This window comes from Jaculus jaculus, chromosome 1 (genome assembly GCF_020740685.1).
Source record: "Jaculus jaculus isolate mJacJac1 chromosome 1, mJacJac1.mat.Y.cur, whole genome shotgun sequence".
Taxonomy (NCBI): Eukaryota; Metazoa; Chordata; class Mammalia; order Rodentia; family Dipodidae; genus Jaculus; species Jaculus jaculus.
Genome location: NC_059102.1, coordinates 325,584,091 through 325,703,249, shown reverse-complemented (window position 1 = coordinate 325,703,249; position 119,159 = coordinate 325,584,091). Strand labels below are relative to the sequence as shown.

Genomic DNA, 119,159 nt, shown 5'->3' with positions numbered 1-119,159 from the left:
CAAAACAAGGGGGCAGGAAATGTTATGGGTACATAGAGGAATGGGTATTGCAGCTGGTAAATAGGAAATTACTGGGCTGGAGGGATGGCTTAGTGGTTGAGGCATTTGCCTGCAAAGCCGAAGGATATTGGTTCGATTCCCCAGTTCCAATGTAAGCCAGATGTACAAGGAGGCGCATGTGTCTGGAGTTTGCTTGCAGTGGCTGGAGGCGCTGGCACGCCCATTCTCTCTCTCTCAAGTAAATAAAAACAAATAGGAGATTACAGTAGTTTGATTCAGTGTCCCCTATAAACTTATGTGCTCTGATTGCTATGTCCCCAGCTGGTGCCAGTTTGAGAATTGGATCCACTTGGAAGGGTGTAGTGTTGGGGGCAGGCTTATGGGTGTTAGAGACAGCTGCCTCTTGTCAGTATTTGGCACTGTCCTGTTGCTGTTGCCTACCTGATGTGGTAAGGAGGTGATGTCCACCCTCTCTGCTCATGCCATCGTTTTCTGCTGCCATCATGGAGCTTCCCCTCGTCTGTAAGCCAAAATAAACCTATTTTCCTCCCAACAACTTGCTCGTGGTCAGGTGTTTTCTGTCAGCAAGCAAAGCTGACTGCAATACCTCTGGTGAGTGGCATAGGAGGTTACAGTATGCAAGATGATTTATTAGATACCAACTGTGACATCAGGCTAGGGGAAGCCCTTGGGTCCTTACTCCATTGTCATCTGAGTGGCAGGCATAAGGAGGGGCCTGCTAGATGTGATCAATAAGCTGCATCTTGGGTCTTGTTTTCTAGGCTCCCTCAGCCAGGGAGCCAGACCAATGACAGCTTCCGCCATCACTGAAATAATGGAAGAGGACAGCACATAGGAACAGCCCATGGCAGTCTGCACGGATCAGGACCTGGATACTGGTCTTTACAGAGAAACAGGGAAGAGGAGGGGGCAGAACAGGAGAACCATGCATTAAACATGATCTCTAGGAGCCTCTGCAATCAATAAAAAGCACCACCTCAACCACAACTTTAAAGTCCAGGCTTTTTCATTTGTAGAAGAGCCCCTAAAAAATAAATAAAAACAGAGGAATGACCTTCCCCACAACTTTCTGGGCTCTGATGAAGACAAGCAACACGAGAAAGAGTTCTTAACCAGTAAATGTTTCAGAACAAAGCACTCCTGGAACTTCTATCCTTTTGGACTTCCTTTGTTTCCTCTAACACCCTGTGTTCATCAACTTAGGCCTGACAACAGGTGACCTGACAGCCCTCAGCCATGTTGGTTTCAGTTTTGATTAAGACTACGGGAAGAAGCCGGGCGTTTAATCCCAGCACTCCAGAGGCAGAAGTAGGAGGATCACTGTGAGTTTGAGGCCACCCTGAGAATTCCAGGTCAGCTTGGTCTATAGTGGGACCCTCTACCTATTGGCGGGGGAGGGACTACTGAAGATTAAATGTTTGGTAACTACTTAGTTTCTCAGAATTTACACACTCCAACTGCTTTGTTGTTTACAAAGCTTCAAAAGAACAAAGAAAAAGGTGACTGGTTTTTAAGCAGAGGGAAAAGGAAAATGCCTTCTCTGTCTCAGCTTCTTGGCTCTGCCTACGGGAAGTGTAAAATTATCAGAGGAGAATTTCAATGATCTCAAAGAGGCCTAATGAACCAAGTTTACTTCAAGTGTCATTCATTCTTTCCTGCGTGGCAAAGGCACTGCCTCCATCCTGAAACGTGGTCTGTGATAAGGACTCTAGCTTTGTGGATCTCTTGCATCTAATGCAGGGCCAAAAGGATACATTATTTACTTACTTTGGTTTTCCGAGGTAGGGTTTCCCTCTAGCCCAGGCTGACCTAGAATTTACTCTGTAGTCTCAGGGTGGCCTCTAACTCATGAGGATCCTCCTTCCTCTGCCAACCGAGTGCTGGGATTAAAGGCGTGCACCACCACACCTGACATCTTCCAGTAGCCTTAATCAAAATTGAAACCAACATAGCTGAACTGGGAACCACGCATCTTGTTTAGCCATCCAGTTCTGTCATGCTAAAGAGAATTATCCCTTTGATCATTGCCATAAAACAGTCAGGAAGTGAGTGCTCTCATGGAAGACAGCAGTTTCCACAAGGCAGCTCCAAGGACCTGAGTGGCCAGGTACTGCTATGTGCATGCAGTGTGGCTTGTACTGGTCTCCCAGCTCTCAGTGGTCAGTGCAGAAGAAGGGTTGCAGGTAATCCTGGCAACAAGTGAGGATTAATAGGCCAGTTTCATTGACAATGACTGAGCTCCTGATTCTAACATGATGAGTATCTCTTACCAAATTATCTCACCAAATCCACTAAAGTATCAAAGAGAAGCGGGCATGATGGCACACACCTTTAATCCTAGCACTGGAGAAGCAGAGGCAGAAGGATCCCTGTGAGTTCAAGGCCAGCCTGAGACTACATAATGAACTCCAGGTCAACCTGACCTAGAGCAAGATGCTACCTCAAGAAACCATAAAATCAGATCAAATACAACTGGAAGATTTATGCAAAAATAAAAGCCTGGCCAGAGCCAAGAAGATTGTGTCGCTCTGGAGGTACTAGCTTTTATTTATTTATTTATTTATTTATTTATTTTTAGTTTTCCAAGGTAGGGTCTCACTTTAGCCCAGACTGACCTGGAATTCACTCTGTAGTCTCAGGATGGCCTCGAATTCTCGGCCATCCTCCTACCTCTGCCTCCCAAGTGCTGGGATTAAAGGCATGTGCTACCACGCCCGGCAAGTACTAGCTTTTAAATGAAAGCTCTTAATAAAATCTTGACTTTAAAATTTATTTTTCCTTTCTATAAGCAGGAATTACATCATACCTGGAAAATGGCTTGTAAGGTTTCACAAATTCTACAAAGAAATATGTCATTTATGAAACATCATTTTCTGTTAACATTCTTGTGGAAAGGCTGACAGTCCCATAAACCCTTAAGCCACATTAACAAGAGGCTGCCAAAACACAGGCAAGGAAGACCAGTAACTTTCTTCTTTGTCCACATTATCTGTGCTGCTCTGGGCTCTGACTTCTCAGCAAACTTCATGGCAGCCCAGCTCTTCTACTAAGACTTTTAGATGTATCTTTATTTCTTTGGCATGCAAGGCTAGCACACACTCCCACTGCTGCACAAAACAGCCACCTTCACATACCAATGACGCAAAACACCTTCGTGAGCTGAGGTTCAAGCTAAAGTTGAGAACCAGAAATCTACAAAAACTCAATGGTTTTTTTAAATACTTTATATGGTAAAAATACAGCAAAAATAGTTTTTTTGTTCAAAGACCAAAATATATACTGCTATGGTCATGGTTCTAAGGATGACTTAAGTAGTCTCTGGCTCCTCAGTGCACGGTGTAGTGTAGGTTGATGTGGACCCAGCTTCTGCAGCTTCAGTCATTTATCAAAGCTAAAATCATACTGTGGAAAGAAGAAAGAGATGTTACTAAGATTTCCCTAGGAGTTCTCTAGAGACTGCTCTGCCCAGACTCATATTTGAGGCTCATTAAGGGAGGCAACCTATTGTACCTAATGTAAATATTCTTTACCATGCAGGCATGGTGGCGCACACCTTTAATCCCAGCACTGAGGAAGCAGAGATAGGAGGATGGCCATGAGTTTGAAGGCTAACATAGTAAACTCATGGTAAACTCATTCCAAATCAGCCTGAGCTAGAGTGAGACCCTACATTGAAAAGCAAAAAAAAAAAAAAAAAAAAAAAAAGGCTGGAGGGATGGCTTACCAGTTAAGGCATTTGCCTACAAAGCCAAAGGACCCTGGTTCGATTCCCCAGGACCCATGTTAGCCAGCTGGACAAGGAGGCACACACGTTGCATCAGGAGTTCGTTTGCAGTGGCTGGAGACCCTGATGCGCCCATTCTCTCTCCCCCCCTCCGTCAAATAAATAAAAATAAAATATTTATCCCAGCACTTGGGAGGCAGAGGTAGGAGGATCACTGTGAGTTCAAGGCCACCCTGAGACTCCATAGTGAATTCCAGGTCAGCCTGGGCTAGAATGAGACCCTACCTCAAAAAAATAAAATAAAATATTTTTTAAAAAAAAGTTGGGCATGGTGGCATGTACCTTTAATCCTAGCAGTCAGGAGGCAGAGCTAGGAGGACTGCCATGAGTTCGAGGCCACCCTGAGAGTACACAGTGAATTCCAGGTCAGCCTTGGCTAGGATGAGACTATATCTCAGGAAATCAAAATTAAAAAAAAAAAATTTGTACATGAAAGCCTCTTAATGCCCTCTTTTTATCAGGGTTGGGTAATATAACCTAAAACCAATTTGAGACTATAATTAGAAAAAGCTAGGTCGAGGAAAAAGCTAAATTCTTTGTCCAGATCTCTAATCAGATCTCCGCACATGCTATCACTTTGCCTGGAACCCATCACCATTATCCTAGTAAATTCCGACCTGGACTTTACGACTGGCTTCTGAAGCACCTCCTTTGGGAAGCTGGCCTCAGCCCCGTGTAACACAAAGTTTCCTTCCTTCCACAGCCCACCGCAGTCCTGTGTGCTCTGGCTTACAGGCTAATCTGTACCAATGGCCCCTGAGCTGCAGGATGAGCACAGAAGCTGGGCACCTTCACGTGCAGTGCTACGTATCAGCTTAGACTGCAATGCCAAGCTGAACATCTGCAACGCAGGGAGCTACGCTGCTCCTCTGTGTCAATTGTGAGCCTTCAGTATCTGACACATTAGGGTCACCCAGAAAATACTCATGAAGGCACAACAATGAAACATAATTGGTTCCTCTTATGGGAGCGGTCAACCTTGCTCTGCTCAATCAAATGACTACAATACACAGAAACACCCCTAGTACTGCTGATAGTATACATGATCCACTGTCTAAATTTAACCACACCACAGGCACTGAGTGTGCAGCACACATGAATAGCAGTAGCTAATGTTTTTGAGCAATTTTTCAGTTTATTATTGATGAAAAACCTAAGTGCGCCAACATGCCAAGCTTGTTTCTGTTCTTGAGAGGATCTTGCTATATCTCAAGCTGGATTGGAACTCACTTTGTAGTCCAGGCTGACCTTAAACTTGCAACTCTGACTCAGCTTTCCACGTGCTGGGATTACATGTCTGTGTACTACTGTGCCTAGCAAAACAGTAATTTAAATCTTAATCTAGCCAGAAATAGTGGTTTATGCTTGTAATCCCAGCCCTGGGAAAATTGAGGCAATGAGGACTGCCACAAATTTGAGGCCTGCAAGTACTAGGTAAGCCAGGGTTACAAAGTAGCAAGACTCTATCTCAAAAATATCAAAGGAAAGCCATGCTAGCATCATGTCAAGAATATTTACCATGAGGGCGTGGTGGCACACACCTTTAATCCCAGCACTCAGGAGGCAGAGGCAGGAGGATCGCTATGAGTTTGAGGCCACCCTGAGACGACATAGTAAATTCCTGGTCAACCTGGGCTAGAGTGAGACCCTACCTCGAAAAACCAAAAAAAAAAAAAAAAAATCAAAGGAGGGCTGGAGAGATGGCTTAGCAGTTAAGGCACTTGCCTGCAAAACCAAAAGACCTGGGTTTGATTCCCCAGTGCCCACATAAGGCCAGATGCACAAAGTGGCACATGTGTCTGGAGTTTGTTTGCAGTTGCTACAAGCCCTGGCATGCCCATCCCCTCCCATCTGCCTCTCTCTCAAATAAGTAACTAAGTAATATTTTTTTTAATTGAAGGAAGGGGCTTAAGAGATGGCTTAGTGGTCAAGGTGTTACCTGTGAAGCCAAAGGACCTGGGTTTGATTTCCCAGGACCCACGTAGGCCAAAGGCCAAGGGGCACATGTGTCTGGAGTTCATTTGCAGCAGCTCAAGGCCCTCGTGTGCCCATTTTCTCTCTGTCTGTCCCTCCCTTCCCTCTATCTCTGCTTGAAAATAAGTAAAGAAAATTAAGTCGGGCGTGGTGGCACACGCCTTTAATCCCAGCACTCGGGAGGCAGAGGTAGGATCGCCATGAGTTCAAGGCCACCCTGTGACTACTTAGTGAATTCCAGGTCAGCCTGAGCCAGAGTGAGACCCTACCTCGAAAAACCAAAAACTAAATTAATTAAATTAAAAAAAATGCCAGATGCATAAGGTGGCACATCCGTCTGGAGTTTGTTTGCAGTGGCTGGATTCCCTAGCATGCTCATTCTTTCTGACTCTCTTTCTCTCCCTCTCTTTGTCTCTAATACATAAATAATCTTTTAAAAAAATTATTAAGAAAATGTATATATCCACACACAGAGACATTCACAAACAGAAAACTACAACACAACAACAAACCATTACCTGTGTTGTTTCTAATCAATAGGAAGATAACCTCAACAGCTAAGGAGCGCTAGGGTACCACAGAGAATCCCACTGCAGCCTGGGAAGAACGCTGATTCAATGATATGAAAAATCTTTATGGCAACTAGAAGTTCACACAGTTCACAAGTTTTATAACGTCAGTCAGTACAGGATCCTCACACAAAGACGGACATGACATCTAGGGTGATATGAGAGCTCTAAACTCACCTATAAAGGTACATGAAGAAACAAAGCAAGTAGAACCCAAGCTTGATCATAGCTTCTTTCATGTGTGACTTCAACTGCCCTCGATTGTGTATTTCTGTTGGGTCGAACACTCCCATGTTACCACTTGGGACCATAATGAACCTGATAAGGGAGGCACACATTAGAAAGAAGATCAAACTGTCAGTATGAATAGTGAAAAACAGTCAACCAACCTGCAAATATGAAATAGTCACAACAGCCTTAAATTCATACCAAATATAAACAGAGTAATATGACAAAGTGTTGGACTACCATTTAGTTTTCCAGTGGAGATCATAATAATGGGCTGGTGAGATGTCTTAGAGGTTAAGGCACTTGCCTGCAAAGCCAAAGGACCCAAAATCAATTCCCCAGGAACCACATAAGCCAGTTGTAAAAGGCGAAGGAAGCATCTGGAGTTCATTTGCAATAGCTGGAGGCCATGGTGTGCCTCATTCTCTCAAATAAATAAATAAAAACTTAAAAAAAAAAAAAAACAACTAGGTGCCAGGTGTAGTGGCGCATGCCTCTTTAATCCCAACACTTGGGAGGTAGGAGGATTATCATGAGTTTGAGGCTACCCTGAGACTACATGGTCAGCCTGGGCAAGAGCAAGATCTTACTTGAAACAAACAAAAATATCTTGGGCTGGAGAGATGGCTCAGCAGTTAAGATGCTTACCTGCAATGCCTGCCAACCCAGGTTCAATTCCCCAGTACCCAGGTAAAGCCAGATACACAAAGTGGTGCGTTCATCTAGAGTTCATTTGCAGTAGTTAGGGGCCCTGGTGCACCCACTCTCATATCTGTCCCTTTGTCTCTCTCAAATAAATAAATAAAAATTTTAGTGCTGGGCATGATGGCACACACCTTTAATCCCAGCACTTGGGAGGCCAAAGTAGGAAGATTGTCGTGAGTTCAAGGCCACCCTAAGGCTACAGTAAATTCCAGGTTAGCCTAGACGAGAGTGAGATCCTACCTCAAAAACACTAAAAAAGTAAACTTAAAAAAATATTTTTTTTGAAGAAGAGAAAAAAAAAGGGTACACCAGGCCCACTTGCCACTGCACACAAACTCCAGGTACATGGGCCATTTTGTGCATCTGGTTTTACGTGGGTTCTGGGGAATTAAACCCAAGCTATCAGGCTTTGCAAGCAAGTGTCTTTAACTATTGAGCATCTCTCCAACCCCTTAATTTAAAAAAAAAAAAAATTATTTATTTATTTGAGACAAAGAAGCAGATAGAGAATGAGTATGCCAGGGCCTCCAGCCAACACAAACTCCAGATGCATGCTCCACCCTGTGCATCTGGCTTTATGTGAGTACTGGGGAATCAAACCTATATCCTTAGGCTTAACAGTCAAGCACTCTCTCCAGCCCCCACCCTTAACTTTTTTAAGATAAAAAAATATGTGTATTTTAGGCTAGGCATGGTGGTGCATGCCTTTAATCCCAGCCAAGAGGCAGAGATAGGAGGATCGCCATGAGTTCTAGGCCACCAAGACTACAGTGAATTCCAGGTCAGCCTGGGCTAGAGTGAAACCCTACCTCAAAAAAAAATAAAAATAAAAAATTGACTCATGCCAACTATTTGCCCAATATTCCAAAGTGAACAACTTATTTTGACTTAATAAAGTATTTTGTTGTATTTTTAAAAAATATTTTCATTTATTTATCAACAAGCAAAAAGATAAAGATTGGGCACACCAGAAACTCTAGCCGCTGCAAACAAACTCCAGATGCATGTGTCCCTTTTGTGCACCTGGCTTTATGTGGGTACTGAAGAGCCATCATACTCAGGTTATAAGATTTTGCAGACAAGTGCCTTAACTGCTGAGCCATCTCTCTAGCCCCGTTTTGATGTTCGTTGTTTCACTACAGGAACATACTTTTGTATAGAGAGCAGGCTTTTGTGTGTGCGAGGGAGAGAGGGAGAGAGGGAGGGAGACAAAGACAGACAGGGAGAGGGAAACAGAAAAGTTCCATGTAGTCTCTGATGGCCTCCCACTCACTATATAGCCAGGACTGGGCTTGAACCCCTGAACCTCCTGCCTCTACCTCCCAAGTGCTGGTATTATAAGCATATGCCCAGCTGTTAATTTTTTAAAGTATTTTTCTTTATTTGAGGGGGGCAGGAAGAGAGCATACCAGAGCCTCTTGCCACTGCAAACCAACTGCAGATGTGTGTGCCACACTGTGCATCTGGCTTAACATGAGTACTGGGGCACTGAACCCAGGTCAGCGAGCTTTGCAGGCAAGTTCCTTTAACTACTAAGTCATCTCCCTATTCCCCCAGCTGTTGATGTTTTTAACTACCTGTGGTGGTTTGATCCAGGTGTCCCCCATAAACTTAGGTGTTCTGAATGCTAGGTTCCCAGCTAATGGAGATTTGAGAATTAGTGCCTTCTGGAGGCAGTGTATTGTTGGGGGCAGGCTTATGGGTGTTATAGCCAGTTTCCCCAAGGCAGTGTTTGGCACACTCTCCTGTTCCTGTTGTCCACCTTATGTGGGCCAGGGGGTGATGTCCACCCTCTGCTCATGCCCTCATGCCATCGTTTTTGCCTGCCATCATGAAGCCTCCCCCTCAAGCCTGTAAGTCAAAACAAACCTCTTTTTTTTCCCCCACATGCTGCTCTTGGTTGGGTGATTTCTACCAGCAATACAAACCTGACTGCAACAGTAAAGTGGTACCGAGGAGTGGGGTTGCTGCTAGACACCTGACTGTGTAGCTTTGGCCTTTTGGAGCTGATTTTCAAGAGGAAAGTGGAAGGATTTGAAAACTTAGCCTAAGAGCTGCCTTGCAGTGCTGTAAGTACAGCTTGATAGACTATTCTGGTCAGAGCTGCAAGACTTGAATGCAGTTTGAACTGTGGACTGTGAGGTTTGGCTTATGAGGGTGAGAAAGAGCTTTGCTTGGACTGGGCTGGCAGTCTGTGTGAGAAGCTTGCTTTTATGCCCGTGTCCTGAGAAGAAGTTGTACAGGGTTGTTTTGCGTAGGGATGAATTGGTATGAGCAGAGGATATGGCACAGAAAGAAAAATCATTGGGTGAACTGTTGCCCATTTGCTACAATTGAGAGATTACAACCTTTGAGACTGAGCCAGCTGGCCTGTGCTGGGGCAACAAGAAGAATGTCAACTCTTTTGGAAGGGCCTGAGTGCTCAAGAAGTGTTGCTGGGGGGGTTGGAGAGATGGCTTAGTGGTTAAGCGCGTGCCTGTGAAGCCTAAGGACCCCAGTTCGAGGCTCAGTTCCCCAGGACCCATGTTAGCCAGATGCACAAGGGGGCACACGCGTCTGGAGTTCGTTTGCAGTGGCTGGAAGCCCTGGCGTGCCCATTCTCTCTCTCTCCTTCTATCTGTCTTTCTCTCTGTGTCTGTCGCTCTCAAATTAATAAATTATATAAATAAATAAATAATAAAAAAAGAAGTGTTGCTGGGTGTGGTGGTACACACCTTTAATACTAGCGCTTGAGAGGCTGAGGTAGGTGGAATACCATGAACTCGAAGCCACCCTGAGACTACATAGTGAGTTCCAGGTCAGCCTGGACTACAATGAGACCCTAACTTGAAAAACAAAACAAAAAAAAGTGCTATTCTTCAAAGTCTGCTTTATTCCCCTCTGGATTAACAAACTGGCACCATACTTGGTATTGTGGAATATATGAAAAATGCAGGAGAGAGAGAGTCATTAAGTTTGCAACACGGTCTTGTGTTTTGGAAATGGCTATGGGCAACGTGAAGCAGGTTTGCTGGATGCCTGCATGGAGACCCCATGGAGCCATGAAGATGAACCGTGGACTGCAGTGGAGATCCAGTGGATATACTGGGACCACGAGATGGCTACCAAGGAGAGCTGCCAGCCCTGATGAAGTTTTCCAGGACTGTGAGTAGCCTAGCTGGAAGGGTGGAATTGAAACTCATTTCAGAGACTTGTTGCTGGTTAGAATTATCGGACTTGGAGATTTGTCATTGGCTAGAGTTGCTGGACTTGAAACTAGAGTTTAATATTTTCCCTGCTTAAATCTTGTGTTGGTTGAATGTTTCTTTGCTATGCCCAAAGCCATCTTTTGCAGTGTGAATGTTTATTCTGTGCCATTGTGGGTTTTTGGGGGATTTTTTTTGGTATTACAGCTCAGTTAAAAGATCTTGAACTAGGGCTGGAGAGATGGCTTAGCGGTTAAACGCTTGCCTATGAAGCCTAAGGACCCTGGTTCGAGGCTCGGTTCCCCAGGTCCCACGTTAGCCAGATGCACAAGGGGGCGCACGCGTCTGGAGTTCGTTTACAGAGGCAGGAAGCCCTGGCGCGCCAATTCTCTCTCTCCCTCTATCTGTCCTTCTCTCTCTGTGTCTGTCACTCTCAAATAAATAAATAAAAAATAAAAAATAAAAAAAAGATCTTGAACTATGGGGATGTTTGAACATCATTGGGATTAAAAACTATGGGAACTTTTAAGTTGGATGAATGCATTGCATTTTATATCATGTATGGTTATCAGTTATGGGGCCAGGGATGGAATCTGGTGGTTTGATTCAGGTGTCCCCCATAAACTTAGGTGTTTTGAATGCTAGGTTCCCAGCTGATGGAGATTTGAGAATTAACGCTTTCTGGACACAGTGTATTGTTGGGGGCAGGCTTATGGGTGTTATAGCTAGTTTCCCCAAGCCAGTGTTAGGCACACTCTCCTGTTCCTGTTGTCCACCTTATGTTGGCAAGGAGGGTGATGTCCACCCTGTGCTCATGGCATCATTTTCCCTGCCATCATGAAGCTTCCACCTTGAGCCTGTAAGCCAAATTAAACCTTCTTCCCCACAAGCTGCTCTTAGTTGGATGATTCGTACCAGCAATGCAAACCTGACTGCAACACTACCCTCACACAAAACAATAAAACAATTACACTCACCGATATATATTCCAAGTGGCAACAGGTAAATTGAGAAGGAAGATGAACCAGTGCAATGAGACAAGCATTAACACAGTAACAATGGTGTGGCCAATCAACTCTGGAATTACCCACTGCAAGGCAAGAACAGAGTGTCATATTCCTCTGTGGCATCTTTTCTGTTTCAACTTATCATTTGAGGCTAATCAATCAATGTACAGATAATTTACAAACTACTGACTGTTTCAAAATAATTTTTTTTTCAAGGTAGGGTCTCTCTGTAACCCTGGATGACCTAGAATTCATTATGTAGTCTCAGGTTGGACTTGAATTCATGGCAATCCTCTTTCCTCTGCCTCCCAAGTGCTGGGATTAAAGGTGTGCACCACCATGCCCGGCAAAAAAGAAAAAAAAAAAACGGTCTTGCTGTAGCCCAGGCTGACCTGGAATTTACTACATAGTCTCAGGGTGGCCTCGAACTCATAGCGATCCTCCCACCTCCGCCTCCCAAGTGCTGGGATTAAAGGCATGCACCACCACACTCGGCCCCAAGGTGGTGCATGTGTCTGGAATTCCATCTACAGTGGCTGGAGGCCCTGGGTTGCCCATTCTCTCCTTCTCTCTCTTTTCTTCTCTCTCTGCCTTTGTTCTCTCTCAAATAAATAAAATGTGAAGAAACAAAAAAGCACCAGGAGGGGCTAGAGAGATGGCTTTAGCCACTAAGGCCCTTGCCTGTAAAGCCAAATAACCCAGGTTTGATTCCCCAGTACCCATGTAATGCCAGATACACAAGGTGGTACATGCATCTGGAGTTCATTTGCAGCGGCTGGATGCCCCAATGCACCCATATTTTCTCTCTGTCAAATAAATAAATAAATAAAAGGGGGGCTGGGGAAATGGCTTGGCAGTTAAGATGCTTTGCCTGCAACGCCTAGGGACCCAAGTTTGACTCTCCAGGTCCCATGTAAGCCAGACACACAGTAGTGATGAAAGCATACAAGGTCACACATGCTCACAAGGAGTTCGATTGTGGTAGCTGGAGGCCCTGATGTGGCAATTCTTTCTCCCTCTCTCTCTCTCTCTCTCTTTTGCTCTCTCACATTTGAGAAAAAAAAAAAAAAAAAAAAAACACCAGGACTGGTGGTGGCATGTGCCTATAATTGCAGCTCTCTGGCAGCAGATACAGGTGGATCCCTGGGGCTCACTGAAGAGCCAGTCCAGCTTACTTGGTAAACTCCAGGCCAATCACAGTTCCTGAGTCTAAAAAGATGAATAATCTTCTTGGGAAAAAATACTCAAGGTTGTCCTCTGGCCTCCTCATGCAAATACACATACATGTAGCCACATTCATGAACACACAACACAGAAATACAAAGTAAAATTATAACATACTATGTTTAGAAAATTCAGAAGACAAAGCAGAGGTAATAATAAGGGAAAAAACTAAATGAATAAAAGTATTTTTAAAAAGCCAAGCATGATTAGCCGGGCGTGGTGGCGCACACCTTTAATCCCAGCACTCGGGAGGCAGAGGTAGGAGGATTGCCATGAGTTCAAGGCCACCCTGAGACTCCATGGTGAATTCCAGGTCAGCCTGGGCTAGAGTGAGACCCTACCCCGAAAAAAAAAAAAAAAAAAAAAAAGCCAAGCATGGTGGCTCATGCCTTTAATACCAGCACTCAGGAGGCAGCAGAGGAAGGAGGATTGCTATGAATTCCAGGCCAGCCAGAGATTGCATAGTGAATTCCAGGTCAGCCTGGGCTAGAGCAAGAACCCACCTCAAAAAAAAAAAAAAAAAAAAAAGCCGGACGTGATGGCACACGCCTTTATTCCCAGCACTCAGGAGGCAGATGGCAGATGTACAATTGCTGTGAGATCGAGACCAGCCTGATACTACATAGTGAATTTCAGGTCAGCCTGGGCCTTGAAAACCGCCCCCCAAAAAAGGGCTGGGTGATAGGCTTAGTGGTTAAGGTGTTTTCCTGGGAAGCCTAAGAACCCAGTTTCAATTCCCTAGTACCCACATAAGCCGGATGCACAAGATGGTACATGGATCTGGAGTTTATTTTCAGTGGCTGGAGGCCCTGGTGTGCCTAGTCCTCTCTGCCTCTTAATTAAATAAATATTAAAAAAGAAAAAAGAAAAAACTAGGGCTGGAGAGATGGCTCAGTAGTTAAGATGCTTGCCTACAAAGCCAAAGCTTTCCCATTTGATTCTCTAAGACCCACGTAAGTCACGTACATAAGGGGCGCAAGCATCTGGGGTTCAGTTGAGTGGCTGGAAGCCCTAGCGTACCCATTCTCTCCCTCTCTTTCTATCTCTGCTTCTTTCTCTCTCTCAAATAAATAAAGTGTATTTTTAAAAAATACAGGAAGTCTTTTCTTCTGGTTTTTTATTAGAATTGGCACGACAGGGCCTCCAGCCACTGCAATCTCCAGACTCATAAGCCACCTTGATGCATGTGTGACCCTGCACCTCTAGGACCTGGAGAGTCAAATGTGTCCTTAGTTTTACAGGCAAGCACTTTAACAGTTAAGCCAACTCTTCATTACCAGGAAGTCTTTTCTTGAAATGTCTATTTATTTTTATAAAAAGCACCAACCCAGAACAGAATATGTAAAATTACTGAGTAATCCATCTAATAAAAATCTGGGGGCTGGAGAGATGGCTTTTGCGGTTAAGCGCTTGCCTGTGAAGCCTAAGGACCCCGGTTCAAGGCTCGGTTCCCCAGGTCCCACGTTAGCCAGATGCACAAGGGGGCGCACGCGTCTGGAGTTCGTTTGCAGAGGCTGGAAGCCCTGGCACGCCCATTCTCTCTCTCTCCCTCTATCTCAAATAAATAAATTAATTAATTAATTAAAAAAAAAATCTGGGGCTGGCACACAAGCCTTCTTAACACAAAGGGCGATATAAAATCAATTAAGAGGCTGAAGAGATAGATGGCTTAGTGGTGAAGGCACTTGCCTATGAAGCCTATGGACCCAGGTTCAACTCCCCAGAGCCCATGTAAGCGTGATGCACAAAGTGGCTCATCAGTCTGGAGTTCGTTTGCAGTGGCTAGAGGCCCTGGTGTGTGTGCTCTCTTACTCTCTCCGCCCCCTCTTCTCTCTCTTTCTTTCTCATAAATAAATAAATAAACTTTAAGGGGGGAGGGAGGGAATTACCATGGGATTTTTTTTTATAATCATGGAAAACATTAATAAAAATTTTAAAAATAAAAATAATAATAATAAATAAAAAAGATGTGCCGGCCTGCAGCACAAGAGTTGAAACAGACCCCGAAGGAGGGAGTGGGCATGGATCTGAGACAAGAACACAAGGAATGGAGCCAAGACAAGTTCTGATCAAGGCTCAGGTTTATTCAGGCAGACACAAGCTTATATACAGAATAAAAAACTTTCTTGACAATGCCTATATTCCTAAAGCCACCTTCACCAGGGACATATGATAATTAATGTCTCTGGTGCCTGCTTCTTCTAGGCCATACGATAAGGCCTCTGTGGCTGGTGCCTACCTCACGTTAATTGCCTCTGTGTCAAGAGGTCAAAGAGCAGCTGCAGTTCCTGAGGTCGAAGAGAGGCTGAAGCTCCCGACAAAGATACTTAGATTTAGGTGTACTCAACACTGAATTTGTCAGAACATCTCTAATAATGTTCTAACATGCTTTCATACTTTCAAAAGTGTGTCTACATGTGTATACTGAATAAATATTATAAATTTAAAAAATAAATAAATAAATAAACTTTTTAAAAAATCTGGGGCTGCAGCCGGGCATTGTGGCACATGCCTTTAATCCCAGCACTCAGGAGGAAGTGGTAGGAGAATCGCCATGAGTTCAAGGCCACCCTGAGACCACATAGTGAATTCCAGGTCAGCCCGGGCTACAGTGAGACCCAACTTTGAAAAAAATAAAAACAAACAAACAAACAAATCTGGGGCTGGAGAGGCTTAGCAGTTAAGGCACTTGCCTGCAAAGCCAAAGGACCCAAGTTCAATTCCCCAGGATCCACATAAGCCACATGCACAGAGCGGCACATCTGAAGTTTGTTTGCAGTGGCTAGATGTCCTGGCGTGCCAATTCCTTCTTTCTCTTGGCCTCTTTCATAAATAAATACTAAAAATATGTATAAAAACCTGTCAGCCTTCTGAAGAGGAAGGTAGTTCACTAAAAATTTAACTTATGGGCTGGAGGGATGGCTTAGTGATTAAGGTGTTTGCCTGCAAAAGCCAAAGGACTCAGGTTCAATTCCCCAGGACCCACGTTAGCCAGATGCCCAAGGGGGTGCATGCATCTGGAGCTCATTTGCAGTGGCTGGAGGCTCTTGTGCACCCCTTCTCCCTCTCCCCCTCTTTCTATCAAATAAATAAGTGTGAAAAATTTTTTAAAAATTAAAGTTGGGTGTGGCGGCAAATACCTTTAATTCCAGTCCTAAGGAGGCAGAGGTAGGAGGATCTCTGTGAGTTGGAGGCCATCCTGAGACTACATAGTGACTTCCAGGTCAGCCTGGGCTAAAGGGAGACTTTAGCCGGGCACGGTGGTGCACACCTTTAATCCCAACACTTGGGAGGCAGTGGTAGGAGGACTGCCATGAGTTCAAGGCCACCCTGAGAGTCCATAGTGAATTCCAGGTCAGCCTAGGCTAGAGTGAGACCCCCACCTTGAAAAGCCAAAAAAATAAATAAATAAAGGGAGACCTTACCCTCCCAAAAACAATAAATAAATAAATAAATAAATCTTTCAAAGCAAGTGCCTTTAACTGCTGAGCCATCTCTGCAGTCCAGCTTCCCAGAGTCACATCTGTATGTAAGACAACCATTTTCCTCATGGACAGAGAAACGAAAGTGAACTGAGGATGTGAACACATACAGGGACTGTTTTTAGGTCAAGCCAAAGTGCCTCTCTCTGTATCTTATTTTTACATGAACTTTTTTCTAGAGAGCTTTCCTGTCTGCTCACTTCACAGAATGAATCAGGGTCAAAGGTTTCCCTGGGGCTGGAGAGATGGCTCAGCAGTTAATGGCACTAGTTTGGAAAATGTGCTGCCCCAGGTTTGATTCCTAGTACCCACACAAAAGGACACAAAAGTGGCACATCTATCTCGTGCGTGCAGTGGCAAGAGGGCCTGGGGTATGCGCAGGCACGCACACACAAAGGACTTCTTGTATCTATATAAGCACTACAAGTCATAGGATTTATGTCACTATAAAGTATTCATTATACTAAATGTAAAATGGCCTTATGACAAATCAACTAATTAAGTCTATTTCTCCACAAGCCATACAAGGAAGGTCTATTACTCAACAAAAGACAGACTGAGCAGTTTTTCCATGAAGGGGAGGAGGAGAAATGGACACAGAAAACAGAATAATTAGCCTCATAATGAACCTTTGCCTACTGAGTAGGAACACATTCAGTAAAGGATGTAAAATCAGATCTTCTTGCCAGGCGTGATGGCACATGCCTTTAATCCCAGCACTCAGGAGGCTGAGGCAGAAGGACTGTGAATTTGAGGCCATCCTGAAACTACTGCGTAGTGAATTCCAGGTCAGCCTGAGCTAGACTGAGACCCTACCTCAAAAAACCAAAACAATAAAAAATAAATAAAATCAGATCTTCTAGAGAACATCAAGACTTAAAGCAAAGCAAAGCTGGGTATGGTAACTGAGGTATGTGAGTTAGGGGCCAGCCTAGGCTACAGAGTGAGTTCCTGGTCAGCCTGGGCTACAGAGTGAGTGAGACTCTGCCTACAAAAAAACAAACAAAACATAAATAGAATACAGCAAAACGCAGCAACTCTAACAACACTCCAGAGGCAGGAGGGTCTTTATGAGTTGAGACCAGTCTGAGACTACACAGTGAGTGCCTGGGCAGCCTGGGCTAGAGTGAGACCCTATCCCACAAGTGTGTATGTACACACATGCACGCGCACGTACACACACACACACACACACACCAAAAAAAAAAAAAAATATATATATATATATATATATATATACACACATATATATATATATATAAAGCCAGGTGTGGTGGAGCACGCCTTTAATCCCAGGGGAGGCAGAGGTAAGAAAGAGGATTGCCATGAGTTCAAGGCAACCCTGAGAATACAGAGTGAATCCCAGGTTAGCCTGGGCTAGAGTGAGACCCTACCTCGAAAAAAGCAAAAAAAAAAAATTTTTTTTACTTAAAAAAAATACACACACTCACATACATACATGCAAAAATACACACACACACACACACACACACACACACACACACTCATTATCTACAATTGGCTTTAATGCTAAAATGAGCAAAGAAATGCCTTACCTTGTTTAATTTTGAGCAACATGATCTAGCATTAATGTAATCACATTCTAAATCAGACAATGTAATTATCTGGTGATAAAGATAAGGAATAATATCTTTTATTTAGAAACTTAGTATTTAAAAAGTTCAGAGGAGAAAAAAAAAAGTTCAGAGGGCTCAAGGGGATCGTTCAGCAGTAAAAGGCACTTATTAGCAAAGCCTGATGGCTCAAGTTTTGAGTTCCCAGTATCCCCATAAAACCAGATGCACAAAGTGGTGCATGTATCTGAAGTATGACTGCAGTGGCAGGAGGCCCTAGCACACCCATTCTCTCCCTCTCTCTCAAATAAATATTTTTAAAAAAGCGTTGGGGCGGGGGGGGGTGGCTGGAAAGATGGCTTAGCAGTTAAGGTGCTTGCCTATGAAGCCTATGGACCCATGTTCAATTCCCCAGTTGCAACGTAAGCCAGATGCACAAGGGGACACAAGCATCTGGAATTCATCTGCAGTGGCTAGAGGCCCTGACGCGTCTCTTTCTCTCAAATAAATAAATACAAATTACCAAATAAAACATTGTTTTAAAAAAGTTTCAAAGCCAGGCATGGTGGCACACACTTTTAATCCCAGCACTTGGGAGGCAGAGGTAGGTGGATCGATCGCCTTGAGTTCGACGCCATTCTGAGACTACATAGTGAATTCCAGGTCAGCCTGGGCTAGAGTGAAACCCTACCTAAAAAAAAAAAAAAAAATCAAACAAAAAAAAGTTCCAGGGCTGGAGAGTGGCTTGGCGGTTAAGGTACTTATCTGTGAAGCCTAAGGACCCCGGTTTGAGACTCGGTTCCCCAGGTCCTACATTAGCCAGATGCACAAGGGGGCGCACGCGTCTGGAGTTCGTTTGCAGAGGCTGGAAGCCCTGGCGCGCCCATTCTCTCTCTCTCCCTCTATCTGCCTTTCTCTCTGTGTCTGTCGCTCTCAAAATAAATTAAAATAAATAAATAAATAAAATAAAAAATAAAATTTCAGAAAGCATTCCCAATTGCAATGTAGAATTAAATTTGACTTTAATTTTAGTCATTTCCTTAGTCTGATCATTAAGCAACTCAGTTTTTCCATTTATGTTCCTCAAATTATTTTCATAAAATCATTTTTATTATGTTCATCTATTCTAACATCATAACATTCATCCTGACTTCCTCACACATGAAACAATGGCAACATGAAACACACTTTATTAAAAGCAAATAAAATCTGGGTGTGTTGGCACACGCCTTTAATCCCAGCACGCGGGAGGCAGAGGTTGGAGGATTGCCATGAGTTCAGGACCACCCTGAGACTACATAGTGAATTTCAGGTCAGCCTGAGCTACAGCAAGATCCTATCTCCTAACTCATCACTTTCCTCACAAATTGTTTTCCCAATATTTTTACTACTGTAATTATAAAAGCATCATTTGCCTAGGCTCAAAATAAGGAAAGTGGAGCTGTAGAAATGTCTCAGTGGTTAAGGCACTTGCCTGCAAAGCCTAAGGACCAGAGAGGGGGAGAATGGGCATGCCAGGGCCTCCAAACGAACTCCAGATACATGCATCCCCTTGTGCATCTGGCTTACATGGGTCCTGGGGAATTGAACCGAGGTCCTTTGGCTTTGCAGGCAAACTCCTTAACTGCTAAGCCATCTGGTCCTGGTTCCAGTTCCCCAATACCTGTGTAAGCCAGGTGCACAAGGTGGCACATGCATTGTCTGCAGTGGCTACAGGCCCTGGCACACCCAATCTCTCTCTTACCTGTGTCTTTCTCAAGTAAATAAAATATTGAAAATAAATAAGGAAAGCCATCTCTACCTTGCCCCATGTCATAATCAGTCAGAGCAAAACTCAAGATCCTTTCTTTCTAACACCACAATTAGCACAATTCTAGTTCAAGTTCAGAGGATCCTATCTTCCAGCCTTTCAGGTTTCAATCCACTCTGCAGATTCATCTTCCTAATAAACTGTTTTGTTTTGAGCTTCGTGGTTGGGGGAGGGGGCACACCCAGGTCTCCTGCTACTGCAAACAAATGCCCATCCAGCTTTACATGGCTGGCTGGGGAATTGAACTCAAGCTGGCAGGCTTTACAAGGAAGTGCCTTTAATTGCTGAGCCATCTTCCCCAGGCTCTATTTTGAGCTCTTCAACTCACAACATTTCATGTACTTATCATATAGAGCATGATGTCTGAAGAGTATATACATCGTGGAATGATTAAGTCTAGCAATCAACATGCATTATATCACATGGTTATTTTTGCAGTGAAAACACTTTCAGATCACTGTTGTAGTATTTTTCACATTGTTAGCTGCAGTCACCATAAGGAATAATGGATTTCCCTTAGCCCCACCACTCTGGAGCAGGGGATGGAACCCGGAAGCATGCCAAGCAGTCACTCTACCATGGAGCCAGGAGCCACACTACCTTCAACCCAACAATGGACTTTTTTTTTTTTTTTTTTTTTTTTGGTTTTTCCGAGGAAGGGTTTCACTCTGGCCCAGGCTGACCTGGAATTCACTATGTAGCCTCAGGGTGGCCTCGAACTCATGGCAATCCTCCTATATCTGCCTCCCAAGTGCTGGGATTAAAGGCATGCGCCACCATGCCTGGCTTCCAACAACAGATCTCTTGGAACTTGTTCCTAACTGAAATGAGTATACCTGGACCAAAGTGACTTTATCGGAGCTCTCACAGGGGCTGCAGGGTAAGTGAAAACCCTTTCCTTTCATCTGCTCTGCCTCTGCATTTCCAGCCTGACCTGCCACAGCCCAAACCAATCATAGCCGTCCGGTGATGCATTCGTTAACTATCACTCAGAAAGATACCTGCCTGCACACCTTTGCTCTTGCTGGGGTGTGACTGAGTACCACCCCCTTCCCTCTGTGGGTTGTGCTCACCACTCATTCTTACCGTCTATATGAAGTCTACTCTGACCACTTTACATCTCCTGTATTTTTTATAATTTATAGTTTATTTGGGTGTGCATGTGCACATAAGTGCGCCAATGTCTCTTGCTATTGCGATCAAATGCCCATCCAATTTTATGTGGGTGGCTGGGGAACTGAACCAGACTGATAGGCTTTGCAAGCAAGCAACTTCAACTGCTTGAGAAATCTCCCCAGATTTTTCTAGCCTAGGCTGACATGGAACTTGGGCTGGCCTCGAACTCACAGTGATCCTCCTACCTCTGCCTCCGGTTGCTGGCTTTTTTATTTTTTTTCCTATCTCTTCTAAATCACTGGGTTAACCCAAAGTACAATAATATGCTGAGTTGTATCCAAGGACAAGCTGAACGAACCTTAATGTCTACAAGCATCAAACATTCCATTTAACTTTTTTTTTTTTTGATTTTTCGAGGTAGGGTCTCACTCTAGCTCAGGCCGACTTGGAATTCACTGTCATCTCAGGGTGTCCTCGAACTCACAGCCAATCCTCCCACCTCTGCCTCCCAAATGCTGAGATTAAAGGGGTGTGCCATTACCCCCAACACCATTTAACATATTTCTATACACATAAACTGGTAAAGACCCACCCCAGGCTGTTTCGAATTAGCAAGCCTAGTTTCCCAAACTGTGAAAAGAAAAAGAAAAAATAATCCAGAGGAAGGGGAGGTGACACAGCAGCAGTTAAGGGTGCCTACTTGCAAAGCCTGCCCGGGGTTCAATTCCCCAGTACCCACATAAAATCAAAATGGCTCATGTTTCTAGAATCTGTAGCAGCAAGAAGCCCTGACAATCCCATACTCACTCTCACTCTCTCTCTCTCAAGTAAATAAATGCATTTTTTTTAAATTTTTTTTTAATATTTTATTTATTTATTTGAGAATGACAGACACAGAGAGAAAGACAGATAGAGGGAGAGAGAGAGAATGCCAGCCTCTGCAAACGAACTCCATACGCGTGCGCCCCCTTGTGCATCTGGCTAACGTGGGACCTGGGGAGCCAAGCCTCGAACCGGGGTCCTTAGGCTTCACAGGCAAGCGCTTAACCGCTAAGCCATCTCTCCAGCCCAATAAATGCATTTTTAAAAATCCAGCTCTCATTTCTGACTGTAATACTGCCTGGTTCCTCACATCCAAGGGTCACAGGTTATCAGATCCTAGGGGAGCGATGCTACTGTCTTCTTAAGACGGCTCCCTAAAGCTAATAAAATACAGGGCTCCTTCTCAGTAGGAGTCATCCTAGTAAAAACCGCTACTGGATGTTTGCTACAGAGGAACACGCAGCGCCGGGAGGGATGTTTAACACACGTTCTCCTCGCTGCTACCTAGAACGTCCGAAGTCTAGAAAACACAGACACCTGAGGTACAATGCTGTGCAGGGACTACCAAAACCCAACTTTGTCTCTTTCCATTAAAATAGGCTCCCGACCCATAATAAATTATGAAGCCACACGGAAAAAAAATATCCTGCAACTCTCCTAAAGTAGCAGTCTGCTAAACAAAGCCCAATTCAATCGGAAATGAGGTGGGGAAGAGGTGACTTCCAAAATATCCCAAATAAAGAGGGTAGCACGCGATGCTGAAGTCCCATTGTGCTTCTGATATCCTAGTACTTAAAAACCGGACAATGTTTTCCAACATTTCGGCGCGATCACAAAGACTCGGCTCCTCCGAGGTTGGAGAACACCACTTATTGGTCTTGAGAATACTGTTTAAACTACTGCACTACACACAAATACAGAAAATAATGAACTTCAACGTGTACTGACCCCCGAAAAAATAAATAAATAAAAACCTGAAAAGTTTAGAAACTGCACACCAAGTCACGTGCCATTTACAGCTCACCCACCAAGAAGACACCTCGCCGACCACTATAAAGCAATTCCTGCCCAGCGCGCAGCAGAGAACGGCCCCGCGAGGAATGAGTCACCTCCTGGGCGTGGAGAGTCCCCACGAGCGCAGACACCGTCGAGGACAAAGGGGCAGCACGGGGGGTGCTGCCCGCGACCAGCGGAGGCGGCCGAGTCTCCCGCCAGGGGGGCCCCCGAGCACCCGCCTCTGTCCGCCGAGGGCGCGGGGCTGCGGGAGGACGCGGGCTGTGGCTCCGGACCTGCCCCGGCCCGGCCCGGCCCGCGCCGCCGCTCCCTCGCCCCACACCTGCCGGATCCCCGCCCTACCTCCACCCCCCAGTCCGCGACCCCAGGACCCAACGGCCACCCCGGCCGGCCTCTGCCGCCCGCCTCGAGCAAGGATACGAAGTAGACCGAGAGGAAGATGAGCGCGCAGCAGTCGAGGAGAGAGAAGAGGAACACCGCTGCCTCCATCCTCTCTCTGCCGCCACTCAGCCCGTCAAACCCGCTCCGGGCCGCGCCGCCCGCGTGGGCTGCATGCCGGGAGTTGTGGTCCCGCGGGAAGGCCAGCGCCCAGCTGCAGGCCGAGAGTTGTGGGCTCCCCCGTGGGAAAGGCCGGCGCCCCACTGCATGCCGGGAGTTGTGGTCCTGCGGGAAAGCCAGCGCCCCGCGTGGTGCATGCTGGAAAATGTAGTTCACTCGTAGCGAGCTGCGGCCAGGATTCTTTCTGCCTCTGTTTCATTGAATACTAACAGAAGGCTTGGAACCTGCTGGATACTTGGGCATTATTCGCCATCGAGGGGTTGGTTGTTGGTTGTTTTTGTTTTGTTTTGTTTTTTTGTCTCTCTTCTTCGCACTCCTTTGCACTCCTCCAAGACACTCCTCCTCCCTCCTCCCCTACTTGAGGTTGTATCTGGCTCCATAACCCCTGGAATCAGGCCTTGAAGTTGAGAACCCTGCCTCCTGTCTCGACCCAGTGCTGAGAGATTACAGGTACCATGCCTGGTCGCCCTCCACCTCCTTGATTTCATCTCTGAGAACAGATCTTCCACAGTTGGACCCTGCCCTTCAGTTCCTGGCCCTTCAGTTTCTCCACAATTTGCAGCCGCTTGCTTTCTGTATAGCAAGGTTTCTCGCCATTCTAAGATCTTTTTGTTTGTTTGTTTTTGGTTTTTCAAGGTAGGGTCTCACTCTAGCTCAGGCTGACCTGGAATTCACTTTGTAGTCTCAGAGTGGCCTTGCACTCATGGTGATCCTCCTACCTCTGCCTCCCGAATGCTGGGATTAAAGGTGTGCGCCAACACACCCAGCTCCTTTCTAAGGTCTTTAAAAACATAATCCATGATATTTTTTATAGTCATGGAAGTTGTTAATAAAAAAAAAAGAAAAGAAAACATAATCCATGGCTGGAGAAATGGCTTAGTGATTAAGGCACTTGCCTCTGAAGCCTAAGAACCTATGTTCCACTCTCCAGGTCCTATGTAAATCAGACGCAATAGGTGAAGCAAGCAGAAGGTTGCACATGTGCAGGAGAGGTCGCATGTGGCTGGAATTCCATTGCATGGCTGGAGGCCTTGGCACACCAACACTGTCGCTCTCTCACATTAAAAATAAAGGGGAGGGGGGAGCTGGGTAGATGGCTTAGTAGTTAAGGCATTTGCCTGATAAGCCTAGGGCCCAGGTTCAATTCCCAGGATCCACATTAGCCAGATACACAAGATGGCACATGCGTCTGGAGTTCGTTTGCAGCGGCTGGAGATTCTGATGTGCCCATTCTTTCTTCTCTCTCTGTCTGCCTCTACTTCTCTCTTTCTCTTCAAATAAATAAATAAAAATATTTTTAAAAATAAAAAATAAAGGGGGAGGGAATTACCATGGCATATTGTTTACAATTATAGAAGTTGTCAATAAAAAAAATTAAATAAAAAAAAAGCCAGAATTACCATGGGATATATTTTATAATCATGGAAAATGTTAATAAAAATTAAAAAATAAAAGTAAATAAAAAAATAAAAATAAAAATAAATAAATAAATAAATAAAGCCAGGCATGGTAGCACACATCTTTAATCCCAGCACTCGGGAGGTGGAGGTAGGAGGATTGCCGTGAGTTCAAGACCACCCTGAGACTACACAGTGAATTCCAGGTCAGCCTGGACTAGAGTGAGATCCCACCTCAAGAAAAACAAAAATAAATAAATTAATTAATAATAATTTTTTAAAACCAGTCTGTTGGGCTCAATAAATAAATAATAGAATCCAGTGCTTTTTTTTTTTAGTTATTTTATTCATTTCTTTGCTTGTATGTGTGTGTATGTGATCCTCCTAGGGGCTTCTTGCCACTGCAAATGGAGTACTAGATGGTTGCATCTCTGTCTCTGGCTTTACATGAGGGCTGAACCCCAGTCAGCAGGCCTTTATCTGCTGAGCCATCTCCCCAGCCACAGAATCTAACTTCTATACTAATATGTTGAGTTTTAAGGGAGAAATTACCTTGATCTGATTTGTATTTCAGAAATATTGTTGAGGCCAGGTGTGGTGACACACTCAGGAGGCAGAGATAAGAGGTTTGCTGTGAGATCAAGGCTACCCTGGGACTGTGTAGTGAGTTCTAGGTCAGCCTGAGCTAGACTCAGAGGTAGGAGGATTGCCATGAGTTCGCGGTCATCCTGAGATTACATAGTGAATCCCAGGTCAGCCTGAGCAAGAGCGAGACCCTACCTCAAAAAAATAAACAAAAAACTGTTCTGGGTAGTTGGTACATTAAATGAATGAAGGGGAAGCAAGTTTGTCAACCAGAAGGTCACTTACAAGAGAAAGGTAAGTACAATTAGTATGAAGGCAAAGCAAACGATTTACCTGACACAGCATAGAGTCACAGATTCATAAAAGGTTCATAGGTTAAACCCAGAAGTACAATGAAGATTTAGACACCACTTATCACTACACTCCCACTGTACCTTGTACATGCCTCCACCAGGTCACTTCTTACCCCACCAATTGTCTGCCTTACATGCTTAGCCAGTCACTCCCTAGATTATGGTAAAGGTAACGTATTTTGTTAGTGTTTGGATTCCATAGTACCTTCTACCCTATAAATGGTTGGTACTTAGTAAATGAATGACCCATACTGATTATCAGGAGACATTTTTATTAAGATTAGTCCTGACTTTATTGAAAACATAAGCCTCCAGGGAATATTGCAGAAGAGGAGGTGGAAAGATTGTAAGAGCCACAGGGTACAAAGGAGTATACAGAGGTATTCCCTACCCCCAGCCCCCCCACCACCACCCCACAGTGACTGACTTGTTCTCATAACCCATAACCCCATGGTGACTACCAGTACCCTCACTGAGGAGACCCCTCAGTGGAATGGGGGTAGGAAGGAGAGGAACGGGACCAACACATGATTTGTCTATACAACAAAGTTTCTAATTAATACAAAAATAAAAATTAAAAATTCAAGCTGGGGGCTGGAGAGACGGCTTAGTGATTGGGTGCTTTCCTGTGAAGCCTAAAGACCCCAGTTTGAAGTTCGATTCCCTGGCACCCACGTTAGCCAGATGCACAAGGGGCGCATGCGTCTGGAGTTCATTTGCAGTGGCTGGAGGCCCTGGCATGCTCATTCTCTGTCTCTCTCTCTCTCTCTCTCTCTGCCTCTTTCTCTTTGTCTGTTGCTCTCAAATAAATAAATAAAAATAAATAAAAATTCAAGCCAGGCGTGGTGGCGCACGCCTTTAATCCCAGCACTCGGGAGGCAGAGGTAGGAGGATCACTGTGAGTTCGAGGCCACCCTGAAATGACAGTGAATTCCAGGTCAGCCTGAGCTAGAGTGAGACCCTACCTTGAAACAGCAAACAAAAACAAATTAAAAATTAAAAAATAAATTGCTGGGCATGGTGGCACATGCCTTTAATCCCAGCACTTGCTAGGCAGAGGTAGGAGGATTGCTGTGAGTTTGAGGCCACCCTGACACTACCTAGTGAATTCCAGGTCAGCCTGGGCTAGAGTGAGACCCCCACACTTTGAAAAACCAAAAAATAAAAAAAAATTCATACACATTTCCAAAAAGTAAACTGAAAACACTGGCTATCCCATATTCTTTCAAAAAAAAATCCTCCTTTTAATTTATTATTTATTTATTTATGAGAGAGAAAGAGAGAGAGAGAATAAGAATGGTCATCAGGGCATCCTGCCACTGTAGATGAACTCCGGACATGTGCCACTTTGCACATCTGGCTTTACATGGATATTGGAGAGTTGAACTCAGGCCATCAGGTTTTGCAAGCAAGTACCTTTAACCCCCACTAAAAAAACCCTTTTTTGTTTTGTTTTGTTTTGTTTTGTTTTGTTTTGTTTTGTTTTGTTTTGTTTTGTTGAGGTAGGATCTCACTCTGGCCGAGGCCGACCTGGAATTCTAGAATTCACTATGTAGTCTCAGGGTGGCCTGGAGCTCATGGCAATCCACCTACCTCTGCCTTCCAAGTACTGGAATTAGTAAAAGGCACAGGATTTATATGATCTGAAGAGAAACCAAGTACTGGGATTAAAGGCGTGCGCCACCACGCCCAGTTTTTTTTTAATCTCTTATTCTACTTGAAAACTCAAAACATAGTTGCAGTGCCAAAATTATAGGGAATCAGAATTTGGGAGAAGGGACTGGAGAGATGGCTTAGCGATTAAGGCACTTGCCAACAAAGCCAAAAGACACAGGTTCAATTCCCCAGTACCCATGTAAAGACAGATACATAAGGTGGTGCATATGTCTGGAGTTAGTTTGCAGTAGCCAGAGGCCCTGGCAAACACATTCTCTTTCTGTCTGCCTCTCTTTCTCTTAAGTAAATTAATTGTTTTTAATTTGGGAAAAGGAAATGATCAGTATAAAAGTCACAAGTAAGGGCTGGAGAGATGGCTTAGCGGTTAAGCGCTTGCCTGTGAAGCCTAAGGACCCCGGTTCGAGACTCAGTTCCCCAGGTCCCACGTTAGCCAGATGCACAAGAGGGCGCAGGCGTCTGGAGTTTGTTTGCAGAGGCTGGAAGCCCTGGCGCGCCCATTCTCTCTCTCTCTCCCTCTATCTGTCTTTCTCTCTGTGTCTGTCGCTCTCAAATAAATAAATAATAAATAAATAAATAAATAATGTTTAAAAAAATCACAAGTAAGTAGGGCATGGTGGTGCACACCTTTAATCCTAGCACTTGGGAGGCAGAGGTAGGAAGATCGCCATGAGTTTGAGATCACCTGAGACTACATAGTGAATTCCAGGTCAGCTTGGGCTAGAGTGAAGATACCCTTTCTCAAAAAACAAATCAAAACAAAACAGAAAATCACAAGTGGTGTGTTTGGGTGTATCTGAATATATGAGAGAAAAACCAACTCAAACTCAGTTTCTCTGACTACATTCTTGCAAACCCAGATCACTTCTGACATCAGATATGGGGGCAGAGGTTCCCCATATCTTCTAATTCATTTCAGTTCTGGCCCTGTCTACTTGTGAGTCATACTGATCCCAGAGGTTTAGGGCTCAGTCCCTAGGCTGACTCCCTACCTTTAGAATTCCATCACAGCTGGGGAGATGGCTGCGTGGATAAAGGTGCTCACAAAGCTGGCTAGTCCTGGGAGCCATTCTCCGGCATGAAGCCAGACTCACCAAAACGGCACATGCACCTGGCATTCATTTGCAGCAGCAGCAAGAGACCTTGATGCATGCATCCATACACATTTGCAAATAATTTTTTTTGGATTTTTTTTTTGAGGTAGGGTCTCACTTTAGTCCAGGCTGACCTGGAATTCACTATGGAGTCTCAGGATGGCCTCGAACTCATGGCGATCCTCCTACCTCTACCTCCTGAGTGCTGGGATTAAAGGCGTGTGCCACCATGCCCGGTTTAATTTTTTTTTTTTTTTTGAGGTAGGGTCTTGCCCAGGCTGTCCTCCTACCTCTGCCAAGCCACAGCTGAAACTACAGAAGCATTGGGGACAAGAGCATGAGCGCTGCCTCGATGGTGAGCCTGATAATCAGCGCTAGAGTGTAGGAGACAGACCCTGAGGATACTCAACACCTACCAAAGCAGAGATCCACAGTCTCCTAAGAAGTCATCACTGAAGTAGACTTAAAACTCACTCACGGAAGCTGGGCGTGGTGGCATACACCTTTAATCCCAGCACTCGGGAGGCAGAGGTAGGTGGATCCCCGTGAGTTCGAGGCCACCCTGAGACTAAAGAGGGAGTTCCAGGTCAGCTTGGACTAGAGTGAGACCCTATCTCTAAAAACAAACAAAAAAAAGACAACTCACGGGCTGGAGAGATGGCGGTTAAGCACTTGCTGTGAAGCCTAAGGACCCCGGTTCAAGGCTCAATTCCCCAGGACCCATGTTAGCCAGATGCACAGGGTTGCATGCATCTGGAATTCATTTGCAGTGGCTGGAAGCCCTGGTGCACACATTCTCTCTCTCTCTCTCTCTCTCTCTCTCTCTATCTGTCTCTTTCTCTGTCTGTCACTCTCAAATAAATAAAAATAAAAACTCACCACAGCTCAGAGAACTTTTTGGAAGAGGGGGCAGAAAGATTGTAAGAATCACAGGTTGAGATATCATACCCAGAGGCATTCCCTCCACCCAAAAATAACTGACTGGTGCTCCCACAAGGAATAAGCCACAACCCCACAGGGAATACCTGCAGCCCCCCTGAGGAGTGTCCCCAGAGGAATGGGGGCAGGGACAAGGGAAAAGAGGGTGCCAACACAGGATGTATCCATATAAAATATGTTGTTAATAACAACAACAATAATTAAAAAAAAAACATTAAAAAATGGGGCAGAGATTTGAAGAGAGAATTCCCAAAAGAAATACAAATGGGGATGGAGGGATGGCTTAATGATTAAGGCATTTGCCTGCAAAGCCAAAGGACCAATGTTTTATTCCCTAGGATCCACCTTAGCGAGATGCACGTATGTCTGGAGTTCTTTGCAGTGGCTAGAAGCCCTGGCATGCCCATTCTCTCTTTCTCTCTCTCCCTCCTCCTTTCTCTGTCAAATAAATAAATAAAAATAAAATATTTTTAAACAGAAATACAAATGGAGATTACACACTTAAGGAGATATTCAACATCTTTTTATTAATATAATTGTAATTTTATTGTTTTAAGTTATGCTTTGATTTTTTTTAATTTTTAATTTTTATTTATTTATTTGACAGTGACAGAGAGAGGAAGAGGCAGGTAGAGAGAGAGAAAGAGAGAGAGAGAGAGAGAGAGAGAGAGAGGGAGGGAGGGAGAGAATGGGCGCGCCAGGGCCTCCAGCCACTGCAAAGGAACTCCAGACGCGCACGTGTTCGCCCCCTCATGCATCTGGCTAATGTGGGTCCTGGAGAATTGAGCCTCGAACTGGGGTCCTTAGGCTTCACAGGCAAGTGCTTAACCACTAAGCCATCTCTCCAGCCCTATGCTTTGATTTTTTAAAATTTCTTTTTATTAACAACTTCCATGATTGTAAACAATATCCCATGGTTATGTCCTCCCTCCCCCCACTTTCCCCTTTGAAATTCCATCTTTCATTATCAGAGAAATACATATCAAGACAACTGTGATATTTCATCTCACTCCAGTCAGGAGGTATTCATTGAAAAATTGAATGACAAATGCTGCTGAGTCTGTGAGGAAAGAGGAACCCTTACCCACTGCTAGTGGGAGAGCAAACGTGGGCAATCACTGTGAAAATCAGTATGGAGTCTCCTGAAAGAAGAAACTAGATCTACCATCTGATCCAACTATACCAGTCCTGCTTTGATTTTTTTTATTTCTTTTTATTAACAACTTCCATGATTGTAAACAATACCCCATGGTAATACCCTCCCTCCCCCCACACTCCCCTTTGAAGCTCCATTCTTGCCAGGCATAGTGGCACACTCCTTTAATACCAGCACTTGGGAGGCAGAGGTAGGAGGATTGCCATGAGTTCGAGGCCACCCTGAGGCTCCATAGTGAACACCAGGTGGGCCCGGGCTAGAGCGAGACCCTACCTCAGAAAACCGAAAAAAAAAAAAGAAAGAAAGAAACTCTGTTCACCATATCCCTTCCCCCTCTCAATCAGTTTCTCATTTATTTGTTTATTTGTTTATTTATTTGCTTATTTATTTATTTATGAGAGAGAGAATGGGTGTTCTAGGGCCTTCAGCCACTGCAAATGAACTTCAGATGCATGCACTCCTTTGTGCGTTTGGCTTATGTGGGTCCTGGAGAATTGACCCGGGATCCTTTGGCTTTGCAGGCAATTGCCTTAATTGCTAAGCCATCTCTCCAGCCCTCTCTTTTATTTTGATGTCATGATCTTTTCCTCGTGTAGGTAGTGTCAGGCACTGTGTTATTACAGAGATACTTGCTCAGCCATGTTTGTTGCTGCTCTATTCACCAAAGCTAGGAACTGGGGCTGGAGAAATGGCTTAGAAGTTAAGGAGTTTGCCTGCAAAACTAAAGGACCCAGGTTCAGTTTCCCAGTACTCAAGTAAAGCCAGATGCACAAGGTGGCGCATGCATCTGGAGTTCGTTTGCAGTGGCTAGAAGCTCTAGTGCACCAATTCTCTGTCTCTCAATAAATAAATAAAATATGGGCTGGAGAGATGGCTTAGCGGTTAAGCGCTTGCCTGTGAAGCCTATGGACCCTGGTTCGAGGCTCAGTTCCCCAGGTCCCACGTCAGCCAGATGCACAAGGGGGCGCACGCGTCTGGAGTTCGTTTGCAGTGGCTGGAAGCCCTGGCATGCCCATTCTCTCTCTCTCTCCCTCTATCTGTCTTTCTCTCTGTGTCTGTCGCTCTCAAATAAATAAATTTAAAAAAAGAACAAAAAAATAAATAAATAAAATATAAAACAATAGCTAGGAACTGGAATCAGCCCAGATGCCAAATGGATAATGAAGATGTGATATATATGCACCATGGAATTCTACTCAGCCATAAGGAAAACTGAAATAATGAAATCTGCACAACCATGGATGGAGTGGGAAAAATCCACAGATTTTTCTGTACACAGGTACAGAAAGACAAATGCAGAATATACTCTCTCGTCTGCAATCCCTAAGATCAAGTGGAGAGCAGTGCAGGTGGTAATAAGCTCCAGGAATATGAGCATAAAACTAGAATGAGGGCTGGAGAGATGGCTTAGCGGTTAAGCACTTGCCTGTGAAGCCTAAGGACCCCGGTTCGAGGCTCAGTTCCCCAAGTCCCACGTTAGCCAGATGCACAAGGGGGCACACGCGTCTGGAGTTCGTTTGCAGTGGCTGGAAGCCCTGGCGCGCCCATTCTCTCTCTCTCTCTCTCTCCCTCTATCTGTCTCTCTCTGTGTCTGTTGCTCTCAAATAAATAAATAAATAAATAAATAAATAAATAAATAAATAAACTAGAATGAGACCAGGAGAGAGAAGAAAGAGGGAGAGAGGAGGGGAGGAGTTACCTGATAGGTTAGGGGAGAGAGAGAATATTGGGGGTGGGAGAGGCTTGTGCGGGGAGGTAGGGGATGGTGGAGAGGAAATTACACAAATTTAAGACAACATGAATCAATTCCATAGAAACCCTCATTTTGACTAGCATTTTAGGGGAGGGGAACAGTCCAGACAGAAGGTGTTAAAAGGTTAACCTTAAAATCACAGACTTTGAGTCAGCCGTGGTGGCACATGCCTTTAATCCCTGGCAGAGGTAGGAGGATCCCCATGAGTTCAAGGCCACCCTGAGTCTACATAGTGAATTCAAGGTTAGTCTGAGCTACAGTGAGACCCTACCTTTAAAAAAAAAAAACAAAAATAAAAACCAAACCCAAAACAAAACAACCACCAAAATAAAACCCATAGACTTTGGGGGCCAGGAGTGGTGGTGCATACCTTTAATCCCAGCACTTGGGAGGCAGAGGTAGGAAGATCATTGAGAGTTCGATGCCACCCTGAGACTACATAGAGAATTCCAGGTCAGCTTGGGCTAGACCAAGACCTTCGCACCTCAAAAACAACAACACGGACTGTGGCCAATAAAGCCTAGGCCCAGAACTGGGTCACCTCTCACAATGAGCCCTTGGTCAGGGAGACCTATGAGGTCCCCTAAACAACGTAGGCCATTGCCGAAACACTTGATTAGCTGCCAAAGCTAAGGTGGAAGACCCTATTGCTTAAGACTCCACGGGCTGCAGTCACAGGACATCGGGATACCATGCTGGAAATGAAAGAAAGATGAGCTCCTTCCTGGCTCGCCATCACAGTGCTGGAGAGAGGGCCAATAGTCACCAAGAGCCTGAGCAAGCGGAGGACCCTGCAGACTGTGAAGTCAACCAGCCAAACAGGAAGTACACACTTGTGAAATAGTGGCGCACAACCTCTGCGGGTGACCAACTGTTCTCTAGTTGAACATGAGGCTCACTCAGTGGGAGAGAACTTGAAAGGCCCAAGAATTCAGAAGCCCAGAAATACTATCACGCTCCAAAGGGAGCTTAAGCGGGCCCCTGCATACCTCAAACTCCAGGCTTTACTCTCTGCTGGAAGCAAGTAAAGAATCCCTCTTCTCATTATATCAGAGCCCGCTCCTAATATAAAACTAGGTAAAAAGGGCATGAGATCGCCCTCAAGGATGGGAAATGAGTAATGAAGTGAACCACTTATTTGGTTTCTGTAAATAGCTTGCACCATAAGCCTTAATAGCCCACACTGTAAGCCTTAGTAGCTCGCACCATAAGCTGTAGCAGCCTGCCTCAGACCACCAAGGTCATAGGAGGCTGATACCACACTCTGCTACCCCCACCTAAGGACCTGCGCAAATGCTGACCACCAAGGTCATAAGAGAATGATTGGTCCACGAGGGGCTTGAACAAATTAAACTAATTGGCTTAGAAACTATGGGGTGGCACAAACTGACTGGCTCGCACCCCGCGGGCTCCTGATATTAAAAAAAATGATTGGTCTATACACAGGCTTTGTTAGAAACCCTATAAAAACTGTCCCGTTCCTGCATTCGGGGCTCTGCAGTCCTCTACCCCTGTGCGGTGTACGACTGTGGGCCCCAGCGCGCTTGGAATAAAATCCTCTTGCAGTTTGCATCAAGACCGCTTCTCGTGAGTGATTTGGGGTGTCACCATGTCCGGGCAGAGCGTGGGGTCCCCCTCCTGGGGTTCCTTCAAACTCATACCTGATACTGGAAACCAAGTCAGAATTCCATGGTCAGGAAACTCACGAACTGCAGACAGAAACTGAAAGGCCCAAGAATTCAGAAGCTCAGAAATACTATCACGCTCCAAGGGGAGCTTAAGCGGGCTCCCTGCATACCTCAAACTCCAGGCTTTACTCTCTGTTGGAAGCAAGTAAAGAATCCCTCTTCTCATTATATCAGAGCCCACTCCTAATATAAAACTAGGTAAAAGGGCATGAGATAGCCCTCAAGGATGGGAAATGAGTAATGAAGTGAACCACTTATTTGGTTTCTGTAAATAGCCTGCACTATAAGCCTTACACTATAAGCCTTAATAGCCCACACTGTTAGCCTTAGTAGCTCGCACCATAAGCTGTAGCAGCCTGCCTCAGACCACCAAGGTCATAGGAGGCTGATACCATACTCTGCTACCCCCACCTAAGGAATTACACAAGTGCTGACCTCCAAGGTCATAGGAGACTGGAACCACACTCTGCTACTCCCACCCAAGGACCTGCGCAAATGCTGACCACCAAGGTCATAAACTAATTGGCTTAGAAACTATGGGGTGGCATCAACTGACTGGCTAACACCCTGCGGGGCTCCTAATATTAAATAATGATTGGTCTAATACACAGGCTTTGTTAAAAACCCTATAAAAACTACCCCATTCCTGCATTTGGGGCTCTGCAGTCCTCTACCCCTGTGAGGTGTACGACTGTGGGCCCCAGCGCGCTTGGAATAAAATCCTCTTGCAGTTTGCATCAAGACCGCTTCTCATGAGTGAGTGATTTGGGGTGTCGCCTTATCCGGGCAGAGTGTGGGGACCCCCTGCGGGGGTTTTTTCCTACAAAACCCCCACTGGTCTCTGGAGAAGAAGAGTGGGTTTGCACATCAACAAATCTCTCAAATACGGGCTGGAGAGATGCTGTAGCCCTTAAGGTGCTTGCCTGTAAAGCCTAACGCCCCAGGTTTGATGCCCCAGGACCCATGTAAGCCAGATGCCCAAGGTGGCGCATGTGTCTGGAGTTGGTTTGCAGCAGCTGGAGTCCTGGTGTGCCCATTCTCTCTCAAATAAATGAATAAAATCTCTCAAATAACTTTGTATTTCCCCTATGCTGCTATCACTCTTGGTTGGAGAATCTCTTATTTTACAGAAGGCAAAGAAAATGGAGGAGTGCCAAGATCCATCAGTAAGACAAGAAGATAGCCGAATGCCCACTGCAAGGCAGGCCACCTCTACCACATCCACCAGTACCTGGGAGAAATTGCAGAGGCAGCAGCAACATGAATACTGTAGCCTGACAACCAGCTCGAGGGTGGTGGTGACAGACTTGGTGATCAACCAAAACCCATCAAAGCAGAAATCCAGAGGCTGCAGAGAACTCAACACTAAATCAGACTGCCAACAGGCCTGCCATGGCTCAGGGAACACTGTGAAAGAGGGGGCGGAAAGACTGTCAGAGCCCTCAGAGTGCATAGGAATACCCTGAGGCATGGTCCTCCTAGTACTGAGTGAGACCTTAATGACCCTACAGTGAACACCATAACCCCACTAAGGAGGACTCCCAGGGTAATAGGAACAGGAAAAAAGGAATTAAAAAAAAAGTATAACCTGTTATACATAAAATTTTATTTTTGATTTTTTAAATTATATTGTGTGTGTATGTGTGTGCATATGGGTTTGCAAGCCACAGCACATGTGTGGAGAACAGAGGTCAATTTCGAGGTGTCTTTGGTCCACCTTCTTTGAGACAGGTCTCTTGCCATTATAAAGGAACTGCTAGGCTACAAAGGAACATCAGACTGGCTGGAGCAGGAGCTCCAGATGCTTCTGGCTCCACCTTCCATCATAGTAGTGGGTGCGTTGAGATCACAGGTGCATGCACCATCTTGCATCTGGCTTTACCGGGGTGCTGGGGAATTGAACCAGGGCCAGTAGAACTGCTGAGACATCTCCTCAGCCCAATTTGTTCACTACCTAGTGAATTCCAGGTCAGCCAAGGCTAAAATGAGACCCTACCTTGAAAAAAAAAACAAAACAAACAAACAAAAAAATGCATGTGTAGAGCCGGGCGTGGTGGCGCACGCCTTTAATCCCAGCACGCGGGAGGCAGAGGTGGGAGGATCGCTGTGAGTTCAAGGCCACCCTGAGACTACAGAGTGAATTCCAGGTCAGCCTGGGCTAGAGTGAAACCATACCTTGGAAAACCAAAAATAAAAATTAAAAAAAAAAGAAAATTTTGTTTTTAGTTATTTGAGAGAGAGGCAGATAGAGAGAATGGGAGTGTGTGTGGGGGGGGGATGGGGTGGAGGGTCCTCAAACCACTGCTAAGGAACTCCTGACGCAGCATGTGCATCTGGCTTTATGTGGGTATTAAGAAATGAGATGTGGTCCATCACAAACTCCGGTCTGAGCGCAGCGCAGTCCTGCGCCGTGGCGCTGCTGTGGGGCGCGCTGAGGGCGCTGGGTGGGCGGTGGGCTGAGCTGTGCGCGGGCTGCGGAAGTCTGCTGCCCTCCCGGCTCAGTTTTATCTGTGGTCCAAAATGGTTTTCATCCTTCATTGGTAACTGTCCAAAGAAGCCTATGACTAAATACATTCGATTTTTTCGAGACCAGCTATCCAAATGTAGAGCTCAAAACCTAGAAGCAAAAAATTTAGACATAGTTAAAGAAATTGGGAGGCGATGGAAGGAACTTCCTGAGTCAGAAAAAAAAGTCTATGAAGCTGCTTATAAAGCAGACTGGGTGGTATATAAGGAAGAACTGGACAGATTTAACAAAGCACTAACTCCAAGTCAGAAAGAAGCTCTTAAAAAAGAAGTCCTGGGCTGGAGAGATGGCTTAGCGGTTAAGCGCTTGCCTGTGAAGCCTAAGGACCCCGGTTCTAGGCTCGGTTCCCCAGGTCCCACGTTAGCCAGATGCACAAGGGGGCGCACGCGTCTGGAGTTCGTTTGCAGAGGCTGGAAGCCCTGGCATGCCCATTCTCTCTCTCTCCTTCTATCTGTCTTTCTCTCTGTGTCTGTCGCTCTCAAATAAATAAAAATAAAAAAAATAAAAAAAAAAGAAGTCCTGCAAAAACGTTTAAGAAGGAGTGCACTGGCAAAAAAGAGAGAATTAACAGTGCTTGGGAAACCAAAAAGAGCTCGCTCAGCTTATAACATTTATATGTCTGAAAAATTCCAAGAAGCTTCTGGTGAAACATTGCAGGAAAAGATGAAGTCTGTATATGAGATGTGGAAAATTCTGCCTTCCTCTCAAAAGCAAGTATATGTTCAACTTGCTAATGATGACAGAATTCGTTATGCTAATGAGATCCGGTCTTGGGAAAAACAAATGGCAGAAGTTGGACGAAGTGATCTCTTACGTTCGCAGAAGAAGAAATGAAGAGATGGCACTGAGGATTACAGTAGAAGGTTGAGCTCTATTCATGATGGTTAAGCACAAGACACCTATTAGGTCTCAACACCTAAAGTTGTAAATGGGTGAGGCTAGAGTTGGTAACCATTTTATATTGAAATCTTTTTTTTCCCACCCACACACTTGCCAGCAGAGTACCTTTTTATTAGTATCTTGAAATAGGAAACAGGTGGAAGTTCCTGCAAATTGTATCTTGTGTTTAAGAACCGTTGGAGATGAAGATCTCCATGTGGATGAAGCAGAGCATCACATTACCTTTGATGAAGGCACATCAGAATGAAAGTTTTTATAGACAACTGCGTCACGATTATGGACACAGTCTTCTGTTTTCCTTGTGCTATGGAGGCTGTGGTTTCTTTTCAAAATTGTCTCTTGGTGGCCCATGATCTAAGGGTGCAATTGTAAAGAAGCAGTCAGAGCTCATCTAACTGTTCTGATTCCTAGGTGTAAATCATATGCTTACAGTTGGTAGTTGTACATGCACGTGATTATTGGTTCCAGCAGGTTTCATACAAGGAACTGATTCATAACCTTTTTTTCTTTGTTTTTTTTTTTCTGAAGTAAATCTAAGTAATTATGTACTAAATTGATGCATACTGTTTTATATCACGTAGAATAAAAATTCTAGTTATCTAGTAAAAAAAAAAAAAAGAAAAAGAAAAGAAAAAAGAGATGTGGAGAACAGGGTGGGGGGGAAGGAACAGTGGGTCCTCCAGGGCCTCTAGATACTGCAAAGGAACTCCAGATGCATGTCCACCTTGTGCTTCGGGCTTTATGTGGGCACTGGCAAATCAAACTTGGGTCCTTTAGCTTTGCAGGCAAGAACATTAGCTTCTAAGTTATCTCTCCAGCCCTCAAATGATTTTTTTTGTTGTTGTTTTTCGAGGTAGGGTCTCACTCCAGCTCAGGCTAACCTGTAATTCACTATGTAGTCTCAGGGCGGCCTCGAACTTATGCACACAGCTATTTTTGTATTGGCCCCCCCCAGGCTGGAATGAACCGAAAGAATCAATAGTTGCGGTTTACCAGCGGCTTGAGGGTCTGCGCAGGCGCCAAGACTGGGTGGGCGGGGCGTCGGCTCAGCTGGGAACCAATGAGGTTGACCGTGTTCCGTGGGGTCCTAGCCACTCCGGGCGCCGTTAGACAAGCCTGCAAAGCGAGAAGGCTGCCCTCACGGCGGCACTTCCGGGTGGGCTTCCGCCGCCCGCCGGCCGTGTTTCCGTCTCTCGCGGGGCTCCCGTGCTGTGGAGAACGGCGCGGGCTGGGCCGGGCACAGCTCGTTTCCGACGTAGCAGGGTCGGCGATCGCGGCGGACAGCCCCGGGGAGGCCTGGTCCGTGTGGGTAGCCAGCCGCGGCGGTCGCTCGCGGACAGCATGAAGGCCAGGCCCGCGGGGTTCGTGGACGGCCGGCTGAAGCAGCGCGTCATTCAGGTGCGTGCGGGGCTCCCACGCCGGCGCCTCGGTCCCGTCCCTGAGCCTCTCTCTCCCACCGCATCGTGGGCGGAATTGAGTTAATTTCTTGTTAAATCAGGGTAGGGGGTCGGAGGGATGGCTTACCAGTTAAGGCCCTTACCTGTGAAGCTTAAGGACTCAGGTTCGATTCTCCAGGTCCCACGTAATGATGCACATGGTGGCGCACGCATCTGGAGTTTCGTTTGCAGTGACTAGAGGCCCTAGTGCGCCCATTTTCTCTCTATCTCTCTCTCTCCGTCTAGTAAAATAAATAAAAATAAAATTTTTAAAAAGTTAGGGTAGGCCGGGCGTGGTGGCGCACGCCTTTCATCCCAGCTCTCGGGAGGCAGAGGTAGGAGGATCACCGTGAGTTCGAGGCCACCCTGAGATTCCACAGTGAATTCCAGGTCAGCCTGAGCTAGAGTGAGACCCTACTTAGGAAAAAAAAAAAAGGAAAAAAAAGTAGAGTAGGAACTTAACTTTTCTTTCCTTTCTTTTTCCGAGGAAGGGTTACTCTAGCGCAGGTTGACCTGGAACTCACTCAGTATCCACAGGCTGGCCTCGAACTCATAGAGGTCCTAGTGCTGGGATGAACGGCCTGTGCACCAATGCCTGGCTGGGATAGAACTTCCCTTAGGGGAACACATGGTGCCACACCTGAGGGGATCTTCAAGAAAACACTAATATCCCCTCTCCAGAGCTTGCTGTTATTTTAGGAAGCAGTGGGAAGAGGTAGTGGGTACTGTTTTTTTATTTTATTTATGTTCAAAACCACCCATAGACCCCCGTGCTTTGGAATGGAGCCGTCACCTGCCAGCTGTCTGAATAAAAGGAGGGAGACAAGCCAGGTGTGGTGATGCCCGCCTTTAATCCCAAAAGAGGCAGAGGATCCCTGTGTGTTCCAGGCCACCCTGAGACTACATAGTGAATTCCAGGTCAGCCTGGGCTAGAGTCAGACCTTACCTCGAGAAACCTAAAATAAAATAAAAGGAGAGAGAGATGCCTGTTTTATCAATCAATCATCCATTTAAAGAGATCTATCATCTACCTTTCTGTCAATTTTTTTTCCCCCTTTTTCTGGGTAGGGTTTCATTCTAGCTCAGGCTGACCTGGAATTCACTATGTAGTCTCAGGATGGCCTCAAACTCACAGTGATCCTCCTACCTCTGCCTCCAGAGTGCTGGTGTTAAAGAAAGGCGTGTGCCATCGCCTCTGGCTTTTCTTTTCTTTTCTTTTTTTAAATTTTATTTATTTGAGACAAAAAGGGGAGAGAGCGAGAATGGCTGTATTAGGGCCTCCAGCCACTGAAAACAAACTCCAGATGCATGCACCCCCCTTATGCATCTGGCTTACATTGGTCCTTAGGCTTCACAGACAAATGCCTTAACTACTAAGCCATCCCTCTGGCCCTGTATCATTCTTTTTCTTCCTTTCTTGGCAAGGGGAGAGGGCAAGGGACAGAGACAGACGATAGACATGTGCACTTCAGGGCCCCTAGCCACTGCAAACGTCAGATGCATGCTCCATTCTGCATCTGCCCTTGCGTGGCTACTGGGAATCAAACCCTGGTTGTTAGGCTTTGCAGGCAAGTGCCTCAACCACTGAGCCATGAAAGATATTTTCTAAATTTTCTTTTTATTTTTTTCCAGAGGTAGGGTCCCCCTCTAGCCCAGATTGACCTGGAACTTAACTATGGCCTTGAACTCACTGTGATCCTCCCACCCAACATGGCTTCATTTACTTTCTTTCTTTCTTTTTTTTTTTGGTGTTTTGAGGTAGAGTCTCACTGTAGCCCAGGCTGACCTGAAATTCACTGTGTAGTCTCTGGCTGTCCTCAAACTCATGGCAACACAGTGATTCTCCTACATCTGCCCCTCAAGTGCTGGGATTAAAGGTGTGCACTACCATGCCCGGCCTTTGCTAGTCTTAATGCAGCCAGTGCTGTGGATTCAGAAGTGCTCTGAGCCTCTCTGGCTTGTTTGCCTCATTCTACTTCCATACCTGTTCATAATTCTCAGGGGATCTCATCCTGCCTAGATTCATGACACCTAGATTTAGATCTCCAGTTCAGGGTTTCATGTTGAATTCCAGACTGGTATAAAGCTGCCTAATTTTTTATTTTATATATTCATACACACTCACACACATACACTCTTTATTGACAACTACCATAATTGTAAGCAATATCCCATGGTAATTCCCTCCCTCCTAAAGCTGCCTAATTGATGTCTTATCATCAGTATCTGTCTGAAATCTGTCTCAAGTCTGATGAGTACAAATGCAGTGTTTGATTTGTTTTTCTGCATTTTCTTACTGTCTTTTATCTCAGGAAATGACACCACCATCTGTGTAGTTGTCAAGATCATAAACCCTTTCTTTTACTTTTTGTCTTTTTTTTTTTACCCCAAGGTAGGGTTTTAGTCTAGCTCAGGCTGACCTGGAACTCACTATGTAGTTTCAGGCTGGTCTTGAACACATGGCTACCTCTGCCTCCCAAGTGCTGGGATTAAAGGTGTACACCACCACGCCCAGCTCTTTCATTTCTTATATGCAGTCCTTTACATGGTTGGTTTTACCTTCCAAATATTCAAAATCCAGGTGGGGTGTGCTGGTGTCTAATTGCAGCGCTTCAGAATCTTAGATGGGAAGATTGACATTTGGAGGCCAGGTAAGACTACATACAGAGACACTTTTTCAAAAAACAATCCAGCCAGGTGTGATCTAACCCTGGGCTAGAGTGAGACCCTACCTCCAAAAAAGAAAAAAAAAAAAAAACCAAAGAAAAAACCTTTCAAATGCAGGCACCATCTCTCCCTCCCTCCATTCTAGCCCAAACTATCACCCTGTTACTATTGCATTAGTCATCTGAGCTCTGTGGTCCTACTTTACATCTCCTCTGCAGAGCAGCCAGCATGATCATATTAAAGGGAAAATTAAAGCTTATCAGAGCACTAGTCAGAATGTTAGAGTGGGGCTGGAGAAATGGCTTAGTGGTTAAGTGCTTGCCTGTGAAGCCTAAGGACCCCCCATTCGAAGCTCAATTCCCCAGGACCCATGTTAGACAGATGCACAAGGGGGCATATGCATCTGGAGTTCGTTTGCATTGACTGGAGGCCCTGGTGCACCCATTCTCTCTCTCTCTCTGTCTCTCTCTCTCTGCCTCTTTCTCTGTCTGTTGCTCTCAAATAAATAAATAAAAATAAGAATTGTTCAAAAAAGATACTTTATAAAAAATGTTAGAATGGTTTCTGATACATCTGGAGTAAAAAAAAACTTATCATTTTTTATTTCTTTTATTTTTATTTGACCTCTTTTTTTTTTTTTTTTTTGAGGTAAGGTGTTACTCTAGCCTAGGTTGACCTGGTGTTCACTATTTAGTTTCAGGGAGGTCTTGAACTCATGGCCATCCTCCTTCCTCTGTTTCCTGGCCATGCCTGGATTTTATTATTATTTATCATCATCATTATTTTGGTGCTGGCGGTGGAACCCGGGGTTGCATATGCTAGGCAAGTGCTATAGTTCAAGACAAGCCTAGGCAACAGCAATCTTAAAGGGGAAAAGAATAGTTTAATATTATAACTGAACTTAAGCTAATAATTCTGCAGTGTTTGACAAATGTTAAATATCACAGTGTTGCTGCTATATTCTGGTATGTTTTGGAACAGAAGATATAGTAGTTAAATATATGTGTGTGTCTATTTTTTTTAATTTTATTTATTTATTTTAGTGCAACAGAGAGAGAGAAAGAGAGAGAGAGGGAGAGAATGGGCGTGCCAGGGCCTCCAGCCACTGCAGACAAATTCCATACGCGTGCAGTCCCTTGTGCATCTGGCTAATGTGGGTCCTGGGGAATTGAGCCTTGAACCAGGGTCCTTAGGCTTCACAGGCAAGCACTTAATCACTAAGCCATCTCTCCAGCCCCAGACTGGCCTTTTTTTACTCTCAATTTTTATTAACATTTTCCATGATTATAAAAAATATCCCATGGTAATACCCTCCCTCCCCCCCCTTTCCCCTTTGAAATTCCATTCTCCATCATATCCCCTCCCCATCTCAGTAAGTCTCTTTTATTTTGATGTCATAATCTTTCTCTCCTCTTATGATGATCTTGTGTAGGTAGTGTCAGGCACCATGAGGTCATGGAAATCGAGGCCATTTTATGTCTGGAGGGAGCACGTTGTAAGGAGTCCTACCCTTCATTTGGCTCTTACATTCTTTCTACCACCTCTTCTGCATTAGACCCTGAGCCTTGGAAGGTGTGATCGAGATGTTACTCGGTACTCTAGTCACTTCTTTCCAGCACCATGATACCTTCTGAGTTGTTCCAAGGTCACTGCCATCTGAAAAGAGAAGATTCTCTGCTCAAAGTGAGAGTAGCTTTAATATAAGGGTATAAATATTAAGAGAAGTGCTTATTGGGCAGTTTGATAAGCATAGTATATACACTTATCCAGACATCAGCAGATGTTACACCCCTAGGGCTTATGACTACTCCTGTTTTAAGTTTTCAGTATCAGAGATGTATTCCCTCCCATGGAGCGGGCCTCCGGTCCAATTGGAGGGCAGTTGGTTTCCACCATGGCAGACGTGCCACTATTGCACCCATTGGCTCATTTGGCCTGGCTGGCAAAATATAAGGCTTGCAGTGTCCACTGTTGAGTATCTCTACTGGTGGTATCTCTTTCTCCCATTGAACTGCATGTAGAATGGCTTCTTCCAGCTTTCTGTCAGCTGGTCTACATGGAGGAGGTTATCAGCTCAGTTCCAGCAGGATTTCTCAGTGGCCTTGCAGCCCAAGTATGTGGAGTCTTCAGCTATAGGGTCTTACCATCGATTCTTGGTGGGAAACCAAGGGCCTCGGCAATGGCCTATAATGTTTTGGGGGCCTCAGGGACCTCCCTGGCCAACAACTCACTGGAAGGTATCCCATCCCTGGCCCTGAAAAATTTCTAGCAATGCTGTACGGCTCCTGAGTGTTCCATGGTCCAAAACCAGAAGATTCCATATGATTTATTTATATCCTCTTAGGTTTTGATTAGCCCTCCCTCCACCTTTCCTTTATTCAATCTCCTACCCTGATCTCATTTTGGTCCTTTTCACTCCCCGTTAATCTATTCTTCTACTTACATATGTACAATACCAACCTATTAAGTACCCTCCTTCCTTCCTTTCTTTTCCCTTTGTATCTCTTTTTTAGCTTATTGGCCTCTGCTACTGAGTTTTTTCCTTCTCACACAGAAGCCCAATCATCTGTAGCTAGGATCCACATATGATGGAGAGCATGTGACACTTGGCTTTCTGGGCCTGGGTTACCTCACTTAGTATAATCCTTTCCAGATCCCTCCATTTTTCTGCAAATTTCATAACTCCATTTTTCTTTACCGCTGAGTAGAACTCCATTGTATAAATGTACCACATCTTCATTATCCACTCATCAATTGAGGGACATCTAGGCTGGTTCCATTTCCCAGCTGTTATAAATTGAGCAGCAATAAACATGGTTGAGCATGTACTTCTAAGGAAATGAGATGAGTTCTTAGGATGCCTAGGAGTGCTATAGCTGGGTCATATGGTAGATCAATCTTTAGCTGTTTTAGGAACCTCCACACTGATTTCCACAATGGCTGGACCAGGTTGCATTCCCACCAACAGTGTAGAAGGGTTCCTCTTTTTCCACATCCCCGCCAGCATTTATGATCATTTGTTTTCTTGATGGTAGCCAATCTGACAGGAGTGAGATGGAATCTCGATGTAGTTTTAATCTGCATTTCCCTGATGACTAGTGATGTAGAACTTTTTTTTAGATCCTTATAGGCCATCAGTATTTTTTCCCTTGAGAACTCTCTATTTAGCTCCCATTTTTAAAAAATTTTTATTAGCATTTTCCATGATTATAAAAAAATATCCCATGTTAATTCCCTCCCTCCCCCCACGCTTTCCCTTTTCATAGCCCATTTTTTAAAAAAAATTTTAATTTTTTATTAACAACTTCCATGATTATAAAAAATAACCCGTGGTGATACCCACCCTCCCCCCACTTACCCCTTTGAAACTCCACTGTCCACCCTACCCCCTCTCCATCTCCGTCAGTCGCTCTTTTACTTATGTCTTGATCTTTCCTCCTCTTATGATGGTCTTGTGTAGGTAGTATCAGGCACTGTGAGGCCATGGATATCCAGGCCATTTTGTGTCTGGAGGGAGCATGTTGTATGGAGTCCTGCCCTTCCTTTGGCTCTTTCTTTTCACCGCCTCTTCTGCATTAGACCCTGAGCCTTGGAAGGTGTGATACAGATATTGCAGTACTGAGTACTGCGGTCATTTCTTTCCATCACCATGATATCTTTTTTTAAAATTTTTATTAGCATTTTCCATAATTATAAAAAAAATCCCATGGTAATTCCCTCTCCCCCCACTTTCCCCTTTGCAATTCCATTCTCCATCATATTATTTCCCCATCTCAATCATTGTACTTACATATATACAATATCAACCTATTAAGTACCCTCCTCCCTTCCTTTCTCTTCCCTTTATGTCTCCTTCCATGATATCTTCTGAGTCGTTCCAAGGTCACTGCCATCGGAAAAGAGAAGATTCTCAATCAAAAGTGAGAGTAGCATTAATATAAGGTGTGAACATTAACAGAAGTGCTTATTGGGCAGTTTGATAAGCATAGTATATACATTTCATAGCCCATTTTTAAAAAAATTTTTTTTAAAAATTTATTTATTTGAGAGCGACAGACACAGAGAGAAAGACAGATAGAGGGAGAGGGAATGGGCGCGAAAGGGCTTCCAGCCTCTGCAAACGAACTCCAGGTACGTGCGCCCCCTTGTGCATCTGGCTAGCGTGGGACCTGGGGAACCGAGCCTCGAACCGGGGTCCTTAGGCTTCATAGGCAAGCGCTTAACCGCCAAGCCATCTCTCCAGCCCCCTCATAGCCCATTTTTTGATTGGCTTGTTTGATTCCTTATTATTTAACTTTTTGAGTTCTTTGTATATCCTAGATATTAATCCTCTATCAGATGAATAGCTGGTGAAGATTTTTTCCCATTCTGCAAGTTGCCTCTTTGTTTTATTCACAGTGTCCTTTGTAGTATAAAATCTTTGTAATTTCATGAGGTCCCAGTGGTTAATATGTGGTTATATTGCCTGAGCAATTGGGGTTTTATTCAGAAAGTCTTTGCCAAGACCAATATGTTGAAGGGTTTCCCCTGCTTTTTTGTCTAGCAGTTTTAGAGTTTCTGGTCTGATGTTAAGGTCTTTAATCTATTTGGACTTAATTCTTGTGCATGGAGAGACAGAAGAATCTATTTTCATCCTTCTATAGATACATACCCAGTTTTCCCAACACCATTTGCTGAAGAGACTGTCTTTTCTCCAATGAATATTTTTGGCATTTTTATCGAATATCAGGCTATGCCCTAAATTTTTATGTTTGATCTTTTCATAGTGTCTCGAATATCTTGAAATTCCCTTTCATACTTTTCTATTAGTTTGTCTTTTCTTTGTTGGATTGTATTAGATCTGCCACCTGGTTTTCTAGCTTAGATATTCTGTCCTCTCCTTCATCCATTCTGCTGGTGAGATTTTCTACAATTTTTTATTTCATTAACTGTGTTCTTCATTGCTAGTAATTCTGACTGGTTTTTCTTTACTATGTCTAGTTCCTTATTTATGTCTTGTATTGACCTCTGTTTTATTAAATTGGTGTCCTGTGTCTTCTTTGATTCCTTTGATTTCCTCTTTCATTCCTTTGATTTCTTCTTTGACTTCTTTGAACATATTTACAATCATTCTTTTGAAATCTTTCTCAGGCATTTCCTCTAACTCATTCTCACTGAAGGTCATTTCTGATGCTGCATTAATACTTTTTGGTGGATTTATATTGTCTTGATTTTTAGTGTTTCTTGTGTTATAGTGTAGTTATTTTTGCATCTTGGATGAAGTTAATGCTTGGATTTTCTAGCTAGCTGGGTATTCTTAGCTGTATCAATTGATCTGATGTTATATATCTTCAGGGTAGGAGCTTAAGGTGTTAAGTGTGGCTCTTAAGACTCTGAGAGGATCTACAAAGGTGTTCCTAGGGGTTGGGTTTGCCTGCTATGGGAGTATTCAAGTAGGCTGAGTGGAACAAAATCCAGATAGATTCTACAATTTAACTAAACAATGTACACATTCAATGAAAAACAGCACAGAGTATTTATGCAAGAATAGGTGTTATAACAGCCAGATCCTCTATCAACATAGAGGTTAAGATTTCTGGTCTGTTGAGGGATCCAAGTCAGCGTGCAACCAAGTGAGACCCTTCCCTGGTGCAAGCCCAGTTACCTTTTTGGATGATTTTGGTCTCAGTTATGCTGCGCTCTGCTTGCATCCCTCTTTGATGCCCTGTGGGGTCAAGTAGGCTGGCTGGACCGCTGGACCGCTGTTCTGTTTTCTGGAGCTATAACTGGCTTTTCCTGTGGGGCAAACCGAGCCTGGCAGCTGTGGCCCCACAGACCTGGCACCACCACTGCTGGAGCTGCTGCTGCCGCTGCTGGAGCCTCTTAGGCCTGCCTGTGTGGCTCTGGATGTGCTGATCTCTCCTACTTCTCTGCTGCCGTTTTAGTTTCTTATACACCTCACTTTTTAGTAAAAATGTGTATTTTGCTGGGTTTTCTTTGGCTCTTTCTCCCCTAGGCTGCTTTGGTGTGGTTCCTAAGCCGCCATCTTAACCGGAAGTCCCCGTGTCTATTTTTGTAGTTAAGTTTTCACTGATTGCCTTGAAGTTATTCTAATCATAGGTTGTCATAGTGGCTAATTATGTTACTGCACCAGTGTAGACTTGAGGCTTTGGTTATTTTTTTAGTTTATGTTTTATGGTATACTTTATTTATTTATTTATTTATTTCAAGGTAGGGTCATGCTCTAGTCCAGGCTGTCCTGGAGTTTACTATTTAGTCTCAGGATGGGCTACAACATATGGTGATCCTCCTACCTCTGCCTCCCAAGTGCTGGGATTAAAGATATGTGCCACCATGCCTGGCTGAATTTATTTATTTATTTATTTGGAAGAAGAGAGACAGAGCCAGGTTCGAGGCCACCCTGAGACTACATAGTGAATTCCAGGTCTGCCTGGACTAGAGTGAAACCCTACGTTGAAAAAAAACAACAACAAAAAGAAAAGAGACAGAGAATGGGCATATCAGGGCCACTGTAAACAAACTCCAGATGCATGTGCCATTGTGCATGTGGCTTTAATGTGGGTGCTGGGGAATCAAATGTGGGTCCTTAGGCTTTGCAGGCATGTACCTTAACTGCTGAGTTATCTTTGTACCCCTATTTTTAAATATTTTATTTATTTTTATTTATTTATTTGCCAGAGGGGGAGAGAGAATGAGAAAAAATGGATGCGCCAGGGCCTTCTGCCACTGCAAACAAACTTCGGATGCATGTGCTCCCTTGTACATGTGGGTCCTGGAGAATCAAACCTATGCACCCTTATTTTTTTTTCCCCCATGGTATAGTCTCACTCTAGCCCAGGCTGGCCTGAGATTCACTATGTAGTCTCAGGGTGGCTTCAAACTTATAGCACTCCTCCTACCTCTACCTCAAGAGAGTTGGGATTTAAGGCATGCTCCACCATACCCGGCTGTGGTATACTTTATTTTTGAAGTGTTTGCATTGAAGAATAATATTTTGCAATAACACAGTCTCTTGCTTGCTGAATAAAATCACTAAGTAAGAAGTATTGAGTTAGCTGGGCATGCAGGCAGAGGTTGGTGGGTCGTCATGAGTTCAAGGTCACACTGAAACTACAGTAGTAAATTCCAGGTCAGCCTGGGCTAGAGTGAGACCCTACCTCAAAAAATAAAACAAAACAAACAAACAAAAAATATTGAGTGTTTCTCTTTGTTCTGTTTCTGTTTTAGTACCTCTCCAGTAACAGATGTGGCAAGTATGTGGACACGGGCATCTTAGCATCCGACCTGCAGAGAATGTACAGGTAAGAGGGCCGTGCCCCAGACTCGTGCTGCTTTTCGTTTCGGTTCCAATCCCCCTTCACCTTGAAGTATGTCACCTGCTGCCATTTCCAGTCAGGTCAGCGACTGCAGGCATTAGCCTACGAGTCCCTAAGTCTGAAAGTCAATTCAGTCACACAAACAGTAAGTGGCATCTTAGATGTGGTGAGCTGTACTTTTCACTAGGAAAAGTGGCTGCTTTTCTCTTCCGGTACCTCATAGTCCTTTTGTCCCTGTTGTATAAGATCCCAGTTGTCTAATAGTCTTCATTTTATTCCTTTCAGTACAAGCTAGTACTATTTGTTTTTGATTGGTTGTTTTATTTTTGTTTTTCAAGGAAGGGTCTCACTCTAAGTAGATGATCTTCCTACTTCTGCCTCCTGAGTGCTGGGATTAAAGGCGTGTACCACAACACCTGGCCAAACTAGTACTTTTTTTTTTGTTTGTTTGTTTGAGGTAGGGTCTCACTCTAGTCCAGGCTGATCTGGAATTCACTATGTAGTCTCAGGGTGGCCTTGAACTCAGCCATCTGCCTACCTCTGCCTCCCAAGTGCTGGGATTAAAGGCATGTGCCACCATGCCTGGCTGTAGTTTTTTTTAATATATTTTATTTTTATTTTCTTTATTAGAGAGAGAATGGGCATGCCAGGGCCTCTAGCCACTGCAAACAAACTCCAGACACATGTGCCACCATGTACATCTGGCTTACGTGGGTTCTTGGGAATTGAACCTGGGTCTTTAGGCTTCACAGTCAAGTGCCTCAGCTGCTAAGCCATCTCTCCAGCCCTAGTCCCATTTATTTATTTTTAAAAAAAGCTTATTGACGAATTCTATACTTACAGACAACAAACCATGGTATTTCCCTCCCTCTCCCACTTTCCCCTTCATAACTCTGCTCTCCATCATATTCCCTCCCTCTCTCCATTAGTCTCTTAATTTGATGTTGTCACCTTTTTTTCCTATTATGAGGGTCTTGTGTGGATATTGCTAGACACTGTGAGGTCTTGGATATCGAGGCCAAATTCTCTCCGGGCTTCCTTTGGCTCTTACATTCTTTCTGCCACCTCTTCCACAGTGGACCCTGAGCCTTGGAGGGTGTGAGATGCTTCAGTGCTGGACACTCCTCTGTCCCTTCTTTTCAGCACTATGTTGCCTTTTGGTTCATCCCAGTGGTCATTGCCATCTGAAAAATGAAGCTTATCTAGCCAGAAATGAGAGTAGCATTAATATATGAATATGAACATTAATTGTAGTGCTTACAGAACAATTTGGTGAGAGTAATATATGCATTTATCCAGACAAGAGCAGGTTTTCTACCCCTAAGGCTCATGACTTCCCCTGCCATAGCCTTTTGATTAGGGTTTCAGTACCAGGAACATATTCCTTCCCACAGAGTGGGCCTTCAGTCCAATTAGAGAGCATTTGGTTTTCCCCAGAGCAGACATGCCCCTACTGTACTTATTCAGTCACTTGGCCTGTCTGGCCAAACTTGAGGTTTCCAGTGTCCATTGTTTTCACTGCTGATGACTTCTGTCTCCCTGAGACTGCATATAGTGCAGCTTTTTCCAGCTTTCAGTTGGGTGGGCTACAGGGAGAATGTTGTCTGCTCAGCACCAGCTTGATTTCTCAGTGACTCTGCCACTCAGGCATGTGAAGTCTTCAGCAATAGGGTCTTACCATATCTTTCTCAGGGGAACCAAGGGACTTGGCAATAGCCTATAATGTTTTGGAGGCAACAGGCACCTCGCTGGCCAACAACTCACTGGAAAGTATCCCATCCCAGGCACTGAAAATTTTCTAGTAACAATCTGTGGCTTCGGGATGCGCCAATATTTAAGAAAGTAGATTTTCATATGTCTTATTCAGAATATCTTGAATTTTGATTGACCCTCTCTCCCCCATCTTTCTTTTATACAGTCTCTTCCCCTGACCTTGCCTAGGCCTTTCCCCTCCCTGTAATCTGTTCTTCTACTTACATATATACAACACCATCCTCTTAAGACCTTCCCTCTCCTCCCTCCCTTATAGCCTTTTTGTAGCTTATGGGCCTCTGCTACTGATTTTTTTTTTTTATGAGAAACATAACAATTTAATATATGAAATAAATACTCCAGTACATCCAGGGTAAAAACTTGACATTGGGGAAAAAAATCACTCTATAGTGTAAATTAAAAAATAAAACACATGCTCACAGTCGCTCCCCCCCCCCCACTTGCAAATCATGTGGCCAAGTCATACTCTTTCCACACCAAGTATACTCCTAATTCAACAAAAATGACATACAAAAAAAAAAAAAAAAAAAAAAAAAAAAGGTAGCTACATCCATGTCTAAAGAGTGAAAACTAAGGTAACCTTTCTTTTAATTAAAAAAGAAGAAATGAATCCATGACCTTCCTCCTGCCCAATTGGTACTAAAATTGAGTTGAGGGATAGGGGGTGCAGGGGTGGTCCCACAGCCAGCAGACTACCCATCTTCCATCTCCCAATCCCTACAGAGGGGACACCTGGGCCCTCCCCATGCATGTGTAAGTTGTGTGCATGGCCCTGCCTTCTGGAAGATTCCTCATGAGCATTTCACATAGGGTGTGGGATGGGGCTGGGGGTTCACCTATGATTTCTTTGGTATAAATGGAGAGGGGTAGAGAGTAAGTGGCTTTGTAGCCTGGGTTGGAAGAAAGAGTATTGGGTGCAGGTGTGGGGGGGTGTCCCGGGGACGGGGCGCTAATTCACATAATTGGAGTTCACTGGCGGTAAAGTCCTGGGCGAAGACCTCTCCCTTAAAGCCTGAGATAGCAGGGTGCAGCCTTCAGACATGGTGAGTTCCTCAGCCTCTCCCTGTGGTCCGACATCTTGGCGCTCCCCTTGGGGTGCTGCTCCAGATCCCTGAGGCGCTGGGTCAGGAGCACGCAGGCCGACACCACGTTCATGGTGCCCCCAGGATGGCGGTCTGCACCGCCTTGCCCTCGGCGCTCAGGGCGGCTGCTACTGATTTTTTTTTTAAATTTATTTATTTGAGAGTGACAGACACAGAAAGACAGAGGGAGAGAGAGAGAATGGGCAATGAACTCCAGATGCGTGCGCCCCCTTGTGCATCTGGCTAACGTGGGACCTGGGGAACCGAGCCTCGAACCGGGGTCCTTAGGCTTCACAGGCAAGCGCTTAACCGCTAAGCCATCTCTCCAGCCCTGCTACTGATTTTTGATTCCAGACCACACACAAGTCTATATATTTGTAGCTAGGATCCTCATATAAGTGAGAACATGTGATGTTTGGCTTTCTGGGCCTGGGTTACCTTACTTAGTATAATCCTTTCCAGAGCCATCCATTTCCCTGCAAATTTCATAACTTCATTTTTCTTTACTGCTGAATAGAACTCCATTGTGTAGATGTATCAAATCTTTTATTATCCATTCATCTGTGGATGGCCATTTAGGCTGGTTCCATTTCCTAGCTATAGTGAATAGAGCAGCAATAAACATGGTTGTGTAAGTATCTCTTAAGGTAGAGAGAAGAGTCATTAGGATATATGCCTAGGAGTGCTATAGCTGGATCATATGGGAAATCTATTTTTAGCTGTCTTAAGAGCTTCCACACTCATTTCCACAATGGTTGTGCCAGATTACATTCCCAACAGTGCAGAAAGGTTTCCCTTTTACCACATTCTTGCCAACATTTATTGTCATTTGTTTTCTTGATGGGGCTGGAGGTGAAGACTGACCCGGAGGCTCTAGTGGCTGGGAGGAGACAGCGGGGTCTCCCTCCATTGTTGGGACTCCCGGGGCTCCTGGGAGGTGATGAGTGGTGAAGCCAGAGGGAGAGCACTGGGCCCTTTCAGTCCATTTAGACCACTTGTAGGGTAGCCTGTGGCCTTGGAGGTCTCTGCCTTCAGGGACAGCTGGCTTTTCAGTGGTTGGCTTGGCATAGATGATAGGGCCCAGGTGAAGGTCTCCACCGTGGACAGTTGTTCTTGAAATGTTCTGGCTGTCCACCCTGGTAGTGGGTCCCAGGAGCCCTCCTTCCAGGTTGGCTTTCTTTTTTTGTTTTTGTTTTTGTTTTTGTTTTTCTTTTTTTTTTAATTTTTATTAGCATTTTCCATGATTATAAAAAAATATATCCCATGGAAATTCCCTCCCTCTTCCCCCCACACTTGCCCCTTTGAAATTCCATTCTCCATCATATTACCTCCCCATCTCAATCATTGTACTTACATATATACAATATCAACCTATTAAGTATCCTCCTCCCTTCCTTTCTCTTCCCTTTATGTCTCCTTTTTAACTTACTGGCCTCTGCTACTAAGTATTTTCATCTTCATGCAGAAGCCCAATCATCTGTAGCTAGCATCCACATATGAGAGAGAACATGTGGCGCTTGGCTTTCTGGGCCTGGGTTACCTCACTTAGTATAATCCTTTCCAGGTTCTTTTTTTTCTTTCTTTTTTTTTTTTCTTTTTTGGTTGGTTTGGTTTTTTGAGGTAGGGTATCACTCTAGTCCAGGCTGACCTGGAATTCACTATGTTGTCCCAGGTGGCCTTGAACTCACGGCAATCGTCCTACCTCTGCCTCCTGGGTGCTGGGATTAAGGGTGTGTGCCATCCTGCCTGGCCAGGGTTGGCTTTCTTGTAGAGCAGTTATTAGAGCCAGAGTCCTCCTCCTTCAGTCAGCCTCTGGATCCCTATTATAGAAGACTGGTAGCTGCCTCAGTCAGACTATCTAGAGTGCTTTCGGGCTTTATTGCCTGTATCACCAGGCCCCTCCTAAAATTCTTGTGTTGTTTTTTTTTCCAGTATAGATTATGGTCGAAGAAAAAGAAATGCTTTTAGGATTCAGGTAGAAAAAGGTAAATCTTTTAATATTCAAACTGAGTTGTTACCAGTTATTAAAAAAAACTATTTATTTTAGCTCATGACGTTTTTCTCCCTCTCAGTATTTAGCATAATTAGTAGAGAGAAAGAACTTGAGAATCTAACAGAATTAGAAGATGAACATCTGGCAAAAAGAACGAAACAGAATGAAGAGGAAAATGAGTAAGTATTACAGCTTTTTTTTTTTTTTTTTTTTGAGGTAGGGTCTCACTCCAGCTAAGGCTGACTTGGAATTCACAGTATTTCCAGGGTGGCCTTAAACTCAGGGCAATCTTCCTACCTCTGTCTCCCAAGTGCTGGGATTAAAGGTGTGTGCCACCACACTTGGCTTTTAAAAATATTTTTCTTTATTATTTGTAAGCAGAGAGAGACAGACTGAGAGAATAAGCATGCCAGGACCTCCAACCATTGCAAATGAACTCCAGATATATGCACTACTTGTGAATCTGGCTTATTTAGGTACCAGGAAATCAAACTCAGGTTTTTAGGTTCTGCAGGCAAGCACCTTAACCACTGAGCCATCTCTCCAGCCCCCTGTATGGTTTTTTCCTTAAAGTGTCATGTTCACATTTGTCAAACTTGTAGTGGCTGTTTCTTGCCAGTAGTGCATTTATATCTACACATTATCCTTACCTTAAACCTCCCCACTCTTTCCTGTAGACATAATGAATGCTTTCTTCTCCTTAAAGATATACTTTTTTTTTCCCTTTGTGGTTTTCAGTATCTTTAAATGTTCATTTCCCTCTCACAAGTCCCACTTAGTCTTCAGAAGTCAGTTGAGGTGTAACTGCCTTTCTTAGGCTTTCTCAGATGCCTCTGTTAGTATTTCCTTAGCTCCTGGTTATAGATGTTTTTTATAATCCCTTTATGGTATTAAAATGTTTGTTTTGTTTTGTTTCTCACAAAGTTATCTCATCTTTTTTTTTTTAATTAATTAATTTGCAAACACTTAGAGAGAGAGTGAGTGCAACAGGCCCTTATGCCACTGCACACAGACTCCAGATGCATGTGCTATGTGCGTCTGGCATGATGTGGGCACTGGAGAATCAAACTTGGTTCATTAGGCTTTGCAGCTAAGCACCTTAGCTGCTGAGCCATCTCCCTAGCCCCTATTTCTGTTTTTTTCCCTCTAACATAATGCAGATATATTAAAATGTGCCAATTTTGTTGTTTAAATCACACTGGGGGGAGGGTGAGGAAAGTGAGAGGGTTACTCTGGTTAAAACCACTTGCTTGCTCTCTTTTTCTGAGTTTATCTTTTAAAATATATATTTATTTGAGAGAGAAAAAGAAGGGAGAGAGAGGATGGGCACATCAGGGCCTCTAGCCACCTTGTGCATCTGGCTTATGTGGGTACTGGGGAATTGAACCTAGGTCCTTAGGCTTTGTAGGCAAGTGCTTTTTGTTTGTTTTTTTCTGTTTTGGTTTTTCGAGGTAGCATTTCTCATAGTCTGGGCTGACCTGGACTTCACTATGCAGTCTCAGGGTAGCCTTGAACTCACTGGGATCCTCTTACCTCTGTCTCCCAAGTGCCGGGATTAAAGGCATATGCCACCTCACATGGCCAAATATTTTATTTATTTGAGAGAGAGAGAGAGAGAGAGAAAGAGGATGGGTATGCCAGAGACTCTAGCCACTGCAAACAAACTCCAGCTATATGCACCACCTTATGCATCTGGTTTATATGGGTACTGGAGAATGAAAACGTGGGTTCTTAGGTTTTACTGGCAAGTGCTTTAATTGCTAAGCTATCTTTCCAGCCCTTTTTGTTTGTTTTTAAGGTAGGGATTTACTCTATCCCAGGCTCACCTGGAATTCACTCTATAATACTAGGTTGGTCTCAAGTTCACAGTGATCCTCTTATCTTTTCCTCCTGAGTGGTGGGTTAAAGGTATGCATAAAATAGCTAATTTTTTAAAAGTTTTATTTATTTATTTGCAAACAGAGAGATAGCGACAGAGAGAATCTGTGTGTCAGGGTCTCCAGTTGCTCTAAGTGAATTCCAGATGCATGTTCCACCTTGTGCATTTGGTTTTATGTGGACACTGGGGAATTGAACTTAGATTGTTAGGCTTTTCAGGCAAGCACCTTAAGTGCTAAGCCAAAGGACCCAGGTTCAACTCCATAGGACCCATGTAAGCCAGATGTACAAGGTGGCACATGCATCTGGAGTTTGTTTCCAGTGGCTGGAGGCCGTGGTGCGCCCATTCTCTCTCTCTCTCTCTCTCTCTCTCTTTCTATGTCTGCCGCCTCGTTTCTCTGTCACTTTCCAATAAAGATAAATAAATATTAAAAAAATGCAAAAAACCTTACAAGGCTCAGGGTCCATTGTAGAAGAGGTGGTGGAAAGAATGTAAGAGCCAAAGGAAGGGTAGGACTCCTTACAATGTGCTCCTCCAGACGCAAAATGGCCTGGATATCCATGACCTCACAGTGCCTGACACTACCTACACAAGACCATCATAATAGGAAGAAAAGATCATGACATCAAAATAAAAAAGAGACTGATTGAGACGGGGAGGGGATATGATGGAGAATGGAGTTTCAAAGGAGAAAGTGGGGGGAGGGAGGGAATTACCATGGGATATTGTTTACAATCATGGAAGTTGTCAATAAGAAAAAAGAACATCAAAGAACCCCAAAACCAAATAATAATAACTAAATAAGTAAATAATTCCTATGAGATCCCAGTTCTTGGGGTACAAAGACAAAAGGACTGTTGAAAGTTTAAAACGTGCCTAGGCTACTTAGCCAGTTCCAGGCTAGCTAGGACAACATATTGAAACTGTGTACAAAATAAAACTGGGTGTGGTGGTGCATGCTTTTAAAACCCAGCACTAGGAATGCTGAGCTCCGAGTGTCACTGGTCTGCAGATTTATTCCAGGTCAGCCTGGGGTAGAAAGAGACCCCACCTCAAAAAAACAAAAAGCCCAAACAAAATGTTATGACACATCAGGTATGGAGTTCCAAATAATTAAGCTAGATGTTTTTATTTATCTGTTTTGTTTTTCGATCCTCCTACCTCTGCCTCTCAAGTGGGAGGAAAAGGTGTGCACCACCATGTACAATTTTTGTTTGTTTGTTTGTTTCGAGGTCGGGTCTCTAGCCCAGACTGATCCACTGCAGTCCCAGGCTGGCCTTGGAATTGAACTCAATTGATCCTCACACCTCTGCCACCAGTAATAGGTTAAGGGCATGTGTTACCATTCCTGACTAAGCTCATTTTTTTGTTTTCATAACAGTTTCTCTGATCCCAAAACATGGACTCTTAACTACCACAATATTTTGCCTGGGTATATTTACTTGTTTAAGGTAGTAATTTTTTAGGACATAAGAGAGACTCTTCTAAACATTTTCTTTCTTTTTTAATTGAGGTATATTGGAAGCTCTTCTGATGATTCCAGTGTGGAAGATTACCCAGATCAGCAGGTAAGCTGCATTTTATGAGTCTACTTTGATTTCTTTACTTCTTAATACTATGATCCTTTTTTAATTTAATTTTTATTTTAAAAAAATATTTTGTTTTTATTTACTTATTTAAAAGTGACAGAGAGAGAAAGAGGCAGAGAGAGAGAGAGAGAGAGAGAGAGAGAGAGAGAGAGAGAGAGAGAGCGCGCGCGCCAGGGCATCCAGCCACTGGAAATGAACTCCAGATGTGTGTGTACCCTTGTGCATCTGGCTGATGTGGTTCCTGGGGAATAGAGCCTTGAACCCGGGTCCTTAGGCTTCACAAGCAAGTGCTTAAAGGCTAAGCCATCTCTCCAGCCCTAATTTTAATTTTTTTAATTGACAACTTCCGTAACTGTAAACAATATCCCATGGTAATTCCTTCCCTACCTTTTTTTTTTTTTTTTTTGAACTCACAACCTTTGCTTCCTGAGTACTGGGATTAAAGGCATGTGCCACCACACCCAGCCCAGCTCTCATTTTCATGGTTGTCTCTTAATTTTATCTAACCAAATATGAATTGGCCTTCTATTAACTGGAGTGATGGAACTTTGTTTTTTGTTTTTGTTTTTGTTTTTCAAAGTAGGGTTTCACTCTAGCCCAGGCTGACCTGGAATTCACTATGTAGTCTTAGGGTGACTTTGAACTCATGGGGATCCTCCTAACTCTGCCTCCTGAGTGCTAGGATCAAAGATGTGCACCACCACGTCCGGCAATAGAACTTTTTGAATAATATGAGTTTGTTTGTGAGTCATCTTAGTGTGAACTATAAATTCTGCCTGTAAATGTGAGAAAAATTGTTGAAAGGAAAATGTTTAGAAGGCATTAATGTCTGTAATGGAACTTTTCTTGAATGCCTATTGAGTAACATATTAAAATCATGTTTTTTTCCAGTCAGCAAATCACATGAACAATTCCCTACTCACTTTATATCGGAAAGGAAATTCTGATTGTGCTTCAAGTGCCCTGGAGGTGGAGCAGAGAGAAGGCACCACTTCAATGCCATGCCTGACTACTCAAGCAGGCTCCACCCCTTTGAAGCCGCCTGCCCGAGAACCTGCTGGAGGATGGTTTGTTGACAAAACCCCAAGTGGAAAGAAAGACGAATTTTTCTTGGACCTGTCAGGTCAAAAAAGTACCAACAGGAAGCCAGTATCTGAGATACAGGTATTCCCATAACGAGCTTTTAGCCCCATGTAGTTGGAGTACATTACAATCTTGTTCATTGTATGCAACACCAGACTGATGCTGTACTTTGGAGAAAGCACAGGAACTTACATGAAGAATTTGGTCACGTGGTACGACCGCTGTCACTGTCGCGCTAGCCCCATGCTCTTTTCTGCAAACGGTGCCTGTGTCTTTACTTGCTCTGTTCGTTTATCTGTCACACTGAGGTATCCCTCTTAGCAGTTGGGTTATTTCCATGTGTGTTGTACTCCTCAAGGCGGTGACAGGTGCCTGAGAGAGACACCTTGAAAACTGGTTTGGCCCTCACTCAGCTGCATTGATTCTAGGCCTGAGGTGAGCAGTCACCTAACTTACTGGGTAATTGATTTTTGGTTGGTTGTTTGTTTCTTTTTTTAAAATTTTATTTATTTATTAGAGACAGAGAGAGATTGAGAGAGAGAGATTGTGGGCATGCCAGAGCCTCTGGCTCTTGCAGACGAGCTCCAGATGCATGTGCCACCTTTGGGCATCTGGCTTACTTGGGACCTGGGGAATCAAACCTGGGTCCTTAGGCTTCACAAGCAAGTGCCTTAACCACTAAGCCATTTCTTCAGCCCTTGCATGTTTCTTTGTTTTTTAATATTATTATTTATTATTATTATTATTTTGGGTTTTGAGGCAGGGTCTCACTCAAGCCCAGGATGACCTGGAATTCACTATGGAGTCTCAGGGTGGCCTTGAACTCATGGCAACCCTCCTACCTCTGTCTCCCAAGTGCTGGGATTAAAGGCGTGCGCCACCACGCCCAGCTTTATTATTGTTTATTTATTTGAGAGTGACAGACGGACAGAGAGAGAATGAGGCAGCTAGACAGGGAGAGAATGGGCGCGCCAGGGCCTCCAGCCACTGCAAATGAACTCCAGATGCACGCACCACCTTGTGCATCTGGCTTACATGGGTCTTGGGGAATCGAGCCTCAAACTGGGGGTCCTTAGGCTTCACAGGCAAGAGCTTAACCACTAAGCCATCTCTCCAGCCCTGTTTCTTTTGTTTTTAAGTTAATTTATAAATTGATTAATTGTGGAGGGGTCCTGGGATGCCACTGCATGTGTGTGGTAGTCAGAGGACAATTTGAGGTGCCTGTGCCCCACCTCTTCTGAGATAGGGTCTCTTGCTGGCCCTTAAGGTGAGCTTTGGAATCTCTTGGCTTTGCCTCCTGTTGTTATAGCTGCCTTGGGATTACACATGGTTGCATCTGGCTTTATATGGGTGCTGGGGAATTGAACCTGGATCGTCAGGGTTTGTCTTTAACTGCTGAACTATCTCCCCTGGTCCTATTTATTTACTTATGTATTTATTTATTTATTTTTGCTGCTCTTCTTTGAGAGAGGATCTCATGTAGCCCAGGCTAGCTTCCAGCTTGCTGTAAATGGGGAATGACCTTTAAGTCCTGGTCTTTCTGCCTCTGCCTCCTAAGTGTTAGGATTACATTACAGCCTTTCTCTTCTTCTTCTTTTCTTGAGGTAGGGTCTCACTTTAGCCCATGCCGACCTAGAATTCACTATGTAGTCTTAGGATGGCCTTGAACTCATGTCAGTCCTCCTACCTCTGCCTCCCAAGTGCTGGGATTAAAGGTGTGTACCACCACACTCAGCTTATTACAGGCTTTCACATTATTAATGAACTTTTCCCCAGTGACTTTCCTTTAGTCCTCTGTCTACAGAAAACATTATTATGGTTTATAGGAACCTGAACTAATATTTATGCTGAATTGTAGATTCTTTTTTATGACTTCTAATATTTCTCATTTATTTATTTGAAAGAGAGAGAGAGAGAGGGGCAGGTAAAGGGAAGAGAGAGAGAATGGGCAGACCAGGGCCTCTAGCCACTGCATATAAACTCCAGGTATATGCACCACTTTGTGTATCTGGCTTATGTGTGTACTGGCGATTTGAACCTAGATCTTTAGGCTTTGCAGACAAGTGCCTTAACTGCTAAGCCATCTCTCCAGCCCTCTTTTTCATGGTTTGTCAGTAGTTATAGTTAATGTAATTAATCATTAATTATCAGATAAGCATCAACTAGATGAAACACCAATTGTGGGAAGACATAATAAAAAGTTAAAGGTGAGGGCTGGAGTGATGGCTTAGCAGTTAAGGTGCTCCCTTGCGAAACCTAAGGACCTGGGTTTTACTCCTGAGGTCCCATATAAGTCAGATGCACAAAGTGCTGTATTATGTGTCATTTGTAGTGGCTGGAAGTTTTGGCACATCCGTTCTCTCTCTGTCTCTGCCTATCTTTTTTTTTTTTTTTTTTTTCTGAAGTAGAGTTTTACTGTAGTCAAGGCTGACCTGGAATTCACTATGTAGTCTGAGGTTGGCTCGAATCATTGTGATCCTCCTACCTCTGCCTCCTGGGTGCTGGGATTAAAGGCATGTGCCACCATGCCCGGCTTCTCTACTTCTCTTAAAAATAAGTAAATAAAATAATTTTTAAAGGTGATATTAATGCCCTAAATTGAGTTCAGTTTAAGAAAGAGGTGAGAAAAATCAGTCACATATAAAGAACACATTATAGCAGTCTAAAATATATTTGTAAATATTGTGTCCTTGTGTTCTGGGAGTGTGTGATTAAATTTTAACTGGTAGAGCCTGGGAAGAAAGTTTTCAAGGGGCTAGACAGATTTATCAGCAGCTAACATGTTTGCCTGAAAAACCTAACAGATTCTCCAGTGCCCACATACAGCCAGATGCACACAGAGTGGTCCACGCGCCTGCAGTTCATTTGCAGTGGCTGGAGGCCCTGGCACGCCTGTTTTCTCTCTCTCTATCTTCCTCTATTTGCAAATTACAAGTAAAAAACACATATATATGAAAAGAAAGCTTTCAAATGTTAAGATAAAAGTTGTGCTTTAAAGTCTTGGGCAGAAGGCCTTCTCCAGCAGACCACACCCTTTTGCAGAGCTTGGCACTGGTTGGCAGTGCTGTAGCAGCATAATGTCATCCTGAGAAATAGTCTCTTGGCATTGTAACTTTAAGTAGGGCATATTTAAAATCTTATCTTTTCTCCCAGGATTTAAAAGAATCATCTCTTCTGGAGAGTGATACAAAAAGGAACCGTAGGTCAAAGGGCAAAGGAAACAAAAGGAAGAAAGAAGATCTTCAGGATGTGGAGGGAGAAATAGAAGCCGTCCTGCAAAAGAAAGGTCTGACCCATTCTCGTGGTGGCAGTGGTCATGCTTGGAGAGAGGTGTCACCCCATTCGAAGCTGTTTTGCTTGGGGAACTGTCCATGTGCAGAAATAAATACTGGCAAATGTTTATCTAATGGTGCTTTAATTTGAATTTATATGGAATCACTAATCTTTTCAATTCTTATGTTGTTTACAAGCTAAAGCCAAAGGGCTGGATTTCCACATCTCCAGTGTGAAGTTTGAAGATGTTGGAGGCAATGATGCAACATTAAAAGTTAGTTCAAATTTAGAATTTTATTTGAAATGGATGTATCACTTACCACTTATACAAACAAAAACTGCCTCTTTGTTTCTTTCTTTTTTTGGGGGGGGGGGTCGTTTGAAGTAGGGTCTTACTCTAGCCTAGGCTGGTCTGGAATTCACTGTGTAGTCCCAGGGTGGCCTTGAACTCACAGTCATTCTCCTACCTCTACCTCCCAGGTACTGGGATTAAAGACGTGTGCCACCACGGTGAGCCTTAAGTAGATATTTTACACCTTGAGAAATACAAGTACAGAAGCGTTATTGTTGAAGCTACCCAGGAAGTGTCACAGTCAGGATTCAAGATCAAGTATAAGCCTTAAAGCCTGTGTTCTGTCCACTCAATTTTTCTGCTTCAAAGGATAAAACATTGCATTCTGCTTTGATTTTTTTGTTTTGTTTTGTTTTTTGGTCCCCGAAGTAGGATCTCTCTCTAGCCTAGGCTGACCTGGAATTCACTATGTAGTCTTAGAGCGCCCTTGAACTACCTCTACCTCCCAAGTGCTGGGGTTAAAGGCGTGTGCCACCACGCCCGGCTCTGCTTAGATTCTTTCTGTCTTGGGTTGAAGAAGACGTTTTGTATGCTTATTCCCTTCCAGGAGGTCTGCAAGATGCTCATACACATGCGTCACCCAGAGGTGTACCAGCGCCTCGGCGTTGTGCCCCCTCGGGGAGTTCTCCTGCACGGGCCACCCGGCTGTGGGAAGACGTTACTTGCACATGCAATTGCTGGGGTGAGGTTTGTCTGTCCTTGCTTGTTGTGACATGTTTTAACGTTTTTTTTTTGTTGTTTGTTTTGTTTGTTCGAAGTAGGGTGTTATGTAGTCCAGGCTGACCTAGAATTCACTCTTTAGTCCCAGACAGGCTTTAAATTCAGGGCAGTTCTCCCTTCCTCTTGAGTGCTGGGATTAAATAGGTCTATCACCACACCCAGCTTTCTTTTTGGTTTTTGAGGTAGGGTGGCCTCAAACTCACAGTGATCCTCCTACCTCTGCCTTCCAAGTGCTGGGAATAAAGGCATGTGCCACCTTGCCCGGCTTTTTTTTTTTTTTTTTTTTTAAATATTTGCGATGGGAGAACAATAGACCAATATCAAGTATTGGGTACACCAGGACTTCTTGTCATTGCATATGTGTTCTAGACACTTGTACCGGTTTGTGCATACGGCTTTATATGGGTACCAGGGAATTGATCCCAGCCCAGCAGGCTTTGCAAGCAAGTGCTTTAACCACTGAGCTATCTCCCAACCCTGAGGTTTTTTAAAAATTTTTATTTATTTGAGTGAGAGAGAGAAAGAAAGAATCGGTGCGCTAGGGCCTCCAGCCACAGCAAACAAACTTCAGATTCATGTGCCACTTTTATATAGCTAGTTTATGTGGGTCTTGGGGAATCGAACCTGGGTCCTTTGGCTTTGCAGGCAGGCACCTTAACTGCTAAGCCATTTCTCTAGCCCTCCCCCCCTTTTTTCTTTTTTGAGGTAGGTTCTTTCTCTAGTCCAGGTTGACCTGGAATTCACTGTAATTTTAGGGTGGCCTTTATTTAGCTCATGGTGATCCTCCTACCTCTGCCTCTCAATTGCTGGGATTAAAAGTGTGTGCCACCACGTCTGGCATTGAGGGTGTTTTAAAGCACATGTTAATTACACATTATAATAGGTTTCATTATGACATTTTCCTATATAACTATAGTGTTTCGATCATATTCACACCCCTCATTACCCTCTCTTGTCCCTCTTTAACTCTAGCAGAACCCCTTCTAATTAGTTCACTCTCTACTTTTATGTCTTTTTGATTGTTTGTTTGTTTGTTTGTTTTGTTTTGTTTTTCAAGGTAGGGTTTCACTCTAGCTCAGACTGACCTGGAATTCACTATGTAATCTCAGGGTGGCTTTGAACTCATGGTGATCCTCCTACCTCTGCCTCCCGAGTGCTGGGATTAAAGGTGTGCACCACCATGCCTGGCTTTTATGTCTTTTTTTAGGTGGGATCCAATGAGTTTAATTGGGATTGCTGTCAGTAGCTATACCACTGAAGAAAATGGCTCTGCCTCCCTCAGTCCATACGTTCTTGGTGGTAGGAGCATGTATGTGTGCATATGTGTTCGTGTGTGCATCCACTTGTCCTAGTGCACATGTAGAGATGAAAGGATGACAGTCGGGTCACTCCTTGTTTGATGCAGGCTCTGCTGGCTGTTCCTGCTCCATTCACCAGGGTAGTTGGTCTGTGAGATAGTGTGCAATTCCTCCATCTCTACCTCCCACCTCACCATAGGGGCACATCCATCAGATTGTCATTATTATTATTATTATTAATTATTATTTACTTATTTATTTGAGATACAGCGAGAGAGAGGCAGAGAAAGAATGGGAACACCAGGGCCTCCAGCCACTGCAAACAAACTCCAGATAAATGCACCACCTTGTGTGTCTGGCTTCATGTGGGTTCTGGGGAATTGAACCTGGGTCCTTTGGCTTTGTAGGCAAGCTCTTTACTAAGCAATCCCTCCAGCCTGGGCTTTTTTCTGTTTTTTTTTTTTTTTTTTTTTTTTTTAATTTATTTATTTGAGAGAGAGAGAAGAAGGCAAATAGAGGGCTTGAGAGAATGGGCACACCAGTGCCTCTAGCCACTGCCAACAAACTTCAGGCACATGTGTCACATTATGCATCTGGCTTTACATAGGTACTGGGGAATTGAACCTGGGTCCTTAGGCTTCTCAGGCAAGCGCCTTAACCGTTAAGCCATCTCTCCAGCCTTATGTATCTGGGGTTTACATGGGTTCTGAATTCATGATACTCACCCTTTTGTGGTATATGTTTTTTATCTACTTGAGCCATCTCCTTATCTCCAGTCCATAGCTAGGGACCAAATGCAGGGCCTTGTTCACCAAGCTAATCCCTCTCACCTAAGCAGTGTTTTTCATTGGGCTCACACAGACATGAAGTTCCTTGGGAAATTGATCATTTCAAAAATGTAATTTTGGCTGGATAGATTAGATAAATAAAAAATTGGGAGGTTAAAATTCAAAATTTGGGCAGGGCATGGTGGCACACACCTTTAATTCCAGCACTTGGGAGGCAGAGGTAGGAGGATTGCTGTGAGTTGGAGGCTACCCTGAGACTCCATAGTGAATTCCAGGTCAGCCTGGGCTAGCGTGAGACCCTACCTCAAAAAACAAGAAAAATAAAATAAAAAATAAATTCCAGCACTTGTAAGGCAGAGGTAGGAGGATCGCCATGAATTTGAAGCCAGCCTGAGACTTCATAGGGAATTCCAGGTCAGCCTGAGCTAGAGTGAAACACGACCTCGAAAAACAAAGCAAACAAGAAAACAAAATTAAAATTTAGGGCTGGAGGAATGGCCTAGCAGTTAATGTGCTAGCCTGCAAAGCCAAAGGTCTCAGGTTCAATTCCCCAGGACCCACGTGAGCCAGTTGCACAAGGTGTCGTTTGTGTCTGGAGTTTGTTTGCAGTGACTTGAAGTCCTGGTATAACCATTATCTCTTCTCTCTCTCTCTTTTTGAAAGAAATAAATGTTAATAAAAAATTAGAACCGGGCATGGTGGTGCACACCTGTAATCCTAGCACTGGGTAGGCAGACGTAGAAGGGTCACCATGAATTCCAGGCAACCCTGAAACTATATAGTGAATTCCAGGTCAGCCTGAATAGAGTGAGACCCTACCTCAAAAATCACGCACATACACACAAAAAGTAAAAAAAGCCAGATATTGTGGCACATGCCTTTAATCCCAGTACTTGGGAGGCAGAGGTAGGAGAATCACCATGAGTTTAAGGTCACCCTGAGATTACATAGTGAATTCCAGGTCAGCCTGGGCTAGAGTGAGAGCCTACCTTGGAAAACCAAAAAGAAATTAATTTGATCATTCTTTTATTCTTTTCTTTATTTGTACACAGGAACTTGACCTGCCAATTTTGAAAGTGGCTGCTCCAGAGATTGTATCCGGAGTTTCTGGAGAGTCTGAGCAAAAGCTCAGGGAGTTATTTGACCAAGCTGTGGTAAGTCCACCTTGTGGCTAATGTAAGCTTATCCCAAGCAACAAGCTTAGGTAAGAGATCCTGCCTTTTCCTTTCTTTTTTAAAGGCATGTGCCACCACACCTGGCTCAAGATAATATTTCAATCCAGTTTAGGTTTATCTTCATCATAGTTTGGTGGCTAAATGTTTGCTTTGTTAAGAAAATGTATACCAGTTTTATCATATTATCATATTGGAGAAGAAACTTCACCACTCTATCCTTAGTTTCTTAGTAGTAAATTGGGATGATGATAACACACAAATCTCATATCATGGGGCATTGAGTAGTTAAATATACCTTTTTTTGTTTGTTTGTTTTTTGAGGTAGTTTCTTGCTCTAGCCCAGGATAACCTGAAATTCACTATGTAGCCCCAGGGTGGCCTTGAATTTAAGGCTGTCCACCTACCTGTGCCTCCTGAATGCTGGGATTAAAGGCATGTACCATCATGCCTGGCCCCCATTTTTTGTTTTTTTTTTGCTTTTCGAGGTAGAGTCTCACTCTAGCCCAGGCTGACCTGGGATTCACTATGGAGTCTCAGGGGTGGTCTGGAATTCATAGTGATCCTCCTACTTCTGGCTTCTGAGTGTTGGGATTAAAGGCATATCCCACCATGCCCTGCTTTTTGTTTGTTTGTTTGTTTGGTTGGTTGGTTGGGTTTTCGAGGTAGGGTCTCACTCTAGCTAAGGCTGACCTGGAATTCACTATGTAGTCTCCCACTTGTTGGCTTGATTTTTTTTTTTTTTTTTTTAATGGGGTCTCCCTATATAGCCCTCTATTACTTTGAACTCCTAGCCAAGCAATTCCTTTGCCTCAGCCTCCCAAGTACTGGGATTACAGGCATACCACACCGTTCCCAGCAGAGAGAATTCTTACGGCATTTGACATTGTGTGCACTAGCTCTATAAATATTAGCCATGGCATCATGTGCACTAGAGCAGACCTGAACCATCACTGCAAAAGTGAGAAGTGGTGGAAACTTAACTTTATGTCTTTGTTTAGTTTTAATAAAAGTGGTTTATTGAGTATACTGTAAGAGAACCGCATGCTGGGAGGTAACTAGACTACTGCCTGCAGCCTTTATTTACTTAGGATAGAGTTTTATATGTAGTTCAAGCTAATCTCAAATTTGGTATGAAACAGAGTATGACCTTGAACTTCTGGTCTGTCTCCCTCTACCTTTCCAGTACTAGAATTACAAGTATACATCCCTGTAGTCAGTTTAATTTTATGTCTTTATTTGCATCCAAAGTATAGATAAACATGGCCAATATAACTGCTGAAAAGTAACATGAAATTAGAAAAATATAACCAAACAGTGGCTCATACCTTTAATCTCAGCACTTGGGAAGGTGCCTCAGGAGGATCAGGAAATTCAAGGCCAACTTTGTCTACATAGCAAGTTCAAAGCCAGATTTTGCTACATGAGACTCTATCACCAAAAAAAAAAAAAAAAAAAAAAGCAAAGAGGTCTGGAGGGATGGCTTAGCAGTTAAAGAGCTTGCTGCAAAGCCAAAGGACCCAGGTTCAATTCCCCAGGACCCATATTAGCCAAATGCAGAAGGGGCCACCCATTCTCCCTCTCCCTCCCTTTCTCTCTCTGACTCTGATAAATAAAAATAAAATAAAAAAGAAAAGAAGAAGTATTTTTGGTCTGGGGAGATGGCTCAGCAGATAAAGAAAGGTGCGTGCTTGCTGTCATGCCAGTCTGACGATCCTTCCCACTAACCCTATAAAACCAGAAGCAAACTGGCACAGTCTGTGATCCCAACATGCCTATGGCAGTGGGGCGTCAGAGCCAGGAGAATCTGGAAACTTGCCAACCAGCCACACTTGCTTCCTAACAGCCAAACAATAGAGACCCTGTCTCAAAGAAAGGAGAATCCAGACACCTGGAGTTTGTCTTCTGATCTTCACAGGAGTACTGTGGCATTCCTGCGCTCTGCTGCGGGGTGGGGGTGGGGGGTGGGATTGGTGGTTCATCCTGTTTTCCTCACCTTCTCCGCTTGGTGCCTTGTCTGCTCCCTGCCCTGCCAGGGTCGCTCCCTCTCACTCTTCCCAGCCATGGGAAAATATAAATGTAAATGTGTAAATCCCCACCCCAATATTAAGCCAGTATAATGACTGACAGGAGGGGTTCAGTAAATAGATGGCATTGTACCCCCTTCCCTGGGCACCTCTTCTCTAATGTAAGTAAGTGCAGTAAAGTACTGTTCCTCAGGGAACAAAGAGGTCAAATCAAATGAGGAGGATCTTTTCTGAAAACTTCTTTCCTCCATAAGCTAATTGTGGCTATCAGCACTCATCTTTCTTCCCTGATCCATTTTCCAGGTCACTGACAAATAGTAATGCACTTCCTTTATGAGACCTTTGATGTGTTATTAACAGACCCAGGCGTCATAAACGCTGTTTACAAACATTGTCAGGAGAAGGATTGGGAAGGGGCCGTTAATGATGGAGCAAATGCCTGCCCTTAGTGTGGCTTTGAGATGTCTTAGCCAGGCTGAGTCTGACTTTTAGATTCATTAGTGTCACTTCTAACTATGGAATAACTAAGAATGATTAAGATTGTAAATCTAGATATTTTCCTTTACATTTTTCATTTCACTTATTACCTTTATCTCTCTCTCTCTCTCTCTCTGGTTTTGGTCATAAAATGTATGCTACAAAAGCTTAATTAACCATTTTAGCCTTCCTGAATTTTTTTTTTTTTTTTTCTGGTTTTTCGAGGTAGGGTCTCACTCTGGCTCAGGCTGACCTGGAATTCACTATGTAGTCTCAGGGTGGCCTCGAACTCACGGCGATCCTCCTACCTCTGCCTCCCGAGTGCTGGGACTAAAGGCGTGCGCCACCACGCCCGGTGTCTTCCTGAATTTTTGAGAAAGGATCTCACTCTGTAGCCCAACCCAGCCTAGCACTGACTGGAGTCCAGGCTGGACCTGAGCTCATGGCAGTCTTACTGCTTCAGGCTCCTGAGTGCTTAGTATTAATGTACGAACTACCACATTCATCTCATTTTATCCACTTAAAAATTGCCTACTTATTTATTTATATGAATGAAAGGAAAGAGAATGGGTGCATCAGGGCCTCTAGCCATGGTAAATGAACTCCTGGTGCATGCGCCACCTTGTGTATCTGGCTTATGTGGGTTCTGGGGAATTGAACCTGAGCAACATTGAGCCCAGCAACATTTGTGATTTTTATTTATTTATTTATTTATTTTAAATGAGGTAGGTTCTCGCTCTAGCCCAGTCTGACCTAGAATTCAGTAAGTCATCTTAGGCTAGTGTCCAATTCACAGTCATCCTCCTACTTCTGCCTCCTGATGCTGGGACTAAGGGCATGTGTCACCATGCTCAGCTTGTTATTGTTAATTTTGCTTTTTAAGAAACTTGTGCAATGAGTCTCTGAAGTAATGAAATTAGCAGCTTGAGAGAAACACTGTAAAAATCCCATGAAATTCAAACCCAGCTCTTCTATATTTTCTTTAATCTTTGTTCTTTTTTAAAAAAATTAATTTATTTTTTCTTGACAACATCCATGATTATAAACACTATCCCATGGTAATTCCCTTCCTCCCCTACTTTGCCCTTTGAAACTCTATTCTCCATCATATCCCCTCCCCATCTCAATCAGTCTCTCTTTTATTTTGATGTCATCATCTTTTCCTCCTATTATGATGGTCTTGTGTAGGTAGTGTCAGGCACTGTGAGGTCATGGATATATCCAGGCCATTTTGTGTCTAGAGGAGCACACTGTAAGGAGTCCTACCCTTCCTTTGGCTGTTACATTCTTTCTGCCACCTCTTCTGCATGGACCCTGAGCCTTGGAAGGTGTGATAGAGACATTGCAGTGCTGAGCACTCCTCTGTCACTTCTTCTCAGCACCATGATGCCTTCTGGGTCATCCCAAAGTCACTACCATCTGAAAAGAGAAGCTTCTCTAACTAAAAGTGAGAGTAGCATTAATATATGGGTATGAACATCTGCCTTTTTCCTCTCCCAAATAAATAAAAATAAAATATTAGTAAAATGGGGCTGGGGATATGGCTTAGCAGGCTTTGCCTGTGAAGTATAAGGACACGAGTTTGATTCCCCAAGACCCATATAAGCCAGATGCACAAGGGGGTACATGTGTGGGGAGTTCGTTTGCAGTGTGTGGAGGCCCTGTCATGCCCAGTCTTTCTTTCTATTTGCCTCTTTCTCTCTCAAATAAATACATTAAAAAAAAAAAAAAAAAAAGCCGGGCGTGGTGGCGCACGCCTTTAATCCCAGCACTCGGGAGGCAGAGGTAGGAGGATTGCCATGAGTTCAAGGCCACCCTGAGATGACAGAGTTAATTCCAGGTCAGCCTGGATCAGAGTGAGACCCTACCTCGAAAAACCAAAAAAAAAAAAAAAAAAAAAAAAAGCTAGGCCGGAGACTTGACTTAGCAGTTAAGGTGCTTGCCTGCAAAGCCTAAGGACCCAGGTTCAATTCCCCAGGACCCACATAAGCCAGATATACGAGGTGGTGCATGTGTCTGTAGTTCATTTTCAGTGGCTGGAGGCCCTGGTGCACCCATGCTTTTGCTCTTTCTCTCAAATAAGTAAAAAATATAAAAACAACAAAAAATTAAAAATTTTAAAGCTGTATTTCCCCAGTTAATAACAGGAGGTTCTATCATTAGTGTTTGTCTTTTTTAAAATGGTCGTTTACTTTTTGTATTATTTTTAAGGAATTCTCTAGGTATATAGTAACAGTCTTTTTTTTTTTTTTTTTTTAAGATTTAGTTCATTTCATTCATTTATGTGAGAGCGACAGAGAAAGAGGCAGAGAGAGATAGAAAGAGAAAGGATGGGTGTACCAGGTCCTCCATCCACTGCAAATGAACTCCAGATGCATGCGCCACCTTGTATATCTAGCTTATGTGGGGATGGGTTATCATAACCTGGCTCTGTTGGATTCACAATCAAGCACTTTAAACTGCTAAGCCAACTCCAGCCCTAAAGCGTTTTTTATTTTTAATAATTACGTTTTTATTTCATAGAAACTTTGTATGGGCATATCATGTGTTGGTGCCATCATTTTCTTCCTCCCAGCCCCCATCCACCCAGGGGTTGTGGGCTGTGAGATGTGAGAGCAGCAGTCAGTCACGGTGGAGGGGGCAAGGCCTGTGGACATTCCCTTCTACTCTGTGGCTCTTACCTTCTTTCCGCTCCCTCTTCTGTCAAGTTCCCTGAGCCAGGGTGGGTGTGTTTTAAGTTTACTTTGGTGTTGAGCCCTCAGCAGCTTCTGCATTTCTGCTTTGGTGTGTTTGAGTGTCTTCAGTATCTGTCTCCATCACCCTGGAACTGGTTGCCAGGCTTGTCATGGAAGCAGCACACTTGCTCACCTGGCCAGTTCCTTTGTGATTTCACCTGGGCCCTGGCTGCTGTACAAGGGGTGGTTATCTTCTCACTGCCTTGCATGCCCTCGCCAGCGCAGGGGAATTGGGAGTTGGGGAACCAGGAACCGGGAGTCCAGGCCGGGTCCTAGCTGCCCTGCCCCAGTTGCAGGGGAACCGGGAGCCTGGGAACTGGGAGGTCTGGTGTTTATCTTTCATTTATGCACAGATGCGCATCAAGGGCTCCTGCCCTTGCAAATGAACTCCAGATGCATGTGCTACTTTGTCTCACGGATTTATATGGGCACTGGAAGTTGAACCTGGGCCATCAGGTTTTGCAAGCAAGCGCCTTAGGCACTGAGAAATCTCTTCAATTTTGAGCTTTAAATTATGAAAAATTTAAAACTTTTATGAGTAAAATATAGGGAATGTATTTATAGTCATCCTTTTGTGATTTCTTTTTATTTCTAGTCAAATGCACCCTGTATTGTTTTCATTGATGAAATTGATGCTATTACTCCCAAAAGAGAAGTTGCTTCAAAAGATATGGAACGAAGAATTGTAGCCCAGCTCCTAACCTGCATGGATGGTCAGTTTAAAATGATGAAGAAATAATTAATTCCCTTTAACATAATATATTTATAACAACAGTGTAAGTCTTACATGAAGATATAAAAACGCTTAAATAGTAAATCTCATAGTGTAAAATGAAATCTTTTTCATAAAAGATTATCCCATTAATTTGTATAACTTTTTTTTGTATTCTTGAGGTAGGATTTCACATTAGTCCAGGTTGACCTGGAACTCACTACGTAGTCTCAGGATGGCCTTGAACTCATGGCGATCCTCCTACCTCTGCCTCCCGAGTGTTGGAATTAAAGACATGCACCACTACGCCTGGCCTATTTAACTTTTTTTTTATTGACAATTTTCATAATTACAGAAAATAAACCATAAAACCCTCCCTGCCCCCACTTTCCTCTTCACAAATCCACTGTCCATCATACCCTCTCCCCCTCTTAGTCAGTTTCTCTTTTAGTTTGATGTCATCATCTTTCCCTTCTTTTTTTGTCAGCTGGTCTACAGGGAGGATGTTTTCAGCTCAGCCCCAACAAGATTTGTCAGTGATCCTGTAGCCCAAGCATGCAGAGTCTTCAGCAATAGGGTCTTTTCATTTATTCCTGGTGGGAAACCAAGAGCCTTGGCAATGGCCTGTAATGTTTTATGGGCATCAGGGACCTCCCTGGCCAGTAACTCATTGGGAGGTACACAATCCCTGACACTGAAATTTTTCTAGTAATAATCTTTGGCTTCTAGGTGTACCAATGTCTTAAAAAGTGGGTTTCCATACAGATTATTCATCTTTTTTTTTTAAGAGAGAGAATTGGCATGCCATGGCCTCAGCCACTGCAATTAAACTTCAGATGCTTGCACCACCTAGTGGGCATGTGCGACCTGTGTTTGGCTCACCTTTGTGCATCTTGCTTACGTGGGATCTGGAGAGTTGAACATGGGTCTGTAGGCTTGGCAGACAAGTGCCTTAACCACTAAGCCATCTCTCCAACTGACTCTTAAATTTTGATTAACCTTCCACCACCCTTCCTTTACTTAATCTCTTCCCCAACTTAACTTTTTATATACATTGAATATTTTTTGTAACATATATTTATATATTAGAGATAGAGAGAATGGGCAAGCCAGTGCCTCATTGCCACTGCAAACAGACTCCACATGCATGTACCACTTTGTGTGCTGAAGAATCAACATGAACCGGCAGGCTTTGTGAGCAAACGCCTTCAACCACTGAACCATCTCCCTAGTCCCGTGTTTTTTTTTTTTTTTTTTTTTTAAGGTAGGGTCTTGCTCTAGCCCAGGCTGACCTGGAATTCATTATGTAGTCTCTGGGTGATCTCAAACTCCCAATGGGTGATCCTCCAACCTCTGCCTCCTGAGTGCTGGGATTAAAGGCGTGTGTCACCACACCTGGCTCCAATTTTTTTTTTTTTTTAAATTCAAAGTAGGGTCTTACTCTAGCTTTGGCTGACATGGCTGAACTCATTCTGTAGTTTCAGGCTGGCCTCACTTACAGTGATCCTCTAAAGTACCTTTTTTTTGTTTTTTTCAAGGTAGAGTCTCACTTTATGTATTCTCAGGGTGGCCTCAAACTCACAGTGATCCTCCTACCTCTGCCTCCTGAGTGCTGGGATTGAAGGCGTGCACCACCATGCCTGGCTGTAGTACCTTTTTGTTTGTTTTTCAAGTTAGGGTCACATTCTGGCCCAGTGATCTGGAACTAACTATGTAGTCTCAGGATGGTCTTCAACTCACTGTTGGCAATCCTACCTCTGCCTCCTGAGTGCTGGAATTAAAGGCATTCACCATTATACCTGGCTTTTTTTTTTTTTTTTTTTTTTTTTGAGGTAGTTTAGAGCTGACCTGGAATTCACTATGTAGTCTCAGGCTAGTGTAGAATTCACTCCTACCTTTGTCTCCCAACTCCCAAGTGCTGGGATTAAATGTACCATGCCACCATGCCTGGCCATGTAATTGTGTTTTTTACTTTTGTTTGGTGATTTAGACACTTAGAGGGGTAGTTAGAACTTTTGGAACTAGATTCTGTCTACTTTGAAATGGCATATATTGCTGGAGTTGGGGTGTGCCTATAATCCCAAAATTTAAAGAGGCAGCCAGTCGTGGTGGTGCACACCTTTAATCCCAGCACTCGGGAGGCAGAGGTAGGAGGATTGCCTTGAGTTTGAGGCCACCCTGAGACTCCATAGTGAATTCCAGGTCAGCCTGGGCTAGAGTGAGACCCTATCTCGAAACACCAAAAAAAAGAAAAAAGAAAAACGTTAAAGAGGCAAGAGGACTACCCCAAGTTCAAGGCCAGTCTGATCAACATAGCAAGTTCCAGGCCAGCTAGGGACAGATGTATGTATGTATGTATGTATGTATGTGTATATATATATATCACAAGACTTTGTATACAAGAAAAGAAAAGAAAGAAAACACATATTTGTTTATAGAAAGAAGTTTTAAGTTGGATGTGGCAGTTCATGCCTGTTATCTGTAATTCCAGCCAGTACTCAAGAGGTTGAAGCAAGGAATTGCCAGGTGTTGGAAGCCTGCCTGGGTTACCTAGTGAGTTTTCTGCCAGCTTATGCTAAGAGCATGAGACTTTGCCTCAAAAAGGAAAGGAAAGGAAAGAGGAAGGAGAAGGGAAGGAAAGGAAATTTGGAGTAGTGCATAATATTTTTCTTCCTTATCATGCCAGTCAGTTGGAAATTGCTTGTTCTATTTTATCTTTTTTGCAGTGCTGGGGATTGGGTCCTGGGCCAGGAGCTGTTTAGGCAAGCTCTCTACTGTGGAACCACATTCCTGGCATGTAGTATTGTTTGATTTTTATCTCAATTGTTCTGCCATGTGTTCATTTAGTTATTAGCTGATTTGTTTATTTATATTTGAGAGAGAGAGGCAGAAAGAGAAGCAGTGGGCACGGTGGGCCTACACCCATTGCAAACGAACTGCAGATGCGTGTGCTACCTTGTGCATCTTGCTGCTTACATGGGTCCTGGGGAAATGAACCTCGGTGTTTTGGCTCAAGGCAAGCGTGTTGACCACTAAGCCAACTCTAGCCCTGTGCTGTGTCTTGAGGCCTATATTCTGTGAAAAGACTTTTGTGACTTCTTGCTTGATAAGTAGTATACTACATAAAATTATTACAGTTTTTTTTTAATTGACAGCTTCCATAATTGTAGACAATAAGACAGTAAACCATGGTCATTCCCTCCCTCTTCCCACTCCCAGTCAGTCTCTTTTATTTTGATGTCATTACTTTTCCTTCTATGATGATGGTCTTATGTAGGTAGTATCAGGCACTGTGAAGTCATGGATATCCAGGCCATTTTGTGTCTGGCGGAGCACATTACAAGGAGTCCTACCTTTCCTTTGGCTCTTAGATTCTTTCTGGTATGGACCTTGAGCCTTGGAAGGTGTGATAGAGATATTTCAGTGCTGAGCACTCTGTCACCCTTCTCAGCACCATGATGCCTTCTGAGTCATCCCAAGGTTTTCACTGCCATCTGTAAAAAAAGCTTTTCTAACCAAAAGTGAGAGTGGCATAAATATATGGGTAAGAACATAAGAAAAGTGCTTACTGGACAGTTTGGTGAACATAGTATATGCTTTTATGCAGACACCAGTTGATGTTACACCCCTAGGGCTCATGACTTCCCCCATCAGAGGTTTTCAGTATCAGGCATGTATTCCCTCCTGTGGAGCGGGCCTTCAGTCCAGTTAGAGGACGGTTGGTTTCTACCATGACAGACATGCCACTGTTATACCTATTGGATCATTTGGCCTGGCTGGCCAAATTTAAGGCTTATAGTGTCCATTGTTGTTTCTCTCTCCTGGTGATTTCTCTCCCATGGAACTGCACGCAGTATAGCTTTTTCTGGTTTTCTGTCAGTTGGTCTACACAGGAGATGTTTTCAGCTCAGCTTCAGCAGGGTTTCTCAGTGAGCTGCAAAATTCAAGTTTGTGGAGTCTTCACCAGTAGGGTCTAACCATCTATCTATTCCTGGTGGGAAACCAAGGGCCTCAGCCATGGCTTGTAATGTTTTGGGGGCATCAAGGACCTCCCTTCCCTGGCACTGAACATTATCTAGTAACAATCTATGGCTTCTAGGTGCCACAACTGTCCAACAGAGTAGGTTTTGATATAATTTATTCATACCCTCCTAGATTTTGATGAGCTCTCCTCCCACCTTTTTTTTACTCAGTCGCTTTTGCTGACCACATTTAGGCCTATCCTCCACCAGTAATCTGTTCTACTTACATGTATACAACACCAGCCTCTTAAGACCCCCTCTTCCCTCCCTTTCTATTCCCTTTATTTATTTATTGATTGATTGATTGATTGATTTTGTTTCTCGAGGTAGGGTCTCCCTCTAGCCCAGGCTGACCTGGAATTCATTATGTAGTTTCAGGGTGGCCTTGAACTCATGGTGATCCTCCTACCTCTGCCTCCCAAGTGCTGGGATTAAAGGCGTGTGCCACCACGCCCGGTTCTCTATTCCTTTATATCCCCTTCCTAGCTGACTGGCCTCTACTACTGAGTTTTATTCCAACTTACATAGAAGTCCAAATATTTATAGCTAGAATCCGCATGTGAGAGAGAACATGTGACGTTTGGCTTTCTGGGCCTGGGTTACCTCACTTAAGTATAATCCTTTCCAGATCCATCCATTTTTCTGCACATTTAATAATTTCATTTTTCTTTAATATTGAATAGAACTGCATTGTATAAATTTACCACATCTTTATTATCTGTTTATCAGTTGAGGGACATCCAAGCTGGTTCCATTTCCTAGCTATTGTGAATACAGCATCAATAAACATGGTGGTGGTATAGCTGGGTCATATGATAAATCTATTTTTAGCTGTCTCACGGACCTCCACACTGATTGCCACAATGGCTGGACCAGATTGCATTCCCACCAACAGTGTAGAAGGGTTCCTCTTTTTCTGTATCCTCACCAGCATTTATGGTCATTTGTTTTCATGATCGTAGCCATTCTGACAGGAATGAGATGGATTCTCAACATAGTTTTAATTTGCATTCCCCTGATGGCTGAAACATTTTGTTAAGTATTTTACTACCTTCTCATTTCTTGTGAGGGTGTATAGGCTCCCTGATGTCCGATCCTGGTTCAACTGAGAGAAAGAATACTTAGGAAAGATAAACTTTAAGCTCTGTATTCTGTCAGTTAAAATCTATCTCTAAGCTGGGCATGGTGGTGCATGCCTTTAATCCCAGCACTTGGGAGGCAGCAGTAGGAGGATCACCATGAGTTCAAGGCCACCCTGAGACTACATAGTGTATTCCAGGTCAGCCTGGGCTAGAGTGAGACCCTACCTTGGGAAAAAAAAAAAAGTTTAACATCTATCTCTAGAATAATAAGTCCGAGCAGCGTGGATCGTTCCATGCTCCCATCAGAAACTGATTTCCCTTCCTAAGACAGAACTGCTCTTCTCCCCAGATGTCATTGCTGGGCTCCTCACATTGCCAGCGTGGGCCTTGTATGTGGCACCTCTGTGCTGTCACCCAGGCTGCTGCTGCTTTTGGAATTTCATTGACTCTGACTGCTTGTGAAAACCATGTCTGCCTTTCAGGCAAACCTTCTTCTATCTTATTCTTCACTTGGAATACCCCCCTTGTTTTACCAGAGCTTGGTTTATTCTGACTCTTGTCAAACTTCTCAGGGCTTGTCTGTCTCCCTTACTTACTGTTCTTCAATACATTTTAAAATGATAAAAACAAAAAACAAGCATCTTAGTTGTCTTGAGCTATTTACCTGTTAGATCTTTAAAAAAATTTTTTTAAAATTTTTATTTATTTGAGAGCAAGAAAGAGGCAGAGAGAGAGAGAGAGAGAGATAATGGGTACATCAGGGGCCTCCAGCCACTGCAAACGAACAGATGCATGCACCACCTTGTGCTAATGTGGATCCTGGGGACTCGAGCCTCGAACCGGGGTCCTTAGGCTTCACAGGCAAGCACTTAACTGCTAAGCCATCTCTGCAGCCCATATATTAGATCTTTAATAAGTGTTAGTTTACAAGTACATACTTATCTGTCAAAATGTGTTTATTTTCTCTCTGCCCAGTAAATTCTTACATAAGCATTGTTCCCTCAGCATCAGACATCTTATTCATTCCTCTTTTATGTCCATTTCTTATTAGATCTGAATAATGTGGCAGCTACAGCTCGAGTCCTAATCATTGGTGCTACTAATCGACCAGACTCACTGGATCCTGCTTTGAGACGTGCAGGAAGGTTTGACCGAGAAATTTGCCTAGGAATCCCAGATGAAACATGCAGAGAAAGGTATATTCTTTCATTTTTTAAAATTTATCTGCTATTAAGTAGAAAATTTGTGTGGCTATATCATGTGTTGGTACCACCATTTCCCTCTTCCCTGCCCCCATTCTGATGCGGGCTCCCCTCAGTGCGATTGCTGGTATTCTTCCCCACGGGGTGTGGTTATGAGATGTGAGACCAGCAGTCAGTCTCGTGGGGTGGGCGTGACAATGCCTCTGGACGTTTCCTTACACTATGTGACTCTTACAGTCTTTCCACCCCCTCTTCCACCAACTTTCCTGAGTTTTTTTTTTTTTTTTTTTGACAACTTCCATAATTCTAGACAATAAACCGTGATAATTCCCTCCCTTCCCTTCTTTCCCCTTCACAAATCCACTGACCATCATATTCCCTCCCCCTCAGTTAGTCTCTCTCTTACTGTGATGTCATCATCTTTTCCTCCTATTAGGATGGTCTTGTGTAGGTCGTGTCAGGCACTGCGAGGTCATGGATATTGAGGCCAGTTCATGTCTGGAAGAAGCGTTGTAAGGAGTCCTGCTCTTCCTTTGGCTTTGGGTGTGTTTTAAGTCTATTTTAGTTTTGTGTTCTCAGTAGCTTTTGGATTTCTGCTTTGGTGCATTATTTTTTTGTTTGTTTGTTTGTTTTTTGAGTCAGGGTCTTGCTCTAGCTCAGGCTGACCTGGAATTCACTATGTAGTCTCAGGGTGACCTCGAACTCACGGAGATCCTTCTACCTCTGCCTCCCAAGTGCTGGGATTAAAGTGTGCTACCACACCCAGCTGGTGCATTGTTGTATTTGCTTGTTTTTGGTTTTTCAAGGTAGGATCTCACTGTAACTCACCTGACCTGGAATTCACTGTGTAGTTTCAGGCTGACCTTGAGCTCACAGCAGTCTGACTACCTCTGCCTTCTGAGTGCTGGGATTAAAGGGGTGTGCCACCGCGCCTGGCTTCAGTGCGCATCCCCAGCATCTGTCTTTTTCACTCTATCACAGGTTGTCGGGCTCACCATGGAAGCAGCTCTCTTGCTCATCTCTCCAGTTCCTCTGTGGTTTCACCTGGGCGGTGGCTAATGTGCTGGTTTATCTCCTCAGTTCTTACTGCCTTCTGGCATGTACACAGAATTGCAGCCACTCAGGGTTATTGGGAGCCAGGGAACTGGGTGGTGGGGAACTGGAAAGTAATGGTTAAGACATACCACTTGGGCTCTCAACGTACACACTCTCTGTCTCCTCTCTTTGTGTGTCTACTTCGCCCCCTGTATTGCTTATTTTCTGGCACTAGGGGATCAGCCCTGGGACCTCAGGTATGACAGCTACTCTACACTGAGCTATATTCCCAGCCCCTCCTTCCCTTCCTTCTTTCCCTCTTTTCATCTTTTTCTGATATTGATTAGGAAAGGAAAACGCTCTCATTAATGTTTTTCGAAAAATAACTTGCCCATCAATAGTTGTTGCAGGCTTTCCAGTAGTGATAATGAACATATGTGCTCATACTCACTTGTCTTATCTTGTAAGCAATGGCTTGTGTGTTTCTAGTTGGCTCATCAGTGTTTGGATCTGTGGAATACGGTGGTACCCTCTGGCTATAAGTACTGTTGGTGGCTCACTTCTGTAATCCCAGCACAGGGAGGCCTCTGGAGTAATGCTCAGCAGTCTAGATCAGGGCACAGTGAAGATAGAGATTTAAAGTCAGGCATAGTGGGGCATGTCTTTAATTCCAGTGCTTCAGAGACTGTGGTACGATAGGAAGATCACTGTGAGTTGAGGCCAAAGTGGGCTAGAATGAGGAAGAAAAGAAATAGAAGCTGGGCGTTGTGGCGCACACCTTTAATCCCAGCACTCGGGAGGCAGAGGTAGGAGCATCCCTGTGAGTTTGAGGCCACCCTGAGACACCATAGTGAATTCCAGGTCAGCCTGGGCTAGAGTGAGACCCTACCTCAAAAAAACCAAAAAAAAAAAAAAAAAAAAAAAGAAATAGAAAATGGAGATGTAGATTAACAAAATAGACCAGAGGCTGTACTATAATGATAGTATTTGATAAGGAGGTGGTAAAGAAAGGACAGGTGAGTGGAAGTTACTGAGCACATAAGATAGACAATCAGGTGTGTCCAAAATGGAGCCCATGGGCCACATATGTCCCAGAATAGCTATGAATGGAGCCCACCGTATTTGCAGATGATAGTGTCACAGTACAGTGTCAGAGTCCCATAGCCGTAGATCGTGGGAACTGTGGGCAGAAAGTAAGACGTTTTAATTACAGAGGTGAGCCAGGTCTGGGTGATGGGATAATATGATCCAAGGAGAGAAAATCAAGTGGCCTGCTTGGAGCATTGATGAGTCAGTACAGGAAGTTCCCCAGCTCTGTCTCGCAGTACCCCTGTGCCAAGCTTTAGATAACCTGATACGGTAACAATGATAAATGCAGTTTGGGGCTTCAGATGAAGCTTCCAGGTGACCTGGCAATCACTATGTAGTCTCAGAGTGGCCTCGAACTCCTGGCAATCTGACTACCTCAGCTTCCCAAGTGCTAAGATTAAAGGTGTGCCCCACTACACCCAGTTTTTATCACTTATTCATCTATTGCTCAACGGCTGTGTCAGGTAATATACTTGACCTCATATTTTTTCTTTCCTTTTTTTTTTCTATATTCTATTTATCATTTATGTATTTTTTCATTCTCTGACTTTTACATGACACTGTTAAGTATCTCAGCACTTTTTGTCCCCCAAGGCAAGATCTGTTTCTAGTCCAGGTTGACCTGGAACTCACACTGTAGCCCCAGGCTGGCCTTGAAGTCATGGGGATCTTTCTACTTCAGCTGTCTGAGTGCTAGAGTTAAAAGTGCACGGCAGGCTTTTAAGATGGTTGGGTGGTTAAAGACACTTGCTTACAAAGCCTAATGGTCCAGGTTTGAGTCTTCGGTTCCCACATAAAGCCAGATGCACAAAAGGGCACATGTGTCTGGATTTCACTTGCAGTGACCCAAAGCCCTGGTTTTTCTCTCTTCCTGTCTGCCTCTTTCTCTCTGCCTGTCTTAAAGAAGTAAATAAAAAATAAAAGTGTATGCTACCATACCTTGCACTATTTGTTTGTTTTCTTGTTTTTAAGGTAGGGTTTCACTCTAGCCCAGGCTTAGCAGTTTTTATTTTTTGCTTGCTTCAGCCTCTTAGATAATCCCAGTGCTGTACTTTGAGAATGGAGTATGTTACTGTGAATGAATGGAGGCTGGGGAGATGGCTTAGCTGCTGATGTACTTGCCACACAAGCAGGAGGACTTGAATTCGGATCCCCACTGCACACGTAACGGCTGGGAGTTGGGGCGCACACTTGTAACCCCAGCACTGGGGATCCCGAGGCCTTTCTGACTGGCTAGTTGAGCTGAATCAGTAAACTCCAGATTCAGTGCACGATCTTTTCTCAAAGCTCCATGTGTGGCACATGCCTTTAACCCCAGCACTCGGGAGGCAGAGGTAGGAGGATCTCCATGAGTTCCGAGGCCACCCTGAGACTACATTGTGAATTCTAGGTAAGTTTGGGCTAGAATAAAACCCTACCTTGAAAAACCAAAAATAAATAAAATTAAAAAATAAATTTGCTGGTATAAAATTTTTTTCTTTTCAGTTTTTTGAGGTAGGGTCTCACTCTAGTACAGGCTGACCTGGGATTCACTATGTAGTCTCAGGGTGGCCTGTAACTTACAGAAATCCTCCTGCCTTTGCTTTCCAAGTGCTGGGATTAAAGGTGTGCACCACCACACCTGGCTTTAGAATCTTTTTCTGTTATTTAGTGTATGTGAGTGAATAATGGTTTTTTTTTGTTTGTTTGTTTTGTTTTTATCAGTAATGCTTACTTATCTGCTTCCTTTTGTTTTACTTACGTAACCCCAAATGATTTTTTCTTTTATTTCTTTTCATTGACAACTTCCATCAATTCAGACAATATATCATGATTGCAATCCCTCCCACCACCCCCCTTTACTTCCCCCGAAATCCTCCCTCCACTGAATCTCTTCTTTTTTTTCCCAACCAGTCTCTCTTCTCTTTTGATGTCATCATTTTTTTCCCTCCTATTACATAGATCTGGTTAGGTAGTGTCAGCCATGGTGAGATCATGAATATCAAGGCCACTTTGTGTCTGGAAGCAGTTCTCCCTTTCATTCTTCTGTCATTATCTTATTACCTTAACATTTGAAAATCTCAGTATCTATCTCCTACAAGTTAGGAGATTCCAAAATACATTTGCTTATCCCAGTTTGCTTATGACATCACAAAATGTAATGAGCAAAGTACATGATACACATGTATGAAAATATCATAATGAAATTATCATTTCACACAATGAATATTTGCTACTAAAAAAGGTAAATTTTGGCTGGGCATAGTGGCAGAGGTAGGAGGATCATGTGAGTTCGAGGCTAACCTGAGACTATATAGTAAATTTCAGGTCACCCTGGACTAAAGTGAGACCCTATCTTGAAAACCACCAAAAAAAAAAAAAAAGACACGACTTGAGAAGATGGCTTAGCAGTTAAGGCGTTTCCCTGCAAAGCCAAAGGACCCACGTAAGCCAGATGCACAAGGAGGTGCACACATCTGGAGTTCATTTGCAGTGGCTGGAGACCTTGGCACACCCATTCTCTTCTTCTCTCTCTCTCTACCACTTTCTCTCACGTAAATAAATAAAATATAGACTTTTTTTTTGTTTGTTTTTTGGAGGTAGGGTTTCACTCTAGCTCAGGCTGACCTGGAATTCAATATGTAGTCTCAGGGTGGCCTCGAACTCATGGCGATCCTCCTACCTCTGCCTCCCGAGTGCTGGGATTAAAGGTGTGTGCCACCATGCCCGGCTATACATATTTTTAAAAAAGGTAAATTTTAGTGGTACAAAATTTTGGTTTTAATGTGGAAGCTTTTCTCTCATAGATATCCATTTTATTTACTCCAAATTTGTCTCATAAGTTATTCTTTCCTGTGTGGTATTGCAAAGCTGTTATGGTGATTTAAAAATCTGTCCCTATATCCCTCATAACGTAGCATTGCTCCCAGCCAGCAGATATTTACCATAATCCTTTTTGGAATAAGGTTGGGCATATAACAGTGCTTAAGCATTTATTGAGTGGGTGAATTATTCCATGTTACATATACTCATGATGACATTAAAAAGAATTACTAAAACACGCAGTTTCAAAAAAATGTATTCTGAGCCGGGCGTGGTGGCGCACGCCTTTAATCCCAGCACTTGGGAGGCAGAGGTAGGAGGATCGCCATGAGTTCAAGGCCACCCTGAGACTACAGAGTTAATTCCAGGTCAGCCTGGACCAGAGTGAGACCTTACCTCAAAAAACCAAAAAAAAAAGTATTCTGAACTTGTTTTTACTATTATATTAGGCCAGGAATTAGGGGAAAAAAAATTTTTTTTTTTCTGTCTTTTCTACAGAATACTTCAAACTTTGTGCCGAAAACTGAGACTTCCTGAAACTTTCAATTTTGCTCACTTAGCTCACCTGACGCCAGGCTTTGTAGGTGCCGATCTGATGGCCCTCTGCAGGGAGGCCGCCATGTGTGCCGTCAATAGGGTCTTGATGAAGCTGCAGGAGCAGCAGCCGAACGACCCTGAGGCCGCGGGTCTGCCGCCTGGAGGACGCCAGGAGGACCAGCCGAGAGCTGAGCCCACTTCTGAGACACAGGTGCTTTCACTCGCTTATGTATATGCGCTATTCATCCTCGGTGTTTGTATTTGTGTGTGCCTGCTCGTGTGAGCGTGGCACACGCCACGGTATGTGGAGTTTGGTACAGTTTCTGTGTGTGTTCACTTTCAACTTCCAGAGGTCGGTTCTTGTTCACTGCTCCATCTCTTAGCTGGTCCGCAGGCGTCTGGGAAATCCCTTCTCTGCTTCCCCGTCTCCCCATAGAAGGGCTGAGGTTACCCAGTCCCGCCACAGCCGTGCTCCTTGGTGTTCGTGGTCTGCGGATCTGAACCCAGCTGCTCATGCTGTGCAGCACGCACGCTGTCCCTGAGCCATCTCCCCAGCTCCCCGGGCTCCTTTAGAATGCTCTTCCCTTACATTCAGGTAGTGCTAATATGGTTGAGATTTAGTCTTTACAGAAAAAAGTGGCCAGCTCTTGTTAAGGCATTGGTGTTTTGTTACACTTCCTGGTTAAATTTGATTTAGGGAATGGGGTGGTATAAATATAAAAATTTATCAGTCCTTTTTTTTTTTTTTTTTTTTTTTTTTTTTGCGTTTCGAAGAAGGGTTTCACTCTAGCTCAGGCTGACCTGGAATTCAGTCTCAGGGTGGCCGCAGATTCACAGCGATCCTCCTACCTCTGTCTCCTGAGTGCTGGTACTAAAGGCATCTTCCACCACGCCTGGCTTGTCTTGTGTTTCATGAGACAGGGCCTCATGTAGCCCAGGCTGCCTTCCAACTGCCTACGTATCTGAGGGTGACCTTGTCATACCTCTGCTTTCTCGCTGCTGGAATTAAAGGTATCCCCCACTACGCCTGGCTGAGTTTCTGAGTTTTCTCAAACAAAAGTTTAAAATTTTTCTCTCCCAAGCACTAAGTTCCTTGCTGCTGGCTCCACGTCTTCTGAGAATGACTCGTTTCTTTCCCAGACACAAAGAGCTCTCTTTCTTAACTTCTCCTTCCCAGCATCCAGCCAGCCATATGGACCCATGCATGAACCTGTTGCCAGGGATGCCCATCTGATCTTTCTTTTCACTTGGACAAACCACCTACCTTCTGCCACACCTGTCTCTGTTCCTCACAGCTTTTCCAGCCCATTTGGGTTTAAATTTTTAATTTCAATTTATTTATTTGAGATGGGGCCAGGGGAGAAAGAGACACACAGAGAGAGAATGGGCACCCCAGGGCCTCTAGCCATTGGAAACGAACTCCAGACGCATGTACCATGTTGTGCATCTGACTAATTGTGTCCTGGGAAGTCAAAACTAGGTCCTTTGGTTTTTCAGGCAAGTACCTTAACAGCTAAGCCATCTCTCAAACCCTAGATTTTTAAATTTAAATGTAGTGATTTTTTTAAAAAATGTATTATTTTATTTATTTATTTGAGAGAGAGGGAGAGAGAGAGAGAATGGGCACACCAGGGCCTCCAGCCACTGCAGACAAACTCCAGATGCATGCACCCTCTTGTGCATCTGGCTAATGTGAGTCTTGGGGAATTGAACCTGGGTCTTTTGGCTTTGCAGACAAATACCTTAACTGCTAAGCTATCTCTCTAGCCCCTAATGTAGTGTTTTGTTTTGTTTTTTTTTTTCTTTTCCCTGAGTTAGGGTCTTTCTCTAGCTCGGGCTGGCCTGGAATTCACAATGTAGTCTCAGGGTGGCCTTAAACTCAGTGCTGGGATTAAAGGCATGTAGCACCATGCCTGGCTTAAAAGTGTTATTTCTTTTTTTTTTTTTAATTATTTATTTATTTATTTGAGAGCGACAGAAACAGAGAGAAAGACAGATAGAGGGAGAGCGAGAGAATGGGCGCGCCAGGGCTTCCTTCCAGCCTCTGCAAACAAACTCCAGACGTGTGCGCCCCCTTGTGCATCTGGCTAACATGGGACCTGGGGAACCGAGCCTCGAACCGGGGTCCTTAGGCTTCACAGGCGAGTGCTTAACCGCTAAGCCATCTCTCCAGCCCAAAAGTGTTATTTCTTAAAATGAATCACTTTATGACTTAAAAATGCCCTTCCATGTTCTTCACAAAGTGAGAAGCTTTGAAGTTCAAGGTTTGTGGTACAACTGAAATTGCCTGCTTTGTATCTGGCTGATTAACTGCCAAAGAATCATAGAGTGAACTAGAGTAGCTGCATATTAATTCCATGTGCGCTACTTCACGAATGCGTATACATGTAGTGGGAAGTCTGGTGCTGACAGGAGTGTTTGCTGTATTTAGCTCTAGTGCATAATACAGCAATCACATTGTGTTTTGTTTTTGAGGTAGGGTCTCAACCTAGCCCAGGCCAACCTGGAATGTAGTCTCAGGCTGGCCTTAACCTCGTGGTGATCCCCCTACCTCTGCCTCCCAAGTGTGGGGTTAAAGGTGTGCCCCACTACAGCCGGCCCGTTGCCTGGCTTTTTTAAAAAATATGTTTTACTTATTTTAGAGAGAGAATAGGTGTATCAGGGCCTCTAGCCACTGCAAACAAACTCCAGACACATGTGCCCTCTTGTGCATCTGGCTTATGTGGGTCCTAGAGAATCGAACCAGGATCCTTTGGCTTTGTAGGCAAATACTTAACTGCTAAGCCATCTCTCCAGACCTCATGCCTGGCGTTTTGTTTGTTTTGTTTGAGACAGTGTCTCATATAAGCAAGGCTGGCCTAGAACTTACTGTTAGCTGAGGGTGACCTTAGGTTCCTGATCCTCTTGCCTCTACCTCCCAAACGCTGGCATTCAGGTGTGGGCCACCAAGTCATTCTTACATATTTGATAATTGGAAAATCATAGCCAAAAATATGACCCACTTTGAATAAAATGAGTATGTCTTGTGTAGAGAGGAGAGAGAGTTAATTTTTGGTGTGGTGTGTGTGTACATGTGTATGCAGATGTATGTGTCTCATGTGTACATGTGTTGGGTAGAGGAAGATGTCAGTTTTTTTCTCTATTTCTCTATTTCAATTTATTTATATGGGGGGAGGGCAGAGAGAGAGAGAGAGAGAAAGAGAGAGAGAGAGAATGGGCACACCAGGGTCTCCAGCAACTGCAAACAAACTCCAGACACATGTACCACCTTGTGTATCTGGCTTATGTGGGTCCTGGGGTATCGAACTCTGGTCCTTAGGCTTCAGAGGCAAGCATGCTGAGCCATCTCCTTTTAATTGCTCTCTTAAAGGCTGAATTGGGAACACTGCTGAAATTGCTAAGAGACCAAGATCCTCTGTCAGAGGAGCAGATGCAAGGGCTGTGCATTGAACTGACGGATTTCACTGTTGCCCTAGCCTCAGTCCAACCTTCTGCCAAAAGAGAAGGCTTTGTCACTGTCCCTAATGTGACATGGGCAGATATTGGTGCTCTGGAAGATATTCGAGAAGAACTCATCATGGCAATATTGGTAGGTATTATTGGCATTACGTAAGGTCCAAAGGGGTGAGGTTACATGCACATTTCACCAGATTGTATGTCAACCCTGGCTTGACTGTGTTCTTATTCACTCTCTTCCCCCTCCCCCCGTGACTCAATCTCTAAGTAGCCCCCTGTACCCAGGTTCTCTTTTCTACCCTCAGAGGAGGCCAAAGGGAAAACAGGTGAAGCCAGTTCATATTTTTCCCAGAAGTGTGCTTTCTCCCTGGTATCATGCCAAATTGAGACACAGGAAATGGGAGACAGTGGGACTCAAACTCATTCCAGTGCCACTTGAACCATGAGGTTGCCCCAGGCCGCCATCATTGCTCCACCTCCACGTCAAAGTTAGCTCACGGTGCCCGCTCCTCCGGGTGTGTTCTGTCTTGGGAAGCAGCTACCGCCAGGATCAGACTTGGGGTCTTCTCACGGTATTGACTCCTGAAGGTGGCCCTGCTCTCACTGTGTGCTTGTGCTCTTGTTTTGAAGTAGAACTGTGGTTTTATGAAAATTACTTTACTGTAGTGTGGCAGGGAAAATGATATTTTAATGTTGATTTTCTGCACATTTGGCGCATGTGTAGTTGTGTGTGCTGGTGCACTTGTGGGCACGTGGAGGCCAGGGGAGAAAAGAGTGTGCTCTTCCCGTCCTCATCTGTCTCCTCCAGATGAGCTGCTCTCTCTGGACACGGAGTAGTTTGTATGCACCTCAGCAGTTCTCTGGTCTCTGCTCCTCACAGGACTGCAGCTACAGATGGTGTAGCCATGCCCAGCTGTTCTTGTGTTCTGGGGAATCAGGTGGTCTCAGGTCCTCATGGTGGCGGCAAGGGCTCACCTGCTGAGCCATCCCGTAGCCTTAATACAGACTTAAACACAAAGTCACACTCAAGCACTGGGATGTGCTTCTTTTTTTTTTTTTTTTTTTTTTTGGTTTTTCGAGGTAGGGTCTTACTCTGGTCCAGGCTGACCTGGAATTAACTATGTAGTCTCAGGGTGGCATCGAACTCTCGATGATCCTCCCACTTCTGCCTCCCAAGTGCTGGGATTAAAGGCGTGCGCCACCACGCCCGGCTCTGGGATGTGCTTCTTTAAGAGCCACCTTGTCTTCTTTTTTCTTTTATTTTTTATTTATTTGAGAGAGCAAGAGGCAGGCGCACGCGCGCGCACACACACACACACACACAGAGAGAGGGAGAATGGGTCCACCAGGGTCTCCAGCCACTGCAGATGAACTCCAGATGCATGCGCCACTTTGTGCATCTGGCTTACGTGGGTCCTGGGGAATCATCAAACCTGGATCCTTTGGCTTTGCAGGCAAGTGCCTTAACTGCTAAGACCTCTCTCTCTCTCCAGCCCCTGTGTTTTTTTTTTAAGTACTGTGTTCTATATGACAGTGGGATATCTTTTTTTTTTTTTTTTTTTTTTAAGGTAGGGTCTCTAGCCCAGGCTGACCTGGAATTCGCTATATACTCTCAGGCTGGCCTCACACTTCTCCTACCTCTGCCTCCTGAGTGCTGGGATTAAAGGCATGCGCCACCATGCCCAGCTTTCTCATTCTTTTTTTTTTTTTAATTAAATTTTATTAAATTTTTTTGAGAGAGGGAAGAAGGGAGGCAGATAGAAAGAGAATGGATATGCCAGGGTCTATAGCCACTACAAGTTAACTTCAGACTCATGTGGCACCTAATGCATCTGGCTTATGTGGGTATTGGGGAATTGAACCCTGGTCATTAGGCTTTGCAGACAAGGGCCTTAACTACTGAGCCTTCTCCAGCGTAATGTGGGATATCATTCTGATGAATTGTTTTATGCTGATCACTTTGGTTATGCTTCATTTTTGTCTAGTGAATTAAAGCGGGGTGGGGGGAAATAGCTCATGTTTTATCCAAGACCAATTGTATGAGAACTACTTTTTTTTTTTTTTTTTTTTTTGGTTTTTCAAGGTAGGGTCTCACTCTGGTCCAGGCTGATCTGGAATTCACTATGTAGTCTTAGGATGGCCTCGAATTTTCGGCAATCCTCCTGCCTCTGCCTCCCGAGTGCTGGGATTAAAGGCATGTGCCACCATGCCTGGCTGAGAACTACTTTTTTAATTTGGTCAGACTCTTAGAGTTCAAGCTAGTTTTTTAAAATTTTTATTATTTTTTTGTTCATTTTTATTTATTTATTTGAGTATGACAGACAGAGAAAGAGGCAGAGAGAGAGAGAGAGGAGAGAATGGGCGGTCTGAAGCCACTGCAAACGAACTCCAGATGCGTGTACCCCCTTGTGCGTATGGCTAATGTGGGTCCTGGGGAATCAAGTCTCAAACCAGGGTCCTTAGGCTTCACAGGCAAGCGCTTAACTGCTAAGCCATCTCTCCAGCCCTCAAGCTAGTTTTAAAACCGAGAAAACTTTTATTTCCATTTGCTGATCTTTCTGTAGTCTATCAACTAAAGCATGACTCATTTTTTTTTGTTTATTTTAATTTTTATTTATTTGAGAATGACAGACAGAGGAAGAGGCAGATATATATAGAGAAAATGGGCATGCCAGGGCCTCCAGCCACTGCAAACGAACTCCAGATGCATGTGCCCCCTTGTGCATCTGGCTAACGTGGGTCCAGAGTCCTTAGGCTTCACAGGCAAGCGCTTAAACGCTAAGCCATCTCTGCAGCCTATGACTCACTTAGAAGTATACTCTTCCAGTACTGCCAGTGGAGTACAGAGAGTGTCTTGACTGTGTGCAGGCCTGTTGCTTCCTGTGTTCTAGAGAATGCTGTTGCCAAGACACAAAACCTGAACACTTAAGTGGCTTTCTGAAATTTGTAATACTTTGAAATATTGTATCTGTCTAAATGTTCTCAAAAGTAACATGTAAGTGTAAATCCCTCAAGAACAGGGGCTTCTCTGTTAGCATTGTGTATCTATGTTTGAAACATGGTTCAGTCCTCAGGCCTCATGGTCAGTGTTGAAATACGAAAGACGGGATACTGCGAGATGCTATTTGTGTATTAACTTACATATGGATATGCAAGGCTGTCTTGCCACTGTGCAGCTTCATGTGGGTGCCTAGGGAATTGCACTCGGGGCAGCAGCCTTTGCAAGTAAGCACTTTTAAACACTTAGCGATTTCCCCAAGCCGACTACGCAATACTTGTGAACTTGAGGTGGAGTAATCACTATTGGTATTTTCCCCCAGGCTCCAGTTCGTAACCCAGACCAGTTCAGAGCTCTTGGCTTAGTGACTCCAGCTGGCATCCTCTTGGCTGGTCCTCCTGGGTGTGGGAAGACTCTGCTCGCAAAGGTATGCTAAAAATTCAACTGCATGCTTTTCATTTCTTGTTTTTGGTAGGATTATATGGGTTTAAGTTCTACTGTGAAATCAGCATTTGCAGAATTTCCATTAGAAATTCTCTTTAGTAAATCCAACACCTTTTTTCAGGAAAATTTCTTCCTTCATTCATTTATTTATTTATTTATTTATTTATTTATTTATTTATTTATTTATTTATTTATTTATTTGAGGTAGGGTCTCACTCTAGCCCAGGCTGACCTGGAATTCACTATGTAGTCTCAGGGTGGCCTCAAACTCTCGGCGATCCTCCTACCTCTGCCTCCCGAGTGCTGGGATTAAAGGCCTGCGCCACCACGCCCAGCTTCCCTCTTCTTTTAAACAAACGGTTTTAGTCTATTGTATCACCGTCCTTCTTCTGGAAGCGGCACAACACTAAGGCACAGTCCCTGAGGACAGTAAGGCTTCTTATATCTCTTAGAAATATGTAATGTTCCATCAGTTTCTGTTCCATCCTTGCACACAGACCATGCCAGATCTCTGTATTGCCTCAGTGTCAGAATGCAGGCTATGCACGCTTATGTAGTGTGAGCCCTCCCACGTTTTGTTTTTAATTACATGGTGCTCTGTTTAAAGATACTCCAGTGAAGTTTTGTTTTGTTTCTTGTTGTTGTTGTTTTTCAAGGTAGGGTCCTGCTCTAGGCCAGGCTGACCTGGAACTCACTGTGTAGCCTCAGGGTGGTGGTAATCTCCAACTCACAGCAGTCCTCCTACCTCTGCCTCCTGAGTGCTGAGGTTAAAGATGTGCACCACCACATCGGGCTGAAAAATATTTTAATTAGTCATGTCCTATTAATTTTTTTAGTTTGTTTTTACTTATTTATTTATTTGAGAGAGAGAGCAAAAGGCAGAGAGATTGAAAGAGAATGAGTGTGCCAGCTCCAGCTGCTGCAAATGAATTCCAGACTCATGCCACCTTGTGCATCTGGCTTGTATGGGTTCTGGGGAATTGAACTTGGGTCCTTTGGCTTTGTAGGCAAGTGCCTTAACCACTAAGCCATCTCTCCAGCCCTTCACTACTTTTAAGTCTATTGACTTTGCTCCACCAGAAGACTTCATAGCACTTTCCAGCACTATCTGGTCAACAGGGAGGAGGCCTCCAGCTCAGCTCCTTCTTGATTTCCCAGGGCCCTGTGGTCACAGCAGGTGGCATCTTCAGCAGTAGGCTTTGCCACCTGGCTCTGGTAGGCAGAGCGTAGGGAGCACACCAGTGCCTTTGGTGCTGCAGTTCTGGAGTGCATGTTGGGATCTCACTGCAATTCCAATCTTGGCCATAAGTTTACTTACAGAGCTATGTGGCATTTAAAAAAAAAATGTTTGTTTATTTGCAAGCAGATAGAGACAAGAGTGAGAGAGAATGAGAGGGAGAGGTGAGGAATCATCAGACCCCTTGTGCCACTGCAAACGAACTTTATGTGGGTACTAGGGAATCAGACCAGGCTGCCAGGGTTGGCAAGCAAGGTAATTTAACTGCTGAGCCATTTCTCCAGCCCCTGGGTAGCGTGATTATGTATTTGTACCATTTCTATTTGATTATAGCTTACCATGGCAATTCTTAGCTGTAAACTGATGTTTGCTTTTGATTTTCCTTTTACATATTTCTCCTTTTGTTCATCTGCCTTTCTTTTAATAAGAAGAAGCAACTCTGGCTGGATGGCTTAGCAGTTAAGGTGCTTGCCTGGGAAGCCCAAGGACCCATGTTTGACTGCAGGTCCCATGTAAGCCAGATGCACAAGGTGATGCAGTGGTGGAGGGGGCACATGTTGCACAGGTGGCATGTGTGTCTGGAGTTCAGTTGCACTAGCTGAAGGCCCTGGCACACCAGTTCTCTCTCTCTCATAAAAAAAATTTGCAAAGCCAGGTGGCTCATGCCTTTAATCCCAGCACGTGGGTGGCAGAAGTAGGTCAGACTGAGCTAGAGCAAGACCCCACCTCAGAAAACAAAACAAAACAAAGCAAAAATTTTGCAAAAAAAACAAAAAAAAGTGAGAGAAGCAGCTATGAACAGTGCAAAATATGCTTAGGCCTACATTAGTACTTATTATATGTCTTATTTGTGTCTTTTTGTTTCCTTTTAACTAGGCTGTGGCAAATGAGGCTGGACTCAATTTTATATCTGTCAAAGGTCCTGAACTACTAAATATGGTAAGTTGTAGCATTAGCTATGGTTTTAATCAGGAAAAGCCATGATCAACCTAATTATGACTAAATGCTCCCTGGCCTCTCAGTAGTTACAGTATTTTGATAAAATCTCTGCTTTAGGAGTTGGAGGGGTAAATTTTGTTTTGCTCTTACCACTTGGGTTATATAAATGCTTTTCTGAAAGTCAGTTAGCCTCTGAACCTTGATATCTGTATCTATAAAATGAAGGCAGTTTATTATAGTTGTAACATTTTATTCACTGTGTAGTCCAGGTTAGCTTGGAACTCACAGGGATCCTACTACCCCAGCTTTCTGAGTGTAGGGTTTAAAGGCATACACTACCAAACCTGGCTATTAAGAGTTACTAACTTGGGCTGGAGAGATGGCTTAGTGGTTAAGCACTTGCCTGTGAAGCCTAAGGACCCTGGTTCGAGGCTCGGTTCCCCAGGTCCCACGTTAGCCAGATGCACAAGGGGGCGCACGCGTCTGGAGTTCGTTTGCAGTGGCTGGAAGCCCTGGCGCTCCCATTCTCTCTCTCCCTCTATCTGTCTTTCTCTCTGTGTCTGTCATTCTCAAATAAATAAATAAAATTTTTTAAAAAAAGAGTTACTAACTTAATTTCTCAATTCCCTGCAGAATGTGATGTTTTCAGTAATAGGTTCTTGCCTAACCCCAAACTTTTTCATTGTTGTTGTTAAGAAAACAGATTTTTTTATTTTTCCCAGCTCTGTTACTTGGTTCTTAAAACACAGTCCTGGGCTGGAGAGATGGTTTAGTAGTTAAGGACCCAGGTTCAGTTTCCCAGTACCCAATTAAGTCAGATGCATGTGGTGGTTCATGCATCTGGAGTTTGTTTGCAATGGCTAGAGGCCCTGGCATGCCCATTCTCTCTCCCCCCCTCTCTCTGTAATAGACAAATTAAAAGTAAAATAAAATACTTTTGAATGAATGAAAATTACTTTTGTTGCATAAGGCATAGCAGATCAGTTCTAAACTACAACAGAATTAATGGGATTTTCTTGACTAGACATTTTACATTCTACTTAGTGTTCATTATATGAGTAAACAAGTTATAGTACTAGCTAATTTTATTCAGTTGAATTCTATGTAACTGGGTACTTGTTGTCTTGACACAAGATTTTGCCATGTAGCCTCAGCTGGCCTGGAACTGGTTATCTTCCTGCCTCAGTTTACCAAGTGTTGGAATTGCAGGGGTATACCACCACATCCAGCACAATTGGTTATTTTTAGACCTAAAATGATTTAATACTAGTTAATACAGTTGTATATGGTTTACTTTAATACTAATTAGAAGTATGATATCTGTGTGTCATTTTAAAGCTGGTTTGGGGACAGGCAAGATCACTCAGCAATTGAAGGCACTTGCTTGCGGAGCCTAATGGCCCAGGTTCAATTCCTTAGTACCCATGTAAAACCAGGTACACAAAGGCTCACATGCATCTGGAATTATTCATTTGCAGTAGCAAGAGGCCCTGGCATGCCCATTCCCCCCTTTCTACTTGAAAGAAAGAAATAATATTAAAGCTGATCTTGCTAGGCGTGGTGGCACACACCTTTAATGCCAGCACTTGGGAGACAGAGGTAGGAGGATTGCAGTGAGTTCAAAGCCACCCTGAGACTACAGAGTGAATTCCAGGTCAGCCTGAGCTAGAGTGAGACCCTACCTTGGAAAACCAAAAAAAAAAAAAAGCAATCTGATCTTATTGCCATGTTTGAACTGTCTTTCCATTTTATTTCCTTTATGCTTAGTATGTCGGTGAGAGTGAACGTGCTGTGCGACAGGTTTTTCAGCGAGCCAAGAATTCAGCACCCTGTGTGATATTCTTTGATGAAGTGGATGCCTTATGTCCTCGGAGATCAGACCACGAAGTAAGTATCATAGATTGAAAGTATTCAGATTTTTTTTTTTTTTTTTTTTTTTTTTTAGTAATCTGTAAACCTTTTGTAAGTTCCAAGCCAGGCACTTCTTATGAGGCCATTCCTTGGGAAATTACAATTCTTTGCGTGAAGAGAACTGGTGATTTGGTCAGAGGGGACAGATAACAGTGTGTCCATGTTCTTTTGCTGGACGGTTAATTGCTTCACTGTGCGCTGTGTAGGTAGCGCTGACGCACACAGATGAGTAGTGGGAATGAAAGCTCTAGTAGTGTTCAGTATTTGCCTTGTGATTGTCTACTGTGGTAATACTTTTTTAAAAATTATTTATTTGAGGGCTGGAGAGATGGCTTAGTGGTTAAGCGCCTGCCTGTGAAGCCTAAGGACCCCGGTTCGAGGCTCGGTTCCCCAGGTCCCACGTTAGCCAGATGCACAAGGGGGCGCACGCATCTGGAGTTCGTTTGCAGAGGCTGGAAGCCCTGGCGCGCCCATTCTCTCTCTCTCCCTCTATCTGTCTTTCTCTCTGTGTCTGTCACTCTCAAATAAATAAATAAATAAATTTTAAAAAAAATTATTTATTTGAGAGCAACAGACAGAGGGAGAAAGAGGCAGATAGATAGAGAATGGGTGCGCCAGAGCCTCCAGCCTCTGCAAACGAACTCCAGATGCATGTGCCCCCTTGTGCATATGGCTTACATGGGATCTGGAGAATCAAGCCTCGAACCAGGGTCCTTAGGTTTCACAGGCAAGTGCTTAGCTGCTAAGCTGTCTCTCCAGCCCCTGTGATGATACGTTTGAGTTAAGTGGGCCCCTGAGACAAGGCACTACAGAGCGAGTTTCAGCTTAGCCTGGATTAGGGTGACACCTATCCAAATCCAAATTCTTGAGTCTAGATTAGTGTTATGTCACCAAGGAATAAGAAAATTCCACAAATACTTCCTTCTAAGAATCAGTGGGTTAATAAGCAAGCTGCCACCTCTGTATCAAAAATTTATGTTGAAGCAAGTCATTTAACAATAAAAAGATGCTCAGTACCATTCTTCTCATTCCTTCCATTGTGGTGCTTTTGTTGTTTCTCTATATAAGTTATTTATCCCTGTAATTTCCAACTTTCTGAACCTTTCTCATGGGTGTTGCCCTGAAAAGCCATACTTTGTACCATTGGCTTCAAGAAAAAGGAAAAACAAAACCTCAGTGTCCTTGTATTGCACTGAGAGATGTGGACTACCTAATAGTTAAGGAGTCTAGAGTAGAGAAGCTGGGTCCGATTTGCCCATGGAGAGGCTGAGTGTAGCTACTGAATGATTCACAAGCATCAGACTTGGGGATGAGTTTCATCTCCCCTTTTCTAGGGATGAGACCTTGTACAGATACCCTGTCATCCTTAGTTTCCTTATCTTGGCCAGATAGTAACAAGGTTTGCTGGGGAACTCCACTGATGACAGCATGTTGTGCACAGTACCTCATACAGTTGACCCTTTTAAGATTACAAGGTTGTGTTGAGTGCTCATGGTCTCTGGTTTCTCTCTCTCCCCCTCTTCTTTTTCTTTTAGAAAGAGAGACAAGAGTTTCATTGTGTTGCCCAAGCTTATCCTAAACTCCTAAATTCAGTTGATCCTTCTACCTAAGCCTCTTGAGTACATGGGTCTGTATGTACATGCCATTGTCCAATGTCATTGTTATCTTTGACAGACGAGCAAATGTATTTTTTTTTTAATTGTCCAGGCCTGGTGGCACATGCCTTTATTTTTATTTTTTTGTTTATTTTTATTTATTTATTTGAGAGTGACGCAGAGAGAGAGAGCAAGAGGCGGAGAGAAAGAGAGAGAATGGACACGCCAGGGCTTCCAGCCACTGCAAACAAACTCCAGACGCGCGCGCCCCCTTGTGCGTCTGGCTAACATGGGTCCTGGGGAATCAAGCCTCGAACCGGGGTTCTTAGGCTTCACAGGCAAGCGCTTAACCGCTAAGCCAACTCTCCAGCCCATACAGCAAATGTATTTTTCTGTACTGAAAAAAATTTTTTTTCCTTGTGTGGAGGTGATAGAACTTCCTTTTTTTTTTTTTTTTAAAGACAGGTGCAAGTGTCCGTGTGGTAAATCAACTGCTTACGGAGATGGATGGTCTAGAAACACGTCAGCAGGTTTTTATTTTGGCCGCCACGAATAGGCCAGGTAAGAAGGAAGAACATCACACAAGTGAGTTTAAGCACAGTAAAGTTTGTAAGCAGTGTGCTTTACAGTACATCCTGGTAAAGGGAGATTGAATTTGAGCAATCCCGTTTTGGATCCCTGACATTGTTCCTCAGTGTTGGCTCAAAAGTTGTCTTCCTGGGCTGGAGATGGCTTAATGGTTAAGGTGCTTGCCTGTGAAGCCTAAGAACTCATGTTTGAATCTCCAGGTCACAGCGACGCAAGCACACAATGTCACACGTGCGCTCACAAGGGGTCATATGCCTCTGGAGTTCACAGTGGCTAAAGGCCCTGGCGTGCTCATTCATTCTCTCTTTCTGTCTCTCTGACTCTTTCTCCTTCTCAGAATTGGGGGGAAAAACTTGTCTTCCTACAGAGAACATGCAACACACACTTTTTGTTGTCAGCATCATCATCATCTACTTTGCTTTATTTTTGAAATAGGATGTGATGTTGCCAGGCTGGCCTCAAATTATCCTACCTGAGCCTCTTGAGTGCTGGGATCACACATGTGCATCACTGTGCTTGGCTCAGTTCGCACATTTATTCTCAGAAACCAGGCTCTTTATTGTGTCTGAAAGTTGAAGATAATGTTTTAAGATTTTAAGCTATAGCCTTTGACTGGCCCTTAACTTTGACTTAAAATTATTTTAAAGCTTAGGCAATCTGTGATGGATTTAGGAAAAGGCTTAAGACTTGAAAAGCACCTAAAGTAGCATTTATTTTTGGTCTTGAATTCTGTTTATATTGTTTAATCTTTCATCTTCCTTATGAACCACATTTTCATAGCTGCTGAGCTGTGGTCATTGTAGTAACTGCTGGCTAGCGACATATGATACTTCAGTTACTCTTTTCTTCCTGGAGATAGGGTCTCAGTGTATAACCCTGGCTGGCATGTGGTTCTAGCAGTCCTCCTGTCTCTGCCTTCTGAATACAATGATTAGAAGTGTGTACCACTACACTCAGCTCCCTAAATGGATTGTCAGTTGTCAGTATGGTACAAATTTTCATTTTTAGAAAATATCTTTTATTTATTTATTTATTTGAGAGAGAGAGAGAGAAAAGCAGATAAAGAGAGAATGGGCGCACCAGGGCCTCTAGCTGCTGCAAACAAACTATAGACACATTTGTCACCTTGTGCATTTGGCTTATGTGTATCCTGGGGATTTGAACCTGAATCCTTTGGCTTTGCAGGCAAGTGCCTTAACTGCTAAGCCATCTCTTCAGCCCCAAATTTTAATTAAAAAGAGAATTTTCTATAGAAATAAAAACCATGAATAGCTGGGCATACTGGCTCATGCCTCTAATCCTAGAGCTCAGGCAGCAGAGATAGGAGGATCACCATGAGTTCAAGGCCACCCTGAGACTACTCCAGGTCAGCCTGAGCTAGAGCAAGACCTTGCCTTGAAAAACCAAGGGGAAAAAAAGTCAGTCTTGCAAAGACTGCACCCACTTGAGATGCCTTTCAGGCTGTGTTCTTTGATCCTCTTAGGCTCAGAAACTCACAATCAATTCACAGGCCTCAGCAAAGTGCCCTGCTTTTGGTTATAGTTTTATTATAAATTATCCACATAGTGTCTAATGTGGGAGGAGCACAGAATTTCTTTCTGCTCTCCCTGTGCCGAACCAGAGTGTGTCACACGCCAGTCTGTCCACCAATTGGAAGTTTCATTGAGCTTTGGTATCCCGAGTTTTTATTGGAATTTCATTATGTAGATATGTTAGACTTTTATTTTAATTTATTTTTTATTTGACAGAGAAAGAGGGAGAGAAAAAGGGAGCGAGAGAATGGGTGTGCCAGGGCCTCTAGCCACTGTAAATGAACTTCAGACACATGCGCCTCCTTGTGCATCTGACTAAAGTAGGTCCTGGGGAATTGAACCAGGGTCCTTTGGCTTTACAGGCAAACACCTTAACCACTGAGCCATCCCTTTAGCCCTTTTTGGTTTTTTGAAAAGTAGGGCCTCACTCTAGTCCAGGCTGACCTGGAATTCACTATGTAGTCTCAGGGTGGCCTTGAACTCATGGTGATCCTCCTACCTCTGCCTCCCAAGTGCTGGGATTAAAGGCCTGTGCCACCACGACTAGCCAAAAATATTTTGAGCTGGAGAGATGGCTTAGCTGATAAGGCACTTGCCTACGAAGCTTAAGGACCCAGGTTTGATTCCCCAGTACCAGAAATCAAGGTGCATAAGGAGGTGTAGGTGTCTGGAGTTCCTTTGCAGTGGCTAAAAGCCCTATGTCACACCCATTCTCTATCTGCCTCTGTCTTTCAAATAAGTAAGTAAATAAAATATTTTTATTTATTTGAGAGAGAGGAAGGGAATGGGTGTGCCAGAGCCTCCAGCCACTACAAATGAACTCCAGATGTGTACACCACCTTGTGCATCTGGCTTAGGTGGGTCCTGGGGAATTGAGCCAGGGTCCTTTGGCTTTGCAGGCAAACATCTTAACCACTAATATTTTTAAAAAGTATATTTTGATGAGCAAAAGCTCTTGATTTTTAACAACATCCAACTTACCAAGTTTTAACTTTTTTCAAAAGAGCTCTTCCCATCTCTCATATTAATTAAAAGACTGTTTCCTGTATTTAATTAAGCCTCCTTTCTCCTCCCTTCTTCTCTAGATATCATTGACCCTGCGATCCTACGCCCAGGTCGTCTGGATAAGACGCTCTTTGTGGGGTTGCCACCCCCAGCAGACCGGATTGCCATTTTAAGAACCATCACAAAAGTGAGTGAAAGAAACGGCATGTTTGTGTTTACTCATCTTGTTTTAACCAGCTGTGCCAGGCAGTAATTCAGAATGGCTGATTGCTTTCTTTCTGCAACTTGAAATGTTTCTAGGCTTCTGTCTCTCCAAGAAGAAAGTGAACTGCTCTGATCATTAAAGACACTGTCCATTCTCATCTTTATTTACTCAAAAATAAAGTGAAATAACTGGTCGTGGTGGCACAGGCCTTTAATCCCAGCACTTGAGAGGCAGAGGTAGGAAGATTGCTGTGAATTCGAGGCCACCCTGAGATTCCATAGTGAATTCCAGGTCAGCCTGAATTAGAGTGAAACTCTACCTCAAAAAAAAAAAAAAAAAAAAATTGAAATAAATGAGGGCTATCTGGAGTGAAGTGTTCAACCAGTATATCATATATCCTATGATGAAAAGCAAACATAAATATTCAGAGGAAATTTTTTTTTTTTTTTTTTGTTTTTTTGAGATAGGGTCTCACTCTAGCCCAGGCTGACCTGGAATTCACTATGGAATCTCAGGGTGGCCTCGAATTCATGGCAATCCTGGGATAAAAGGCATCATGCCTGGCGAAAATTGAATTTTGATGTCACCGTGATTCTTTCTGTCTTCCATGTTAGCATAGCTAACTTCTTAAAATGTATGATTCTTTTTGTTTGTTTGGTTTTGTTTTTTTTTGGAGGTAGTGTCTCACTCATGGCGATCATCCCACCTCTGCCTCCCAAGTGTGTGTGCCACCACGCCCGGCAACATAGCCACTTTATCATCCCTCTACAGTATTAAGTTTCTGGGTTTTAAAAGTTAGTAGTGAAGCCGGGAGAAAAAAAAAAAAGAAAGACAAGTTAGCAGTACATACAAAATATACGAAACACAAGGAAGGCTTTACTGGAGCAATCCTGCTTTGCCCTCCTGCAGACAGTGCGCGCTGCCAGTGCAGACACCATCCTGACGCCCGTGAGGCGTGGCTGGCGCGCGGGGTGGCTGGCGCGCGGGGTGGTGGCTGGCGCGTGGCGTGGCTGGGCAAATGAGAAGAAGGGAAGACAAAGTTGAGTATGTTATTTAAAGAAGGTTCATTTATCTTGAGATTTTTAAGGCATAATATGTAAGAAAGGATTAAGCTTCTATTAGATCATTCTGGTCTGTAAAATATTTCCTTTCCTAAAATAACACTCTTCAGAACGTGAGAGAAATTGAGAAACTCAGATAGCAGATGAAATCACAACTTTTTAAAATCAACTTCTTAAAGGACACATTACTAAGTGGGCGTGGTGGCGCACGCCTTTAATCCCAGCACTCGGGAAGCAGAGGTAGGAGGATCGCCGTGAGTTCGAGGCCACCCTGAGACTACAGAGTGATTTCCAGGTCAGCTTGAGCTAGAGTGAGACCCTACCTCAAAAAAGCAAAATAAATTAATTAATTAAAATAAAATAATAAAATAAAGTACACATTACTTACTTTATCCTTTTATTTTTCCTTTCTTTTTGTTTTTTGAGGTAGGGTCTCACTTTGGCCCAAGGTGACTTGGAATTCGTTGTGTTGTCTCAGGGTGGAAAAAAGAAAAATAAAAAGTGTTTCATGAGAACCAAGTTTAATTTTGAAAAGCTGAAAGAATGCTGAATCCTTTATATTATGTATACAGTTCATCACAAAACGAAAGGAACCTCACTAGACTACAAAAGCCTCCCTTCCGTCAGAACTCAGCGTTGCCGCCCTCCAGGGTCAGGCACTGTCCTGACCGTGCTGCAAACCATTGACGCTGGAACATACTTGATCTTGCTGTCTGGGGTAGGACTTTAAAAAATTAATTAGTTAATTATTTTTTGATTTTTGGAGGCAGGGTCTCACTCCAGTTCAGGCTGACCTGGAATTCACTGTGTAATCTCAGGCTAGCCTTGAACCCTCCCATCTCTGCCTCCCAAGTGTTGGGATTAAAGGTGTTTGTCACCATGCCCAGATGACTTTTGTCTTTTTAAAATTATTTTTGAGAGAGCTAGAAGCAGAGAGAGAGAGAATGGGCATGCCAGGGCCTTCAGCCACTGCAAATGAACTCCAGATGCGTGCGCTCCCTGGTGCACATGCACAACACTTTGGGCCTGCGTCACTGTGTCTCTGGCTACATGGGACCTGGAGATCTGCACATGAGTTCATAAGCTTTGCTGGTAAGCGCCTTAACCGCTAAGCCATCTCTGTAGCCCAGACTTCTATTTTGTTTAAATCCCAGACAGAATTGTTTCCCAGGTGAAAGTGATTGCTGACCTTGTTATTAGATAGATAATGTGTTTCTTTGTTCATAGTGGCTCACTGAGCTAGTTTTTGCTGCCTTGAGCAGGTCTTGCTGGGAGGCAGGAGAAGCTGACACTTGATGCTGAGATAAGTTCAAAAGCTTATTTATTCACTGGTTTGTATGTTCTTTCTTTTTAGGTTTAGAGAGATTTATTAGTTTATGGAAAGAATGTGTAAGAAGGAAGAAATACAGAGCTCAAGGGCATCAGTGGGGTTAAGCCCAGGCCACAGAAGCTCCTGCCCATGAGAAGGCGGGGCTAAAGCCCGCCTACAGAGCCAAATTGAAGTCATTTATAGGTTCTGAATGGGAGCTGAGCGAACCAGCCCTGATGTTAAGTTTTGAGGCAGAGCTAGATAACCACAGTGTCAGGTTCAGGTTTAATCCTTCCTGGAATCTTAATTCTAGGAAAGGGGTATGTTTCTTCTTGAAGTAGTTGCTTCCTAACGTAACATATTTCAAAGGAAAGAATATATAGAGTGTATATATGTAAATGATGCATTAGGGCTATAAGCAAACACTTCGACCCACTATCTGTCATGCATTTAATAAATTAATTAATTTGTTTATTTAATTTTATTCTTTTCAAGGTAGGGTCTTACTTTAGCCTAGGCTGACCTGTATGTAATTGACTATGTAGTTTCAGGATGGCCCGGGCCTCTTAGCAGTATTCCCTCTGCCTCCTGAGGGCTGTGATTATAAAGGTGCAAGCCACCATACCCACTGTCTCTCATGCATTTTAAATCATTTAAAATCTGTGTGGGGCTGGGGAGATGTCTCAGTGGCTAAAGGCGCTTGCTTGCAAAGCCTGCCAGCTCAGGTTCAATTTCCTATACCTTTGTAAAGCCAGAGGCACAAAGTGACGACAAAGTAATGCATGTGTCTGGAGTTTGTTGCTCTTTCTCACACACAATAAATAAATATTGCTTTAGCTGTGTAAACCACCAAGAATGTTACTGCACTTGTTTTGTGTTTATGCTACTTGTACTTAGTGTTGAAATGTTGAGACTGTTCTGATCTTGTCACTTCCAGCTCCACAGTCAAGGTGGGGCTTTCGATGAAGGATTAAGAGAGAACATAGTGGGCCCCGGGAACGTGGGACTTCCAGTATGGAGCGGTTCCTCTGGTTTTCACCTGGCTGGTTCCATCTGATCCTCCCTCCCAGCCACCCTCTCATCACCAGTTCCTCCAGAGTGATGAGCTTCAGCTGTTCGCCTTGACCTTTCCCGTGCTGGAGTCTGCTTCCTGCCCTCAGCTCTCCAAATTGCCACCTGTGGCTCCCTACAGCATGGACGGAGAAATCCGCTCTGCTCCCCGAATGTGTAGTTCGTTAAGAACATGGGTGCTAGCTGGGCGTGGTGGCACACACCTTTAATCCCAGCCCCTGGGAAGCAGAGGTGGTAGGATCACTGTGGGTTCCAGGTCATTGTGGGACTACATTGTGAATTTCAGTTCAGCCTGGGTAGAGTGAGACCCTCCCTTGAAAAAAACAAAAGGAAAAAATAAAAAGAACATGGGTGCATATGAGGGTTTAAAGCCTTAGTGAAATTTTTTTTCTTATTTAGAATGGCACCAAGCCTCCACTGGATGAAGATGTAGATTTGGAAGCAATTGCTAATGATGGTCGCTGTAATTGCTATACGTGAGTATTTAAGTCTCAAGTCTGTTAATCCTCTGAGGCAGGATTTCCTCATTAGTAGGAATGGGAAAGATGGCCATTTCGGTTGGAGAGAGGGCTTGGTGATTAAGGCATTTGCCTGGGAAGCCTAAGGTTCCAGGTTTGATTCTCCAGTACCAATGTAAGTCAGATGCACAAGGTGGTGCATGCATCTGGAATTCGTTTGCAGTGGATAGAGGCCTTGGCACAACCATTCTCTCCCTCCTCTTTTTCTCTCTCTGTAATATAAATAAATAACTGAAATATTAAAAATATTTTTAGCCGGGTGTGGTGGCGCATGCCTTTAATCCCAGCCCTCAGGAGGCAGAGGTAGGAGGATTGCCATGAGTTCGAGGCCACCCTGAGACTCCATAGTGAATTCCAGGTCAGCCTGGGCTAGAGTGAGACCCTACCTTGAAAAAACAAAAACAAACAAACAAAAAAAAAGATGGCCATTTCCCAGATTGTAGGGAAGTTAAATGACTGAGTGTCCTTATCTGGTGTCTGACTGGTCCTTGCCGCTTAACTCTGAAGGAAGTCCTGGGATAGCTGGTCGTGTGACATGGTTGCCTGTTGGCACACAGATTACTTCTCTCCGAATACTTGAGCAGGTATTTTCTGATTGGCTGCCAAATTACCCAGGTACATCGGTATGGTAGCTGTCAACCTGCCAGGGTCACTTCTTCCCACACCTTGCACAACAGCAAGCAGACCTGACATTTCTGGTTGTGGTCCTTTCCAATCTTTGTTTTGAGACAGGGTCTCACTGTAGCCCAAGCTAACCTAGAACTCGCCCTGTAGCCTATGTTGGCCTTAACCTCACATATTATCCTACCTCAGCCTCCTGAGTGCTCGGATTACCGCATGAACCACCACACCCAGCTTTTTTCCTCTTATGTTTAAAAGTAATTAAAAAAAAGCCGGGCGTGGTGGCGCACGCCTTTAATCCCAGCACTCGGGAGGCAGAGGTAGAAGGATCACCTTGAGTTCAAGGTCACCCTGAGACAACAGAGTGAATTCCAGGTCAGCCTGGACTAGTGTGAGACCCTACCTCGAAAAACCAAAAATAAATAAATTTAAAAAATTTTTTTAAAGTAATTAAAAAAGAAAAAACTTTACTGGGCTGGAGAGATGGCTTAGCAGTTAAGGTGCTTGCTTGCAAAGCCTAAGGACCCAGGTTCAACTCTCCAGGTTCCAGATGCAAAGGGTGATGCAAGCGCACAAGGTCGCACATATGCACAAGGTGATCCACACAGTAGAGTTTGATTACAGTGGCTGGAGGCCCTGGCGTGCCATTGTCCCCCAATTTCACTCTCATAAAGAAATTACAAAAAAATTAACTTTACTGATTTTGGAACACAGGAAAGCAAGTTTAACTATGACACTTGGCCTGTATGTAATTTTTTAAAGCCTTCCCCATCCCCCCCCTTTTTTTCTTGTTAAGCTCCTTGCTATTCAGTAGATGCTTCTGAGACAAGGCCAGAGAAGATGGGGCTTTCCACAAGCAGAAAAAGGGCAAATAAGTCACTTTTCTCATCCTTCAGGGGCCTGTTACTAAGCAGTTTAAACTAATTTCCAAGGACTCAAACCATAGGGGAATAAAAAGTAATCAGTTATTTGATGGGTAAAATGAGGTTTTTAGTTCCAAAATTCAAACTCTTTCTCAAGAATGTTTACAAATCATGTTAGCTGCAGTGAATCAAAATCCCGATCAACACTGCCTTCATTGACTGCACAGCTAACTCTGCCAGTTTGATTACGTGGAATAATTGTGTAAATGAAGGTTTGTTCTTGTATCTCCACTCAGCTTGAGCATGAGTCAGGGGCATCAAAGACTTTCTGGGTTTTGTATTTTCTTTCCCCTTTTCAACTTGAAGCCACAAATGGCCTTTTGTTTTATTTTTTATTTATTATCATTATTATTATTATTTTGGTTTTTCAAGGTTGGGTCTGACTGTACCTCAGACTGACCTGAAACTCACTGTGTAGTCTCAGGGTGGTCTGGAACTCACAGCGATACTCCTACCTCTGCCTCCCAAGTGCTGGGATTAATGGGGTGCACTACCATGCCCAGCTCCCTGTTTTGATTTTTCTAGCCTAGGCTGTCCTGGAATGCATTCTGTAGTCACAGGTTGGCTTTGAACCCACAGTAGTCCCACGTCTGCCTCCTGAGTGCTGGGATTAAAGACGTGCCACCATGCGTCTGGAGTTTGTTTGCAGTGGCTAGAGGCCCTGGTGTCCCCATTCCTTCTCATTCTCTCTCTCTCTCTGGCTCATTCTCATAAATAAATAAATAAATAAATAAAACAAAAAAAATAAGAGATATGTGCCACCATGCTGGTCAGGTTTTTTTTTTTAATTTGTTTTTATTTTTTTATTCATTTGTGAGCAGAGAGAATGTGTGAGGGGGGAGAGAATGGATTCACCAGGACCTTCAGCTACTGCAAACAAACTCCAGATGCATTTGTCACTTTGTGCATCTGGCTCTGCATGAGTACTGGGCCAACAGGCTTTGCAAGCAAGATTCGTTTTTTGTTTTTGTTTTTTAAGGTAGGGTCTCAATCTAGCCCAGGCTGACCTGGAATTCACTATGGAGTCTCAGGGTAGCCTCGAACTGAACTCGTGGCAAACTTCCTACCTCTACCTCCTCAGTGCTGGGATTAAAGGCATGTGCCGCCACGCCTGCCCCAAGCAAGATTCTTCAACCACTGAACCATCTCCCCACCCCCTGATTGGATTTTTTTCATACTTTTTTTTAAGATTTATTTTTATTTATTTATTAGAGACAGAGGGAGAGAGAATGGGCGTGTCAGGGCCTCTATCCACTGCAAACGAACTCCAGACACATGCACCACCATGTGCATCTGGCTAACGTGGGACTTGGAGGATTGAACCTGGGTCCTTAGGCTTCGCAGGCATGTGGCTTAACCTCTAAGCCATCTCTCCACCCTTTTTGTTTGTTTGTTTTGTTTTGTTTTTTTTACTTTTTTTGAGGTAGGGTCTTACTCTAGCTCAGGCTGACTTAGAATTCACTATGTAGTCTCAGGGTGGCCTCCAACTCAGGTGATCCTCCTACCTCTGCCTCCTGAGTGCTGGAATGAAGGCATGTGCCACCAGCATGTCCAGCCCTGATTGGATATTTTATATTAACAGTATCTATAGCTAAGAGGAAGGTGTGCTTGCCCCTTCCTTCCTTTCCTCCCTTCGTTTTATTTATTTTCTTTTTGTTTTGTTTTGTTTTTTGGAGGTAGGGTCTCACTCTAGCCCAGACAGATCTGGAGTTCACTGTGTAGTTTCAGGGTGGCCTCAAACTCACAACGATCCTCCTACCTCAGCCTCCCGAGTGCTGGGATTAAAGGCACACACCTGGCTAAAGGGAGGATATGTTTAATTTTTTTTTTTTTTACTTTTTATTGACAAATTCCGTACAAATATGTGATATAATATATCGTGATCATAGTCACTTTCCACTTAAATTTTATAGTCTCACTTCTTCCATAGTGTTTCTTCTGAAGGTTGAGAAATACTTTTAAGACTAGAGAGCTAAAATATCTTTCCTACTGATTCTGCCACCTTTATTGTGGTTGCTGGTTTTTGTTTTCTTCCTTGCCAAGTACATGACAATTGAAAATTACTGTTTGACTTCTTGTGGACTTTAGAGCATCTGAAAACCTACAAGACCATTTCTCCCTCTCTTTTAGGGGTGCAGACCTCTCTGCTCTGGTACGAGAAGCTTCTCTCTGTGCACTGAGACAAGAAATGACAAGACAGAAAAGTGGAAGTGGACAAGGTATGATTCTCTCCAGAATTTCAGTTCTTATTTGCCAATGGAGTTTAAAGCCACTGATGCCTCTGAAATAAAAATGACCCATTCCTTCCTACCAGCTTGCTTTCTGTGTAGGAAGGCTCACACTGTTTTAATGAGCCCTTTACTTATTTTATTTTAGTTTTTTATTTTGATTTTCCGAGGTAGGGTCTCACTCTGGTGCAGGCTGACCTGGAATTAACTATGTAGTCTCAGGGTGGCCTCAAACTCATGGCAATATTGCATCCTACCTTTGCCTCCTAAGTGCTGGGATTGCACCACCACTCCCGGCTGATGAGCCCTTTAGAAACTCCTCTGGAATAGTGCATGGCCTCTCTTGCTGACAGTCATGACAGTAAAGTTATTCAGTGCCACTCTAATAAACAAGCATTGTATCTTTATATGCATGAGTGAGTGCTTAGAGGCAAATTGGTCCATTCACTGTCTTGTCCTAAGTTTGCTTATCAACTCTTGGAATCCTTTTTTTTATTTTTGCTATGATGATATCTACCTGACTTTAAAATTCAGACTAAGTTGGGGATATTAGAAAAACTACAATCACTTTCCATATTTTTCTCCTTAAAAGTTTTTTTTTGTTGTTTTTATTTTTATTTATTTATTTGAGAGCGACAGAGAGACAGAGGTAAATAGAGAAAATGGGCTCGCCAGGGCTTCCAGCCACTGCAAATGAACTCCAGACGCGTGCGCCCCCTTGTGCATCTGGCTAATGTGGGTCCTGGGGAATCGAGCCTCGAACTGGGGTCCTTAGGCTTCACAGGCAAGTGCTTAACCGCTAAGCCATCTCTCCAGCCCTATTTTTTATTTTTAAAATATTTTACTTATTTACTCATTTATTTGAGAGACAGAGAAGAGGCAGATGGAGAGAGAGAATGGGTGCACCAGGGCCTCTAGCCACTGTAAATGAACTCCAGACGTGTGCACCATCTTGTACATCTAGCTTTTGTGGGTACTGGGGAATCGAACCTGGGTTATCCTTAGGGCATTGCAGGGAAGCACCTTAACCATTAAGCCATTCCTCTTGCCCGATTTTTTTCTTTTAAAATACAAGATCAGCTGACATATGTTGTAGCTCAGTGTCTAGTAGAGCACTTTAAAAAAAAAAAAAAGATTTATTTTTATTTATTAGAGGCAGAGAGCATGTATGAGAATGGGTATGTCAGGACCTCTAGTCACTGCAAACAAACTCCAAATGCATGCTTCACCATGTGCATCTTGCTTACGTTGCAGGATTGATCCTAGGTCCTTGGGCTTCGCAGGCATGCGCCTTAACTGCTAAGACATCTCTAGCCTTAATAGAGCGCTTTCTTAGTATGTGTGAGACTCTTGACTTCCATTGCAGCATCAAAAATACAAACAAATGCCAGGCCTGATGGGGCACACTTTTAATCCTAGTACTTGGGAAGCAGAGGTAGGAGGATCGCTGTGAGTTCAAGGCCACCCTGAGACTACATAGTAAATCCAGGTGAGCCTGGGCTAGAGAGAGAGAGACCTTATCTTAAAAAAACCAAAAAACAAACAAAGGGCTCGACAGATGGTTTAGCAGTTAAAGCGCTTGCCTACAAAGCCTAAGGACCCATGTTTGACTCTCCCGATCCCACATAAACCAGACACACAAAAGTGAGGAAAGCACAAGGTCACACATGCTCAGCTGGAGTTCAGTTGCAGTGGCTGAGGCCCCAGCATCGTGCTAATTCATTGCCCCCCTCCCTCCCCGCCCGTTCTAAAAATATGTATGTATATGTATATGTGGGCACCTTGGTTCGCAAGACTAGCGCTGTCTTCTACAGCCATGTTCTTGCAGGAATGCCAGTATTCAGTAGATTGTCAAAAGGTGTCTTTTTTTTTTTTTTTAATCTTTGTCTGTCGTCAATCTTTTTTTTTCCTTTTTTGAGGTAGAGTCTCACTCTAGCCCTGGCTGACGTGGAATTCACTATATAGTCTCAGGGTGGTCTCGTACCCCAGGGTGATCCCCCTACCTTTGCTTCCTGAGTGCTGGAATTAAAGGCATGCAGCACCATGCCTGGTGAATCTTTTCTTTTAAATAAATATTTTATTTATTTTTTTTTTTAAAGCAACAATTAAAAAAATTTTTGTTGTTTATTTTATTTATTTATTTGAGAGTGACAGAGAGAGAAAGAGGCAGATATAGAGAATGAACGCACCAGGGTCTCCAGCCACTGCAAACGAACTCCAGATGCGTGCGTTCCCTTGTGCTTCTGGCTAATGTGGGTCCTGGGGAATTGAGCCTCAAACCGGGGTCCTTAGGCTTCATAGGCAAGCGCTTAACCACTAAAGCCATCTCTTCAGCCCTAAATGTTTTACTTTATTTGTGAACTTTACTGTATGGAAATATTGCGTTGTTTTTTTTTTTTTTTCAAGGTAGGGTCTCACTCTAGCCCAGACTGACTTAGAATTCATTATGTAATGTCAGGGTGGCCTGGCTTGGTTTCCATGGATTTTTTTTTTATTTTTTGTTTTTTTTTTAATTTTTATTAACATTTTCCATGATTATAAAATATATCCCATGGTAATTCCCTCCCTCCCCACCCCCACATTTTCCCATTAGTTTCCATGGATTTTAAGGCTAAATTTTATTTACAAGAGCATACGCTTAGCTTAGATTTGTCAACACATACATGTTAATAGGAAGTCCCTGAAGGTTTTTGCTGGATCATTTGAAGATGCCTTGATCTCTTATTATTAGCCATATTTGGTTCCCTTTGGAAATAGATGATAATAGACAAAATTAGAACATTTTGTAAAATAAAAACCAGAGTATGGTAGTGCATGCCTGTAATCCTAATATCCTAACACTCTAGAAACATAAGACAGGAGACTCTCAAGTTCAAGGCTAACTAACCTTGACTGTGTAGAGTTAGAGGCTGACCAGGATTACAAAGTTAGACTCTTTCTCAAAATAAACAAATAGAAAAAAGTATAGTGTATAATTTCTGACCTGAATCTTAGGGTTTGTCTGGTGACTGAAAGTTACTGGCTCCCCTTCCCACCGTGCATGTGCTGTGGTTGCTACTGCTGTGTCTGGCTGTGGTTTCGTGTGCTCTTCTGCTGTGCTGCTGCCTTCCTGTCCAGCTGTGTGACCTCCAGGGACTTTGATATTTTACCAAAACAAAGTCAGTTGTGCCATCCTACTGTGTATGGTATTTTACTTCAGGGAAAATATATTATCGTAATAGTTAACTATTTTATTTTATTTTATTTTATTTACTTTTGTAATAGTTAACTATTTTAAATAACTGTCCTCACCTAAATTGTCTTATTAACATTGTACACTGTGCTACTTTTTGCTCTTTTTTGTTTTGTTTTGTTTTTTGTTTTTCAAATAAGTTCTCACTCTAGCTCAGGCTGACCTGTAATTCACTATGTAGTCTCAGGGTGGTCTTGAACCCACAGTGATCCTCCTGCCTCTGTCCCCGAGTGCTGGGATTAAAGGCTTGCACATCATTCCTGGCAACATTTAGCTACTTTATTACTTAACCTTAGAAAGAATGTAAGCCCGCTCCTCCCCCACCCCGCCTGCTCGGGTGCTCCTGCCCCTCCCCACCTCCCCAGCAGCCTCTTCCCCCGCCTGCGGTGTTGGCGGGGAGGGGCAGTAGTTGTAGACGCCCACCCCTGCTCAGAGAAGGTGAAGGAGGATAAGATACTGGACAAAAGTAGATGCCTGCCTCATGGTACAGTCTTCTTTTGGTGAAAGTTCATGCTGAAAAATTGAAGCAACTAGTGGGTGAATATGATCAAATTTCTCTACCAAGCTGTCGGTCTGATAAAGAAAAACCCTTTTTGTCACCCTAATGAAGCATTCAAACAAGTCCTGTGACTCTTTTCAAGATGAACTTGAAAATTACACTAAAGCACAGAAAGCCAGAGACCTAGAGCCAAAGACTTCTTTCAGAAGGATGGTAGAGGATTATTTAAGAAATGGTAGGTACAGAGAAGAAGCTGATTCCAGACCCAGGTATAGAATGGTTGACCCAGGATTTCCATCTGGAACCATCCAGACCCATCCAAAATCGTGCAGTATTTCACAAACCATGGAGAACTGGTTCGCAGCTTACAACAGCAAGCTGTCACTAGACTCTCTGGGCTACTGTCAGTTTAGCAGGGACTATTTCTCAGAACAAACAGTGCCCCTGAACTTTAGTCAGCAAGAATACAGTTGTGGCTTATACAGCCTAGAGTTTGGAGTTCACAAACACCTCTGCTCAGGTTACAGCGCCAGCGACTCTCATGCCAGTCATAAACATACACATCCAAAAAGGAAAAGGCACCTAGAGGAAGACAGAGAAAGAACTGAGAAAGAGCAGCCCAAGCATGAGAGGGAAAGAAGTTCTGAGGAAGTGGATTTAAACAAAAGAGCATCCAAAGAAAGAAACCGAAGGGAGAAACAGAAACTGAACCAGTCAGTACAGAAAAGCTTAAGACTCGAAAAGAGAGCAAAAGCCGAGATGAAGCCTCTAAGAGAGAGGACCATAAGCACAGAAAGGAGAAGAAGGAACAGGGCAAAGAAAGGATGGAGGAAGAAATGCTTTGGGACCAGTCTATCCAAGTACCTCCAAGTACCTTGGAATAAACCTAACCAAGGAAGTAAAGAATCTCTACAATGAGAACTTTAAAACACTCAAGCGAGAAATTGCAAGAAGACACTAGGAAGTGGAGAAACATCCCTTGTTCCTGGATTGGAAGAATCAATATTGTGAAAATGGCAATCTTACCAAAAGTAATTTACACATTTAATGCAATCCCTATCAAAATTCCAAAGGCATTCTTCATGGAATAGAAAAAACAATCTAAAAATTCATTTGGAATCACAAAAAACCTTGAATATCTAAAATAATACTGAGCAACAAAAATAAGGCTGGTGGTATCACCATACCTGATTTTAACCTATACTACAGAGCCATAGTAACAAAAACAGTGTGGTACTGGCACAAAAGCAGACATGTAGATCAATGGAACAGAATACAGGACCCAGATGTAAGTCCAGGTAGCTATAGCCACCTGATATTCGATAAGAATGCCAAAAATACTTATTGGAGAAAAGAACCTCTTCAGCAAATGGTGTTGGGAAAACTGGATATGTATCTGTAGAAGGATGAAAATAGATTCTTCTCTCTCTCCATGCACAAGAATTAAGTCCAAACGGTTTAAAGACCTTAACATCAGACCTGAAACTCTGAAACTGTTAGAGGAAAAAATAGGGGAAACCCTTCAACATACTGGTCTTGGCAAAGACTTTCTGAATAAAACCTCAATTGCTCAGGCAATAAAACCACAGATTAACCACTGGGACCTAATGAAATTACAAAGATTTTGCACTGCAAAGGACACTGTGAATAAAGCAAAGAGGCAGCCTACAGAATGGGAAAAAATCTTCGCTAGCTATATGTCTGATAGAGGATTAATATCTAGGATATACAAAGAACTCAAAAAGTTAAATAATAAACAAGCCAATCAAAAAATGGGCTATGGAGCTAAATAGAGAGTTCTCAAAGGAAGAAATACGAATGACATATAAGCATCTAAAAAAATGCTCTATGTCACTAGTCATCAGGGAAATGCAGATTAAAACTACATCAAAATTCCATCTCACTCCTGTCAGATTGGCTACCATCATGAAAACAAATGATCATAAATGTTGGCGGGGATGTGGAAAAAGAGGAACCCTTCTACACTGCTGGTGGGAATGCAATCTGGTCCAGCCATTGTGGAAATCAGTGTGGAGGTTCCTAAAACAGCTAAAGATTGATTTACCATATGACCCAGCTATAGCACTCCTAGGCATATATCCTAAGGACTCATCTCATTTCCTTAGAAGTACGTGCTTAGCCGTGTTTATTGCTGCTCAATTTATAATAGCTGGGAAATGGAACCAGCCTAGATGTCCCTCAACTGATGAGGGGATAATGAAGATATGGCACATTTATACAATGGAGTTCTACTCAGCGGTAAAGAAAAATGAAGTTATAAAATTTGCAGAAAAATGGATGGATCTGGAAAGGCTTATACTAAGTGAGGTAACCCAGACCCAGAAAGCCAAGTGCCACATGTTCTCCCTCATATGTGGATCCTAGCTATAGATGATTGGGCTTCTGTGTGAGAAGGAAAAAACTCAGTAGCAGAGGCCAGTAAGTTAAAAAGGAGATATAAAGGAAAGAGAAAGGAAGGGAGGAGGGTACTTAATAGGTTGGTATTGTATATATGTAAGTAGAATGATTGAGATGGGGAGGGGATATGATGGAAAATGGAATTTCAAAGGGGAAAGTGGGGGTGGGTGGGAGGGTGTTACCATGGGATATTTTTTATAATTATGGAAAAGGTTAATAAAAATTGAGAAAAACAAAACAAAACAAAATGTAAGCCCTTCTAATCCATTGTTGTGCTATACATTTATTCCCTCTGTGTTTTTGTCCTTGAGGACTTCCTGGGCCTTTTTCTCAGCACATAAGTGTAAATTCAAGAACATGTCCTGATTGATTATCTCTTACTAAGACAATTCCACGTGAGAAAACACTGATCATTTTGGGGAGTGTGACAGGATACTGAGTTGAACTTCAATCTTAGTCCTTACTACCCCAGTATTCCTGAGAGACAGGCCGCCCACAAGCCAGCCTTCCCATCCCGAGTGAAAGGCAGTGATTGTCAATGAGGGGAACTGGTCAGAGACTCAGGCAGGGCTGGGATGTGTTTCAAGAGAATCCACCAAGTCCCTCACTTCACTTTTCCCATGAAGGTTTGGACATCTCTCAAGTATAATGAATAGTGGGCCCACTGACATGCGTATGTTGTTATGTTCCCTCCACAGGTGAGCTGAAGATTAGTCGTATGCATTTTGAAGACGCCTTCAAGAGAATAAAGCCATCTATATCAGTAAAGGTAGGAAACGTTTTGCTTAGCTCTGGAGAGAGGTTGAAGACATCAGTGGACAGGAACTCATGAGTTCTGAGACTGTCTTGCAGAAAGTATCTTCTGTACCATTTCTGCTATTGGAAAGATATTACATGCCTTTTTTTCTTTTTTAATACATGCTATGTTTTAACCTGAAAATAAGACAAATAATGGTCTTTGAGAATTTCTTGAGATTTGCATTTTGCATAGAGCATGATTCACACTAAAATTTCCAACCATTGCTTATGAAGCCACTCATGTCTGTTTCCATAGTATCAGAATTCTTTTGCTTATTCATTTTTTTAGAGGTAGGGTCTTACTCTAGCTCAGGCTAACCTTGAATTCACTCTTGTAGTCTCAGGGTGGCCTTAAACTCAAGGTGATTCTCCTACCTCTGCCTCCCCAGTGCTGGGATAAAAGGCGTGCGCCACCATGCCCAGATTGGTATTCTTTTGTTTTTAACTATTTTTCTTTATTTGGGAGAGGAAGAGAAGAGAGGCCAGGAGAGCAGAGGAGAGAGCATGAGCATGCCAGGGCCTCCTGCTACTGCAAATGAACTCTAGGCATATTTTGCAGGCAAGCACCTTTAGTCACTAAGCCACCTCCCAAGCCCTCAGAATTTTTTTTTTTAATTTTTTAATTTGAGAGCGACAGACGCAGAGAGAAAGACAGAGGGAGAGAGAGAGAATGGGCGCACCAGGGCTTCCAGCCTCTGCAAACGAACTCCAGGCGCATGCGCCCCCTTGTGCATCTGGCTAACGTGGGACCTGGGGAACTGAACCTCGAACCGGGGTCCTTAGGCTTCACAGGCACTTAGCCACTAAGCCATCTCTCCAGTCCGCCCTCAGAATTTTTTTAAAAATATTTTATTATTTATTTATTTGACAGAGAAAGAGGGAGGGAGAGGATGAATGGGCACACCAGGCCCTCCCACCATTGCAAATTGACTCCAGACTTGTGTGCCTGCGCCCCCATGTGCCTCTGGCTAACATGGGTCCTGGGGAATTGAACCTGGGTACTTTGGCTTTGCAGGCAAAAGCCTTGACCATTATGCCATCCCTCCAGCCCCCAGAAGTTTTAAATATTATTTGACCTAACACCTTTTTCTTTTTTTTCTCACTTTTTATTAACATTTTCCATGATTATAAAAAATATCCCATGGTAATACCTTCCCTTCCCCCCCACTTTCCCCTTTGAAATTCCATCCTCCATCATATCCCCTCCCCATCTCAATCAGTCTCTTTTTTATTTTGATGTCATGATCTTTTCCTCCTCTTATGATGGTCTTGTGTAGGTAGTGTCAGGCACAGTGAGGTCATGGATATGCAGGCCATTTTGTGTCTGGAGGAACATGTTGTGAGGAGTCCTACCCTTCCTTTGGCTCTTACATTCTTTCCACCACCTTTTCTGCATTAGACCCTGAGCCTTGGAAGGTGTGATCGAGATATTACTCAATACTTCAGGCACTTCTTTCCAGCACTATGATACCTTCTGAGTTATTCCAAGGTCACTGCCATCTGAAAAGAGAAGATTCTCTACCCAAAGTGAGAGTAGCTTTAATATAAGGGTATAAATATTAAGAGAAGTGCTTACTGGGCAGTTTGATAAGCATAGTATATACACTTATTCAGACATCAGCAGATGTTACACCCCTAGGGCTCATGACTACCCCTGTTTTAATTTTTCAGTATCAGGGATGTATTCCCTCACATGGAGCGGGCCTCCAGTCCAGTTGGAGGACAGTTGGTTTCCAACATGACAGACGTACCACTGTTGCACCCATTGGCTCATTTGGCCTGGCTGGCCAATTATAAGGCTTGCAGTGTCCACTATTGAGTATCTTCACTGGTGGTATCTCTTTCTTCCATTGAACCACATGTAGAATGGCTTCTTCCAGCTTTCTGTCAGCTGGTCTACATGGAGGAGGTTATCAGCTCAGTTCCAGCAGGATTTTTCAGTGGCCTTGCAGCCCAAGTATGTGGAGTCTTCTGCAGTAGGGTCTTACCATCAATTCCTGGTGGGAAACCAAGGGCCTCGGCACTAACACCTTTTTCTAATAGATTCTTTTTTCCTTCTTCCTGACAGTTCTCTACATAGCCTAGCCTAGCCTAGCCTCAAACTCTGCTTCAGCCTTCCAAGTGTTAGGATTATATAATAGTAGCTAGACACTGACACTCTAAATGTTTCTATGATGAATTATAACATAGCTACTTTGGAGACTGAAAAAGGTCCTATAAGTACACTGTTAAATTAAACAGATGGGATTGTGTCTATGACTTACTACTGTTAGGTCAACAAATAGTAATAATTAGCCAAGTGTGCTGGTGCCTGTCTGTAATTCCAGTACTTGGGAGGCAGAGAAAGGAAGATTGCTGTGAGTGAATTTGGGGCCACCCTGAGACTACATAGTGAATTTCAAGTCAGCCTGGGTTAGAGTGAGACCCTACTTTGAGAAAATAAAGACAAAAAAGAAATGACAAAGACGAGCCACACCGAATGAGGCGAGGAGGAGACGCCACTGGAGTGCCGGCCTGGCTCCTGAGAGCAAACGACGAGATAGTCCCATTGGAAGCTGTGCTCACAGCCTCTGATAAGTGTAAACACTTGAAGCAGCAGCTTCTCTGTCTCTGGTTTGCACCAGGATTTGGCATCATCATTTTGCTTTCTTCACTAGTTAGTTGAAGTCTCAAGCCTATCCTGACCTGGTTTTCAGGGCAGACCCAAGTGGACAGCTGTGGAGGTCATGGCTTTCCCTGGAAAGGGGCATGCACACGCCCCAGACGCCGCGTATGGAGCCAGGCCGGCACTCTGGCTCAGACAGCTGGAGCTGCTGTGCCAAAGGGCCACAGACTGGAGGCTTAAAGACCATTCTGGAGACAAGCCATCAACGATTAAGCTGTTGTCGGAGTTGGCTTTTCTGTTCTTTCCCTTGTGTTTCTGTTCTTACCCTCTTTGCATTCCTGTGCATTCCTCTTCTTTCAAGAACTCCAGTCTTAGGTACCAGAGAGATGGCTCGACAGTTAAAGGTGCTTGCTTGCAAAGTGTGCCATCCCAAGTTCAGTTCCTCATGCACCATGTAAAAACAGTGGCACATGCACCTAGCATTTATTAGCAAATAGCAAGAGACCTGGAAACACCCAAACACAGATGAAAGTAAACAAGTAAATTAATTTTTAATTTTTTTGGTTCACTTTTATTTATTTATTTAAGAGTGACAGAGAGAGAGACAGACAGACAGAATGGTGCGCTGAGGCCTTCAACCACTGCAAATGAACTCCAGATGCGTGCACCCCCTTGTGCTAACGTGGGTCCTGGGGAATCGAGCCTTAAACCGGGGTCCTTAGGCTTCTCAGGCAAGTGCTTAACTGCTAAGCCATGTCTCTAGCCTGTAAATTAATTTTTAAAAAAAGAACTCCAGTGCTTTGGGATCTGGGCCATCTTTTGGCTTTATAACTTAATCACCTGGTTAAGGGCCCTGTCTCCCAATACAGCCTCATTTTGTTCTGGAGGTTAGGATTGCACCATGACACCACTCTTAGGTGACTGTGATCAGCTCCACTTTAGATCGTGTTTTCTCTCCTCAGGACCAAATGATGTATGAAGCTCTAAAGAAGTCCCTCAGCCGATGACAGGCACAGGACCTGGTGCGGAGGTGTCGAGTGCCCGGAGATGCCAGAGAATCCGCATGCTGTAGAGGCCACTCTTAGACCACAGAAGGGATCTCATCATAAGCATTTCGTTTTCTGATGAGCAAGGCCAAGCTAGAGCTGGAGATTCTCATCTGGCCAGCTCTGTGGGGAAACTCTACTTCCTCTGTAAGGGAAATAAAAGAAACAGCTGTTTTCCTTTGCTTAAAGACACCTTGTTCAGAGGCTAAGCAGGGTGGCACACACCTATAATCCCAGCACTCAGGAGGCAAAGGTAGGATGATCATTATGACTTTGAGGCCACCCTGAGACTACATAATGAATTCCTGGTCAGCCTGGGCTAGAGTGAAACCCTACCTCGAAAAACTAAAATAAATAATTAAATAACAAAGCTTTGTGCAAATAAAATCCTATTTTGAATCATCTTGAACTTGCACAAATGTTACAAAAACCCTTTTCTGCCAGAAGTGGCTATCTGGTACCATGCCATCCCATATGCACTTCCACAGAGATACTGTCCTTACTACATGATTGTCTGCTAAACCGACCATCGGAAATCAGGACGGACACACGGCTAGTCTAATTCTCGGGTTCCATTCGAGCTGTTCCAGATGTCCTAATAATGGTCTTTGTAGCAAAAAGGCTTAGTATAAAATGAGTTATTCCAGTGAGTTGTTGAGTCTGTGTAAGCATTTCTTTCTGGGGTTTTTTTTCCTTCCTGGTTTATTTTTATTTATTTATTAGAGAGAAAGAGAATAGGTGCAGCAGGGCCTCTAGCCACTGCAAATGAACTCCGTACATGCGGCACCATGTGTATCTGGCTTACGTGGGATCCAGAGAATCAAACCTTGATCCTTAGGTTTCACAGGCAAGCACCTTAACCACTAAACCATCTCTCCAGAGCCCCTCCCCCCCTTTTTTTTGAGGAGGTAGGGTCTCACTGTAGCTCAGGCTGACCTGGAATTCACTCACTATATAGTCTCAGGGTGGCCTTGAACTCACAGCAATCATACTACCTGTGCTTCCCAAGTGCTGGGATTGAAGGTGTTAGAGAAAAGAAAGCACCCCTGAGACGGATGGGGTGCTCAGTGAGTGTGCCTGCCCCAGAGGGGAGCCAGTGCAAAAAGCTCCCTAGTTAAAGCCGTGCATGGTGGCGCACATCCTTAATCCCAGCACTCAGGAAGTTATGAATTTGAGGCTGTGATGGTTAAATTCTGTTGTCAGTTAGGAATCCACAGGCATTCTTCTTGGGCAAGTCTATGAGGTTGCCTCCAGGAAGGATTACCTGAAGGAGGAAGTCTTTCCTCCAGAGTGGGTGGCCCTCTTTGTGGTGTCTATGCAGGTACAGATTCACGGAGACAGTCCTTTTGGCCTGGCTGCCTGTGCTACTTGCTGGTGAGCGCCTTTTACCTGGGTTCCCTTCCCCCACTGCTGTTCACACGCATCTGTCCTGTTTGGATACCTCCTGGCCTCGGAACCAAGTTTCCACAGCCTTCCAAAGTGGACTGAAGACCAGTGGCTCTCGAGGAATTCTCCAGACCTTCAGTACGGATTGAGACTTCTGAGGCATCCAGCTACATGGACTGGGCAGCTACTGGGTTTCTTGGCTCTCAAGCCTGCAGACAGCTATTGTTGGACTGCTGTATGCTAATCCAGTAAAT

At 43.8% G+C, this 119,159-nt stretch overlaps 3 protein-coding genes and 1 pseudogene across 4 annotated transcripts; 3 read left to right on the top strand and 1 right to left on the bottom strand.

Moving 5' to 3' along the window:
• Window positions 1-2,777: 2,777 nt before the first annotated feature.
• On the bottom strand, window positions 2,778-23,135 carry Cnih4 (cornichon family AMPA receptor auxiliary protein 4). 2 transcript variants are annotated; one of them, XM_045133026.1, is made up of 5 exons: window positions 22,936-23,118; window positions 17,736-17,804; window positions 11,444-11,556; window positions 6,526-6,666; window positions 2,778-3,423 (listed from the first exon to the last, which is right to left on the bottom strand). In XM_045133026.1, the coding sequence occupies exons 1-5, from the start codon at window positions 23,002-23,004 to the stop codon at window positions 3,396-3,398; spliced, it is 420 nt and encodes a 139-aa protein (XP_044988961.1). In that variant the 5' UTR covers window positions 23,005-23,118; the 3' UTR covers window positions 2,778-3,395. The 2 variants fall into 2 exon arrangements, with proteins under 2 accessions (XP_044988961.1, XP_044988966.1); XM_045133031.1 differs by lacking the exon at window positions 2,778-3,423 and having other exon boundaries at window positions 6,526-6,619; window positions 22,936-23,135.
• A 12,939-nt stretch (window positions 23,136-36,074) lies between these two features.
• Window positions 36,075-37,401, top strand: LOC123458783 (transcription factor A, mitochondrial-like). Its single transcript, XM_045144151.1, has 2 exons — window positions 36,075-36,509; window positions 36,756-37,401. The coding sequence occupies exons 1-2, from the start codon at window positions 36,075-36,077 to the stop codon at window positions 37,071-37,073; spliced, it is 753 nt and encodes a 250-aa protein (XP_045000086.1). The 3' UTR covers window positions 37,074-37,401.
• Window positions 37,402-38,315: 914 nt separating this feature from the next.
• Window positions 38,316-117,709, top strand: Nvl (nuclear VCP like). Its single transcript, XM_045141362.1, has 23 exons — window positions 38,316-38,537; window positions 48,470-48,543; window positions 53,346-53,398; window positions 53,486-53,585; window positions 56,799-56,853; window positions 57,766-58,038; window positions 61,111-61,243; window positions 61,428-61,504; window positions 62,130-62,264; window positions 65,441-65,542; window positions 71,395-71,512; window positions 77,667-77,811; window positions 83,242-83,491; window positions 86,651-86,869; window positions 90,057-90,161; window positions 92,292-92,354; window positions 94,122-94,241; window positions 96,322-96,421; window positions 99,066-99,172; window positions 103,031-103,107; window positions 106,824-106,912; window positions 113,769-113,839; window positions 117,436-117,709. The coding sequence occupies exons 1-23, from the start codon at window positions 38,481-38,483 to the stop codon at window positions 117,478-117,480; spliced, it is 2,568 nt and encodes an 855-aa protein (XP_044997297.1). The 5' UTR covers window positions 38,316-38,480; the 3' UTR covers window positions 117,481-117,709.
• Window positions 110,731-111,536, top strand: LOC123455561 (annotated as a pseudogene).
• Window positions 117,710-119,159: the final 1,450 nt, after the last annotated feature.

Coding starts and splice junctions, on each gene's coding strand:
- Cnih4 (XM_045133026.1), bottom strand. CDS start 23,004: ATGGAGGCAGCGGTGTTCCTCTTCTCTCTCCTCGACTGCTGCGCGCTC. Junction 6,667..11,443: donor GCCACTTGGAATATATATCG/GTGAGTGTAATT, acceptor CTCCCTTATCAG/GTTCATTATGGTCCCAAGTG. Junction 3,424..6,525: donor TTCTTCATGTACCTTTATAG/GTGAGTTTAGAG, acceptor TTCTTTCCACAG/TATGATTTTAGCTTTGATAA.
- LOC123458783 (XM_045144151.1), top strand. CDS start 36,075: ATGTGGTCCATCACAAACTCCGGTCTGAGCGCAGCGCAGTCCTGCGCC. Junction 36,510..36,755: donor AAGAAGCTCTTAAAAAAGAA/GTCCTGGGCTGG, acceptor AAAAAAAAAGAA/GTCCTGCAAAAACGTTTAAG.
- Nvl (XM_045141362.1), top strand. CDS start 38,481: ATGAAGGCCAGGCCCGCGGGGTTCGTGGACGGCCGGCTGAAGCAGCGC. Junction 53,586..56,798: donor CAGAATGAAGAGGAAAATGA/GTAAGTATTACA, acceptor TTTTTAATTGAG/GTATATTGGAAGCTCTTCTG. Junction 58,039..61,110: donor AGCCAGTATCTGAGATACAG/GTATTCCCATAA, acceptor CTTTTCTCCCAG/GATTTAAAAGAATCATCTCT.